General features: G+C 33.1%; 1 protein-coding gene and 1 long non-coding RNA gene across 3 annotated transcripts; both read left to right on the forward strand.

Annotated features, from left to right (window-relative positions):
• Positions 1-33,946: 33,946 nt before the first annotated feature.
• Positions 33,947-99,387, forward strand: LOC139896566 (rac-like GTP-binding protein RHO1). 2 transcript variants are annotated; one of them, XM_071879210.1, is made up of 11 exons: positions 33,947-34,681; positions 35,569-35,771; positions 35,894-36,117; positions 37,245-37,983; positions 56,975-56,986; positions 97,934-98,021; positions 98,108-98,217; positions 98,307-98,370; positions 98,561-98,625; positions 98,741-98,806; positions 99,112-99,387. In XM_071879210.1, the coding sequence occupies exons 1-11, from the start codon at positions 33,958-33,960 to the stop codon at positions 99,211-99,213; spliced, it is 2,397 nt and encodes a 798-aa protein (XP_071735311.1). In that variant the 5' UTR covers positions 33,947-33,957; the 3' UTR covers positions 99,214-99,387. The 2 variants fall into 2 exon arrangements, with proteins under 2 accessions (XP_071735311.1, XP_071735312.1); XM_071879211.1 differs by lacking the exons at positions 33,947-34,681; positions 35,569-35,771; positions 35,894-36,117; positions 37,245-37,983; positions 56,975-56,986 and adding an exon at positions 96,506-97,073.
• On the forward strand, positions 41,190-42,894 carry LOC139896565 (uncharacterized). The gene is made up of 3 exons (XR_011776272.1): positions 41,190-41,540; positions 41,664-41,732; positions 42,675-42,894. It is a non-coding gene; the product is annotated as an uncharacterized lncRNA (long non-coding RNA).
• Positions 99,388-144,179: the final 44,792 nt, after the last annotated feature.

A 144,179-nucleotide genomic window follows, 5' to 3' on the forward strand; every position in this document is an offset into this window, starting at 1 on the left:
TAATTACTTAATTGTTTTATAAGTTAAAGATATAAAAAAAAAAATATACCAAACTCCGCGACTCGCGGAGTTTGGAGGTTTAATCTCCGCGACTCGCGGGAACATCGAATTACAGAAAAAAAAATATAAGAGCTGTAACAGCTCAGTTGCACACCTCAAACAAGAAAACTGCGAAAATAACCCTCGAAAATACCCGAAAAATACACCCCAATATCACAATTTTTAACCGTTAATCACCAAATCTTTTACTAAAATCATGTTGAGAAGGATGCTATCAAGGAATTACTCAAGAAAAATGGTAAATTTCTACACCTAAACACCATTTAATCTGAAATTAGTGTTCTTGAGCAATTTTTTTCCCCAATTTGATTTTGATGCTTTTTAGTGTAATTAAGCTTAAATTGTTTATGTATTATGCTTGTATAACCTAGATTGATGCCATTTAACATGATTAGAAGCCTTAAACTTCAAATTTTGAGTAATCTAGGGTTTGTGTTCTTGAGCAAATTTGGGGCTTTTTGATATAAACAGGTTATGGCCGATTTTTGTCATGAATTGTTGCTAAATTAAGTAGTGTAACATGTCTAGGTAGTTAAATGATTCAAACTTTGAGCCTAAACATGATTTTGAGAATTAAAGTGGACTTTTTCAAGTCTAAAATTCATGAACTTGATTTTTGAGAGATAATGCCATTTGAAACTTGTTTAATTGCTAGTAATGATTATTTTGACATGTTGTTTGAGTTGAATGCTTATGAACTTGGCAAACATTTTCGTATATGCTTATTTGAAAAAGTGTAGATTTGATGAAAATATGAAAATGAGCTTAAGTTTGATATAAATTGATCATGTCATTGTAATTATTTTGATTGATGATTTTGCTGACACTAATGCATATTTGGATGCACAAAAATTGTGTTTGATGTGTTTTGCAGACTGAAAGGGGTGAATCTTCATCCCAAGCCCGCAATGCATCTGCTGAGAATGCGGAACAACAGGAGGTGGATAACTACTACAAGCAAGATATGCCTCACCCAGTCATGATATTTTCTGATATGCACTTGGAAGAGTTGCACCCGAACCTGAGATTTGACAGACTTTGGATAGATTATCCAAAATACCAAAGGGGTTTGCATACTCTTCATTCCAAAGTTGTTGAGGTACCAAGGGTCATGGAATGGGGACCCTTAGAAGCTGTAGAATTGGCCGGGCCAATTAGGGAATTACTTGTACAGAGGTATGGTAATTCTACTTTTAATGACTGGGTACGTTTATTCACCATGCGTAGACCTGTATATAAAGTATGGTGTGAAGAATTGTTGTGTAGTATAGAGTTGAATGATCGGGTAGCTAGTTTAACCGATCGATCTTTTATTAGATTTTTGTTAGGAGGTTCGATGCGCCACATGTCTTTACTAGACATGGCTCAGACTTTACGTATATATACGCCTGAGGAGTTAGCATCTGCCGATTGTAGAGGGTTGATACTAAATGGTAGAAAGATAGATGAAACTTTTGATACACACGGTGTGTGGAGTCAAATGACAAGCCATCACCGTTTCAAAGGGGGAAATTACTCTTATTTGGATATAGATAGAGCTGAATTAAGAGTAATTCATAGGTTTTTAGCTAATTCGATTACACAAAGGGGTAAGAACAAGGAAAAGGTAAATGAACAGGATTTGTTTTACCATATGTGTATTCGAGACCCACAAAGCGCTGTAAGTATACCGTATTGTGTGGGTTATTATTTATCAGCTATGGTTAGGGGGATGAGACCGCATAGCATAATAGGAGGTGGTATTTTTATTACTTTGATTGCTGAATATCTCAGTGTGGATATAAGTCGGGGGGATTATTAGTGGAAGAACCAGAACCCCGCGATACTATAGGTTTAAATGTATACCATGGTGCGAAAGTTTTGAAGAGGCGAAATAACGCCGCAGTACAATACCATGGTAGACATCCACAGGTTGAGAGAAACCAACAGCAAGGTAATGTAGGAGGGGGAAATGAGATGCAAGAAATGCAAAGGTTTATAGCTTCACAGGAGTACGAAAATGCTAGACAGAGAGCATTTGAAGATTGGCAAGTTCATCAGAACCAAATCATAGCTCATTGCCAACATATAGGTAGAAACTATATTCCTACACCGAAACCCATCTTCCCTCCCTGGTCTATAGAGATGCAACCACCGTATCCTACGTATAACCCTGCCAAATCATTCTATAGCACCTATGGTTATGCCTGGAACCCCTATTGGTACCAGTATCATCCCTAGTCTACTTAGTTTTATTTATTTTGTAATTTGTGATGTTGATACGTTTAATACTTATGTTAATATTGTAATAGTTTTTATAATTTTCTAACTTTTATTCTTAGATTTTAATAATTTTTGAATGTGGGGTAATATACCAAACTTCAAAAATATGTATATATGTTTGCAGTTTATCTTATGTACACAACAGGGTAAAACAACGCATTTTCAAAGACTGGCATTAAGTTCAGCAAAAGCAACTAATTTTGACGACAAGATGCAAAATATATGTGAAATAACAACAAGACGGAATGAACAAATGATGTGCACCATTTATCATTCAGCAAACAAACGCCAATATATTTGGAAACTTTGGTAAAATTTAATCATTTTCACACAAATCACCCTCAATAATTTAAATTGTTACTGATTTCTTGCAAATGAGGGCATTGCAAGATCTTAAGTGTGGGAAGGGGTTAAATTCTTTCGGATTTTAAAATTTTTACTTTATACACTTGGTTACCATTAAAAATACTAGTAAAGCAGTAGTTGTATTAGAATCTAGTGCTCTCTGATAATAAAGAACAGCCCTAGTCTTATATACTGACTACCCAATTCTAGTAAAATTTTACAAAATTTTCAATTAAATGAACTCAAAATCATGTTTATACATATTTATGAACGATAAAACTAGGTTTTAACACCGAAATTATTGTTACCTCGGAAAGGACATAAATTGAGAAACAAACTAAAATGTTAAAATTCATTTAAAATGGAATAGAGGACGATAAAAAGGAAAATAAAAGCCAAGTGTGGGAAAAATTTACCAAGTTATCTTAAACATATGTCACATATATCTGTAACAAATAACTGAAAATACTTTTGCTTTGGACTAAACTAAACTGTTTTACCCGATGAAAGAAAAGAAGAGATGGATCTACACGATGAATCAATTCCATCATTAAAAGGAAGTAAAGTCTTCCGAAAAAGAAACACGCTTCTTGATTTAAGTCAGGAAGTTGTCGTCCAGACCAGCTGTAGGTTGACGAAAAATCTAGAAAAGTCATCACTAAAATCAGCAGGAAATCCACGGACCTCAGCATTAAACAGGGTCGCCAAGTGGTCAGATTTATCCTAACCATGAGAAGGATTTATCTCGTAAAATGGGGGGGGCACCATGCAAATTAGCTGGATAAGACTAATAAATCAGATCCCCAGAAAGGATAATCTCCTTAAAAGATCAAAAATCAGCTTTTAAGCCTGATATTACTCAATCCTTGAGATTGACCTTAAAGATTGAGAATTACAAACTCATGGAATTCAATGATATCTAAACTCGAGCTTGAACGAGAAAATATTTTGATCAAAATTACAAACCGATTTGTTTTCTGAAAACCCATTTTTAATGCGTTCATTACCATTGAACGTAAAATCCTAGGAATTCACCTGGAATTCATTAGGTCACCTGAACTAAATCGGGTGTCAACTGTAAAAACGGTGGTTGCATAGCATGGTCAAAGACAGGACCTTGTGCCAGACCAAAAAATCATAAGGGTGAGCTTTACTATTGCTCCTACCAAGGATAGTAATTGCGTCCGACACGTTATAGACCATAATTAAAAGCATATCAGGGGACATTGCCTTAACAGTTGCTTGTTCAACGCTTTCCTTTACAACCGGACGGTAGTTTACCGAAATGTAATATACGGGACAAGTAAATTGGACGTGTTGCTTTCCAAATACAAGGTTAGCAAGTGGGTGACACAAAACCGCAAGTTTTGAGCTAAAATTTTCAAATCTGAAACCCACCAAACCCACAAAAATATTTTGCAAACACCGGTAAAGGGTTATTCCGGAAAACTTATCTAGGGTAAAAACTAGATTTAATTTTCAAAAGATCAAATGTTTTCATAAAGATCCAATTTCCTTAATGGATCTAAATTTTTATAGTCATGTGGGACTGTAAACCATATCATTACTACCATTGTTTATACCGCCGTATAGAAATCACTGATATACAAAGTGTGAAGAATAAAGAAGTGATTCTAGTATTTCAAGACGATATTGCTTGAGGACAAGCAACGCTCAAGTGTGGGAATATTTGATAATGCTAAAAATGAACATATATTTCATAGCATTATTCCTCAAGAAAGACAAGCTTTTAGTTGCAATTGTTCTATTTACAAGTGATATTCGTTTAAATAATAAAAGGTGAAGACAAAAGACAGATTCGACGAATTGAAGACGCAAACGACCAAAAAGCTCAAAAGTACAAAAGACAATCAAAGAAGTTCCAATTATTGATAAGAAACGTCTCGAAATTACAAGAGTACAAGATTCAAAACGCAAAGTACAAGATATTAAATTGTACGCAAGGACGTTCGAAAATCCGGAACCGGGACCAGAGTCAACTCTCAACGCTCGACGCAACGGACTAAAAATTACAAGTTAACTATGTATATAAATATAATATAATATATAATTAATTATATTAATTATATATATATTATATTTATAAATAAATCGTCGGCAAGAAAGACTCCAAAAGGGACTGAGCTGTATTTACAAACTCCGCGACTCGCGGAGTTTGAAGGCCAAAAGGGCCGCGAGTCGCGGAGCCCCAAGTTTTGAAAGTCCCTATAAAAGCAACCGAATTCTGAGCATTTTTAATCTATCATATATCATTCTCTCTATCTATATACGTAAAATATATATATATAATTTATATTTTAATTTTAATTTTAATCTTAATAATAAGGGTATGTTAGCGAATGTTGTAAGGGTGTAAGTCGAAATTCTGTCCGTGTAACGCTACGCTATTTTTAATCATTGTAAGTTATGTTCAACCTTTTTATATTAATGTCTCGTAGCTAAGTTATTATTATGCTTATTTAATCCGAAGTAATCATGATGTTGGGCTAATTACTAAAATTGGGTAATTGGGCTTTGTATCATAATTGGGGTTTGGACAAAAGAACGACACTTGTGGAAATTAGACTATGAGCTATTAATGGGTTTTATATTTGTTTAACTAAATGATAGTTTGTTAATGTTAATATAAAGATTTACAATTGGCCGTCCCTATGAATTACCATATACACTCAATCGGACACGATGGGCGAGGTATTTATATGTACGAATAATTGTTCATTTAACCGGACACGGGAATGGATTAATAGCCACTAGAATAATTAAAACAGGGGTGAAATTATATACAAGGACACTTGGTATAATTGATAACAAAATATTAAAACCTTGGGTTACACTCAGTCGACATCCTGGTGTAATTATTAAACAAAGTATTAAAATCTTGTTACAGTTTAAGTCCCCAATTAGTTGGAATATTTAACTTCGGGTATAAGGATAATTTGACGAGGACACTCGCACTTTATATTTATGACTGATGGACTGTTATGGACAAAAATCAGACGGACATATTAAATTATCCAGGACAAAGGACAATTAACCCATGGGCATAAAACTAAAATCAACACGTCAAACATCATGATTACGGAAGTTTAAATAAGCATAATTCTTTTATTTCATATTTAATTTCCTTTATTTTATATTTAATTGCACTTCTAATTATTGCATTTTTATTGTTATTGTATTTAATTGCACTTTTAATTATCGTACTTTTTAATTATCGCAAGTTTATTTTATCGCACTTTTATTATTCACAATTTCATTATCGTTATTTACTTTACGCTTTAAATTAAGTCTTGTATTTATTTATTTTACATTTGGTTTTAACTGCGACTAAAATTTTAAAATCGACAAACCGGTCATTAAACGGTAAAAACCCCCCTTTATAATAATAATATTACTTATATATATATATTTGTATTTTTATAAAAGTAAACTAATATAGCGTTAAGCTTTGTTTAAAAAGATTCCCTGTGGAACGAACCGGACTTACTAAAAACTACACTACTGTACGATTAGGTACACTGCCTATAAGTGTTGTAGCAAGGTTTAAGTATATACATTCTATAAATAAATAAATATCTTGTGTAAAATTGTATCGTATTTAATAGTATTTCTTGTAAAATTTAATAATATTTTATACCCCTTAGCTTTAACATCACTTACTAATACTAATAATAATAATATTACTAATAATAACAATAATAATAATCATAATAATAATGTTAATAATAATAATACTTATCATATCAAAAACAATAATAATAATAATAATAATAATAATAATAATTAGTATTAACACATTAACAATAATAATAATAATAATAATAATAATAATAATAATAATAATAATAATAATAATAATAATAATAATAATAATAATAATAATAATAATAATAATAATGAATACAACCTTTGAAGACACACTTAAAAAGAATACGCCACTGCCCGGGCTCGAACCCGAGACCTCCCGCTCGCCCGCCAACACACTTAACCATCTGAGCTAACCCGTTTTTCTGATTAAATCACAGACCCAATATTATTTAACCCGTTTATTCTTGTTTCCCCTTATTTCTTCTTCTTCTCAAAATGTAATCGACTAAGTTAAAGCTCCTAACTTTTATTTATTTGTTTGCTTAGAATCTGACTTAGAAACAGAACCCTTTGCAGTGTTTGTTTGATCGAAAAATAACAGGAAGAAAGAAAACAGCTGAAACAGCTCGACATGTAAATTTACAGCTCAAACCTTGATTTCGAATTGAAGACCGTTTTAGCTCATGACTCCTATATGAATTAGTTTCTAAATTATGCCTAGAATCTTTCTGAGTCATCAATTTCAACAGAAACCTTGAAACAGCTACGAATTTTGTGATGAACACTTGGTTTGACTTTTTCAATTTGAACTTTGACTTCAAAATTTGAATTCATTACTAAAAATTGGGATTTGAAATTTTTCAGAAAGTTTAAATAAAAGATTTACAATAGAACTGCATTAATAGATTTTAAAATACAAGTCGAATTTGAAATTTGACTGAAATTACTCAAGAACAGAGATAACTCATTATTTTCTGTTTAATTCTCAAAATGCAGTGATAATTGAATGGTTCTGATTGTTTGAATGGATTATAATACCTATAATAGATCCTAATTTGTTGTGTTTTGAATTGATATGTTGATGTCTAACAGCATTCGCCTTTTAGTCGACAGAAACAGAAGTCAATAAAATAAAAACAAAATCGATGAATAAATAGATTTGTACCCTGCGATTCCAGATATTGACATATTCACCAATCAAGCAGACAGATTACACAGATATGATGGTGATTTAAAACTGAAATTGTAATCTTCTGTAATTATATACGTATATACAGCATATATATATATATATATATATATATATATATATATATATATATATATATATATATATATATATATGTATTTTATCCGTATATATTTCTATATCTATATCTGTATTTAAATTTATATATATAAATTTGTATTATATATATATGTGTATGTATTTATATATATGTAGTTATATATAATTCAAATCTAACTAATATTAATAATTATCAATGTATTATTAACATTTATTTTAATAAGAATACTAATATTACTAATAATATTAGAAATAATAATAGTTGTAATATAAAAAAAATAATAATAATATCCTTACTTATAATACTAAATATAATAAATTATATAATTCAAATAAAAATACAATTAATACTTTTAATAATACTGATATAACAATAATAGTACCAATTACAATAATACTAATGATAATAATAATATTAGTAATAACAATACTAATAATCCTAATAATAACTACAATTATAGTTTTACTACTAATTATAATAATATTACTAATAATGATATTCATAATAATGAAAGTAGTAATATAGTTTGGCATTACTATCATATTTTTAACTTGTTGTTACATCATATATTATATATGTAAATATGATTACATTAATAATGTTTTTATATATATAATTATTATATATCTATTTACTATATTATTTCATAACAGAAATAGATATTATAAATTTCAACACATAATATGTATATCTTTTATATATATAATAATTCTATATAGTTATCATATATGTTTATATATAGATTCTTTTTAATAATAACTTTATAATATTATATATTATTTTACATATTTATTTCTACTGATTAATTTATATTTTATTATTTCACATTATTATTTATACACATATATTTATATTTATATATATATATATATATATTAGCAACAATTGTTCGTGAATCGTCGGGATTAGTCAAACGTCAAGTGTATACATGAACACAGTTCAAAGTTTTTGAGACTTCACCATTACAGACTTTGCTTATCGTGTCGGAAACATCTAAAGATTAAGTTTAAATTTGATCGAAAATTTCCGGGTCGTCATATATAGATCATATGACCGATAATTATGAGTAATTTTAAGGATTTAACATTGTGAATGACCCTGCAAACATTAATTACATATCATATAAGTATTAAGCCAAAATTATAAAGATTAAATATATAGAACATAATTGTGGATGGCCAGAACCCTTATTTTGACACTAAGTCTTGTATGCAATCTACTCTCCAACGGCTTGTATCAAGGAAATCAGAGAGGAGGATCACTGATGTTTGAACGGTGAGAATTTTGAATTGTATTATTTTACATGTGGCTATTTAGTTTTTTATTTTTTTGAAAAGGTGGAACTTTAAATTCATATTGCTCATGTTCATTCGTTATTATTTATCAAAGGATGTACGCTGAGAAGAAAAGAAATAAATATGTTTGTTAGATACATGGTTGTTAGATACATTGTACGCTGGGAAGAAAAGAAACAAATATGTGAGTATCATATTATGTGCAGTTTAGGCGATTTCAACTGCTTCATTTTGACAAATTTTACGAAAATTCATAGTAGTGTTCGATAAATAAAATGAAGAAGAGAAGTTAAGAACATACACAAACCTCATCTAAAGTAGTAGGAGCACCATTTTTTGTAGCTTTAGTAGTTGGCGTAATTCTATTTGCAGGTAGCCTCTCACTTTTTACCATTGCCACTACATACTGTTAAAACCCCTTCTCAGAAGTAGAAAGAAACTAAATCAAAGAAAATGTAACGAATATAACTCATGTCTTGACTACATACCTTCAGGGAGAGCATTGCCGTAGTAATTCCGCGCCCCATTCATGGAAAGAGTCCATAATAATACATCAACCAATTATGATACATCAATACTTTAAGTCACATAACCGTTAACCCAAAAAAAAGAGGAAACAGAAATGCCCTATTTTTTTAATTTGAGAGCACTTAAAAACAGCAAAAACGAAAGCGTTTGATTAAACCACAATCAACTTGTATCATTAAGAACCTGTAAAGTGTCAACAATAACAACATTGTCATACCTCTTGACAATATCATAATCCCAACTAATGAAAACATAAAGGAATAATTACATGTCCTTATAGTGGAATTGAAGCAAGAACCCTATCATAAATATCATTTAACGGCAAACCGGCCCATCATAAATATCCCAAAAATCCCTTAAAAGAAAGAAAGATAAAAGATAACGTAAGCATAACACCATCATAATGCTGAGGATCGTTTTTTTTTTTGAATAAAAATTTGTCGTTGCTGTTAAAAAAAAATAACACCGTCAATATTTCATATATATTCCATATTAGATAATGATGCACACAATTATTAGGTTTTCATGGATTAAAAGTTTATTTTTATGAAATTTTGTACATCAACATGTAAGATTTTAAACATCAATGTGGTAAGTTTGAAACCTGCAACAATCAGTCTATAAGTAAAAGTTCCTAGCATATTACCTTCTTTTTGTTTAAGTTAAACTTAAACTTATATACTTTTTGTAGGTGAAGCTTCATCTCACTATAGAGGAACTGTCTTGAGCCTCATCAGTTACATTCAAGTAATAAAACTTGCACAAAATAAGCTTTAATAAGCATTTTTAAACATGAATTAACATAACATTTTCTTAAACAATAGGCCGTAAAACCAATTGAAAATGAAAAAAATGACGATATTAGAGTGTTTACCTCAAGCTTTTTAAGCCGATATTGTAGTAGAGATACGGATCTTTCGCCATTTTATTCGGAAAATATGAGTGATGATTGATGACAGAGGGTACAAAAATTGAAATGTGACTTCGTAATGTTTGCAACATAATGAAATCAAACTGGTGATGTTATTTATAGATTGAGGACACAAAACGTAAAAAATCATTCGTGCCTTATGAGTTAGCAACAATACAACATATCAATAAACTCAAATACATATTCAACAAACTACTCACCAAACAAACAACACTTTGACCATCTATTGACCATTGGTCAAACTCAAACACAAAAGATAGAATAACTTATCGGATTTACGACGGCAATACATAGAATCAAATAAGCAGTATCTAGCACCAGAAGCAACAATTACAAAGAACAACAATCCACACCAAACAACACACTGTATCAATTGACAGAAAAATCACCAAAGCACATAACATGAAATGAAATACCGTCATTCATTCACGGCGTACATGAGGCAGATGCTCAAGAGCAGCAAGATAGTTTAGAATCGGCATAAGCCCGAGTTGTCAACGAATAAAAAAAAGCCAAGGCTGCAAATATCAACAAAGAGGGCATACGAACAACAACATTATCATAAGACACCACTAAATAAGTAAGTAGCAAAACAACCCAATCAATAGAAACAACAACAAAATAGCAACATATACTAATATACATTTTTCAGGCAAAAAAAAAAAAAAACTTACATATGAAACATAACTAAACAAATACCTTTGAGCTCAAGTACAAAATGCTAACAATCTGATAAAAACACACACACACACACATATATATATATATATATATATATATATATATATATATAATATATATATATATATATATATATATATATATATATATATATAAGAAAAAAATATAACCATATACCTAAACAAAAAAAAACAACAATTGAAGCAATCCAATAGTCAAACGAATAGAAAGTTTACATTTCAAATAACAAACTGTCACACGCAACAATCGCAACCAAATTCATCAGGTAAAACCATAGCAAGCAAATACATGTAAAAATTCAAGGCAACCTGTTTGCAGGTGCTGATGTTTAGCGTGTCTTTCTACATATGTTTTATCCTCAACATTACGTCATTACTCAAACTTTTAGATACACATCACTATCTCACTTTACTGGCTGCTAAAGATAATGCTTTCTTTTATAATTTCATCTATTATGTAACTTTGTATTAAGGCCTGAACTGGTGTTATTTATATTTCAAATGAAGTGAATGAGTTTAAGATCCGTTGCTAACATGTTTTGCACCAAAACACTGGTTACGGTATTGTTAGCAGGCTGATTGTATATATATCATTTTTTCTAGGTTGAATTGAAAGCTATATTTGTACTTTCAGTCTGCATTTCCTGTTTTGTATTTTATATGGTAACACATTAGTTTTAGTTATTGATATTGTTGTAGATGATTTACTTTTTGTTATGTATGCTTGCTCACCTATTCCTTTGCAGAAATTTATTTGAATCGAAGTGAAGAAGACGTTTATGAGGAACTATCCCCGGACATTGATGAAGCTGATAAGAATGACCCACTTGCTGTGGTTGAGTATGTTGATGAGATTCATGGTCACTAACGGAAACAAGAGGTAATTTATACGAGTTTATGTGGAAATTCCTATTAGCATCAGTAACTACGGTATAGTGATGATATAGAGAAAGCAAAAGGAAAACAGTAGCATCCATATAGTAATTTAGTAGTTTTCATACCATAACTTTCATGTTTTTAAACTTTATTGTTATATTTTGCAATTTAACACATTCATCTTTGTTCCCTAGATTATTGTTATCTTCTCAAAGCAACTAAACTACGTTGTCCAAATGTTCACGAATAAAAAAGTAAAAAGATATTTAAATGTATATATGAGAATATTGTTAGTAGCACAAGTAATGTATAAAGAAGTGTTATTGAGATTGTAAAAGTTTGGGTATACATTTTTCAGCAACTTTCTTTTAATATGATTTTTGGAGTAAATCCGTGATTTTACGGGTCATTTCACTAGTAGTTAATATTAAAATGCAATAATTATGATATCATAATTAGTCATTTTCCTTCATTGAAGAAAATCAAAAAAAAAAAAAAATAGAAAAAAATCTAACTCACTTGGATGACATCATAAATTAATTTAATTTACAATTAAAATTAAATCTTACAATTAATTATGATTAAGATATAAATTAACAAAATCATATTAACATTCAATAATCCATCCGCCCTTAAATACCCAACCCTAACAAACTCTCTTTATTCATGTGATTGTGGTTCGGGTTTCCTGCCCGAACGTGTGTGTTTTCAAATGATGACTAGGCTTCGGTCCGGACTGATGCAATCTTGCCGTTCAAAAAAAAAAAAAAACATGTAAAAATTGGGGTGAAAATGAAAAAATCAAATAACCAAAAATACATACCATCAATATGTTGGTATGACATACTTAGAGCAGCTAGAACATCGAGGACGAAGATTTCAGTTTTATCACCTGAAAACCTAATCTGCACTTTCAGAATTAACACCGGAGACTTCAAAAGCTTAAGATAAAAACATATTACTATTATAGATTAGATGGCGTTTTAATTTGGTTTTTCATGTTGACATGCCCTTACATCGCTGTGCAAGCTGGGCACGAAGTGTGACGACCCGAAAATTTCCGATCAAACTTAAACTTAATTCTTATATGATATCGACATGATAAGCAAAGTCTGTAATGATGAGTCACAAAATTTTTGAACTGTTTACATGGATTTGTTTACCCTTTGACTATTTTCGATGATTCACGGACAATTATTTGTAAATAAATATATATGTGTATATATATATATATGTATATATATTTATATGTATATATATATATATATATATATATATATATATATATATATATATATATATATATATATATATAAGTATAAACGTAAGTATAAATAATAATTTAAAAACCTAAAATATAATTTAAACATTAGAATTAGCTATGTAAAATAAGATACAAAATAATTAAGTATAATTTAAAAAAATGAATTTATATACATATACATATAAGTGCTATTAATAATTATTATATTGTAATATATAAAATATATAAATGTTAAATATCCAAATATGTTATTATATAAGTAATGCATAAGTAATAAAATGTAAAGTTAATTATAAGTAATTACCAGTCAAAGTATAAATGTTATATTAAGATCATTACTGTTGTTAATGTTAATATTTATATTAATATATGCATTATTAATATTGTTAATATAAATTAAATTGAATATGTGAAATTTTTATTATTAATATTATTATTATCATTAATAATATTAATATTATTATAAGTATGGTTATCAATAAAATTAATAATAAAATCATTGATATCATTGTTAATATCATTATAACTAATAATAAAATTTTAATTTTAGATGATATGATTATTATTTGTATTATTATTAGATATTATTATTAAGAATTATTATTATAAATTATTATCATTATCATTATATTTTTATTAGAAAATAATACAAACTATTGTTTTTATCATTTATAAAATTAGTATTTCAATTATTAATACTATTAGTGTTTCTATTTTTATTAATCTATATTATTAATATAATAATTAATAATTAGTATTATTATTATTATAATTATTATTATTATTATTTATTAATATCAATTATATAATCTATAAAAAAACAAATATATGTACGAATCTATTTTCAGTCTTTTTCCTACTTCTAAATCTGTCCATTTGATTGATATTATGTTGAAATCAACTCCCAATACAACCAAAATCCGTTAGAAGTCGTAATCCACTTTTATATTTTTTATTTTATTTTCTGTTCTTATATTGAATTCTGTCGACCACTTTTCTGTATTTAATAAGCAAATTAATCAAAGATATCAAGAAAATCATTCACTTCTTTAATCATCAATATCAGGTATCAATTATATATCATTACATTGTGAAGAATTAATCAAAAACTTATTAAACTGCACGTTATTCCCCTGTTCTTCAACTTTTTAACTAAAACTCGATTATGAATCTAATTTCAAAATCCTTAATTGCAGTTAGGTTAGAAATCTTTCAATTAAACTATCTGAAAAGTTTCAAGATTCAATTTATCTTATCAAACTCCAATTTTTGAGTCAAAGTTATGAAATCAAAAGTCAAACGATATGTTCTTGAGGAAATTAGAACGCTTTTTGATGTTTTAATTTAAATTGATGATCCAGGTAGTTTCTAATAAAGATTTGAAACCTTTTTCATGTTATAAGTATAGTCTAAAACATTATAAAAATTTGAATTTGATTTTGAGTTCTTGAAGAAGCATAACGAGCTGTACATCTTTTAATTAAATTTTTTTGTGTTGTTTTAATTAATTGAATTAATCACTAGTCATTTCAGTATCATTTGTAAACCCTAAAATTTTATAAGAAACTAATTATAAGATAGGGATTGATCACTGGTTGATATCACGTCTGGTCGACTAGGTAATTATGAAGAAGATGAACATTTTAATAGTCAGGGGTTATAATAATTTCGTGGGATAGAAATCCAGGAAAGCAGTAATGGTTTGATGGTTTGGGTGTGTTGTGTTAAGCGAGAGGTCTCGGGTTCGAGTCCCGTTTGGAGCATTTCTTTTTAGGAGGGTATACTCTTTTATTCCCATTTCCATTATTATTATGATTATTATTATTATTATTGTTAATACTAATTATTATTATTATGATAAGTATTATTATTATTAACATTATTATTATGATCATTATTATTGTTATTATTATTATTGTTATTATTAGTATTATAAGTATTATTATCATATTTACATTTATAAGTATTATAATTATTGTTATCATTGGTATTAATATATGTATCATGAATATTATTATCATTTTAGTATTATCACTAAATATTATTATTATTATGATTATTATTAATATAAGTATTACTATTATTATTTTGTTTAGGAATACGAATTGATGTTATAGAAGCTTTATTTATTAGTTTACAAATTAAACATGAAGATTTTGATTATGATTAACATAAGTATTAATATTATCACTAGTAATGAAATTGTTATAATTATTATTATTAAGTATTTTATATTATTAAAAAAATTATTGTTTTCATTATCATTATTAATAAACTTTTCAATTTATTAAAAATTACTGTTATTATCATAAGATTTATTATTAAAACTAACATTAATATTATTTTTAATAGAATTATTAATATTATTATCATTATTATTAATACTAGTATTATCATTACTATTTTAATCACTACTAATATTACTTTGGTATTATTATAATTACTATTTTAACAAACAAATGAAACATATATATAAAATATTTAATACATATAACATAACAAAATATATAATTTTATATATAAAAATGAATATATATTAACAATGAAATATATAAGTTACTATTATAAAAATTATATCATTAATAATATATATATATATATATATATATATATATATATATATATATATATATATATATATATATATATATATAATTGTTCGATTACAAGGATAGGTATTAATATATATACAAATGATATAGGTTCGTGAATCCAATGCCAACCACACACTTATTCAATGTCGTCATATGTATTTTTACTACAAAATACAGTATGGTGAGTTTATTTGATTCCCTTTTACTCTTTACATTTTTTGGACTGAGAATACATGCGCTGCTTTTACCACTGCTTTATTAAATGCTTTTGAAATATATTTTGAACTGAGAATACATGAAATATTTTTACAAATGTTTGACGCGATATGACACAAACAAAACATTCCTCAAATGAATTATTGTGCAGACAAAAGTTCTGTTGATTATTGTTGAATTAGTTGGACGTGATAATTGCCACTAATTGTTATGAATATTTTTCCTAATTATTATTGCTTGGTAACCTAAGAATTAGAAAACGGGTATGGCCCTAATTCACGCGAATCCTAAAGGTAGCTACCGGGTTTAACACCCCCACCCAGAATGTTCACTAGACGGAAGAGCTAGTGGGCGTGGTGTTTAGTACTTCGAAGTTTATATATTATACAGACGAGATGTTCTGGTTTGGGGATATTATTGATGTGCATTATATGTTAAGGTCGGTTACCAAGCCAAGCTATGAAAGCAAAGTGAATGTTATGTATCGAGAGAATGATTTTATACACAGGTTATGTGTATGTTATTTTTGTGCACGAGATATGTGTACGGTTATTAAAAATTGCAAGGTAACCTACGGGGGAGAAAAGGATACGAACCTACTCTGCTAAGCATTATGAAAAATGGTTTCGTACACGAGATAGGTGTACTGTATTTAAAATCTTGTGGTTTATCAAAATGATGAATTTTTATTGTTTACGATAAACCTATGAACTCACCAACCTTTTGGTTGACACTTGAAAGCATGTTTATTCTCAGGTATGAAAGAAATCTTCCGCTGTGCATTTGCTCATTTTAGAGATATTACTTGGAGTCATTCATGGCATATTTCAAAAGACGTTGCATTCGAGTCGTTGAGTTCATCAAGATTATTATTAAGTCAATTATAGTTGGATATATTATGAAATGGTATGCATGCCGTCAACTTTCGATGTAATGAAAGTTTGTCTTTTTAAAAACAAATGTAATGTTTGTAAAATGTATCATATAGAGGTCAAATACCTCGCAATGAAATCAACTATTGTGAATCGTTTATAATGTATATAAACGGATCATTAAAACATTTTAAATCAAATGACCTGCATGCTGGAAAATGCACACACATATCCACCATCCACCATATAATATAATATAATACTCTATATAATGATAATGATGTATTAATTTTAGTAAAGTACCTCAAGCTTTCTTGATTGAGCTTCTGCTTTAGCATTTTGAAGGTACACCCAAGTTTGAATATTTGCTTGAAATCATTAACTTGAAATCATGAAACAAACAAACAAAACCACTCACAAATTGTCAACATATCAACATTGTCGACAAAAAGTTTGGGTAAAATTGACGACACGATGTATAGGTGAACATTACCAACACCAAGCGACAATAAACGAACATGAAACATCTTAAGAATAGATAACGAACTAAAAAAGAAGAAACTGGTAACAGTAACATTACCTATACAATGAAATCCAAAGCGACAGAGGGATCAGCTGTAGTACCGCTACAATTACTCATCCTCTATTTTTTTATATGACATGATACTAAACAAAGCCAACAACCCACTTCTAAACATATTAACCATCAAAATCAAGCATAACCCATAAGCAGCAACAATTATAAAGTAAAAAACCAATAAAAAATCAATAATCAATAATATACAACACATAATAATATAAAACAAAAGGCAGAATAAAACAAAATAGGTGACTAAATCCACACATGAAACAACACAGATATGAGAAACACAATCGAAAAGCAATAAGAACTTAAAAATAATCGGTAACGAAACCAAGGCTCAGATCAATGTGACCATGTTTTTTTTTTCCTAATAACCCTGGTAACCCAACAACTATACCACCAAAATAATACATGCTCCAAAATTTGCTTGTTTTCTTCTTCTGGACAAATGTTGCAATCCAACATTAATTAGTTGTGCAATCCAACATAAATTAACTAACAAATTAATCAATATTATCATATTCGTTAGCACATAAAATTAAAAATAAATATAGGAACTTCGATTAGGAAACAGTGAGGAGTAAGTTATTATAACCATGCTAGATACTTTGTAATAGGTAGTTAATTTATCTAACTTAGATATCACTTTTTTCTGAAACAAATCAGCAATAATCGAAAGTAACAAACGAAAAAGAAATCAAACCCTAACCTTTCAGACTCATCGATCGCTTCGGAGGGCCAAAATTGCATAATTACGGATCCGAATAAGAACGATATGTGTAATAACCCATCTTTTTCCTTTTACTTTCCGTTTTATTATTTTAAATTCCGTTATTTAATTATGACATCTCCCGTTTACTCTTGCGTATTTAAGATAATTCGTGAGGTTAATTCACGCACCCGCTTTTAAACTCGAGGGACTAACTTTGTCAATTGGCCAAACAACTAACTAGTTGTTGACTAGTTGAACTAGTCAAACCCCATCTCCTCCCCACCACTCATTTCCACCTCCCACCATTTTGTTACTTCTACTTTTCTCCATTTTCTTCATAAACAAAGAATCATCATCTAAATCAAATCTAGAAAGCTCACAACAAATCTAACTACATATTTGTGATCTACTACTCAAGACCTTTAACTTGGTACCAATCTTATTACTTGGGTAAGCTTTTCTAAAACTCTAGATTTCTTGTTCTTGGTGTTCTTGACTTATAAAAGTGTTAGTTAGTGTCTATGGCTCAAGTCTAACATGAATATATGATTTGTTTGCTTGTTCTTATCATTTTGGTGTAACTAGCATGAACTTGAAAAATTACTAGTTTAATCTTGAGTTTTGGTTAATTAAATATTGTTATATGTTAAAGTTCATGTATTAAATGTGTTACTAGCATCATTAGCTTCAATTTGATGTGTAGGTTCACTTGAAAAACTTCACTAACATGATTATTGAATTTGTGATTCTTGGTTAGAGTTTAGTAGTTTTAAATATGAATTTTTGATGCATTAAATGTTATGAGATGTTGTTATTAAGTGTTTAGTTGCAATGTATGTTTAATTACCTACGAAACAGCATATTATATGTGTGTGTTAAGTTTTCGAATCATCATTTGCATTTATGAGCTTGAAACATTAAATGATGAACATTCAATGATCATTCGACGAGGATTTAGTTATCGTAAATGATGGATTTGGTTGATGATATGTGTTTAGTTGTATTACTTGTTAAAATACCTTTCCAATGATGTATGGTATGCGTTTTTAGTGTTTTCTATTCATTATTTGTGTTTGAAAGAAGTTTGGTTCGAAGCTTGTCAAATTTCAGCACTTCAGCACCTGAAACCAAGGGCTTTGCGATCGTGAGCCCTGGTGTGCCTAAAACCTCTCGATCGTGAGATGTTTTCTGTCCCAATTTTTTTTTGTTTTTCAATTTTCATTCCCGCTTACTAGAAACTCCGATTAACATGAAACTTGGCCAACATGCTTATATATGACTACGTTTTTATGGACAACAGTCAAATACCCGAACCGACCCCGTCTTTCATGACCCGTCCTAATCTATCTGGACGAATACATTAAATTTGGTTACATCGCGAGGTACCTGACCTCTATATGATACATTTTACAAACATTGCATTCGTTTTTAAAAGACAAACTTTCATTACATCGAAAGTTGACGGCATGCATACCATTTCATAATATATCCAACTATAATAACTTAGTAATAATTTTGATAAACTCGACGACTCGAATGCAACGTCTTTTTGAAATATGTCATGAATGACTCCAAGTAATATCTCTAAAATGAGCAAATGCACAGCGAAAGATTTCTTTCATACCTGAGTATAAACATGCTTTAAAGTGTCAACCAAAAGGTTGGTGAGTTCATTAGTTTAACATAAATAATCATTTCCATCATTTTAATAGACCACAAGATTTTCATTTTCATTTCTCATAAATATACGTCCCATGCATAGAGACAAAAATCATTCATATGGATTGAACACCTGGTAACCGACATTAACAAGATGAATATAAGAATATCCCCTATCATTTCGGGACATCCATCGGACATGATAAAAACGAATTCGAAGTATTAAAGCATCCGGTACTTTGGATGGGGTTTGTTAGGCCCAATAGATCTATCTTTAGGATTCGCGTCAATTAGTAGATCGGTTTACTAATTCTTAGGCTACCAAGCAAAAGAGGCATATTCGGCTTCGATCATTCAACCATATAATGTAGTTTTGATTACTTGTGTCTATTTCATAAAACATTTATAAAAGCGCATGTATTCTCAGTCCCAAAAATATATATTGCAAAAGCATTTAAAAGGGGAGTAATGAAACTCACAATACTGTATTTTGTAGTAAAAATACATATGACGGCATTGAACAACTGAACAATGCAGGGTTGGCCTCGGATTCACGAACCTATATCAGGTATATATATTAATACATATATTCTTAATTAAATAAATTTATATATTATATCTTAAATTATATATCTTATATATTTAATTTGTATATATTTAAAATAGTTAATATTTATATAGTTTAATAATATATTAAAAATCAATAATTTGTAATATGTAAATATTTATATAAATAATCTTAATATATATAATTATATGTGATTTTAGGGTAGTTGTAATAAATATACTCTTATATGGAAAATATTTATTTGTTATAATAATAATAATATTGTTAATATAAAAGTAATAATGATAATAATAATAATAACTTTAATACTAATACTTATGTTCCTACTAAATATAATAATACTCGTAATACTTATTTTAATTATAATAATGTAAACTAAATTAATAAAAATCATGATAATAATAATAATAATTATAATGATAGTAATAATAACAATAATAATAATAATGATAATAGTAATACTACCTCAAGGAAGTAGCCCTTTAAAAAATGCCCAAGTCGCGGTTTGAACCCGCGACGTCCCGCTAACCCGATAACAACACCAAACCATCTGCTCTAAATCATTTTTCTATTTTAATTCGTATCTTAATTCTATTTAACCTTATTTCGGCTTTCATCTTCATCATCATCCAATATTCATCTTATAACTTTCGGTCATCACCAACACCATCATCATTAACGAACATCATCGTGATCATGTCATCTAAATCGCCATCATCATACCATCCTAATAACCATCATCATTATATATCGTAACATCATCATTCCTATACTACATCATCATCTTTATCGTCATATACATTGCCATCTATTTCTAATCATCATCATTTATTCACATCATCATCTCCACCATCCTCTCATCGTGTAATATCATCAACACACGACATAATTTAACATAATCATATTCCATCATCTAATCTTAACATAAAATTACGAAATATTAACGTCACTAATCAATCGTCTTCTTCACCCCATCAACTACATCTTTCTCGATCATAATCTTATTCATATTTTATCATCATCGTTACTAAACATCCCCATCATCATCTCACTTATGATCATCTCATAGTTATCTCGTTCATTCCCTTATCACCATCGTAAATTTGACAACGTCACACTTACATATGCAAACACATCTTTATAAAGTTATTTTTTAAGTATATGTATATAGAGGGAGCAGGTGAGATGAAGATATGGAAACAGAAATTGAGTGAACATGTTATATCTACTCATTCACTCTCGTCATCTCGCTATTAGAAGTCCAACAGAAACACATAGGCTGGACCTCGGCCCAACAGTGATCATTGTGGCCCAACAAAACACAAACCATACACAGATCAAATAGGAAATCCAATAACAATTAACACGGTCCAGTTAACTTGTGTCACCAACCCAAATATACAGTAACGATTCACATAAAAAATTCGCAAGTGGCTGTTTCAATTTCTTTAATCACAAGAGGGATTATTTGTGGGGTAATTATCGGCCACAATTGTAAAAGAAAAGAGAAAAAGTGAGATTCATTATTTATTAAACATCATCACTCCCATCTTCATATTGTAATAAAAGAATAGCAGCGAAAATCAGGAAAAAGGGAACCGGAAATAGCAATGATGTAGCGTGTGATGATTAGGCATGAACCGAAACAAATCTATTGTTGTAGCAACGACAAAACAAAATATACGATCATGAGGAAAATGATGAGAGTGATGGCGGTCTTGCGGTGGTTATAGAGTGGTAGTGTTCGATCGTGATGGTGGTTTGGTGTGTTACTTCCTGCAACTGAAACATAAGAGAATTAATCGTGAACCATAGAAGTAGAAAAGATATAGGAGAGAGATTAGGGTGGTTATAGTAGTCGAAGGTGTTGGAGGATGGTGGTAGCATGTGAAAATTTGGGGGGTTGCGAGGGTGGTAATGGTGAACCGTAGGTGAAGTGGTTCATATTAGTGGTGACGGATGGAGGTGATCAAAAAATACACAAAACAATCCGTTTGATATGGGTTCAAGAAGAAAAGTAAGAGAGGGAGAGGAGAGAGAGAGGTAGCGTTTTATTCATGGGGGTGGTGACCGTTGGTGTTGGAAATGGTTTGGTGTTCTTGTTGTTACAACCTAAGTTATAGCATGATTGAGGATGGTTCGATGACGGTTGCTTTATAGTGGTAGTTTAGGTGGTGGTTGTTTAGTTGACCGAATCAAGAATAGAAGGAGAAAGGTGGCGCGCGGTTGGTTTATCAACGAATAAGCAAACAAGATATTGTTATGGGTGTTTGATCGAAGGGACAAGAGTGTTGGTAGTTTGATCATGGAAAATAAGAACAGAGATATATAAATTGGGTGTGGTCAGGTTAATATCTTGATGTAGTAAAACAAACGTTTATCTGGGTGTGTTTGTATTGTCATTGAAACAGAAAATGATTAAGTCACAGCAGAAAATAATAAGTGTAGCATGGTTCATGATGGTTGTGGGATTGAAGAAACAATCGAAATGAAACAAGGATGGTAATCGGTGGTTCTAAGTCATGAAGAAAAAAATATGATGTATGGTTAAGCAAAGTATAATTATAGAGTTTATATTCAACTCTAATAGTAAAAGAATAAGATGGCGAAATAGAAGGAGTGTAGCTGCAAGTTGATGCAGTGGTGGATGGTTTTACTTTTCATTTGCAAATATCACAGTTTTATATACATAGTAATACAGTGATCATCGAATAATAATAATAATAATACTATAATACATTCAATAAAGAAAGAAACATGTGATGGGTTACAGAAAAGCACCCGTGAAACTATTTTAAGTTTTTGTGCCGACAGTTTTACCATACATAGTATTTCGTGGTCCGTTGATAATTAGTGGCGGATAAAAGTCTTCGAAAAAATTCCAAATTTTTAAATTAAATGTCTTTATTTTTTTTTATCATTATGGTATAGAATTCAGTCACTAACTATTAAATAAAAATTACATTAATTATTCACTCCTAACCCTAAATAAAATATAAAAAGTTTTAAAATTCAACAAATAGTTTCTAAATATATTTTAAATAAGCCTATGTTTTATATAACTTATTTTCGGATCACCGTTTATTTTAAAATAATATAAGTTTGAATTTAACTTGTGTAATATCCATCGAATGGCGATTGAGTGTTACTATCGTTTACTAAATAGATTCAAAATCACAAAATATATATTCTCATATAACTATTTACAAATAGTGGTTCGTGAATCGTCGGGAATGGTCGAAGGTCAATTGAATATATGAAACAGTTCAAAAATTTTGAGACTCAACATTACAGACTTTGCTTATCATGTCTAAATCATATAAAATTAAGTTTAAATTTGGTTAGAAATTTCCGGGTCGTCACAGTACCTACCCGTTAAAGAAATTTCGTCCCGAAATTTGATTGGGATGGTCATGACTGACAATAAGTATGTTTTCGTGACGCATATGAGTTGGAAATTAGGGTTTTATCATTAATAAGTAATATGGATAAAACAATTTGATTGTTCGAAACATACGAGTGAAGCTATCACTAAATAGTGAATGAGAAAAGTAAAGATTCGACTTAACTTTTGACGTAGTCACGTTTGGTTTCCGAAATTCAAGGGATTTAGAGGAAATCTTCGTAATAAGATTTTATTTTTAAGGAAATTAGAATCCTATTTGGTTAAATTCAATGATCTATTTCGATTGCTCTGTCGGATATTTCACTATAAATTCACTCTCTTCATTTCCTTTATATTTTGGAGTTCCATCCTTTTATTTTCTCTTCCCGACTTTAAGTCAAACGAATAATGGTCCAGAATTCGTAGGTATGAAGTTTCGAATGAACATGACTAACGTTCTAAGAGAGAAATTGTAATAGCACGATCTTGATTGGTTAAATTACCAGAATTCAAGAGAAAAGATAGAACTATCAAGAGAATATGTTCTCGATATGTTTATAGATTAGATACAATGTAAGAGTCGTGTAACATGGCCCATGATGACGTTATGGTCTGTGAATCATCACGTTTCATTAGAAACTCAGCATGACTTACTGTAATATAATCACGTTGATCAAGTGTCATTATATTATACTAACTCATGCATCAGTTCCCAACACTACTTCAAAAGAATTATACTTTAAATTCGAATTTTAAAGAAATTTAGAAACTAAAATGGTTTCCTTTATGATGTAATATAGATAGCAGGAAGAGATAAATAATTTCAGACAAGAATATTTATGAAAATATCTTCAGAAATATCGAAGATATTTATGATGATATTTTGGAATTTCTAAGTTCGAAGGTTGATGAAGAAAGATTTTCCGCAAGATTTTAACATGAATCCGGAGCAAGATATTCGCTAAAGATTTCATCAGAATCAGAATCATCAGGATTCTTTATATACAAGTTTAGTCCTTGTGATTTGTCCACAGCCTCCTTCCTAATTTTGCATAATCCGCTTTTTGGTACTAAATTTTCTATTGAGCGTTTTCAACACTCCATTCTTTATTATCATACTTTTGACGGTTAAGGTCGTTTATGGTTGTATACCGTTTCTGCTGCTTCATTCCGCTTTTTCAAACTTTGGAGTATTGATTCGTAGACTGGGTGCTTTTCAGAATTTCAGATTAGAAGATCACAATTCTAAGAGGTAAATGTTATATGTATACATATAACTGTTGATGTAGACATGCTGCGAGATTCGAAATACTGATTGCTGCTTCTGGAAATTGGTATGGCTATTCCCGTTTCAAAGTGTGGATGAGTATATGATAGGGTTTTAATGAATATAATGATTCTTCGGAAAGTCAGAGATCAATGAAGTTGCTGATAAGTTTACTGCTAATATGGTGGAATATAGACGGTTCCCTGGTATCGATGACGAAAGATAACTTATATATCAAGGTTATAATAAGGCTTATTCGAATGAAAAGTCGAAATTGATTTGTTGGAGCTGTGACAAAATTGGCTAATTTGGAAAGGGATTGCAAAGTTATTTTCAGTAATAGCAACGCCAATGGAGTTAGCACAGATACGTGTTAAACATTTACTCAGGTTTTGAGTGTTTTCAGGTGCATAACTATATGCATCATTCTTTCCTTTCGTAGATGAAGTGCGGTTGGTTCATCCTCTCGATTGTGGTGTTTTCAAGAATCATGAAAGGTTTGAACACAGATTGTAATCGTCAATATACAAATGAGGTTTAAGATGAAATCAAGTGACAAACTTGAAGAAATGTTTAGTTTCATATGTTATAATCAATATTTTAATTCATTTTAATTGTCCAATGTCATTAGTCCATAGTTAGGAGTCTACAATTAGTAGTTCAACAATTCATATATAGTTTAATATATAATATTCAAATTAATTATTACGTGTCGTGACCCGTGTACATGTCTCAGACTCGATCACAACTCAAAGTATATATATTATTGTAGAATCAACCTCAACCCTGTATAGCTAACTTAAGCATTACTGCATATAAAGTGTCTATGGTTATTCCAAATAATATATATAGATGCGTCGATATGATATGTCAAAACCTTGTATACGTGTCCCGATATTTAAAGTGCGTAAAATAAATAACAGAAATTAAATGACGATAAATAAAGTGCGTAAAGTAAATAACAGAAATTAAATGACGATAAATAAAATTGCGATAATTAAATTGCGATAAATAAAATGTAATCAGTTAGCTATGAACAGTTAGCTGAAAACAGTTAGCGTGGATTCTTAACGAAAATTTTCTCATAGTTAATTCGCTTGTTTCTAACAAATTTATTTTGTCCAATGTTTTCTTCATTATGCCACTTGTTGGATTCTGATAGGTCAAAATCCAAATATGAAATTGAATAAAAATGGTTATTCTGCGGTGAACGGATACGTATATCTGTGGGTGTAAGTAGGATAGTAAATGACTTGTTGAATCAGATTTGAAGAATGTATAGTGTAACTTATTAATGTGAAATCTAAATATTTCTCGGGTATTACCTACCCGTTAAAATATTTTCATCATTAATCGTTTGTACAAAAGAATTTTTAATTACAATCTTTATGAAAATATACTTACATATATATTCTCTTCAGATGTAATCATGGATTTAATGAGTCAATATGATATTAGACTCATTTGATTTACCGTTAGAACAAGAATATATAATCTCTAAAACATTAGAGATTACATAATCGTCATGTCGAACGAAGATAAATGATGTAGAACGTCATGTAGAACGATGGTTATGCTCGCGATACAGATTGTGATGTTGAAGCGTGTGTTGTTGAAACTTGGGTTGTTGGTGGTACTGTTGGTGCTGGTGATGTTGCTGAAGCTGGTAAGTTTTGCACCATATTTTCCAAATTGATTACTCGAGCGTGAAGCTCGCTGACTTCTTCCATTATTCTGGGATGATTGTCGGTCGGAACGAGCGGATGAATAAGATCTAGAATTTGAGATAGTATATAATCGTGACGAGATACTCTGGACATGAGAGAGAAAATGGTGTTTCAAACAGGTTCGCCGGTAAGTGCTTTAGGTTCTTCGTCAAGAGGTGAATTCGGTTGACGGAAAGGATCGCCTTCTTCGCGTCTCCATTGATTAAGTCGACTACGAACCCATCAAATGAATTGGGGATGACTGATTGGTTGATTCATTCTAGTGACGCTGTTTTCGAAGCTTAGGTGAACATCCTTATCGGAATAGCTGTCGGGTTCCGAAGAACTTGAACTAGAGACGAGTTCCATTCGGAACTATTGAGTAAAGGGTTTTTCGGTATAAAATGATTTTCGACTATCGGATGGTATTCTATATACATAGAATATCTATATATATAGAACAAAAGATTTCGTAGATTACGGAGGAATTTAAGGAATATGTCAGGCAAAGTCTATAGTAACAAATACGCTAAGATATGAATTTTTGTCTATACACTATTCATGCAATCAATGCAGTAAGATGTGTCTAGACTAAGAATGATAAGCAGGTAATTTTCTAAGGATGATAAGCAGGTAATTTTTGACACAAAATGATAAGCAAACTTTTGACATGCAGACACGGTCTAAGTCCAGACCCACTAATGTATCTAAGCAACCATCAGTTAGACACACTAATGCAAGACCTGGTTCGCTAAGACCACCGCTCTGGTACCAACTTTCATGACCCATCCTAATCCATCTGGACGAATACATTACATTTGGTTACATCGCGAGGTACTTGACCTCTATATGATACATTTTACAAACATTGCATTCGTTTTTAAAAGACAAACTTTCATTACATCGAAAGTTGACGGCATGCATACCATTTCATAATATATCCAACTATAAATAACTTAGTAATAATCTTTATGAACTCGACTACTCGAATGCAACGTCTTTTTGAAATATGTCATGAATGACTCCAAGTAATATCTCTAAAATGAGCAAATGCACAGCGGAAGATTTCTTTCATACCTGAGAATAAACATGCTTTAAAGTGTCAACCAAAAGGTTGGTGAGTTCATTAGTTTAACATAAATAATCATTTCCATCATTTTAATAGACCACAAGATTTTCATTTTCATTTTCATAAATATACGTCTCATGCATAGAGACAAAAATCATTCATATGGATTGAACACCTGGTAACCGACATTAACAAGATGCATATAAGAATATCTCCTATCATTCCGGGACATCCATCAGACATGATAAAAACGAATTCGAACTACTAAAGCATCCGGTACTTTAGATGGGGTTTGTTAGGCCCAATAGATCTATCTTTAGGATTCGCGTCAATTAGTAGATCGGTTTACTAATTCTTAGGCTACCAAGCAAAAGGGGCATATTCGGCTTCGATCATTCAACCATATAATGTAGTTTCGATTACTTGTATCTATTTTGTAAAACATTTATAAAAGCGCATGTATTCTCAGTCCCAAAAATATATATTGCAAAAGCATTTAAAAGGGGAGTAATGAAACTCACAATACTGTATTTTGTAGTAAAAATACATATGACGGCATTGAACAACTGAACAATGCAGGGTTGGCCTCGGATTCACGAACCTATATCAGGTATATATATTAATACACATATTCGTAATCAAATAAATTTATATATTATATCTTAAATTATATATCTTATATATTTAATTTGTATATATTTAAAATAGTTAATATTTATATAGTTTAATAATATATTAAAAATCAATAATTTGTAATATGTAAATATTTATATAAATAATCTTAATATATATAATTATATGTGATTTTAGGGTAGCTTTAATAAATATACTCTTATATGGAAAATATTTATTTGTTATAATAATAATAATATTGTTAATATAAAAGTAATAATGATAATAATAATAATAACTTTAATACTAATACTTATGTTCCTACTAAATATAATAATACTCATAATACTTATTTTAATTATAATAATGTAAACTAAATTAATAAAAATCATGATAATAATAATAATAATTATAATGATAGTAATAATAATAATAATGATAATAATAATACTACCTCAAGGAAGTAGCCCTTTAAAAAAAATGCCCAAGTCGCGGTTTGAACCCGCGACGTCCCGCTAACCCGATAACAACAACAAACCATCTGCTCTAAATCATTTTTCTATTTTAATTCGTATCTTAATTCTATTTAACCTTATTTCGGCTTTCATCTTCATCATCATCCAATATTCATCTTATAACTTTCGGCCATCACCAACACCATCATCATTAACGAACATCATCGTGATCATGTCATCTAAATCGCCATCATCATACCATCCTAATAACCATCATCATTCCTATATCGTAACATCATCATTCCTATGCTACATCATCATCTTTATCGTCATATACATTGCCATCTATTTCTAATCATCCTCTCATCAACACACGGCATCGTTTAACATAATCATATTCCATCATCTAATCTTAACATAAAATTACGAAATATTAACGTCACTAATCAATCGTCTTCTTCACCCCATCAACTGCATCTTTCTCGATCATAATCTTATTCATATTCTATCATCATCGTTACTAAACATCCCCATCATCATCTCACTCATGATCATCTCATAGTCATCTCGTTCATTCCCTTATCACCATCTTAAATTTGACAACGTCACACTTACATATGCAAACACATCTCTATAAAGTTATGTTTTAAGTATATGTATATAGAGGGAGCAGGTGAGATTAAGATATGGAAACAGAAACTGAGTGAACATGTTATATCTACTCCTTCACTCTCGTCATCTCGCTATTAGAAGTCCAACAGAAACACATAGGCTGGACCTCAGCCCAACAGTGATCATTGTGGCCCAACAAAAAACAAACCATACACGGCTCAAATAGGAAATCCAATAACAATTAACACGGTCCAGTTAACTTGTGTCACCAACCCAAATATACAGTAAAGATTCACATAAAAAATTCGCAAGTGGCTGTTTCAATTTCTTTAATCACAAGAGGGATTATTTGTGGGGTAATTGTCGGCCACAATTGTAAAAGAAAAGAGAAAAGTGAGATTCATCATTATTGATCATAATATCACATTCATTATTTACTAAACATCATCACTCCCATCTTCGTATAGTAATAAAAGAATAGCAGCGAAAATCAGGAAAAAGGGAACCGGAAATAGCAGTGATGTAGCGTGTGATGATTAGGAATGAATCGAAACAAATCTGTTGTTGTAGCAATGACAAAACAAAATATACGATCATGAGGAAAATGATGAGAATGATGGCGGTCTTGCGGTGGTTATAGAGTGGTAGTGTTCGATCGTGATGGTGGTTTGGTATGTTACTTCCTGCAACTGAAACAGAAGAGAATTAATCGTGAACCATAGAATTAGAAAAGATATAGGAGAGAGAGTAGGGTGGTTATAGTAGTCGAAGGTGTTGGAGGATGGTGGTAGCATGTGAAAATTTAGGGGGTTGCGAGGGTGGTAGGATCGTGAACCATAAGTTCTCGCTTACATTAATTATTCACTCCTAACCCTAAATAAAATATAAAAAGTTTTAAAATTCAACAAATAGTTTCTAAATATATTTTAAATAAGCCTATATTTTATATAACTTATTTTCGGATCACCGTTTATTTTAAAATAATATAAGTTTGAATTTAACTTGTGTAATACCCATCGAATGACGATTGAGTGTTACTGTCTTTTACTAAATAGATTCAAAATCACAAAATATATATTCTCATATAACTATTTACAAATAGTGGTTCGTGAATCGTCGGGAATGGTCGAAGGTCAATTGAATATATGAAACAGTTCAAAAATTTTGAGACGCAACATTACAGATTTTGCTTATCGTGTCGAAATCATATAAGATTAAGTTTAAATTTGGTTGGAAATTTCCGGGTCGTCACACCGTTGATGTTGACCTTGACTTTGACCAAGTTTGACTTTTAGTCAAACTTAACCAAAGACTTATGTAATCGCTCTAACCTTCTTTTATACTTATATCTTGCATGAAACTTGACAACTTGACTCATATGCTATATAATCGAGTCGTAACGAGCCATAGGACTAATTGAACAACTTTGATCGACCTCGTATTTTACCGGTATTGATACAACCTACTTGTTTAGGTCAAGACTAGCATTTGTTCTTGCACACGTTACTTTGTGAAGTACCTTTTTACTCGTGCACTCAAGGTGAGATCATAGTCCCACTTTTACTCTTTTACACTTATACTTGGGATGAGAAAACATAAACGTTTCGTTTTACTAAATGAACACAAGTACGAAAACAAACATTCTACGTACTAGTTAGAACAAAAAGCCTCAATTCAATTATCATTAGTTACACTTGTAGGGTGTAAGCGAGAACTTATGCTGTGTGGATCCATACGGGTTTGACAAACCCTCGTTCGGACGGTTAGCTATCGTTGACGGATGAAATGTAATTTTGAGTATAGTGTAGTTCTAACACTATGGTAACGAGGTTCGTATACAGTTAAGCCTTGATAATTGGGTGCTCGTGATACAACAACTTTTAGAATGGTTTACTATTATTTTAACGTTATAAATCTTGTGGTTGAATATAACATGCTTACTAAACCTATGATTTCACCAAAATTTTCGTTGACAGATTTTCTATGTTTCTCTCAGGTCCTTGAATGCTAAGTGGTACATGCTTCTGCACACTATTTTGATACTTGCTTCGATGTCGAGTATACATGCATACATGGAGCGTCTTTTGACTTTCTTTAAATTGTGTAGCATAAGTTTCATTTGTACTTAAACGTTGTAACGTAACTAGTTGTCGAACTACTTTTGTAAACCTTGAAACATCCTTACATTTGAAATGAATGCGACATATTTTGGTCAAACTTTGTTTTAAAGACTTATGACCACGTAACGGGACCTAAGTTAACGGCGCCGTCAATAGCGATTTTGGCGGGTCGTCACAATATGAAACCCTAATTTGTACCGTATGCCTGCTTCAAATTTTTTATGCCAGCGACAAATAGAATGAAGGAGATTATGAAGAAGAGGTCGAGATTAATAGCCTCTAACCCTAATATGTATCCTTGCATCTTCAATCGCTCCACCAAAAAAGAGAATGATCGGAAGGTGGAGAAGGGTTTTTTTTAGCGGTGGTGTAAATAAATAGGCGAACATCAAATGTCGTTTTGGGCTTTTCTATAAATAAAACGACCAAAGTGTGGGTAAGATTTAGTTCCACCAAGAAAGAGAACGATCGGAAGGTGGAGGAGGGTTTTTTTTAGCGGTAGTGTAAATAATAGGCGAACATCAAATGTCGTTTTGGGCTTTTCTATAAATAAAACGACCAAAGTGCGGATAAGATTTAGTATGTAAGGAAATGATATTTGCAACACGAAAATTGAAAAATTCATCACAACTATGCATAATAGTATATTTGTAATATGGAAGTACACCATGCATATATAATGTGTCGCTTAAATATAAACCCAAATTTACTCCTACTCCTTGTAAGCTTAACCCAACCTCTTATAATAAGATTATTTGTAATGGTTGCAAGTGACGGTGTTACTTGCCTAGGCGGAGGAAAATAAACGCCAAAAATTGAAGTATTCGTCTGTCACTTGTAGTGTATTTTAGGCGTTAGTTAGAAAGTGATGAAAGAAGAAACTTGTTTCACTTGTTTTTTTTTTGTTTTTTTATTAATTTAAAAATATTACTTTTATTCGTTTTAATACTTAACACAATTATATTTTAACACATCATCACAATATTCCTAAAACCATTTTTAACGCGGCGTCAGAGGGGTCCCGTCAGGCTCTCTGACGCCCCTAACGCGGCGTCAATGGTAACGTCCCCGGGGCGTCAGTCGAAAATTTTCACGGAAAAAATGCGCGTCAGAATTCGTAGCTATTTCTGATTGGTCCATTTTTTAGCCGTTTGACAATGGGTCTTTTTCAAATTTTTGTTTTTTTAAATTATTTATATTCTTTTCTATATAAACCCATCAAAACTAATCATTTTTAACACATCAAACTCAATATTTCCTCTCATTTTAACACTTATTCAAATTATTTATATAATTATTAACACTACGAACTAGTTATTTTATAATTTAATTTATATAATGGTTAGATTTTAAGTATTTTTAAATTAAATTAATTTATGTGATGGTTGAATTTTATGAAATATTAATTTGTGATGTTTTTTTATATATTATATGAATTTTATTTTACAAAATATACTTTGTATTCATATTTAATTTTAATATAAAATAGAAAAGAAAAAATAAAACTGGTAGGACTCACATTTGGATGATACAGAAATGGAGCGCCAGGATTATTTTGTGTTAGAACCTGACATTTGACACGTCACATGCAGATTATACTTTTTGGCCAAAAAATATACAATCCGTCCGTAACATCATAGACAGGGTTATATATGGTTAAACTAACACAAAAAAAAACACAACTCTACTTCATTCAAAAAAATAAACACGTACTAATTATTAAAAATGTGAGAAAAGGGAAGAAATGCTAGCAAAAAATGCCTACAAATGAATGGTGTAAGGGGTGAATGGTAACTACACTAACCAAATATATAAAAATCACTGCTTTACACTCTGCCCAACATTGTTTTTGCTCTTTCTGCTGTACTTCTCAAGACTTGTCTTCTTCCACCACCTCTCCTCTCCTCCTCCACTACACACTCAAACATCAAACTTATACATATAGAGAGAGAATTATTTGGATAAATAAAAGGACTTCATATCAAGTGTAGTACTTGTGCAAAACTTGTCCTCTTGCCACCTCTCTAAACTAGGACCCCCTTTAAAGTCCAAACTACCCTCCATGCTTCAACATTGTTGTGAGAGAAAGTAATTACAGGGAGAAGAAAGCTTACTTTGAAGTGCCTAAAATGAAGAGTCCTTCACTTTAAAAAGTTAAAGTTGACAACTTTGAGCTTATCTTCTTTTATCATCTACCTAAAAATGTACAAGATTTACTTTCTTGAAAATTTAACATTTACCCATTGATCAAAAATCATCAAGCTTTTGGTTTTTATTTAATGTTCTTCAAAGATCGAGAAAACCCCAGAAAAACCCAGGTGATATTAATGTGAAAGCTTAAAGTTTTGTGTTGAAAAAGGAATAAAAATGGGGTGTTGTTATTCAAGATTAGAGAAAGAAGAAATGGTATCAAGATGTCAATCAAGAAAAAGATACATGAAACAATTAGTCAAAGCAAGACATGCATTTTCAGCTTCACACAGTATGTATTTAAGATCTTTAAAAACCACCGGTTCAGCCCTACTGCAGTTCGCCACCGCAGAAACCACCCTACACCACCCTCACCACCACCTACCACCCACCCTACCATCACAACCACCACCACAAACACCAGCACTACAACCACCCCCACCACCACCGATGAGTCAAACTTCAGAAACATGGACAACAACCTCATCCACTACCAACACCACCCCACTTCCGCCGCCGCCGCCACCACCGCCGTCATCCACCTGGGATTTCTGGGATCCATTTATGCCATCATCAACAAGGTCAGGAACTGTGGATTATAATGATAATGATGAATGGGAAAACATGTCAACCACCATTGCTTCTGAAACAGCTGTCACAACCACCGTTGGTGATGCTAGTGTGGCGGCGCCGCCTTCCGCCGTCAGTGGGTTCTCCAAGATCTCTGGGTCCACCGGTACCACAAGTGAAATGGCGGTTGTTGTGTCTACAAGGATTAAAGATTTGATGGAGATAATAAAAGAACTTGATGAGTATTTTCTTCAGGCGGCGGATTCCGGTGGAAAGCTGTCGGCTTTGTTGGAAATTCCGGCGTGTACATTTCCCGGCCAAGGACCATCAGGTAAATCATCAAATAATAAATATATTTTCTTCTTAAAAATCCAAATAATCACATTGGGAAGGATATATGTTTGACGTGATGAGTATTCACCACGTGCACACGTGTATTCTTTTGTCTAAATGAAACAGTAACATGCTTTCACAATATTGATACATATTCACATGGCCACATGGGAATTGAAAGTTGTAGTTAGTTTATGTTAAATGTAATTAAATTATCACCATCTTTATGACTAATGCAGTGATGCTTTTCAAGTTTTTAGCAAAGATGGTATCAAACACCTTTTTTTTCATTTTTACAAATAATTGCATTATAGGTATTTGTTAAACTATAGAAGAAGAATGAATGTTGTTTGTTAAACTTTGTTTCTTGAGGTACATATATATTTGTTACAATGTTATCAAGTACAAACTTAATACTGAAGTGATGGTGCTATATTTAGTGAATTAATCATGTTGATTACATTAATCTTGTCCAATTGTAGTAGCAATAGTCTTGTTGATTATGTTGCTCTTAATCAAATTAAAATGATCACCAAATGGCCGTTGGCTTAAGCGGTATCAGGTAACCCTCTAACCGGCCATTAGGTTGTGGGTTGGATTCGTGTAGGTTGTGTGAGTTTGCCTTTCCAAAAAGTATAAAATTTGAAATGATACACAATTATGATGTCCTAATTTGACTTCCAAGGTCAGACTTCAAATCTAAGAAATTTAAGATTGGTAGATTGTTTTGGTTATTGGAAAACATCACCTTGATTGAAGAATTACAACGTACAAAATGGATCACAATTGATTAATTCTCCAAGCTAAAAAGCGTCAACACTTGCACCACGTTAGACTTCTAAAACTCAGAATTTGAACACTTTATTATTATGTCATGTGTGGTAGGTAAAGTTCATGGTTATGGGAAGAACTTGAGCCCACTATTTAGTTCATGGAGTTCAACTCCGAAGTTAAATATGTTCGGAAAGTTCGGTTGTGATGACATGGGCGGAGTTAGTGCGATTGATGGTGGTCTTATAGCTGGCAGCCATTGTTCTACAGTGGAGAGATTATATGCATGGGAAAAAAAGTTGTACCAAGAAGTTAAGGTAACAATATTCTCCCTTGATCAAACATGCATACCTTTAAGGTGCAGTTTTATTAGTAGAATTATTTTATACTTTAATGCTAGATTTAAGTGACTGATTTCTACGACGATATTTGGTTACAGAATATGGAGGGTTTGAAAATCGAACACGCAAAGAGGGCTGAACAATTAAGAAAAATGGAGATTAACAGATCGGATTATATGAAGACTGAGAAAGTAAAGAAAGATGTGGAAAAATTGGAGTCGAGAATGATGGTTTCATCGCAAGCTATCGAATCAACCTCGGATGAAATAGTCAAACTCCGAGAGAAAGAGCTTTCTCCACAACTTGTTGAGATTGTTAAAGGGTAAGTCTTCTTATTTACCTGCTTATATCAGCTTGTACACATTGTTAGTTTTGCACTTTGGGTGCAAGTATTAGTGGTGGTTGAAACGGGTCGGGCAAGTAGCCAACCTACAAACACATTTTATATCAGTAGTTTGTGCATTCTATAACTTTTTTCGCGTTGAATACACTGTTGTAGATGTCGGCCGACTAGTCAGTTCGGGACTAGCCCGTCCTGAGTCGCCCAAAAACGCCTTAAAATTCGGTCAACGTCAAAAAGTCGTGTCAAAGTCGGGTCGAGTCAGGTCCGAGCCGGTCAAAGTCAGGTCAAAAAAATTATATTTTTCAAGAAAATAGATTTTGTGTCATATACCTATCTTTGAAAATATTTATGCTTTATGTTTGATATATTTACGGGTAATACATATATGTTTAATTTGTTTATTATTAAAAGTCAACGTTGGTCAACGGCCAACTCGTACCTCCAAGCAAAGGCGGATCTATATGGGATCCAGTGGTAGCACGGGCTACCACTGGAATGCGCGATGCAGTAGAAAATTTTCGGGGTTTTTAACTAATAATACCACTCGATAGTGTAACTTTTTGTGTGTGACACCACTTGATTGTGTAATTTTTTTTGAACTTTTAATTAGTGACACAAGTGACTCCGAAACCTAGATCCGCCACTGCCTCCAAGGTCCCGCCCGACTCGTCCCTCATGTTTATAATACTGTTTATATGAAAGCGTTTCTGATGACTTTTAATTTGACCCGTTTGTTCTGTTGAAGATAAAACACAAAAGAATCTATCTATTGGAAAAATGGGTCGAAATTGACACAATTAGTACTCATTCAAAAGATGTGACTAAGTTAATTTGATACAAGTCAATAGAACAAGCTTTCAGAAGGTTTATTTTGTACAAATTTTACATTTTTACCCTTACCTTTTATTATTAGTACCCCATGTCTCTTATACATAGTACATTTAACTATCTAAAATCTTGTACCGTATGGTCAAAACCAAAGGACTGGCATTACTTTTATGGTATCAGATGATCAAGTTGTACTTTACAACTACATATGCACTAGGTACAATAATTTGACTTTTTTATGTTCTAAATTAAATTCAAATATATTTACTTTCTTGCAGGTTAATGGTCATGTGGAGAAGTTTGTATGAATGCCACCAAGTCCAAATGCACATAGTCCAACAGCTTAAGTACCTCAACGTCATTCCGTCTACGGGCCCCACCTCCGAAATCCACCGACAAGCGGTTCTCCAGCTCGAGCTCGAGATCCAACAATGGCACCTAGCCTTTTGCAACCTAATAAAAAGTCAACGAGATTACGTCCAATCTTTGACCGGTTGGTTACGTCTCAGTGTATTCAATTTCGGGAAAACCCCGTTATCCCAAACGAAACAAGATTCCGCAATCTACAGCCTTTGTGAAGAATGGCATCTCTTAGTCGATAACGCACCTGATAAAGTAGCATCTGAAGGCATCAAAGCGTTACTAACCGCAGTTCATGCTATAGTAGTCCAACAAGCTGATGAACAGAAGCAAAAGAAAAGGTCAGAATCGTCATTTAAAGAGCTCGAGAAAAAAATGGTTGAGCTTCGGGCTATTGAACGTAAGGTGGGCCCGTTTTCAAGTTCTTCAAGCGGGAAAGACCCGGTTAGTGACAAACGGGCCAAGGTGGAAACTTTAAGAGCGAAAACCGAGGAAGAAAGGGGCAAATTTGAGAAATCGATTGGGGTAACTAGAGCTATGACGTTGAGTAACTTACAAATCGGGCTACCGCATGTTTTTCAAGCAGTAACGGGTTTTGCTAACGTGTGGACTCATGGGTTCGAGACGGTTTATAATCATGCAAAAAGGCCCGAGGAAGTGCACGATGTAAAGAGGCTAATGCTTTAGAGTATCTATGTTTTATTTTAGACTTAATTACACGTTTGGTCACTGTGGTTTGTCAAATATTGCAACTTTAGTCACAATAATTTTTTTTTTTGCAAGTTTAGTCACTGTGGTTTTAAAAAATTACAAGTATAGTCACCGTGGTTTAAAACAATTACAATTTTAATCACTGAGCCTCACAGACGTTTATTTGCCCAGTTAAAACATATCATGTGCTGATCACGTGAGGGGTATTTTCGTCTATTCACACCATATCACCAGCCAAGCCCTTTATCCCCTTTTCTTGTACGTTTGCTTTTCCCTTTTCCATTTAAAACCCTAATTTACAACAGTTCATCAATTCACCTGCAATTAAATCAAGCTCACCTACAATAAAAATGAAATTGATATACATTTATATACGGATCGTATCTTCTACAAAACAACCACTGCCAACACTAAAGCTCGTTACCAAAAAAATCTCAAGATTTATTGCTTTCTTTCTTCTTCTTAATTAGCTTGTACCAAATTAAATTAAAGACCATTTGATCGTCGTGTTTCGGATGGTCGATGATATCTCTGTCGTAGATGGCGGAGATGACGACGGAGATGGTGGTGGTGGCTCACCGGAAACCCACGAGACTTCATCGGAATTACAGATCTGAATGTACTAACCTTCAACTAAATTACAGATCTTAAACGTACTAACCTTAATCGGAATCATATATCTGAAATCGTACTAACCTTCGGACATCAACGAAATGCGGTGACTTTCGATTAATTTGGTGGTGATAATAAGAATTTCCGGCGAGACCATATTTTTGGTTGGAATCAGTTTGAACAATAGAACCAGAACGAAAAAGATATTGTTATAATTGATGATGCATATCAAGAAAAATATATAAGGGATAAGTTTCTTAAATGGATTGTTTTCGTGCTCAATGTCTGGAAAAAAGTAGTCCCACTAACTCGAGGTGTATGTTTTCTTTATTGTGATTTGCAGCAGCTTCGATCAATTTATTAATATATTTGTATTTTCAGATATTTATAAACAAGTACAGCAAGTTTACCTATTTTATTTGATGTGTATGTTTTTGATTTCCTACAGCACACATCAATGGACGTGGTGTTTTATTAATTTTAATTTTGATTGACAGAAATGAAAATTTAAAATTAGGGTTTCAAGTGGAAAAGGGAAAGAAGAAGAATGTGATATAAGGTTGGAGGAATAAAAGAATTGACGAAAATACCCTCACGTGAGCTGCACATGATCTGTTTTGACGGAGCAAATTAGCGTCAGTCAGCTTGAGTGACTAAACTTGTAATTTTTTGATACCACAGTGACTAAACTTGCAAGAAAAAAACTTTAGTGACTAAAGTTGCAAGATTTGACAAACCACAGTGACTATTTATGTAATTAAGTCTTTATTTTATAAAGTTTGGACTAGCTAGCTTCAACATGTAGAGATGTTTCGTTATATTTTTATAAATTATTTTGATTTTGATTCCCATTTTATTGATCTGATTCATTTTTAGACATGTTCAAAGCATTAGTGAAAGTAAAAGGAACAAAAGACAAAATTGACAACCGAAGTATTCTTGGACTATTATCTATTGGGTGGTAACGTGGCACCGGCCACCGGGTACGGGCCAAATGCCTAATGGGTCTGTTGGTTCTAACAAAACCAACAACTTTCTTTTCTTCGAAAAACGAATTTATATATATTATTTTTTTGGCGGAAAAATTGTGAACACTATAACAAATCAGGAAGGTCGATTGAAAAGATGAATCCCCGAAAGCAATATACAACAAAGGAAAGCATCCAAGCGAAAGTAAACAAGCACAACCAAAACAAACAACTAAACATACCGAAACTAAAACAACCGAACGAAAGCAAACATGTTCTCAGTTTGGTTCAAAAACGAATGTATATAAATTGGGAACCAGATAAAGGGGGCTGAAACCTAAAATTAAAACAACCAAATGCTCCAGTCCACAAAGAAATCAACGTACGTACCAACAAGACAACCCAAGACCCTATAACAACAAGAATTTTGATAAACGTAGCCCGAGCTACGTTTAAGCATGCCATAAACAATTTTATAAACTTTGTTTAATAAATTATGTAGTATAAATATTTTTTTTTTATAATCAACATTCTTTATATAAATTTGGTATTAATATTATTTATAGCATAATTGAGTTACAAATATAAAATTAAATTATTTTTGATTTGCTCAAGTATAGCCATTTATCATTTTTTTCCACAACACAAATCTTCTTCTATATTACTAATCCGATAGTGTAAATACACGTGGCAGCACCAGATTTCTCATCACAAATCCTAATTTTCTCATAATTTTGAATTAAAAAATTCCCTAATTTTATGAATCTGACGCGTTTCACAACCAGTTTATTCCGTACCATCTTCCTCACTCCTCAAACCCTAATTTCTAATCTTCCATCACGTTGTTATACGATTAATCCAGAATCGATTAATTTCCAATCTTCCAGAATCGATTAATCCATCGCGTTGTTATACGATTTCATTGTAATCCAATCCGTCAAAAACACCGTCATAGTCACCGTCTACGGCCCAAGCGCCGTCCCTTTCTCCGCCTATTACCTACTCCGTCAAAATCACCGTCATCGACTCTGCCGTCGATTTACCAGGTAAAGTTTTGACAAGACTGTAATACTCGATTTTAGTAATTTGTATTCTGATTTGAGTTGTTATTACTTAGGATTTTTTTTTTTGTTAATTTTGGATATATGACTAGATGACTAATTTTAGATTTGTTATTTATTTACACCTAAAGGAAGAAAGGGTTTTGAGCATTGTGTTTGAGCAATTACTATTCAGTACAATTACTATTCGGTTCAATAATCGATTTTTAGTTCTGACTAATGAAGTTCTAATCTCATGATTGACTTTGCAGGTCTAAGCATGTGGTAGTTTGGCGATGGGATCGCGACGTAGAAGCATATCAGTTTGACTAATTTATGTATGTTTTCTTTCTTTTGTCTTTTTATTTGATTGTTGTCGTGTTTAAACTAATGTGATTCTCATTTCTTAAAATATACTCTACCCTTATACAATTTTTTTTGGACATCTTTACTATGTTATTGAAGATACTAAAAGTCGTCAAGCCGTATATGTATGTAAAAGTCTAATTAGGTGTTGTTCTTACAGGTTATTAGGGTTCACTCGGGTATTTGATTCAGGATGTTTTTGTGGTTCATGTTAAATGAAGTGCATTGCTTAAAGGTTTATTATCGTCCGCTTGAAGCAATCTAAAAATTGTATATGAATTAACGATACTCGCAAATTTTAACTTTATCATTATCTTGTACCTCTACCTTTGCTTGCATTTTTTTGGGTGTTCGGATTGTAGATAGCGTTGCGCTGCCCGGTAATGGTTCGGTACATCGTCTTCTGCCCAGTAAATTGTGTTCGGATTGTCATTGGTTATGATTTCAATGTTACTGCAACTATTTAGTGAAACTTTGGGCTAACATGAAACTCATCATACTTAGGCATGCTGGTGAGGTACGATTGATAATGCATTATTCCAGTGCCAATATTCATGCTTGTTGTCACTTTCTAAAAACAAGTTTTATTCGTTCAAGTCATTTTTTATTTTATATAGAATTTGTGTTATTTCAATTGCAGAAACCTGCCGATAGTTATCGTACCCTCAGGTGTCTATATATGATGCAAATACCATCAGCTATTCCAATGGTAACTTCTCATACTGATTCTATTTTTTGTAATTTACCCTAAAGGTTTCAAGTGGAGTTGGCAACTTGGACCCATTTATATACAAACGGGTTGATTGCAGTTGTGTTTATTTTTAACTGGTCAAGTAAGAGCGTGTCAAACAACTTGAAAGTTGTTAACGACATAAAGCCACTTTATCTTTTACTGACATAGTTAAGCGAGTATGTCTGAACCAATTGGTCCTTAGGTAGTACCAAAAATTGGAGTACATGTTTTAGATTATTTCTCAACTCCCTAATTACCATCATTAGTTTTAGTCTCTGACCCTACTATACTCTATTCTAGATGCTTTTTTTCTAAACCAGGTTATTCATATCCAGGGGTTTATTCTCCAGTATAATGAGGTACAATCCTTGCCCGTATAAGGAAAATGAGAGTAAGGCAATATATATAATCTTCAATTCATTGGATGCACTTAACTGTTTTTTTTATCATTTATATGTAGTTGGTTCTTTAAGTAGGACATAATTGTAATGGTGGGCTATTAATTTTTTACTGATTATCAACTCAAGACTAAACAATACATTTAGGTACATGAAATTTTAATACCCATCTGTTACAGTATGTTGTATTTTTTTTGTATATTGGATAATCAAATGAAGAATGGAAAAATGGGCGGGTCTTGAGTCACACTACAAAACCTGCTATTTCTAAACCATCTAATAATGTGTAGGTCGGGTCAAAAGGAAACGGGTGAGTGTAAAACCAAGCCAAAGTAGTTGCATTAGATCATATTGAGTTAACTCTTTTTTTTTTTTATATATATATGTAGTTTGAAACTTTTAGCCGAGTTATTTAAAATAATTCTGCTTTTTTATAGCTGGTGATTGTTACCAATTTCGCATTACATATTCTGCATTAACTAATGAAATAAATGTCTGTTGCTTTTTGCGTATTATGCAGTTAGATGCTTGAAGCAACGACGACAACTCTTTTACCGTTCTACAACAATGTGGATCATGTACCGAGCAGTTATGAATGGGATACACTTGCAGGTCTGTCTATTGATCCATATACTTTTGATTTAGGTATTTTAATGCTTTTTTGATTATGTTAGATATACAGTAAATGTATATTTTGATAATGTTGGATATAGTGTAAATGTAATCCCCTCTTATCTAAAATGAGTTATTTAAGTACACATGCTGTGTAGATTGTACATAAAATTTTATCATTCATTTTCTTCTTATTCCTAGAGTTGAAATTAAGTTAATACAAATGGCATTGACAATCTAACTGTATCAGGAATTTTGTATAAAATGTCATTTGACATTTTCTTCTTATTCAATTTTTATATAATTATCGACCCAGGGATCCCACCTCAATTTATTGGACCCAATTATAATTTGGAGAATGTCTTTTAAATTAAAAACGTAATGAATTGTTGATTTATAAATCAAGTGTCTAAACATAGCTTTATAGAACATAATTCAGCATTTATAAATCAGAATCTCTTTTAAAATTTTGTAACAAGTGATGTACAGTAGCTACAATTGTTTGCACTTGGGACTTGGGAGGTTGTTTCATTCAAAGCTTTAGACAAGGGAGTATTGGGCTTTGACCAATTTGACACATTTGATCTATTTACTTTTGTTTTTTCCATCATATTATGTAGTATATATAGATAGATATAGATATAGAATATAGATAGTGTGTCATACATGATTACATGCGCAAAAAGATGATAGAAAGAACACTTGGGAGGTTTATTTCAGTGCTATTTTGGGGGTTACTCTGACCCGTTCGACCAATTTGACTCATTTGATATGTTTACTTTCACTTTTTTTTTTGTCTACCTTCTTTTTAGCGTTAGATCTTGCTACTTTTAAATTTATTACTTTAACAAGTTATTATGTTTATGATTTTAATGATAATGTCTATTTTATTTTAATCTCTGGCCATCTCCTTTGTGGTTTTTGCTTAAATTTGATGCTGGCTCTAATTTGATTAGAATGTTTTCATTACGATGTATGTGTTTGAACTTTGAATGTAGAAGTATGTTGTTCATGTCATTGTCATTGTACGTGCTTACACTTTTTCTGATGATTGTAATATATTATTATCATCTTTAATTACTATTTCAAAGTATGATCGTCTCCCATTTTATTTATGTTTTCATAATCCTTTGCATAGTCTATATTTTATTGATGAAATAGTCGCCCAATAATATCAATTCCTAAAACTAATATTAGAGTCTAACCTCGACATCATCTACTACATGTTAATTTTATGATACATTCATTTTTCCGTGTGGATGCTTTCAGAATGTTACTCTTAGATTTCCACCGGAACAACTACATCTATTGATAATCATTGGATAATTACCATTCTGTAACATGATATAACCTTTCATTCTTTAAGTTTTCAACAATTCATAAGTTTGATTTGTGTATTGGATAAATGTATTAAAAATACAACTATGTTTCAAATTGCATAATAGTACTAATGAAGAAATTAGACACATTTGTTGATTGGAACTTAAATAATGTTTGATAAAAACTATAACGTTTTTAATTCTATATACTTTTGATATCGTCATCATCATTCTGTAACATGATTGTAACCTTTGACATTTTAGAATTACTTAACTGAAGAGTACCCGTGCAACGCACGGGTTCTTAAATCTAAGTAGATAAATAAACTAATAACCCAAAACTTCTATAACTTCAAAATTGATAAACAACCACATCAAAAGTATCGCAAAGAAAAGGAACAACAATAAACTACCATCAACCGGATAAATGAATACCGGACAACATTTATACCAGAAACCCACAATTAATCGGAGGCTCTAGTGAAGCAACATAACAAGTGTTCATTTACAATCGAAAAGAAAATGTTCAAGTAAAATAAAATTATATTGATAATAGTACGATTATTACTCTTTTTGTTGTTTCTTTGTTGGATATATGGCCTCTCTTAGCGGTAGGTCAGGAGTTCGACTCCACTGGGGTGCAACATTTCACTCAATGTTATCCCTTGACCTGAAGTATCCACCCAAGTCGCCTTTCGCTTCGTGCGGGGGTAGCGGGGTGGGGGTTTTACCGGCCATACCCTCAGATTGGTCCGGGTTTCCTCCAGGGCAGTAGTTGGGGGCGGGTTATGCAACTACGGGAGATGAACGCGTAGGTGGTTAAGTCCCCCTGGTGATCTCAAACTGATGTCCAATATATATATATATATATATATATATATATATATATATATATATATATATATATATATGGAGAGGATCTAGTGAGAATTATTTTAGTGTGAGAACTCTAGGAACTCCAAAAACACTCCAAATACACTTAAATTCGAGCAAAAATGTGATGCTCCGTACAAAATTAACGTGTACGGATCATCAACAACAGGTCCATTACAAGCTTACAACACTATATGCTGTTTTAAAACAAGTTTGCATTCTAAGAACGATAACGTTTTACAAAAGATTGCGTGCTTCTACGAGTAGAAAGCATTAACATAAGTACGTGACACGAAGGTCATTACAAAGCCACTGTTCAAATATAACATAAGTTATCAATGCAAAGTAAAAGTTTCGTAATTGAGACATCTTTAAGCAATGCAGCGGAAGTCTAACACCGAGAGTCTAATACAGCGGAGGCAACAAACGTCTAAGCACCTGAGAAATAACATGCTTAAAAAGTCAACACGAATGTTGGTGAGCTATAGTTTGATTGTAACAATAATGTAATGTAGGCCACGATATTTCGTATTCAAAACAGTATGAAAAGTATATGCTTAACCGTGGGCACTTGGTAACTAACTTAACGTATATATCACCCCCTAAAAGTACACTTGGCGAGTGCGTAAGTTTACGAAGTATTAAACACCCGTTAAATGCTAGCGCGACTAGCCCGAGTGGGGATGTCAAACCCTATGGATCCATATCTAAGATTTACGTTCACCGGTTCAAAAATCAATGACTAAACGTTACCGAGCTAAGGGGAAATTTTATGCCGTTATATCACCCACACATATATAAAGTTTAAGTACTCGTGCCTATTAAGTAAAACATAAAAAGCGCATGTATTCTCAGTCCCAAAAATAGTTAGATAAAAAGGGAGCTATAACTCACAGTGAAGTGCGGTAAAAGTCGATACGAGATAAGTAAGCAAGTAAGTCGGTCCGAAAGGTCCTCAACCTAAGTCAAAAGTTACTAAGTCAGTAAATCGTCCCAAAGGGTTTAAAAGTACGTAATTTAAGTCTTAAGTGTCATCATCATCAACATCATACGTAACAAGTAAAGTAAGTTTTCAATCAAGAATATAGATCAAAACAAAGGCTGATATCGTTCAGCTGCTACGACCTCAATACAAACTGAAATAACGTGAGACTAGTGGCCAAGGCTCCGTATGTGAGTCCTATAACTGCTGACCAATTTTCAGAACCTAACTCGTCTTCGTTTGACCATGGCGACGGTTTAAGTGCGAGTATGTCAGAAATTTCAGCACAACGTTACAAAGGCGTAGTGACTTTCGGAAGACTATAAATCCTAAACTGTAAATCGGATTAAGACGAGTCTTAAATGAAAAGTCATCTACTCGAACCGAACTATCTAGAAATCTGCTTTTCCAGAAGCCCAGGAGCCTGATCAGACCCTGAAAAATAGAAAGCAAGTGCTCCAGTGGGTTTCTTGGTGTTTGATGCTCATCACGGTTCTCATCCTTGATGCGTATGAGCCTCAAGTGTACAACTCTTGATGTTTTAGCATTACTTTAACCAAGGTTTAACCATCAACACACAAAGTTAAGACTAAGAAATAAAACACAACTCGAGTGAGAGTTTGAGCAAGGTGATGAACCAAAGTTACATCAATTTCTTAGTTTCAACACAAGTACAATTTCTATTAAGATATAAACTTTAAATCAAACTAAATAAGCAAGACCTTAAGTTATGGAACTTAAATCTTAGCTAAGTATTAAAGACCTTAGACTAAAAAGTCTAGATCTTATGTTCTTGGTGAAACCCTAAGTCATATCATTTAGACTTTCAACTTTTACACAACCATAAGTTATGAAACTTAGATCTTGTAAAGTAAAGTGAACACAAGTTAATGAACTCTTGTTTCAACAAGTTAGATGACCATAAGTTACTTAACTTAGATCAACTTTAAATGAGTGAAAGTTATAAGCTAGGAAGCTTGAACTTTCTTGTTCTTAAACATTCAAAGTTAGACTTTGGTTACAAGATTCATGAGATCAAAGTTAACAAGTAAATCTTTGACCAAGGAACTTATATAAATCGAATTTCATAAACATAAATGATAAATTTAAAGTTAAAAATAAACAAGTTCAAGTTTGGATCCTTTATATAATGAGATATCAAGTTAGAAGCTTCAATCTTCATAAAATGAACTTTAAAGTTCCAATACTTGAACTTAAAGAGGATCTTAAAGTAATTGATCCTTTGATTATTACAAATTTCATGTAGAACCAAAAGCTACAAAGCTTTGATCCTTGTTCTTGCTTCTTTATCATACAAGTAATTAAAGAATGCAAGATAACATAAGGATTTAAGTTACAAAAACCAAAATCCATGAACACTAATGATGATGATGATGCTACGGTTTAGAGAGAAAAAAGAAGGAAGAAAAGAAGTTTAAACCTTTAAGTTCTTCAAGTGTTTTAGTGAGAAAAGTTAGAGAGATACTTGAGAGAAAAATAGTGTGTGTTTTGAAATGAAATTGTGAGTGTTTAAAATGAAATGGTGATGATGGTTAGTGCCTTGAAGGCCGACAGTTAGCATGGGTGGGGGGGACCATTTGCTTGGAATGGGTGGTAGTACATGGTGGTGTAGGCACATGTTGGGTGGCATGGAACATAAGGTTAAAATTTGTAAGTAATAGTACCAAGCATGCTCAATACTTGTCTTATTTACTAATGGGTTTTGTCTTATGTTTCATGATCTAACTAGTCCATTAATTAGTCCATTAAGTGAGTCCATTAAGTTAAGTAGGTTGGGCCTTTAATAAGCTAGGTCCATTAAGGTGTTAAGTCCATTAAAACTAACTAGTAAGCATTAGTAAACACTAAGCATAATTAAAGAACCATAAAGCCAAGTAATTGTCATAAATAAATAACAATTATGTTTACGTAGTCATAATATTCCAATTATGACAAAAGTTTAACGTGCACTAAGTACGTAGCTCGTTTTAAATAATAAGTGACACTAACATTCGTAAATGCATTCAAGGATTATGTTAAGTAACTAAGTACTTAAAAACACATTGTAAGGCATTAACGAAAGTAATTAACATAATTAATGATCCCAGCAAATAATCTAACTCAGTACGCACAAATACGCAGTTTCGTAAAAGTAATAAATATAATTAAAAGTCAAAAAATTCGGGTCGTTACATTATCCAACTGTTAAAGAAAATTTCGTCCCTAAATTTAAGGTGAGGTAGATGGTGGAGTCGGAAAAACGTGAGGATACTTCTGCATCATTTGATCCTCTCGTTCCCAAGTAAACTCAGGCTCTCGTTTTGCATTCCATCGAACTCGGACGATCGGAATCTTGTTGCGTTTCAAAGTCTTGACCTCACGGTCCATAATTTCAACGGGTTCTTCCACGATGTGGAGTTTGTCATCAATCGTAAGCTCATCGAGAGGGATGACAAGTTCTGGTTCAGCAAGACATTTCTTCAGAATCGACACGTGAAAAGTAGGATGAACGGAGCTCAATTGTGTCGGAAGATCCAAATGGTAAGCAACGGGTCCAATACGCTCCAAGATTTCAAATGGACCAATGTATCGCGGATTTAACTTTCCACGCTTTTCGAAACGGATTACACCTTTTCAAGGTGCGACTTTCAACATCACGCGGTCACCCACTTGAAATTCGAAATCTTTACGTTTAAGGTCGGCATAACACTTTTGACGATCACGAGCCGTCTTGAGCCTTGCTTGGATTTAAACAATCTTCTCGGTTGTTTCATGAACGAGTTCGGGTCTGGTGACTTGCTTTTCACCCACTTCAGCCCAACAAATAAGAGAACGGCACTTGCGACCATACAACGCTTCGAAAGGTGCAGCATTAATACTCGAATGATAGATGTTGTTGTAAGAAAATCTGGCTAGCGGTAAATGCTTCTCCCAAGCTTTTCCGAAATCAATAACACAAGCATGCAACATGTCCTCTAAAGTTTGAATCGTGCGTTCACTTTGTCCGTCGGTCTGCGGGTGATATGTGGTACTCATGTCGAGACGTGTTCCCAAGGCTTCTTGCAAGGAACGCCAAAATCTAGAAGCAAAACGGGCATCTCGGTCTAAAATAATCGATAAGGGCACACCATGACAAGATACAATTTCCTTTATGTATAGTTGAGCGAGTTTTTCCATCGTATCAGTTTCTTTCATGGCTAGGAAGTGAGTAGATTTGGTAAGATGGTCAATGATAACCCAGATGGTATCGTATCCACCCACCGTCTTTGGTAGTTTCGTGATGAAGTCCATCGTTATCCCTTCCCACTTCCATTGCGGGATTTCTGGTTGCTGAATTAACCCAGATGGCCTTTGATGTTCGTCCTTAACCTTTGAACAAGTCAAACACTTCCCAACATAAGTAGCAACGTCCTTCTTAAGATTAGGCCACCAATACTGTTCCTTGATATTGTGGTACATCTTACCTGCTCCTGGATGAATCGAATATCTTGACTTGTGGGCTTCGTCTAGAATAAGGCTTTGTAAATCCCCATAACTAGGCACCCAAATCCTTCCGGTGAAATATCGGAGTCCGGTCTCCTTAACCTCAAATCGAGAGACGAGAATGTTCAAACGTTCTTGAGAAACATTCTCTTCTTTGAGAGCCTCATCTTGAGCTACTCGGATTTGGCTATTGAGATTCGAATGGATGGTGACGTTCAAGGCTCGGACACGAAGAGGTACCATTCGCTCCTTTTGGCTCAAGGCATCGGCTACTACATTTGCCTTGCCAGGATGATAACGTAGTTCATAATCGTAAACGTTTAATGTTTCGATCCACCGTCGCTGTCTCATGTTCAGTTGTTTCTGATCGAATATGTGTTGGAGGCTTTTGTGGTCGGTGAAGATAGTACTTTTAGTTCCATACAGGTAGTGTCTCCACAATTTTAGTGTGAAGACATCAACACCAAGTTCGAGATCGTGCGTTGTGTAATTTCGCTCGTGAATCTTCAGCTGACGAGAGGCATAAGCAATAACCTTTGTTTGTTGCATCAATACACAACCAAAACCATGTTTCGAGGCGTCGTAATACACAACGAAGTAGTCACTGCCTTCGGGAAGTGATAAGATAGGTGCGGAGGTTAACTTCTGCTTCAGGGTTTGGAATGCCGACTCTTGCTCGGCCGCCCAAACGAATTTCTTCCCTTTATGAGTCAATGCGGGTAATGGTCGCGCAATCAGAGAGAAACCTTCAATGAATCTACGGTAATAACTGGCGAGGCCTAAAAATTGGCGGATATGAGTAGGAGTAGTGGGGGTTTCCCACTTGCTGATGGCTTCAATCTTTGCGGGGTCGACTTTGATACCTTGATCGCTTACAACATGACCCAGAAATTGAACTTCCTTCAACCAAAATTCACACTTGGAGAATTTGGCGTAGAGTTGCTCTTGTCTCAAGAGTTCAAGTACAAGTCGAAGATGTTGCTCATGTTCTTCTTCGCTCTTTGCATAGATTAGGATATCATCTATGAAGATGATAACGAACTTGTCTAGGTACGGCTTGCATACGCAATTCATGAGATCCATAAACATGGTAGGTGCGTTGGTTAAACCAAATGGCATCACAAGAAACTCATAATGACCATAACAGGTTCGGAATGAAGTCTTAAGTACATCGCTCTCCTTCACCCTCAACTGGTGATAACCTGATCGTAAATCGATCTTAGAGTAAATGCTGGATCCTTGCAGCTGATCAAATAGATCATCAATTCTGGGAAGGGGATACCGATTCTCGATTGTCAACTTGTTGAGTTTGCGGTAACGACCCGACAAAATCGTCATGGATGGCGCCGTTAACTTAGGTCCCATTACGTGGTCGTAGTCCCTATATGAGACACGTTTGACCAAAATTATGTCGCATTCATTTGAAACGTACAATACTTACAAAGTTATAAAGTATAAATGAAATAACTTGCGACATAATATAAGTTGAAAATCACAGTTGCTATAAATAGCGTAAGTATGTATGTATGCTTGACTCCAAGCAAGTAATCAAAGTGTATTGTAACATCCCATTTTTCATCATAACATGTCCAAGGTACGTGATGAACTTTAGAATGTTCATACTTGATTGTATAATAGTATAAAGATGATTGTACGATGAGTGCATGAAGTGTACCAAGCGTGTACGTGTTTCGTGTTCGAATGTCGAAGAAAACTGGACGTTGTTTGAGTTACAAGGTGTGTACGTACCTTTTCGATCCCAAATAAAGTTTGAGTTGATATTTCAAAACCTTACCATTAGAAATGAAATCTTATTACGTTTCCAACGATATTTGATTCATCGAAAACGGAGTTACGGTCAAAAAGTTATGGCCAAAACAAGTTTGCTGAAGTTCGGATGAAACAGGCAATTGTCACGGCGCGACCAGAATGGCAACGGCACGATAAATGCCTATTTTGAGGGTCAGAAAGCTTTAAAAAGTGATCTAAAATCACCCTTTGGGCCACGGCGCGACAAATTTGCTCCGCGGCGTGACAATAGGCACGATCTGGTACTTTTCAGCCTTTTAATGAGTTAAATGAGGGGCAAAGTTGGTATTTCACATATGGACGGGTCTTTGGCCATAAAACTGATCCCAATCTTATCCAAACCTCATTTCCTTCTCATTTCTTCCCTCCCACTCACACCCCAAACCCTAGAGAGAGAGTAAAGGGTTTAGAGAGAGAAAGCTCGAATCGGGGATGAAGAAGAGTGATTCGGGTCGGGTCTCAAGAGTTAAAGTTGTTCTCCTCGTTCACGGCTACGTTGTGATAGTGATGGTAAGTTCTAACTCCGAAATTCATCTTTATGATTTGATATTCAAGTTAGGGTTTTTAGCTTTTTAGTTGTAAAACCCATTTAGATGATGAAGTGGGTTTATGGAAGCTAGTTATTTTTGATACATGGCGGGTTTTGGATTGATAGACGTTTTGGCCATGATTAGGCTTTGGTTTTGGGTGTAATCACTTAGTTTAGTGATTTTGGAAGCGTTGGAACCCTTTTGGGTGTATTTGAGTTGACTAATTTTGAAATGGGTCAAAATTAGGGTTTATGTGTCAAAATGGATTTTGAGTCAAGTTTTGGTGAATTAAGTATGTAAATACTCGTTTTAGGTGTTATTTGGTGTTTTGGTAATATAATCACTAGTCGTTAGTGATTTTAGGCGTTTTTGAGACTTAGGTCAAAATGGGTCGACTTTGATTGGGTCGAATTTGGTAATGACACTAAATTGGATTAAATGGATGTTAAACACTTTTGTTAAGTGTTAAATGGCATTTTTGAATGAAAGTAAACGTGAGAAATGATTTCGGGTTAAAATTGGTATTTTAACCATAAAGTCAAACTTGGTCAACCATGAAACGGGTTTTTGTGTAATATACGAGATAGTATACGTTTAAAGGCTAAAGTTGTTGTATTTTGGTATTTCGGAAACGCGGGAACTAGTCTCGTTAGTTTGGACCTTCGGGTGTCATTAAATGTATAAAAGGTGTACCTTGCACTTTAGTTGTCTAAATGGGCGGATTGTGGAGGTAGGTATAAACCCTTGGTTAAGGGCGTTTGTTTTAAATTCTCTTGAAGGGAATGTGTGTTGATTGTGTGAAAACCTATATGTATATTATAGGTAAAAGCTTGCTCGATTGCGTTTGGTGGTGACTTTACATACATGACTTGTGCATGCATCTCGAGGTGAGTGGAATGATTATATGCATATGTATGTAATGTATTTATTTGTATGCTATGGTATGAACCAAAGAGCCGGTAGTGCCATAGTATGTGCGAGCGTGCTATGATGTGAACCAAAGAGCCGGTAGCGTCATAGTACGTGTGTTATAGTGTGAACCAAAGAGTCGGTAGCGCTATAGCACTGTTTGTTAGGGTGTGAACCAAAGAGTCGGTAGCACCCTAGCGTTGTTAGAGTGTGAACCAAAGAGCCGGTAGCACTCTAGCGTGAGTATGACTCGAGTTGTGATGTGAACCAAAGAGCCAGTAGCATCATGACAAATGCGTATGGTGTGAACCAAAGAGCCGGTACCACCATGACGCGAGAATGGTTAACCATGGTTGTGTGAATTTTGTATTAGTATATATAACATTGAACTATATGCTATTGGTGTTGCTAGCTTATTGTGAATTGCGGATATTGGTTTATGCATGATGTTTGCATAGTTGTTGAATTGCTAGCTTGTATGCGGTATTGTGTAAGTGATTGCAAGTAAGTAGATTATATATGTATACGTATAATTATTGCATTTACTAAGCTTTATGCTTACCCCTCTCGTTGTTTACCTTTTTACAGGTATTGTGATTATGAAACTAGCTAGTTGTAGACTAGATGCTTAGGTGCGCTTGGGCTCGATGGGGTAGCTTTTGGATATTTGGACGCGGATGGGGGATTTGGTAGTCCCCGGGATTATGCTCTTGGTATTGGGTTGGGTTATTGAGTCTTAACCCGTATTTCTCGTGATCGGGACATTATTACAAATGATTTTGTAAAGTGTAATTTGTGTGCCAAGGGTCATGATAGATTGTTAAACGTATCATTACGATGTTATGTTTCGATTAAAATAGAGTTGAAAATGTATTGTATTAATGGGACCTAACTAATAAAAAAAAATGTACTCCGTTTTTGGTTAAAAGGATTGGGGTTGTTTTAAGTGGTATCAGAGCATAGTCTAAGGGAATTAGGTGACCTTGGAATAGGTGCCTAGTCTTAGACTTATTGACGGTTGTGCGTTATTTGCGGGACTTGTAGGAATACGGGTCGGTTTTGCGATTTGTTAGTGCCTTAGAGTAGGTGACTAACTAGGACTTGTGATTGTCCAAAGCGTGATTATGTGGGGCCTTATTTTGTGTGTAAATTAGTGCCTTAGATTGCTAGTGCCTAATGTAAGTAGGCGAACTTGGACGTTGTTTTAGTGATAGTCACCTAGGTTATAGGTTGACTTGTTGTTGCGGTGTACCTGTGTATATTTATTATTATATTGTATATAGGTGTATATATACAGGTATCTATTGGTGCGGTGTCCTATAGATGAATCTATTGGAGAGATTCGAATGTTTGGCGGTTTGAGTGATCAAGTTCGCGGTAAGGACTTTGGTCATTCCGGTGTTAGGAATTATCGCGTCTTATTTTGTGTGAATGTTGCGTCAGTCCGGGTAAAGTACTTTGTATGACCATGTGAAAATGGTAAGGTACGCATTTGTAATAGTGACCGATCACCATTATTACAAACGTGTATCTTGACACCAAGCATGACATGACGAGTACCGAGCGGAGGAAACGTGGCATGGTTGGGGTAGAATCGGGACGAGTTAGGAATCTTTTATTGGTTCCTAGGATATAGTAGTCTCGAGTGATGTACTTGTTGTCACATCGGGTTCTCTGTGAGTCGGGAAGTATTACGGTGGATTCGGTTAGTTAAGTGAGTGAGCCAACTTACGAGTTTGGTGCGTTCTTAGTCACCCTAAGTAGTGGGTGCACTATTGAGATTGTTATTGGTTTTAGTTACCCATCGTAACTAGGATGACCGATTTATTGTATGCGTGTGTGTGCGTCGAGGACTTAAATTCCATAATGGAATGCGATAAGTCTAATGATTGTAGTTTTGAGTTACACTCGGTAGAGTGTGTGGTTAGAGAATCGTGTTGGGATTCTTGTTGTGAGTCGCCTTGGAATTGGCGAATCGTGGAGTCTTTGGGTCGTTAAACTCATGGGAGTGGGACCCATATGATGGTGATTGCGTTAGTGCGTTAGTGTGTTATGGATTATAGGGTAACATTCCTAACGGAATATCCCTTGTAGTAGTGGTGTTATCGAGATGTAGAAGGGTGTAAGACTTGGTGTTCCCGAGCATCTCCTTAGTATTAGGTGAATAGCCTCATTAGGCTATATCGTTTGGCCTTGTGGAATTGCGGGTGACGTGTAATCGCTAGGAACTTTTGAGAAGACAATAAACCCTAAGGTTTGTCGGGTAGGTATGACTTCGGGTCATTATCGTGGAGAAGTTGGTGACATCGGGTGTATGGAACCTAAAGATCGAGTTCTAAATCTCGATAGGTTGCGGTGGGAGTTTGCATGACACTGCGACAGGTGCCTTTTTATACCTGCTGGTGTAATGTTCAACTCCGGTAGTGGTGTGATCACTTTGTGCTTAGGGTTCTCGTGAGATACCCTTGGAAGCAGCGGAGATTACGAAAGTGATCGATGGGTGAAAGTAATTCGACGGTTGCGAAAGTCGAAGTTTAAGAGCATTGCGGTAAATACTTCTTATGAAGTGGCGGATGAGCGAATCTGGTTGCTCTTAAGTGATAGACGGGTAAGATGACCGGTGAGCCGGTGACAGACTTAATGGTCGGATAGGCCTAAGGTTATGATGAAGTGTTGATATTGTGGTCAACGAAATTATTATATCGGATTGGTCACTTTTCTCCATGAGAGTGAGCAATTGCGGATACTGGTTCGTTGAGTGGAAGGTCGGGTGATCTCGACTGAGATGCACGAATGATTTATCGGAGTGACGTATGCTTAGGCATAGAGACGTATGTGGGACTTTGGTGGAGTTTGCTTTGCGAACGGTTAAGGCAGTCGATTGTGATTTGTGGTATGAAGGTGTGAAGTCGTCGCGTGTACGACATCTCTGGTAATTTTGTATGACGGCTTTGAGAGCCTAAAGTGAATTTGCAGTGATACGGTGTTTACGATCAATGACGAGAATGATCACGTGTGTTGCGAAATGGTAATTCCGCGGGGTGTTATCATCATGGCGGTGAAAATGTGAAGATGAATCCTAAGTGGGGGAGTTTTTACTGCCGCCCGAGGAAGTTCCGGTGGTGTATTGTATACTGAAGTCTCCGAGTGTACTGTGCTAGACCTCAATAGGGATTCATAGACCCTGACAAGGAAGAGTGACGGGTTGTTGATGTTGACTCGAGATCGTGCGTTATGATTGTTAGTTACAATTTTGGAATGTTATGTGTAGAGTTGTGATGATGGGATCGAAAGAAGTGTAATTATTTTTAAGCAAGGTGGTCGTGTAGTACCAGAGTGCGGTATGAGACCAAATGTAAAGCTTGAGATCTCGGAGTGAGGGAATGAAGTTGTCGTTACGGGTGCTCTCATAATGAAAATCTGGGTTGCTATGAAACCCTGATGGTACTATTGAGTAGATACATGTTAGTAGTGTGGTGTTCGCTGTATTTTCCCTGTCGGGAAACGTGATCGTGAGGATCTTTAGTGGATTATTCCACATTGTGGATGATTGTGAGGCGGGGAGCACCGGTTCTGATTGTCTCACGTCGAGACACACGGATGTTGTTGGTTGCAAGGGTGTGTACCCTAGTGATGTGACCCGTTAGTTTTATTTAAATGTCGAGGCCATCGTTAACGGACGGTTTAGGAAGGAGTATTCACCCTGCATAGGTGAATATATTTGTGGGTAGTGTGGCAAATCGCGAATTGTTATGATGATAATTCGCTGTTGACGAGATTCTAGTACACGAATAGTTTCCATGCTATTACTAGGAAGCCGTAGTATATGATGTGTTGTAGGGTTTAAAGGGAGAAACCCTGTGTCGAGTGTTGATGTTTTGCCTACTTCGTGGTGCATTATTGTCGTCCTGGATTAATCCAGAGACTGGTGGTCGTGTGCGGATCGATCGATGGGAAAGTTTGTGTTCCCTAGAGTGATTATTTTGGTGATACCAAAATTTCTTCGTTGAAGGAATAATCCGGTTGCGGAAATGAGGGAGGTTCGTTCTTGAAATAGAGAACATACTTGATTGACCGGTTGAGTGGTGCGTTATGGACTGTTAAAGTACAGAGTTTTAATGGGGGCAGTTTGAACGTTGAGCGCGGGAAATATCGCTTGTTGCGGTAATGCACGCTAGTGATTATTAGCGTGTGGTGAAAACTTCGGATTAATGGAAATTGTTATTGGGATTTGTTATGGACATCGAGTTTAGAGGGTGTCGAAGGACCGTTGGGTGTAGGTCCGGATTAGTTAAGTGATGAGGATCACGAGGACGTGATTGAATTTAAGTGGGGGAGAGTTGTAACATCCCGTTTTTCATCATAACATGTCCAAGGTACGTGATGAACTTTAGAATGTTCATACTTGGTTGTATAATAGTATAAAGATGATTGTACGATGAGTGCATGAAGTGTACCAAGCGTGTACGTGTTTCGTGTTCGAATGTCGAAGAAAACCGGACGTTGTTTGAGTTACAAGGTGTGTACGTACCTTTTCGATCCCAAATAAAGTTTGAGTTGATATTTCAAAACCTTACCATTAGAAAGAAAATCTTATTACGTTTCCAACGATATTTGAAAGGACCCGTCCTAATCCTCCTGGACGAAGTCATCAACATTTGGTCTCATTGCGATGATCGACTCCAAATAATGTTCTTAAAATGAGCAAATGCACAGCGGAAGACTTAATTCGTACCTGAGAATAAACATGCTTAAAAATGTCAACCAAAAGGTTGGTGAGTTCATAGGTTTATCATAATAATCATTTCAATATGTTAATAGACCACAAGATTTCATAATCATAAACATAATACACTCGCAAGTGTATGAAAAGCATTCTAAGTGGTTGAGCACTTGGTAACCATACTTAACATTTAATCAACGTCGCATATTCCCTTTATTATGAAATCTCACTACACCGTACCAAGTGTAGTCACGAAACGAAGTACTGTGCAACCGTTGAATACTGGTCGTCCAGTCCGGTTGGGGTTGTCAGGCCCGATAGATCTATCAACAGGATTCGCGTTTACAATACCCATGTAAATAGTAGTTACCAAGCTACAGGGAAGTATGCCAGTGGTACAACTCAACGTAGAATATATTTTTAAGTACTTGTGTCTATTTCGTAAACATTTATAAAAGCAGCGTATGTATTCTCAGTCCAAAAATATATATTGCAAAAGCAATTAAAAAGGGAGCAAATTAAACTCACCATACTGTATTTTGTAGTAAAAATACATATGACTATACTAAACAATGCAAGGTTGGCCTCGGATTCACGAACCTATATCATTTATATATATATATATTAACACACATAAATGTAATCGAACAAATATATATATATATATATATATATATATATATATATATATATATATATATATATATATTTAAATTTATTAGTTATGTCATTTTACATTAATAACTTATATGTTTCATGTACTCATTTAAATAAAAATATAAATATAGTTATATTATATGTGTTGAGTATATTTTTATATAATATCATTTGTTTTTAAAATAATAATTATATTAATCCCAAAATAATAAAAATAATAAATATAAAGTTAAATTATAAAAATAAAATATTGTTAATACTAATAATAATGATGATAATAATAATAATTTTAATAATGATAATAAAAATAATAAAACTTATAGTCATAATGATAAAAATTTGTCATATGTTAATAATAACAATAACAACAACAACAACAATAATAATAATAATAATAATAATAATAATAATAATAATAATAATAATAATAATAATAATAATAATAATAATAATATCAATAATTAATATAAAAATACTACCTTAAAAGATAAACTTTCTAAAAAGAATCACCACAAACTGGGCTAGAACCCACAACCTCTCGCTTCCACAACCACACCCTTAACCATGCAAACTGTTTCATTCTTTTTGTTTTAACTAGTAACCGAAATTTATTTACCCCATAACATTCTGTTTCCATTTTCTATTTTCATTTCTTTCGGCCCAAAAAAATTATAGCAGCCCAATATCCAAATTCGTTAGCCCATGTTAATAAGTGTAGGGATTTAAAGGTCTGTTTACTTGTTTTAATTAAGCCCACCGATGGTTTGAAGTTTTGTCTGGAAATAAAAACAATAAAACCGTCCTTATCACACCACACCCCATCATCTAATCATCATCATACATCACAATCTCCACTGTACACATCATCATTATCCTTGTTCACTGTAACCGGAACAGAAATAAGTAAATAGCTGCAAAACAGCAGAAATATGTGGGGTGTTTGTTTTAAACCGAAAACAGTAAGTTGCAGCAAGTCGAAAGTGCAGTAACATTCAACTATGGTGGGGTTCGAGTTGGACTGAAAACAAAATAGAAACGAGCAGTAACAGTCATTAGTGTGATGAGGTTCGGTTTGCACTTGAACAGAAATAGAATAGCAGCAGTCGGATAGTAATAGTTATCGAACAGTTGATATAGAAGTGGGTTTTGGTTCTAGTTCAATAGATAAATAGAAATACGTAGATCGATGATGATGATGGTGGTGGTGGTTTCGAGTGGGTTTCAATGGGTTTGATGTTAGCGGTCTTCGAACATCATCCCAGTGGGTTTTTCAATCGGGTGGTGATGATTTATCTTGTTGTTGTCGAACATGAAACTGAAGAGAAGTAATAATCACAAAGTAAGATGCAGGTGGTTCAAAGGTTTGGTGATGGCGACGAGCAAGAAGAAACAAGAATGGTTTTCATCATGAACCACATATAGAAGACGGGTTGCAGGAGACAAGGAAACAGTAACCAAACGAAGGTTTAATGATTGAAGATTCATGTTGTGATGATGATGAGAGTGACGGTGTGTGTATATATGTGTGTATGTGTTCAATGGTAACAGTTACATAGCGATAAAGTTTTAGCAATTAACAGTCGCAGGTGATGAGGGTGGTTTTAAGGGTGACGGATTGTTGTGGTTTGTTCTTGATGGTGGTGGGTTAAATGGATAATAGTATTCGATGGTGTTTGTTGTGATCGGGCAGCAATCATAACAAGCAGTCTGCAGGTTCTCATAAAATAGAAACGAATAGCGTGCAGCAATCTTTCGGTTATTATGGTGTTTAAATGGTGGTTCTTGGGTTGTCTAGTGATGATCAATGATGTATAAACATAAAACAAGAAGCTCGATGGTATTAGTTGTAGTTGAAGGGTCATTTCATTTGTACCAATGAACGAGTGGAAAAGTTGTGGGATTGGTTCCTTAGCTTAAACAGTAATCCAAAAATAACATTTGATGTGGGAGATTTCGGGTAGTAGTAGTATTAAAACCAATATGATGGTTTCAAACAATTAGGAACAAGTCTAAGGTGGTGATGAATGAAATGTTTATAAATTTCATTATTATTTTTAGTTTGACTACAACTTAAGTGAGTGGGGATGTGTATGATGATTCCAACAAGAAAAAAAAAAAATGAACCCTCATGTTTTAATAATACGAGTAATATAGATAGGGAAAATTGATGACAGCTGTAAATAGAATTGAGAGATAGTGATGCAAGTTGTCAAGGTGCAAATAAATAAAATAATATAATAATATTTAATATTCAATACAAGAATCAAATAAAAGAAACGTGCATATTTAGTTACCGACAGTTTTTACGGACTGCTATTTCGTATCCCGTTGTGAAACAGTGGCGGATAAAAGTTCTTAGAAAAATCTCATATTTTTAAATTAGATGTCTTTATTTATCTTGATCATTATGGTATAAAAATTCGAGCATTAACTACTAAATAAAAATGACATTAATTATTCACTCCTAACCCCATGTAAAAAAAATTAAAATTTAATAAATGACTCCTAAATACATTTTTACTAAACCTTTCATTTGTAAAGCCCATATTCGGATCACCAATTATTTTAAAATCATAAGAGTTCATTTTTAACTTGTTTAATATCTATCGAAAGGTAATTGAGTATTTCTGTCGTTTACTAACTAAATTTGAAATCATAAAATATATATTCACATACTTTTATATATATATATATATATATATATATATATATATATATATATATATATATATATATATAGTTGTGTAAGAATTTATACCCAAAAGTTTCTTGGATATTTTTAAGTATTTTTTTGTACTGTGTACATTGAAGAAGGGTATAGAATAATTCAACAAAGATGGGACATGTCGGGAAGAAAAGAAGGTGATTTTGGCTTCATATAAATGAACTTATCTAATGATTAGAATATGTAAATTAATGATCTTAGATAGAAGTGGATTAGAATTGCAGAGTGAAAACATGTGTAGTAAACTTGAGATAATAACATAAAATATTAACTGTATTTTATCTAACCTATGATTTACATAAATCATTTCAGGGTCTACTTTTATTATTTATTTATTTTTTTCAAAACTTCATAAGTTTTTTTAGATATTTAATTCTAACAATCAAATCATATAATATTGTTTCAAGTTATTATATACATAATTACACATATATATATATATATATATATATATATATATATATATATATATATATATATATATATATATATATATCTATTTACAAACAGTTGTTTGTGAATCGTCGGAAATAGTCGAAGGGTAATTGAATATATGAAACAGTTCAAAATTTTTGAGACTCAACCTAACAAACTTTGTTTATCATGTCAAAAATACAATATCGTATCGAGAGTTTGATTTAAAATTATTCGAAATTTTCCGGGTCGTGACAATATTTGATTCATCGAAAACGGAATTACGGTCAAAAAGTTATGGCCAAAACAAGTTTGATGAAGTTCGGATGAAACAGGCAATTGTCACGGCGCGACCAGAATGGCCACGGCGCGACAAATGCCTATTTTGAGGGTCAGAAAGCTTAAAAAAGTGATTAAAATCACCCTTTGGGCCACGGCGCGACAAATTTGCTCCGCGGCGCGACAATAGGCACGATCTGGTACTTTTCAGCCTTTTAATGAGTTAAATGAGGGGCAAAGTTGGTATTTCACATATGGACGGGTCTTTGGCCATAAAACTGATCCCAATCTTATCCAAACCTCATTTCCTTCTCATTTCTTCCCTCCCACTCACACCCCAAACCCTAGAGAGAGAGTAAAGGGTTTAGAGAGAGAAAGCTCGAATCGGGGATGAAGAAGAGTGATTCGGGTCGGGTCTCAAGAGTTAAAGTTGTTCTCCTCGTTCACGGCTACGTTGTGATAGTGATGGTAAGTTCTAACTCCGAAATTCATCTTTATGATTTGATATTCAAGTTAGGGTTTTTAGCTTTTTAGTTGTAAAACCCATTTAGATGATGAAGTGGGTTTATGGAAGCTAGTTATTTTTGATACATGGCGGGTTTTGGGTTGATAGACGTTTTGGCCATGATTAGGCTTTGGTTTTGGGTGTAATCACTTAGTTTAGTGATTTTGGAAGCATTGGAACCCTTTTGGGTGTATTTGAGTTGGCTAATTTTGAAATGGGTCAAAATTAGGGTTTATGTGTCAAAATGGGTTTTGAGTCAAGTTTTGATGAATTAAGTATGTAAATACTCGTTTTAGGTGTTATTTGGTGTTTTGGTAATATAATCACTAGTCGTTAGTGATTTTGGGCGTTTTTGAGACTTAGGTCAAAATGGGTCGACTTTGATTGGGTCGAATTTGGTAATGACACTAAATTGGATTAAATGGATGTTAAACACTTTTGTTAAGTGTTAAATGGCATTTTTGAATGAAAGTAAACGTGAGAAATGATTTCGAGTTAAAATTGGTATTTTAACCATAAAGTCAAACTTGGTCAACCATGAATCGGGTTTTTGTGTAATATACGAGATAGTATGCGTTTAAAGGCTAAAGTTGTTGTATTTTGGTATTTTGGAAACGCGGGAACTAGTCTCGTTAGTTTGGACCTTCGGGTGTCATTAAATGTATAAAAGGTGTACCTTGCACTTTAGTTGTCTAAATGGGCGGATTGTGAAGGTAGGTATAAACCCTTGGTTAAGGGAGTTTGCGTCAAATTCTCTTGAAGGGAATGTGTGTTGATTGTGTGAAAACCTATATGTATATTATAGGTAAAAGCTTGCTCGATTGCGTTTGGTGGTGACTTTACATACATGACTTGTGCATGCATCTCGAGGTGAGTGGAATGATTATATGCATATGTATGTAATGTATTTATTTGTATGCTATGGTATGAACCAAAGAGCCGGTAGTGCCATAGTATGTGCGAGCGTGCTATGATGTGAACCAAAGAGCCGGTAGCGTCATAGTACGTGTGTTATAGTGTGAACCAAAGAGTCGGTAGCGCTATAGCACTGTTTGTTAGGGTGTGAACCAAAGAGCCGGTAGCACCCTAGCGTTGTTAGAGTGTGAACCAAAGAGCCGGTAGCACTCTAGCGTGAGTATGACTCGAGTTGTGATGTGAACCAAAGAGCCGGTAGCATCATGACAAATGCGTATGGTGTGAACCAAAGAGCCGGTACCACCATGACGCGAGAATGGTTAACCATGGTTGTGTGAATTTTGTATTAGTATATATAACATTGAACTATATGCTATTGGTGTTGCTAGCTTATTGTGAATTGCGGATATTGGTTTATGCATGATGTTTGCATAGTTGTTGAATTGCTAGCTTGTATGCGGTATTGTGTAAGTGATTGCAAGTAAGTAGATTATATATGTATACGTATAATTATTGCATTCCATAAGCTTTATGCTTACCCCTCTCGTTGTTTACCTTTTTACAGGTATTGTGATTATGAAGCTAGCTAGTTATAGACTAGATGCTTAGGTGCGCTTGGGCTCGATGGGGTAGCTTTTGGATATTTGGACGCGGATGGGGGATTTGGTAGTCCCCGGGATTATGCTCTTGGTATTGGGTTGGGTTATTGAGTCTTAACCCGTATTTCTCGTGATCGGGTCATTATTACAAATGATTTTGTAAAGTGTAATTTGTGTGCCAAGGGTTATGATAGATTGTTAAACGTATCATTACGATGTTATGTTTCGATTAAAATAGAGTTGAAAATGTATTGTATTAATGGGACCTAACTAATAAAAAAAAATGTACTCCGTTTTTGGTTAAAAGGATTGGGGTTGTTTCAAGTGGTATCAGAGCATAGTCTAAGGGAATTAGGTGACCTTAGAATAGGTGTCTAGTCTTAGACTTATTGACGGTTGTGCGTTATTTGCGGGACTTGTGGGAATACGGGTCGGTTTTGCGATTTGTTAGTGCCTTAGAGTAGGTGACTAACTAGGACTTGTGATTGTCCAAAGCGTGATTATGTGGGGCCTTATTTTGTGTGTAAATTAGTGCCTTAGATTGCTAGTGCCTAATGTAAGTAGGCGAACTTGGACATTGTTTTAGTGATAGTCACCTAGGTTGTAGGTTGACTTGTTGTTGCGGTGTACTTGTGTATATTTATTATTATATTGTATATAGGTGTATATATACAGGTATCTATTGGTGCGGTGTCCTATAGACGAATTTATTGGAGAGATTCGAATGTTCGGCGGTTTGAGTGATCAAGTTCGCGGTAAGGACTTTGGTCATTCGAGTACTAGGAATTATCGCGTCTTATTTTGTGTGAATGTTGCGTCAGTCCGGGTAAAGTACTTTGTGTGACCATGTGAAAATGGTAAGGTACGCATTTGTAATAGTGACCGATCACCATTATTACAAACGTGTATCTTGACACCAAGCATGACATGACGAGTACCGAGCGGAGGAAACGTGGCATGGTTGGGGTAGAATCGGGATGAGTTAGGAATCTTTTATTGGTTCCTAGGATATAGTAGTCTCGAGTGATGTACTTGTTGTCACATCAGGTTCTCTGTGAGTCGGGAAGTATTACGATGGATTCGGTTAGTTAAGTGAGTGAGCCAACTCACGAGTTTGGTGCGTTCTTAGTCACCCTAAGTAGTGGGTGCACTATTGAGATTGTTATTGGTTTTAGTTACCCATCGTAACTAGGATGACCGAATTATTGTATGAGTGTGTGTGCGTCGAGGACTTAAATTCCGTAATGGAATGCGACAAGTCTAATGATCGTAGTTTTGAGTTACACTCGGTAGAGTGTGTGGTTAGAAAATCGTGTTGGGATTCTTGTTGTGAGTCGCCTTGGAATTGGCAAATCGTGGAGTCTTTGGGTCGTTAAACTCATGGGAGTGGGACCCATATGATGGTGATTGCGTTAGTGCGTTAGTGTGTTATGGATTATAGGGTAACATTCCTAATGGAATATCCCTTGTAGTAATGGTGTTATCGAGATGTAGAAGGGTGTAAGACTTGGTGTTCCCGAGCATCTCCTTAGTATTAGGTGAATAGCCTCATTAGGCTATATCGTTTGGCCTTGTGGAATTGCGGGTGACGTGTAATCGCTAGGAACTTTTGAGAAGACAATAAACCCTAAGGTTTGTCGGGTAGGTATGACTTCGGGTCATTATCGTGGAGAAGTTGGTGACATCGGGTGTATGGAACCTAAAGATCGAGTTCTAAATCTCGATAGGTTGCGGTGGGAGTTTGCATGACACTGCGACAGGTGCCTTTTTATACCTGCTGGTGTAATGTTCAACTCCGGTAGTGGTGTGATCACTTTGTGCTTAGGGTTCTCGTGAGATACCCTTGGAAGCAGCAGAGATTACGAAAGTGATCGATGGGTGAAAGTAATTGGACGGTTGCGAAAGTCAAAGTTTAAGAGCATTGCGGTAAATACTTCTTATGAAGTGGCGGATGAGCGAATCTGGTTGCTCTTAAGTGATAGACGGGTAAGATGACCGTGAGCCGGTGACAGACTTAATGGTCGGATAGGCCTAAGGTTATGATGAAGTGTTGATATTGTGGTCAACGAAATTATTGTATCGGATTGGTCACTCTTCTCCATGAGAGTGAGCAATTGCGGATACTGTTTCGTTGAGTGGAAGGTCGGGTGATCTCGACTGAGATGCACGAATGATTTATCGGAGTGACGTATGCTTAGGCATAGAGACGTATGTGGGACTTTGGTGGAGTTCGCTTTGCGAACGGTTAAGGCAGTCGATTGTGATTTGTGGTATGAAGGTGCGAAGTCGTCGCGTGTACGACATCTCTGGTAATTTTGTAAGACGGCTCTGAGAGCCTAAAGTGAATTTACAGTGATTCGGTGTTTACGATCAATGACGAGAATGATCACTTGTGTTGCGAAATGGTAATTCTGCGGGGTGTTATCATCATGGCGGTGAAAATGTGAAGATGAATCCTAAGTGGGGGAGTTTTTACTGCCGCCCGAGGAAGTTCCGGTGGTGTATTGTATACTGAAGTCTCCGAGTGTACCGTGCTAGACCTCAATAGGGATTCATAGACCCTGACAAGGAAGAGTGACGGGTTGTTGATGTTGACTCGAGATCGTGCGTTACGATTGTTAGTTACAATTTCGGAATGTTATGTGTAGAGTTGTGATGATGGGATCGAATGAAGTGTAATTCTTTTTAAGCAAGGTGGTCGTGTAGTACCAGAGTGCGGTATGAGACCAAATGTAAAGCTTGAGATCTCGGAGTGAGGGAATGAAGTTGTCGTTGCGGGTGCTCTCATAATGAAAATCTGGGTTGCTATGAAACCCTGATGGTACTATTGAGTAGATACATGTTAGTAGTGTGGTGTTCGCTATATTTTCCCTGTCGGGAAACGTGATCGTGAGGATCTTTAGTGGATTATTCCACATTGTGGATGATTGTGAGGCGGGGAGCACCGGTTTTGATTGTCTCACGTCGAGACACACGGATGTTGTTGGTTGCAAGGGTGTGTACCCTAGTGATGTGACCCGTTAGTTTTATTTAAATGTCGAGGCCATCGTTAACGGACGGTTTAGGAAGGAGTATTCACCCTGCATAGGTGAATATATTTGTGGGTAGTGTGGCAAATCGCGAATTGTTATGATGATAATTCGCTGTTGACGAGATTCTAGTACACGAATAGTTTCCATGCTATTACTAGGAAGCCGTAGTATATGATGTGTTGTAGGGTTTAAAGGGAGAAACCCTGTGTCGAGTGTTGATGTTTTGCCTAGTTCGTGGTGCATTATTGTCGTCCTGGATTAATCCAGAGACTGGTGGTCGTGTGCGGATCGATCGATGGGAAAGTTTGTGTTCCCTAGAGTGATTATTTTGGTGATACCAAAATTTCTTCGTTGAAGGAATAATCCGGTTGCGGAAATGAGGGAGGTTCGTTCTTGAAATAGAGAACATACTTGATTGACCGGTTGAGTGGTGCGTTATGGACTGTTAAAGTACAGAGTTTTAATGGGGGCAGTTTGAACGTTGAGCGCGGGAAATATCGCTTGTTGCGGTAATGCACGCTAGTGATTATTAGCGTGTGGTGAAAACTTCGGATTAATGGAAATTGTTATTGGGATTTGTTATGGACATCGAGTTTAGAGGGTGTCGAAGGACCGTTGGGTGTAGGTCCGGATTAGTTAAGTGATGAGTATCACGAAGACGTGATTGAATTTAAGTGGGGGAGAGTTGTAACATCCCGTTTTTCATCATAACATGTCCAAGGTACGTGATGAACTTTAGAATGTTCATACTTGGTTGTATAATAGTATAAAGATGATTGTACGATTAGTGCATGAAGTGTACCAAGCGTGTACGTGTTTCGTGTTCGAATGTCGAAGAAAACTGGACGTTGTTTGAGTTACAAGGTGTGTACGTACCTTTTCGATCCCAAATAAAGATTGAGTTGATATTTCAAAACCTTACCATTAGAAAGAAAATCTTATTACGTTTCCAACGATATTTGATTCATCGAAAACGGAGTTACGGTCAAAAAGTTATGGCCAAAACAAGTTTGCTGAAGTTCGGATGAAACAGGCAATTGTCACGGCGTGACCAGAATGGCCACGGCGCGACAAATGCCTATTTTGAGGGTCAGAAAGCTTTAAAAAGTGATCTAAAATCACCCTTTGGGCCACGGCGCAACAAATTTGCTCCGCGGTGCGACAATAGGCACGATCTGGTACTTTTCAGCCTTTTAATGAGTTAAATGAGGGGCAAAGTTGGTATTTCACATATGGACGGGTCTTTGGCCATAAAACTGATCCCAATCTTATCCAAACCTCATTTCCTTCTCATTTCTTCCCTCCCACTCACAACCCAAACCCTAGAGAGAGAGTAAAGAGTAGTGAGAGAGAAAGCTCGAATCGGGGATGAAGAAGAGTGATTCGGGTCGGGTCTCAAGAGTTAAAGTTGTTCTCCTCGTTCACGGCTACGTTGTGATAGTGATGGTAAGTTCTAACTCCGAAATTCATCTTTATGATTTGATATTCAAGTTAGGGTTTTTAGCTTTTTAGTTGTAAAACCCATTTAGATGATGAAGTGGGTTTATGGAAGCTAGTTATTTTTCATACATGGTGGGTTTTGGGTTGATAGACGTTTTGGCCATGATTAGGCTTTGGTTTTGGGTGTAATCACTTAGTTTAGTGATTTTGGAAGCGTTGGAACCCTTTTGGGTGTATTTGAGTTGACTAATTTTGAAATGGGTCAAAATTAGGGTTTATGTGTCAAAATGGGTTTTGAGTCAAGTTTTGGTGAATTAAGTATGTAAATACTCGTTTTAGGTGTTATTTGGTGTTTTGGTAATATAATCACTAGTCGTTAGTAATTTTGGGCGTTTTTGAGACTTAGGTCAAAATGGGTCGACTTTGATTGGGTCGAATTTGGTAATGACACTAAATTGGATTAAATGGATGTTAAACACTTTTGTTAAGTGTTAAATGGCATTTTTGAATGAAAGTAAACGTGAGAAATGATTTCGGGTTAAAATTGGTATTTTAACCATAAAGTCAAACTTGGTCAACCATGAAACGGGTTTTTGTGTAATATACAAGATAGTATGCGTTTAAAGGCTAAAGTTGTTGTATTTTGGTATTTCGGAAACGCGGGAACTAGTCTCGTTAGTTTGGACCTTCGGGTGTCATTAAATGTATAAAAGGTGTACCTTGCACTTTAGTTGTCTAAATGGGCGGATTGTGGAGGTAGGTATAAACCCTTGGTTAAGGGCGTTTGCGTCAAATTCTCTTGAAGGGAATGTGTGTTGATTGTGTGAAAACCTATATGTATATAATAGGTAAAAGCTTGCTCGATTGCGTTTGGTGGCGACTTTACATACATGACTTGTGCATGCATCTCGAGGTGAGTGGAATGATTATATGCATATGTATGTAATGTATTTATTTGTATGCTATGGTATGAAACAAAGAGCCGGTAGTGCCATAGTATGTGCGAGCGTGCTATGATGTGAACCAAAGAGCCGGTAGCGTCATAGTACGTGTGTTATAGTGTGAACCAAAGAGCCGGTAGCGCTATAGCACGATTTGTTAGGGTGTGAACCAAAGAGCCGGTAGCACCCTAGCGTTGTTAGAGTGTGAACCAAAGAGCCGGTAGCACTCTAGCGTGAGTATGACTCGAGTTGTGATGTGAACCAAAGAGCCGGTAGCATCATGACAAATGCGTATGGTGTGAACCAAAGAGCCGGTAGCACCATGACGCGAGAATGGTTAACCATGGTTGTGTGAATTTTGTATTAGTATATATAACATTGAACTATATGCTATTGGTGTTGCTAGCTTATTGTGAATTGCGGATATTGGTTTATGCATGATGTTTGCATAGTTGTTGAATTACTAGCTTGTATGCGGTATTGTGTAAGTGATTGCAAGTAAGTAGATTATATATGTATACGTATAATTATTGCATTCACTAAGCTTTATGCTTACCCATCTCGTTGTTTACCTTTTTACAGGTATTGTGATTATGAAGCTAGCTAGTTGTAGACTAGATGCTTAGGTGCGCTTGGGCTCGATGGGGTAGCTTTTAGATATTTGGACGCGGATGGGGGATTTGGTAGTCCCCGGGATTATGCTCTTGGTATTGGGTTGGGTTATTGAGTCTTAACCCGTATTTCTCGTGATCGAGTCATTATTACAAATGATTTTGTAAAGTGTAATTTGTGTGCCAAGGGTCATGATAGATTGTTAAACGTATCATTACGATGTTATGTTTCGATTAAAATAGAGTTGAAAATGTATTGTATTAATGGGACCTAACTAATAAAAAAAAATGTACTCCGTTTTTGGTTAAACGGATTAGGGTTGTTTCAAGCAAGTATGAGTGTACGCGGAAGCGTGTATCAAATAGCCATTCATGAACCTGAGAAACATATAGAAAACTGTCAACGAAAAACGTTGGTGAAATCATAGGTGTATTTGTAAACGTTATATTTTGAACCACAAGATTTAGTATTTCCATAACGTTGATTATCTAAATCATTTGCATTCCAAAAGTATGTTCGCGAGTACCCAATTATCAAAACTTAACTTTCATTCCATAGAACCCTATCACAATAGTGATAGAACATACACTGTTTCTCAAAAATATATTTCATCCGCATAACGGTAGCGAACCGTCCGAATGAGGGTTTGTCAAACCCGTATGGCCATACAACATAAGTTCTCGCTTACACCCTGCAAGTGTAACTAATGATAATCGAATTGATGATTTTTGTTCAAACTCATTGTGGAATGTTTGTTTCTTCGTACTTGTGTTCAAAGCATAAAAGTATGTAGTATAAAAACTGTATATGTTTCTCATCCCATGATTTAAAGTATAAAAGTTGTTGAAAGATGGGACTATGATCTCATCTCGAGTGCACGAGTATAAATGTACTTCACAAAGTAAACGTGTGTATGAAAGTTGCTTAGCCTTGACCTAAACAAGTAAGTTGTATCAATTAACCGGTTACGACACAAGGTCGGGCGAAATGTGTTCAATTAGTCCTATGGCTCGTTATGACTCGAATAGTATAGCATGTGAATCACGTTGTCAAGTTTCATGCAAGAATCAAGTATAAAGGTACGTTAGAACGATTGCATAAATATTTGGTTAAGTTTGACTAAAAGTCAAACTTGGTCAAAGTCAAAGTCAACGAAAAAGTCAACACGTTTGGGTCGGATCCCGAACTATTTTCCTAAGCTTAGAAATCATATATGAGCATGTTGGCCAAGTTTCATATCAATCGGGGGTGCATAGCATAGCCAGAATTAAATGAAAAATAACGTTTTTGGGCAGTCTGCCTCAGATGCGCCACATCCAAGGCAGATGCGCCGCATCTGGACCTGGTTCAGCAATTCTGGGGCAGTTTAACACTTAGACGATTCCAACTTCAAACAACCATAACTTATGAACCGTAAACATTTAAAACACGTATCTTATATCGTTGTAAAGGTAATTTAAAGAGTAATACAACTAAACACATTTCATCAATAAATTCCATCATTAACAACAATGAAAACCTTAATAAATGATCATTAAACGTTCAAAATCAAAGTTTCAAGTTCATAAAACGCATTTCTTGACTCGGGAGTCCAATTTACACATACGATACGCCGTTTTGAAGGTGATGAAACATAAAATACAACTAAACACCTACTAATAACATTTCATGGCATTCAAAGCATCAAAAGTTCATTTTAAAATCTATCAAACCCTAATCAAGAATCACAAAATCAATAATCATGTTAGTGATGTTTTCCAAATCAACCCACACATCAAATTGAAGCTAATGATGCTAGTAACACATTTAATACATGAACTTTAACATTTAAACAACATTTCATCAACCAAAATCAAGGATTAAGCACACCCATTTCAAGTTCATGCTAGTTACTCCAAAATCAACAAATCGAGCAAACCAAACATATATTCATGTTAGACTTGAGCCATAGACACTAATTAACACCATTTCAAGTCAATAAAACGAATTTAGAGAAATCTAGTGTTTTAGAGATGCTACCCAAACGAGAAGAAATTTGTATCAAAATGTAGAGGATGAAGAGAGGATTTCAAATATGTAGTCGGATTTGTTGTGAGCTTCCTAGATGAGAAATGGATGATGATTTCTTGTTTGAGTGTTTGAGAGAAAAAGAGGAAGTAAGAAAGAAAGAAAGAGATGAATGAATGAGTGGAGGTGGTGAGGTGGTTGACTAGTCGACTACTAGCCACCTCTTTGGTCAAGTGGCAAAACTAGTCCCTCGATTTCAGATGCGGGTGCGTAAATTACCTAAACGAAATATTTTAAAAACGCTAGGGTAAACGAGAGATGTTAAATCAAATAACGGAAATATTAAGAACGTTAGTTAACGAAAGATACGAATTTAGATAACGAAAGATATTATCTATAAAAAAAAGACGGCGTTAAAATAAATTTAACAGAAAAATGCGGGATGTTACAAATACACATGCGGAAGGATCCATCCTTCTTCTTTACAAACAAAACAGGTGCGCCCCAAGGCGAAGAGCTTGGTTGGATGAATTCACGGTCTAGTAGTTCTTGTAGTTGACTCTGCAACTCTTGCATTTCGGAAGGTGCAAGTCGATAAGGTGCGCGAGCTACAGGTGCGGCTCCTGGTACTAGATCAATCTGAAACTCTACTGATCTTGGTTGGGGTAATCCTGGCAGATCTTCTGGAAAGACGTCAGGAAATTCGTTCACAATTCGTACATCATCTACGCTTTTCTCCTCCGTTTCTAACTTCTTTACGTGAGTAAGAACAGCAAAACGCCCCTTTTTCATAATCTTTTGTGCCTTCATGCAACTAATAAGGTTCAAATTTGGGCTACATCTCTCCCCGTATACAATTAATGGCACACCGTCTTCGCGAAGTATACGAATAATCTTTTCTCCACAGATGACTTCTGCTTTTACTTTGGACAACCAGTCCATGCCAACTATCACATCAAAGCTTCCCAACTTAATGGGTATCAAATTAATCTCAAATTCCACTCCAGCTAAGTTTATAATACCTCCTCGGCTAATTTGGTCAACTTTCTCAAGTTTTCCATTGGCTACTTCAACAAGCATACTCTCCTCCAAAGGTACTAATGACCAATCTATCTTAGAGCAAAAGTGTCTATCTACATAACTCCTATCGGCACCAGTATCAAACAAGACATAAGCTAATAGTTTATTAATAGTGAATGTACCTGTGACCAAGTCAGGATCCTCACGGGCATACATGGCGTTCATGTTGAAGACTCTCCCACGTGCTGGCCCGCCATCCTTCTTCTTGTTCGGACATTCATTCTTAAAGTGACCCTGATGGCCGTATTTAAAGAATTTTTTTGGCCCATTCGGATTTGTTCTCATAGCTGAGGTGTTGATCTTGCAATCCTTGCCGATATGTCCAGTCCGCTTGCACTTTTCACATACTACGTTGCAGTACCCAGTATGATGCTTGTAGCATCTCTTGCACTGCGGAAGGCTACCTTTGTAGTTAGGGTTCGAGATAGGGTTCGGGTTAGGGTTCCTCCTCTTAGATGGGTTTTGATCAAAGACTTTTCCCTTGTTTCTGTCTCACTTACATTTCCCATTACTAGCTCCCAATTTCGATTTCATGTTTTCTGGCTCTTGTTGGGTAATTTGATTAATCAGGGTGTGCGCCATGCGTATAGCTTCCAGGACATCTGCTGGTTTCGAAGAGGTGAAATTTCCCTGAATGGTCTTAGAAAGTCCCCACAAATACCGTTCCATTCGCTTAAATTCAGGAGTAACCAACGTGGGGCACATCAAAGCTAACTCCAAGTACCTTCGGTTATAGCCATCAAGATCAGTCCCTACAACTTTCAGTTCCCAAAACTCCGCTTCCATCTTCTGAATTTCGGTTCTGGGGCAGTACTCCTCGATCATAACACTCTTAAACTCCTCCCATGGTGTAGCATAAGCCTCGTCAATTCCTTTAGAATGGGCGAGTGTGTTCCACCAGGTTAAAGCGCCATCCGACAGTGTGCAGGAGGCGTACTTAGTTTTGTTCACTTCGGAGCAGTTACTCACACGGAATACAGATTCCAACTTCTCAAACCATCTCGTCAGCCCAACTGGCCCCTCAGTACCACTGAAATTGTGGGGCTTGCAGCTCTGAAATTTCTTATAAGTACACCCGTTATGAATGTTCTGGTTAGCCAGTGGGGCTTGGGGGTTGGCATTCGCCATAGCTGCGGCTACTCGAGCAACTATCATCTCCTCAATCTGTGCTGCTGTGGGCATTTCCCTTGGAACTCTTCCGTTTGCCATTGATCTTCCACACAAAAATTTCGACTTAAGTCAAAATTCAGCATTCAATAATTAATAATGCTATAGTATAAGGTAACCAATTTGGAAGCATCACAATACACGTTAACTAAGCATGGAAAACTAGTTGCAGATAACACGAAAACCATCATGTAATAACTTAAATAGAACATTGTATAATAATTAAACAACAATAAGTTCCATTTATTAACAATAAAGTTGCATACATCCTCATAAGGTTCGTACAATACTTGAATAAAACATGAAACTACTAACGGAATTACATAATGAAATCTAATACAATAGCCCTATGGTGATGGTGGGTAAATGATGTCCATTATGTGGGACATCTGGTCCTCGAGCTCAGTCACCCGAGCACGGAGGATATGCACTTCCCTCGTCAGCTCCTCGACGGTGGGAGATGCTGGTGGGGCAGGTGGTGCAGGTGGCGCCGGTGGTGCAGAGGGTGCAGCACCAGAAGTAGATGGCGCATAACGGCCGACCTTACGCATGAATGGATCAGCAGGATACGGCACAACCCGCTTACGGGTGGTGACCCTAACCAACAGTCCACGTGTGTTCATGAACTGCTTACCTCCATTAACCCCCAGAATAACAGTACCATCGAAGCGGTATCGCTTCTTTTGCGGGGTAGAGGGTGGCTGCACGGGCTCCTCCTCGGAGTCCTCCTCAGAATCCTCCCCGGGATCCTCATCCGATGATGAACTGTCTAAATCATCCGAAGGTAGTGCAGGGTCATCGTCTTTGAGTGGATGTGCCTGGCCGGTGGTCATGAGTCGGTATCTTCCAGGTGGAATCGGCACGACTCGTCCGTCAGCGGTGCATCTAGCCCAATGGTCATGCTCGTTACGGAAAGGACCGTCCCCATTTTCCCTAGGGATCACAGTACCACCGGAATGGTGTTGTGGCCCCGGGAGTCTAGGGCTGGGTGGAGCTAGAATCTCCTCTAGATCCTCGTCTCCGTCATAGATAATCATCAAGTCAGTTGCGTGACTACTGTCCCCAGAGGGCGAATAGCCAGAGTCGTCGGAGGGTAGTGATGACGGGATCTGTGAGTCAGCAACAATCATAGGCGAGGTAGCAGATGAATCTGAGTCAATCTCCAAATCAATGATAATGGGCGGTATGTTCGACATATGAAAAAGGAAAAAAATAACTTTTTCCATGTCAGTAAGACATATAGCAAGCACGTAATAAGGCATAATATCTACAGCAGCCTGGATCGTCTACAGCAGTACATAGCATGGAAATAATAACAATATCATATCGAAGTAACATACAATCAAAGCAGATAGTAGCATGCAGTAGCGAGAATAAACGGTAGCATACAGCGAGTCCATATAGCAGTAAAAGTAAGCAGTAGCATGCAGCAAGTTCCGCAGAAACAAGTAAACATGCAAGTTGTAGATTAGTCCTATCAGTGAATCATACTCGGCCTGTTCTAGACTCACTAATGCAACCTAATTCCCTACAACCAATGCTCTGATACCAAATGTGATGCCCCGAACAAAATTAACGTGTACAGATCATCAACAACAGGTCCATTACAAGGTTACAACACTATATACTGTTTTAAAACAAGTTTGCATTCCAAGAACGAAAACGTTTTACAAAAGATAGCGTGCTTCTACGAGTAGAAAGCATTAACATAAGTACGTGACACGAAGGTCATTACTAAGCCACTATTCAAATATAACATAAGTTATGAATGCAAAGTAAAAGTTTCGTAATTAAGACATCTCTAAGCAATGCAGCGGAAGTCTAACACCGAGAGTCTAATATAGCGGAGGCAACAAACGTCTAAGCACCTGAGAAATAACATGCTTAAAAAGTCAACACGAATGTTGGTGAGCTATAGTTTGATTGTAACAATAATGTAATGTAGGCCACGAGATTTCGTATTCAAAACAGTATGAAAAGTATATGCTTAACCGTGGGCACTTGGTAACTAACTTAATGTATATATCACCCCCTAAAAGTACACTTGGCGAGTGCGTAAATTTACAAAGTATTAAATACCCGTTAAATGCTAGCGCGACTAGCCCGAGTGGGGATGTCAAACCCTATGGATCCATATCTAAGATTCGCGTTCACCGGTTCAAAAACCAATGACTAAACGTTACCTAGCTAAGGGGAAATTTTATGCCATTATATCACCCACACATATATAAAGTTTAAGTACTCGTGCCTAGTAAGTACTCCCTCCGTCCCAAAATAATTGTCCAGTTTTGACTTTTTGAGTCTTTTTTCTTCAACTTTGACTTTAAATATCTTTCTTTGTGTTATATAATATCGAATGAAAGTTATACCAATTGAAAACACATTCAAAAATGAATATGTTGATACAAATTTCATCAAATATTCTATAGCATACACCAACAAATATTTAAAATCAAAACTTAATAAATTGACTTTGAAAAGTCTAACAGGATAATTATTTTGGGACGGAGGGAGTAAAACATAAAAAGCGCATGTATTCTCAGTCCCAAAAATAGTTAGATAAAAAGGGAGCTATAACTCACAGTGAAAGTGCGGTAAAAGTCGATACGAGATAAGTAAGCAAGTAAGTCGGTCCGAAAGGTCCTCAACCTAAGTCAAAAGTTACTAAGTCAGTAAATCTTCCCAAAGGGTTTAAAAGTACGTAATTTAAGTCTTAAGTGTCATCATCATCAATATCATACGTAACAAGTAAAGTAAGTTTTCAATCAAGAATAGAGATCAAAACAAAGGCTGACTTCGTTCAGCTTCTATGACCTCTATACAAACTGAAATGATGTGAGACCAGTGGCCAAGGCTCCGAATGTGAGTCCTATAACCGTTAACTAATATTCAGAACCTAACTCGTCTTCTTTTGACCGTGGCGATGGTTTAAGTGCGAGTAGGTCAGAAATTTCAGCACAACGTTACAAAGGCGTAGTGACTTTCGGAAGACTATAAATCCTAAACCGTGAATCGGATTAAGACGAGTCTTAAACGAAAAGTCATCTACTCGAACCGAACTATCTGGAAATCAACTTTTCCAGAATCCCAGGAGCCTGATCAGACCCTGAAAAACAGAAAGCAAGTGCTCTGGTGGGTTTCTTGGTGTTTGATGCTCATCACGGTTCTCATCCTTGATGCGTATGAGCCTCAAGTGTACAACTCTTGATGTTTTAGCATCACTTTAACCAAGGTTTAACCATAAACACACAAAGTTAAGACTAAGAAATAAAACACCACTCGAGTGAGAGTTTGAGCAAGGTGATGAACCAAAGCTACATCAATTTCTTAGTTTCAACACAAGTACAATTTCTATTAAGATATAAACTTTAAATCAAACTAAATAAGCAAGACCTTAAGTTATGGAACTTAAATCTTAGCTAAGTATTAAAGACCTTAAACTAAAAAGTCTAGATCTTATGTTCTTGGTGAAACCCTAAGTCATATCATTTAGACTTTCAACTTTTACACAACCATAAGTTATGAAACTTAGATCTTGTAAAGTAAAGTGAACACAAGTTAATGAACTCTTGTTTCAACAAGTTAGATGACCATAAGTTACTTAACTTAGATCAACTTTAAATGAGTGAAAGTTATAAACTAGGAAGCTTAAACTTTCTTGTTCTTGAACATTCAAAGTTAGACTTTGGTTACAAGATTCATGAGATCAAAGTTAACAAGTAAATCTTTGACCAAGGAACTTATATAAATCGAATTTCATAAACATAAATGATAAATTTAAAGTTAAAAATAAACAAGTTCAAGTTTGGATCCTTTATATAATGAGATATCAAGTTACAAGCTTGAATCTTCATAAAACGAACTTTAAAGTTCCAATACTTGAAGTTAAAGAGGATCTTAAAGTAATTGATCCTTTGATTATTACAAGTTTCATGTAAAATCAAAAGCTACAAAGCTTTGATCCTTGTTCTTGCTTGTTTATCATACAAGTAATTAAAGAATGCAAGATAACATAAGGATTTAAGTTACAAAAACCAAAATCCATGAACACTAATGATGATAATGATGCTACGGCTTAGAGAGAAAAAAGAAGGAAGAAAAGAAGTTTAAACCTTTAAGTTCTTCAAGTGCTTTAGTGAGAAAAGTTAGAGAGATACTTGAGAGAAAAAGAGTGTGTGTTTTGAAATGAAATTGTGAATGTTTAAAATGAAATGGTGATGATGTTTAGTGCCTTGAAGGCCGACGGTTAGCATGGGTGGAGTGGTGTAACATCCCGTTTTCCCGTACTTATCTAAAGGTACATACTTAATCATTGTTGCGCTTATAACCCGTTCGTTTATGTGAAGAATTAAATAAAGTATTAATTGATGTGTAAATATATATATATATATATATATATATATATATATATATATATATATATATATATATATATATATATATATATATATATATATATATATATATATATATGTGTGTGTGTGTGTGTGTGTGTGTGTTTGAGAATGCATGCATGTATAAGTTATACATGGGTTTTGATAGCGTCAAGCCTTGTGAGGCTAAAAGTTGAAGTTTAGACGTGTATAGGAAACGAGAACGAAGCGTACAAGTCGAATATTTAATTGTTAGTTTGTTGCCGAGAGAATGGTCAGGCCACGCCTAATGGCGCACCGTGATGACCATTGCCGCGCCACGGCATATCAAACAAACCAGAGTCAGGAGGCATGTTAAGAAGGGCCGAGTTTTCCTTTAAATGTCGCGCCACAGAGAATAAGGTCGCGCCGCGAAAAATAACTAGAATCTGAGTCAGGAGTGAATTAAGACAGCTCGTAAAATACGTTAATTGCCGCGCCGCGACCCACTGGGTAAACTGGTTCCGAATTTTTGTCTTAAAATAAGTGGTTCAAGGGTAAATTCGTCTTTTTACATCTAGATCTGATTGGAGCATTAAATCTCCACCACTTATCTCATTTAATTCATTTCTTTTCCATTTCCTTTCTCCATTTCACTCTCAAACATAAAAACCCATTTAAATTCAAGTGAGATTTGTGAGTGAAGAATTGAGAGTTGATCTTTGGAGCAAGAGTTAAAGTTGTTCTCATTGTTCTTAGCTATAAGAGGATAGTGTTGGTAAGTCCTAACTCCATATTTTGAGTTTTAATTAGTTTATGCTAGGGTTTGGTTCATTTGAAACTTGTAAGACCCATTTGGGGGTAATATGGGTGGATTTGGGTTATATAGATGAAAGGAAACCCTAATTAGCCATAACCTAGGGTTTGGTCTTATGATTTGAGGTTGTAAGTGTTAAATGGTGTTGTTAGTCACTAATACACCTTTAAATTGATGAAAGAAGTGTTAATGGGCAAGTTTGACTCGATTGTGAGTCTAAGTATTTAAAATGGGTCAAATGAGTACTAGTTGACCTAATTGGGTGAAATGGGTATGAAATACCCCAAGTTTGTATTAGTTGAAGTTAGTAGACTTTAATTCACTAGCTTTAGTGATTAAAGTTGAGTCTTGGCCATTTATGGGCGGTTTTGGTGTAGTTGAGCCATTTAATACAAATTGGGTCATTAAATGCTCAAGAGTGAGCAAGGTGGTTAATTCCACTTGTTGTGTATTGAATGTGTACTTATGTATTAGGTACTTTGCTCGAAGCATACGGAAGCATTAAATCATCACCGATGAAAGGACCCGTCCTAATCCATCCGGACGAAGTCCATATCGATTATAAACGATTCACAACAGTTGATTACATCGCGAGGTACTTGAACTCTATATGATACATTTTACAAACATTGCATTCGTTTTGAAAAGACAATCTTTCATTTCATCTAAAGTTGACGAACATGCATACCATTTCATAATATATCCAACTATAATTGACTTAATAATGATCTTTGATAAACTCAACGACTCGAATGCAACGTCTTTTGAAATATGTCATGAATGACTCCAAGTAATATCTTTAGAATGATCAAATGCACAGCGGAAGATTTCTTTCGTACCTGAGAATAAACATGCTTTCAAGTGTCAACCAAAAGGCTGGTGAGTTCATTAGTTTAGCATAAATAATCATTTCATAATTTTAATAGACCACAAGATTTCATATTTCCATTTCTCATAAACATACGTCCCATGCATAGAGATAAAAATATCATTCATATGGATTGAACACCTGGTAACCGACATTAACAAGATGCATATAAGAATATCCCCATCATTCCGGGATCCTCCTTCGGACATGATATAAATTTCGAAGTACTAAAGCATCCGGTACTTTGGATGGGGCTTGTTGGGCCCGATAGATCTATCTTTAGGATTCGCGTCAACTAGGGTTTCTGTTCCCTAATTCTTAGATTACCAGACTATATAGGGTGATACTCGATTTGATAATTCAACCATAGAATGTAGTTTTGATCACTTGTGTCTATTTCGTAAAGCATTTATAAAAGCAGCGCATGTATTCTCAGTCCCAAAAATATATATTGCAAAAGTATTTAAAAAGAGAATAATGAAACTCACCTAATGTATTTTGTAGTAAAAATACATAAGACAACATTGAACAACTGAATAATGTAGGGTTGGTCTCGGATTCACGAACCTATATCATTTATATGTACATTAACACATATACTTGTAATCGAACGAATTTATATATTATTAGTGCTATACTTGATTTTTAAATGATTTATGCTTTTTATTAATAACTTACATATATTTATTTTATATATCCTACTTATAATAATAGAGTTAAATTATATGTATTAGACATATTTTTGTGTAACTAATATTTATTTGGTTAAAATAATATCAACAAATAACCAAAAGTCGTAACATCCTTATAATAATAATATCAGTAGTTATAATAATAATAATACTCATTTTGAAATAATGATAATATTAATAATAGTAAGTAAAAAGTTGTAATATCCTTATAATGATAATAATAACAATACTTACAAGTGTAATAATCACTTTTTAATAATAATAATAATAATGATAATACTAGTAATAATTTTTATGAAAATAAGATTAACAATATGGGCGATAATAATAATGATAATAATAATAATGATAATAATAATACTCATAATAATAATACTTACAAAACTAATAATAATATAAAAGGAGACTACCTTCAAAGCAATCCTAAAAATAAATGCCGTAGCCTGGGCTCGAACTCAAGACCTCTCGTTAACCCAACATAACCCCAACCAATCCTCCATCATTGATTTCCTGATTTATATTATAGAACTAATTTATTTAATCCGAGAATTCCTGTTTCCATTTTATCATGTATCATTTAATTACTTCCAGTATCATATACACCACATCATGGATTGGGCTTAGAATATAGTCTCGGCCCAAATGGCAGGCTTTTGGCCCAACAGCAGACCAATTAGCAGCCCAGTCAAAAATAAAAAATATATAGATGTCCTGATGTAGAATCGAACCAGAGACCTCTCGATTCTCAACCCACCTCCTAAACCATTGAACCGCTCGATACTTTCTGAATTAACTATCACTTTAAATTCTTTTATACTATAATTGCCTTATGCCTTCTTCAAAAACCCATTTAACATTGTCATACTTATTTTTACAGAATCACAACATCATCATTATCTCATGATCATTATTGTAATTTTTCTAATCCTCATCTTAATCTCTAATCATAATCATCCTATCATCATCTTCTCATTATCATCATCATCATGACAACATCATCATCTTAAACACATCGTTCACATCATCATTCATCTTCCTAACATCATCATCATATCAATAACATTTAATATCCTAATTAATCATCGTTAACTATATCAACATCATCTTCGAAATAGTAACAGCGGTATGAACGAATAGATGGAGTTTAATGTTGGGCCGAATTAATAATTGGGTTTAAATAGTTTTTATTGGGCCACGGTTTTCATCTTAACAAACACTAGATCATAGTTTAACACATTTGGATTTTTAAATTGTAATCCAATTATTAATAACAAGTTGACCTGTTGATTGTTCTGTAGCTGCAGCATCACAGATGCAACCTTCTTCGTTGGTCCTTCTCAAACAATAGCAATAAAGCAATAGCAGTAGCGTAAACAGTGACAGTTGGTGGTGTTTTGATGGCGGTTAAAACAAAAGAACAATTGCAACAGCGGACTTGAATCAACCTGGAAAGGAACAGAAGTATAAACAGCTGCAGTTGTAGCGACTGTAATGACTAGATGTGATGGTTGTTCCAGCTGAACTGAATGGAAACCGAGAAAAAAAAATGATCGTAAAGGTGGTGATGATTGTTGGTTCGTGCTACACACCAAAGTAGTAGCAATAAAAGAGATTAATGGAGATGATTTGTGGTGGTGTTTAAACGGATAGTAAAAGCTCAAAAATGATGAGTCTCGTGGTGGCTTGATGGGTTAAGATGAAGGTAGCCACAATCAAAGTGGTTGCGGGTTCTAGTGGTGGTTCAAGGTTTACATGGTTGTTATGGTTCATGGGTTGTCGATAGTATATATAAAGAAGAGATGAGTATATATATATATATATATATATATATATATATATATATATATATATATATTGAAAGACGTGGTTTGTGTTAGGTGATGTTGATCATGGAAAACAAGCAACCAGTATTCTTTTTTTTTTCTTTTGAATTGATTAAGGGATAGTGACAGGTGCATGTAAGTATATCTCTACATATATATATATATATATATATATATATATATATATATATATATATATATATATATAAATAATTAATGATGGTGATTGGAACAATAAGAAAAGCGAGTATTAACAGTGACAATGAATAATTAATAGATATTATGATTCTTGTTACAGTAAACAGAGAAAAGGAATATCAATTGTGGTTATGTGTTGGAAAACAATACGAGTTATAATATATATATAGATAGATATATGGGTGTCATGCAAAGAAGGTAATGAAAAGAACTAGTGATATAAATATTTGTATGTGGGTTCCATTATATTAAATGTTCCATTATATTAAATGTTATGTCTATGATTATATATTTATGTACATGTATATATTATACAAGTGCTAGTGAGGGTGATTTGAAACAGAAAGGAACTTGAGCAGATATATAGTGGGGTGATGGGTGATATTCTTGTTTGCACAACAATAAAATAATAAGGATATAAAGTGATGGTTTTCTACTGCATATATCGATGGAAGCATATATCTAAATGTAAAGATTCTATCTCTAATAATAATTCTAATTTAATAATTAATAATAAAATAATATTATTACTAATCATGAAAGTAAGTGTGCATGAATTAAGGAAACAGTAAGCCATCGTTAATTTGATTTATTCTATCGACAGTTTTAACGGAGTGTGTATCGTGCGAAATTGGTGGCGGATAAAAGTGTTCAGAAAAATCCCATATTTTTAAATTAACTATATTTATTTATTTTAATCATTATAGTATAAAATTCAATCGTAAATTATTAAATAAAAATTAAATTAATTATTCGCTCCCATCCCCCAAGTAAAATATAAAAATTTTTAAAATTAAATAAATAGTTCCTATTTATATTTTTAATAAGTCTATAGCTTATATAACTCATTTTCGGATCACCGTTTATTTTAAAATCAAATAAGTTTAAATTTAACTTGCTTAATATCAATCGAAACATCAAAAGAGTATTAAAATCATTTAATATTTATTTTTAATATACTTTATTTATATAGAGATATATTTTAAATAATAATTATTATAATATCCTATTTTTATTTTATTAATTTTTTTATAACAAAAACATATAATACATCAAATTATATTTCGAATTATTATTTATATATACATACACACATATCTATTTACAATTTGTTGTTCGTGAATCGTCGAGAATGGTCGAAGGTCAATTGAATGTATGAAACAGTTCAAACTTTGGAGACTCAACATAACAGACTTTGCTTATCGTATCGAATTCCTATAAAGATTAAGTTTAAATTTGGTCGGAAATTCCCGGGTCGTCACAACCGAAGTGTTAAAGTGAGTGGAATAATTATATGCGTGCATATATGACGTATTTATTTGTGTAGTATGAGTTGTGAAGTGTCGATGTGTTAAGACACCACTTCTCACGTGGCGAGTGAAGTGTCGATGTGTTAAGACACCACTCGGAAGTGAAGCATCGATGTGTTAAGATGCCACTTCAAGAGATGTAATGAGTGAAGTGTCGATGTGCTAAGACACCACTCGGGGTGAAGTGTCGAAGTGTTAAGGCACCACCCGGGGTGAAGTATCGAAGTGTTAAGATGCCACCCGTAGGGTTAGTGTGCGAAGTGTTAAGTGTACTAATGGTTGTTATGAACTCCGACGGTCCTTTAAATACCGTTCCCTCGTTCGATTGGTTAACCATGGTTGTGTGTGTGTGGATTGTAGCATATTATATTGTTTATACTATATGCTATTGTTATGCTAGCTCGTATGGTGGAAGGTTTAGTATTATACTTGTGATGGTATGATTATTTATATTGCTAGCATGTATGCGGTAAATGCGTAAGTGATTGCAAGTAAGTAGGTTGTATATGTAATAGTATAATTTTTGCACTCACTAAGCATTAGCTTACCCCTCTCGTTGTTTATCTTTTTAGATGCAGATGTGGATAAGGGAAAAGGAGTTGTCAGACACTAGGTGTCCTTTGATGATGTTTGTTGGAGTTTTTGAAGTTGGCCTAGCGTTTTGGGTAGTTTAGCCCCAAACCATGCTCGATGTGTCGTTTGGATTAAAACTGTCATTTTTGAATAGGTCAAATTTGTATCACATTTGTTAATGGCCTTCGTGCCTTTTGTAAAACATTAAACTTGTAGTATGTTCTAATGGAACGTGTGGTATGGTTACATATTTAATTGGCGCGTAAATGTGTATTATAAAAAAAAAATTATCGTATGGAATACGGGTTGGGTTGTTTCAGGTGGGGGGGACCATTTGCTTGGCATGAGTGGTAGTATATGGTGGTGTAGGCACATGTTGGGTGTCATGGAACATAAGGTTAAAATTTTTAAGTAGTAGTACCAAGCATGTTTAATACTTGTCTTATTTACTAATGAGTTTTGTCTTATGTTTCATGGGCTAACTAGTCCATTAATTAGTCCATTAAGTGAGTCCATTAAGTTAAGTAGGTTGGGCCTTTAATAAACTAGGTCCATTAAAGTGTTAAGTCCATTAAAACTAACTAGTAAGCATTAGTAAACACTAAGCATAATTAAGGAACCATAAAGCCAAGTAATTGTCATAAATAAATAACAATTATGTTTACGTAGTCATAATATTCCAATTATGACAAAAGTTTAACGTGCACTAAGTACGTAGCTCGTTTTAAACAATAAGTGACACTAACGTTCGTAAATGCATTCAAGGATTATGTTAAGTAACTAAGTACTTAAAAACACATTGTAAGGCATTAACGAAAGTATTTAACATAATTAATGATCCCAGCAAATAATCTAACTCAGTACGCACAAATACGCAGTTTCGTAAAAGTAATAAATATAATTAAAAGTCAAAAAAGTCGGGTCGTTACAAAAAAGGTGCACGGGCGAGCAAAAAAAAGAAATTCGAGCAAAAATCAAAAACACGGACGAACAAAAAATTCATAGTCGAGCAAATTTTTTTATTTATTTTCTTTGTTCGAATTTTAAAATGTAGAACACATTTTTGTTTGAATATCAGTATTTTTTTTTCGACTACCCGTGTGTTCTACATTTTTTTGTTCGACTATCAAAAATGTAGAACACAAATTTGTTCGCCCGCCTTTTTTTTGTTCGAATATCACGTTTTTTGTTCGAATTGCTCGTTTTTTGTTCGCCCTTGTCCCATTTTTTGCTCGAATTGCTCTTTTTTTGTTCGCTCGTGTCCCATTTTTGCTCGAATTTCCCTTTTTTTGCTCGAATTTCTCTTTTTTGCTCGAATTTCAGTGTCTTTTTGAGTTCTCGGGGTTTTCACACAAAAAAGTTCTTATTTAATCCCTCTACTATATATATATATATATATATATATATATATATATATATATATAATACTAGTTTTGCCTAAATATTAATTGAATCTATTTAATACGCAAATGAATAATGGTAATAAATTAGTGTAACTTGAGAGTTTGATGCTATTTAATAGTTATTCTATACAAATGAAAAATTATATTATAAATAGTAAGGTGAATATTTTTTGAGTAAGAATGAAGTATATAATTACAAATTGTGTATGCAATTTTATTGTGAACAATTAAATTGGGACATCAATATGTTAATTTACCCATTACGATTTACAAATATATGACGTGTTATCGTATGTAATGTACATAAATGAAAAATAATATAGGTACATATCTTGCATACCTTTAAAGTAGTGGCATCTCTTCAAAGGTCAATAGCTAAAGAAACTTCAAAGATGATTTGAAAGACAAAAAACAGAGTTCAAAGTCATCGAGTAGTAAGTAGTAGCATTGGAATCAAGGATTTTGGCAAGATTATAGGCTGGGATTGTGGCGTCTAAACACCCATCCTATCTTCGATCACTACAAGTTTTAAATGAATACAACATCTCTAAACATTCGTGGTATAGGTAATAGAAATTGGCTCGGAAGAATATGTCATAAAGAAAAACCGGTCGTTTTAGCTTTGCAAGAAACCAAATGTAAGCAAGTCGATCAAGGATCGGTAGAATCATTTTGGGGCTCTTCGAATTTTAATTATATTCAAAACAATTAATAGGCTTCTCTAGAGGTATGCTTTTAATCTGATGCTCTAATTCATTTATTTTCAATCAGGCCTTTGATTTAAAATAGCATGTCACGAGGAACTAGGCTATAGTAATTCTGATCGGATGGACTATGCTCAATTCCCGACGCTTTATCCAGTTTAAGGATATAAGCGGCCCATCTTGGATGCAATGCATACATTGGGCGCACGAATAAAGTAACATAGCCATATATCGATAATATCCAACCTTTCTTAACACCTTAGTGTATCACCCAAGTGAGTGGTTATGATTGTGTTTCGAATTCCGTTCTGTCAATGGTTTGGTAAAATCTAAGGGTTTGTAGACAAATTAGAACCTCTGATAGTTCTCAGCCATCCTTAAAGATTTATAAGCTTAGTTTGTATTGTAGTACGTTAAATTCCTATTTATAATTTAAACCAGCCCTTACTTAAATCTACCCATTGAATCCCTTAGTTATCCACCATGTACTACACTTATAGTGGTTCCATAGCTTCTAACCTTGATCATGCTCAAGTGGTCCTATAGTACATCAACACTGTACTCTACTGTTGCAACAGTATTTCCTTGTGTCTTATACTCTTGACCAATGTCTTGATCTAGTCCTACGGTAATTCCCCATGTACTTTATAGTATTTTCGATGGGTTCATACCTTGACTAATGTATAAACATAAATAATTAATTACCTAATAATTGTCGACTTTATAAAAGGTTTCAATCACGTTTATTGGTGGAAGGACGATAATAACGAAGTTTAATATCATAGACAGAAAGCGAGTACGAAAAGATAATTATCCTAACTAACATTATTAAATCATGACAAACAATCAAGCAATTACTCACACATCATGGCAACAAGTATTTCTAATACTAATAAATCACAAACATCGAACAAGAATATTATAATAAATTAACAAAAGAAATGATAGATGTTACCGAATAATGTCGGCAGAATAACACTTGTATTTCTTCATAATATCCTTAGCGTTACAATACTTGATAGCTTCTACTACTAATTACATACTATTCTCCTATTGATCACTAGAGAGCGACAATAGAGAGATAAATATTTTTCTAATCTCTGTACTTTTCTCTCTCTAGAATCTAGAGAGAGAAAACAGAGAGAGAACTAATCTCCTACTGATCACTGGAGAGCGACAATAGAGAGTTGTTTTAAAGAGAGAAGTGAGAAAGTGTGTGTTGAAATGGTGTGATTGAAATGTCCCGTTCTTATTGATTAAAAACGTTCCATATTAATTGATTTCGTTGCGAGGTTTTGACCTCTATATGAGACGTTTTTCAAAGACTGCATTCATTTTTAAAACAAACCATAACCTTTATTTCATAGATAAAGGTTTTAAAAAGCTTTACGTAGATTATCAAATAATGATAATCTAAAATATCATGTTTACACACGACCATTACATAATGGTTTACAATACAAATATGTTACAACAAAATAAGTTTCTTGAATGCAGTTTTTACACAATATCATACAAGCATGGACTCCAAATCTCGTCCTTATTTAAGTATGCGACAGCGGAAGCTCTTAATAATCACCTGAGAATAAACATGCTTAAAACGTCAACAAAAATGTTGGTGAGTTATAGGTTTAACCTATATATATCAAATCATAATAATAGACCACAAGATTTCATATTTCAATACACATCCCATACATAGAGATAAAAATCATTCATATGGTGAACACCTGGTAACCGACATTAACAAGATGCATATTTAAGAATATCCCCATCATTCCGGGACACCCTTCGGATATGATATAAATTTCGAAGTACTAAAGCATCCGGTACTTTGGATGGGGTTTGTTAGGCCCAATAGATATATCTTTAGAATTCGCGTCAATTAGGGTGTCTGTTCCCTAATTCTTAGATTACCAGACTTAATAAAAAGGGGCATATTCGATTTCGATAATTCAACCAAAGAATGTAGTTTCACGTACTTGTGTCTATTTTGTAAATCATTTATAAAACCTGCATGTATTCTCATCCCAAAAATATTAGATTTTAAAAGTGGGACTATAACTCACTTTCACAGATTTTTACTTCGTCGGGAAGTAAGACTTGGCCACTGGTTGATTCACGAACCTATAACAATATATACATATATATCAAAGTATGTTCAAAATATATTTACAACACTTTTAATATATTTTGATGTTTTAAGTTTATTAAGTCAGCTGTCCTCGTTAGTAACCTACAACTAGTTGTCCACAGTTAGAGGTACAGAAATAAATCGATAAATATTATCTTGAATCAATCCACGACCCAGTGTATACGTATCTCAGTATTGATCACAACTCAAACTATATATATTTTGGAATCAACCTCAACCCTGTATAGCTAACTCCAACATTCACATATAGAGTGTCTATGGTTGTTCCGAAATATATATAGATGTGTCGACATGATAGGTCGAAACATTGTATACGTGTCTATGGTATCTCAAGATTACGTAATATACAATACAAGTTGATTAAGTTATGGTTGGAATAGATTTGTTACCAATTTTCACGTAGCTAAAATGAGAAAAATTATCAAATCTTGTTTTACCCATAACTTCTTCATTTTAAATCCGTTTTGAGTGAATCAAATTGCTATGGTTTCATATTGAACTCTATTTTATGAATCTAAACAGAAAAAGTATAGGTTTATAGTCGGAAAAATAAGTTACAAGTCGTTTTTGTAAAGGTAGTCATTTCAGTCGAAAGAACGACGTCTAGATGACCATTTTAGAAAACATACTTCCACTTTGAGTTTAACCATAATTTTTGGATATAGTTTCATGTTCATAATAAAAATCATTTTCTCAGAATAACAACTTTTAAATCAAAGTTTATCATAGTTTTTAATTAACTAACCCAAAACAGCCCGCGGTGTTACTACGACGGCGTAAATCCGGTTTTACGGTATTTTTCGTGTTTCCAGGTTTTAAATCATTAAGTTAGCATATCATATAGATATAGAACATGTGTTTAGTTGATTTTAAAAGTCAAGTTAGAAGGATTAACTTTTGTTTGCGAACAAGTTTAGAATTAACTAAACTATGTTCTAGTGATTACAAGTTTAAACCTTCGAATAAGATAGCTTTATATGTATGAATCGAATGATGTTATGAACATCATTACTACCTTAAGTTCCTTGGATAAACCTACTGGAAAAGAGAAAAATGGATCTAGCTTCAACGGATCCTTGGATGGCTCGAAGTTCTTGAAGCAGAATCATGACACGAAAACAAGTTCAAGTAAGATCATCACTTGAAATAAGATTGTTATAGTTATAGAATTTGAACCAAAGTTTGAATATGATTATTACCTTGTATTAGAATGATAACCTACTGTAAGAAACAAAGATTTCTTGAGGTTGGATGATCACCTTACAAGATTGGAAGTGAGCTAGCAAACTTGAAAGTATTCTTGATTTTATGTAACTAGAACTTGTAGAATATATGAAGAACACTTAGAACTTGAAGATAGAACTTGAGAGAGATCAATTAGATGAAGAAAATTGAAGAATGAAAGTGTTTGTAGGTGTTTTTGGTCGTTGGTGTATGGATTAGATATAAAGGATATGTAATTTTGTTTTCATGTAAATAAGTCATGAATGATTACTCATATTTTTGTAATTTTATGAGATATTTCATGCTAGTTGCCAAATGATGGTTCCCACATGTGTTAGGTGACTCACATGGGCTGCTAAGAGCTGATCATTGGAGTGTATATACCAATAGTACATACATCTAAAAGCTGTGTATTGTACGAGTACGAATACGGGTGCATACGAGTAGAATTGTTGATGAAACTGAATTAGGATGTAATTGTAAGCATTTTTGTTAAGTAGAAGTATTTTGATAAGTGTCTTGAAGTCTTTCAAAAGTGTATGAATACATATTAAAACACTACATGTATATACATTTTAACTGAGTCGTTAAGTCATCGTTAGTCGTTACATGTAAATGTTGTTTTGAAACCTTTAGGTTAACGATCTTGTTGAATGTTGTTAACCCATTGTTTATTATAACAAATTAGATGTTAAATTGTTATATTATCATGATATTATGATATATAATATATCTTAGTATGATGTATATACAGTTAAATGTCGTTACAACGATAATCGTTACATATATGTCTCGTTTCGAAATCATTAAGTTAGTAGTATTATTTTTACATATGTATTTCATTGTTAATACACTTAATAATATATTTACTTATCATTTAAAATAATTAACCAAGTGTATCAATATCTTAATATGATTCATATGTACCTAGTAAGACGTTGTTATAACGATAATCGTTATATATATCGTTTTCGAGTTTCTTAAATTAATAGTCTCATTTTTCTGTATATAACTCATTGTTAAAATACCTAATGAGATACATACTTATAATAAAAACATGTTAACTATATATATAACCATATATATGTCATCGTATAGTTTTTACAAGTTTTAACGTTCGTGAATCACCGGTCAACTTGGGTGGTCAATTGTCTATATGAAACATATTTCAATTAATCAAGTCTTAACAAGTTTGATTGCTTAACATGTTGGAAACATTTAATCATGTAAATATCAATCTCAATTAATATATATAAACATAAACATGGAAAAGTTCGGGTCACTACAGTGATGAAGCCCCCATTTATAGAAAATGCTTGATGGCAAAGTTGTAAATAAGTTGGCTGAAAAACCCCTGGCAAGTGGGACGGCATGCAGGATTTTTGCTGAAAAATGGGTGGCAAACGGTTGGCATGCCGTTTTTCATACTGGCAAGCCGTATTGGCAGGCCGTTTTTCAAGGCCGTATGCCAAGGCAAGCCGTTTTTGGTGCCCGGATGCTGGCAGGCCGTTTTTCATACTGGAAAGCCGTATGGCAAGCTGTATGCTGGATCGTAACTTGTCTTTCACCGTTTTCGCTCTATAATCTTCGTTTTAGCTCCGTTTCTGACGATTCTTGCACCCACGCGTCGTAATTAAATATCTTACAACATGAGATTAAGTAAATAAACTTTTCCAAAAATTATGAAATAAGTTATTTAAACGCGAGTTAATCGTCTTAGCCGGTTTTACTCGTTTTTCCCCGTTTTCACCCGTTTTTAGTGATTCTTGAAACATAGCCTTTGTAATTACTAAATCTACTAAATTAACCAACAAAGTGATTATTTTGGCGATAAAGTTTGGAACTTTATGGTTTTAGGGCTCAATATCGGGGGTAAAAACATGACTTTTTGGCTGATATCAGATGTCAATATTGAGCTTTATATTTCAGACAAATTGATTAATAACTTTTTTTTTATTTTTTTTTGCAAAAAAAAAATATATATAGTAGAGATTAAATGAGTAATTACCTAGGTTAACATTTTGTTAAAAGACTTAATTAAGCTCTTGGTCCCTAAAGTTTTATCTTTTTTTTTCATCATTGTCCCTAAAGTATTTTTGTTTCATCCTAACCCTTAAAGTTATGATATGGTTTCATTTAGGTCCCCAGTTAACGGATTGAGTTAACGACAGTTAACCATGGGAAACTAAATGAAACCATATCATTACTTTAAGGGTTAGAATGAAACAGAAATACTTTAGGGACAAAAATGAAACAAAAATACTTAAGGGACAAGGATGAAACAAAAATACTTTATGGACAATGATGAAAAAAATGTAAAACTTTAAAGACTAACGGCGTAATTAAATCAAGCGGGAACGACAATTTAGGGAAATAAATAACTAGTGAAATGACCCGTGGAACCACGGGTTTGTTTTAATGAAACTGTTTAATGATATGTTTTAGGTATTAAGTGAACGTAAATGCTAAAGTCATTTAGTTTAATGACACGTGAAACCACAGAGTCCGACTAAGAAACTCGTCAGCTGAAAATTTCAACAAACACCTAAAATGCATATAAATAATCAACATCCAATCATAAGAGATAATATTGGTTGTCATTTTTATTTTAAAAGTGTTTAAAATATTAATTTAGAACTTGTTTCCTTCTGTCTAGCTTTTATACATTCTAGTACTCAATTCAAAATAATTAATTAAAATAATTCAAAATTAATTTTAATAATTAAAATAGTTATTAATAAGATTTAAAAATAATAATTAATTAAAATAATTCAAAATTATTTAATTTTAATAATTAAGATAATTATTAATAAGATTTAATAATAATAATTAATTAATAAGATTTAATTTTAATTCAAAATTATTTAGATTAATGACATCACCCACCATGCTTAGATTTTTTTTCTTTTGGTTTTTGATTTTTTTTAACAAAAGAATTAACCTAATAATGACATCATCATTATAGGATTTTAATAGAAACTATAGATTACTCCATACTTGCTTATATACGGGGATATCAACCGTAAAGGTGCATGAGTGGTATTTGGTCTGTTAAAGGTTGTTGGCTCTTTGCTTGCGCAACAACTCCCACCTGGTATGCCTTTTGAGTTCTTTTTATCAATGTCTTTCGACTCTATTATCTGAGGCAACAACAAACGTCAATTTATTGGCGACTTGACTGCCGCTTAGAGCCTAGATTGAATCTCGGACATGCTTAAAAACCCATAAAAATTTGATCCCTAAAGTATTTTTGTTTCATCCTTGTCCTTAAGTATTTTTGTTTCATTCTAACCCTTAAAGTAATGATATGATTTTATTTAGGTCCCCATGGTTAACTGCCGTTAACTCAATCCGTTAACCGGGGACCTAAATGAAACCATATAATAACTTTAAGGGTTAAGATGATACAAGAATACTTTAGGGACAAGGATGAAAAAAAGATAAAATTTTAGGGACCAAGGACTTAATTAAATCTTGTTAAAATATGAAGCGATAACTTTTGTTAACGAGATGTGGATGCCTCTCCAACCCCTCCAACTTCAAAACCACACCCTCACAAACCATAGTTTCATGCAACCAATCTCACTCAATTCTTGGAGAAGTTGCTTCATGTCCACTCCACTAATGATATCATTAGTAAACTAGATTTAAGCTATATTTATGTTGTACTTATATTATTATATATACAAAGTACTTGGTAATTAAGCTAAGCTATAATTAAACTATAGCTTATGATTTATATGTAAATTTATTTATTCCACGGGTTTATATGTATAAAAATCATACTCCGTACTTTATTTTAAGAGTTCTTATACTTTTATATACGAGTAGTTCTATATGTATTGTAGTTCTCGTTTGAATGTAACATATAAATATAATACTTATACTACGTGTTTTGTATATGATAATAAATACCCGCAAAAGGATAAGATCGATAAGAACAAAAGGTTAAAATTGGACCTACTACACCAACTACTCGAGACTCTCACGAGCCTAACCAGCTACTCCCAATAAATGTCGTGACCCGAAAAGACTAACTCCAAAAACCCAAATTTTCCATTCTTTCGATTAAATCTCATTTATAAATAAATTTATAAATTATAGTACCATTTTACTTTCTTGGTTCGAGTTTCAAATCATTTTCACACCAATTACCTTTTACTCTTTAGGATATATATATATATATATTTTTTAAAAGCGATTGGGATCACCCGATGGGGACTAAACCACCCGTTGCGATCATCTCCCGTTTCGACTATGTCGATGCAACGATAATAACCCCGCCCCCATCGCTGCCCGGGAGGAAACCTTGAAACTGATCCAAGGGCACGACCAAGTAAAACCCCCATCCCCTTTACCCCCCAAACAATATGGGAAAGGTGTCATGGGTGGATACTTCATGACAGAGATAAAATTGTGTTTTTAATATGCAGCCAACGGGGTCAAACTCCTGAGCTCCCCTAAAGGAGGCAGGCCACCAACCGCTGAACCACATCACAACTTCCTCTTTAGGATATTTCTGAACAGATTTTGAAGACGAGTTTAAAAACCATTATTCAACAAATCAAGATTAAGCACCAAAAGAGAAACAACAACAACAACAACAACAACAACAAAAAAAAAAAAAACCCAATACCACATGAGTGGTGTATGGGGGAGGTGAGATGTAGACAATCCTGCCCCTATCCGAGAATAAAGACAAGTCATTTCTTCACTCAGAGTGAAACACTCTCAAAAGTAGAGAAAGTCATCCCTCTCTCTATTCGACGGATAAAGAGATTGCTTCCGAGAGGACCTCCGACCTTTAAGTAGGAAAAAGTTTTTTTTTAAAAATAAAAAATAATAAAATAAAAAAAGTAGACGCCATAAAAATGGTAGAATCAAGTTTCCATGAGTTTTAAATCTGCCTGGAATTTAATTTAAGCTCTAAGAGTCAGTCAAGTCACCAAAAGAGAAAAAGAAAAAGAATGATGATATTACAACTCGTTATTTGATATATATATATTTTTATATAAAACTAAAGAGTGAAGCGAACATGGTATGTGTGATCTACGAAACATTATGATGTGACTCGTATAAAAATTGAGAATTAGATTATTTAATTATTATATCGTAAATTAATAATATATCATTGGAACATATAAATTTACTATTCACGAGAATTTTTATTGCTAAAGGGTATTTTAGTCCTTTTACTTATTAGATATTTATCACCTCTTTGTCATTTCTTCCCCTATCACCCATACCTAATTTCTCTCTAGATGCTTCTGGCGATTTCCTTCTTCTTCAAGCAATTCCATTTGCTTCCTACCAATATACTCCCGGAAGGTTCAAACATTTTGGCGCCACCATCGTCTCCACCGTCACCAAACATCGTCTTCATCGCTACCACTTTCTCCGCCTGCATCACTGTCTCCATGCCATCCCTGAAGCTGCAAAGCGTTATTTGTTTTATTTTTAATCAATAGTGTTTAACAAATTAAAATACTTATTAATTTATTACAATTTGAGATATTCTCAAAACGTAAAAGTGAAAAAAAAATGTTACTGAAACAAAATGTGAGTGATATTTTTTAGTTCTCGCCCATTTTCCACCAGAAATTTGAGGGTTAATTTAGGACAATTTGTATATATATTTCATGATTAATTCGTGTAGTGGTGTGTATGTGTATGTGTGTGTTAGTTTGCCTTTAAAAACTCATTATTAGATTATTGTATTGTATTATCAAACATCACAAACAAATACACAGTATAACACGTTTTGCTAGAGCTAAATATCTAATTTTAATAATCTAAAACACACTATCAATTTTCATAATTTAATTTAACACCCCCACAACACAATTATTGATATATTATTTATTATACCAAATATCCGGTCTACCAATATTCAATTTATCGAATTTGAGGTTGTAAGTTCGAATTGTGTGATAGTCTATTTGTAACTAGGTGTGTGTTTGCCGTTGACAATGAATATTAAGTTTGAGATTTTCTAACGAACAACACTTAAAGAATATGTAGTTATTGTGTATAAAAGTAGTATACTGAATACAAGACGATAAGACTATAAGAGCATTGCTAACAACAATGTTAAACATCCTCCAATAACTAGCTAATGTTTGGCACTCTTGACAGCGAATCGCCAAAGTTCCGTCAATGGTATTTCGCCTTCCATTTCGTTGATGTTAAGCATTTTTCATCAGAGATGAAATTGTTGTAAATACTTGTACATTTTGTTTTAAATTTGTACTATGATTTAATTAATTAATTTGTAATGTTTGAGGAAGAATGTGTGGTTAGGAGTAATATGTGATGAGTTAGTGAAAGTAAAGAAATATGAAATAAACAGATGTGTTTTTAATGTGACAATGTGTTAATTAGAAGAAATGCGTCACTATTGAGAATGCTCTAACTATTGATTAAAATAAAATATATAATTGCCAAGAACAAAACCTTTATGCATCTTAACGATAACGCTTACTCAAAATTTCATTAACCAGTACTCCGTAATTTATAATTTATAATGTATAATGTGACATAATTTAAAAGTTCATTCACACGGTTGTATTTATTAATCAAGAATCAAGATTGACAATTTGCATTTTGTTTCATCATTACATTATGGAGTCCATTACAGCAAAAATTAAACAAAACTCACTATCATTGGCTCAATGAAAAACATAAATTCAACACTATATTTTTTTCCTCTTTTTTAAATCAAGAAAATCCAGCGAGTGAGAGAGAGAAAAAACAAAGAGTTGATCTGCACCACCAACGGAACGATTCAACAGCATTCTTTCCCGGTGAAACAATTCCTGGTTTTTAGGGTTTACTAATCCAACAAAAAAGAAAATAGCTTTTTTTCAATCATACACATTTTCCAATTTGCCATCTTTTGTCTAGGGTTTGTTTGTTCTTGGGGTTTGGCTGCAAATAGATCTGCAAAATTGGGGTTTTCTTTACAATAAAGAGAACAAAAGGGTGAAATTTGTGAGAAATTGGAAAGAAAGAAAAAAAAAGGTGAAATTTTTAAAAAGTGTGATATCAGATTATCAGGTCTTCTGAGAGTGTAGAAGAAGATCTGAATAATGAGTGCATCAAGATTCATAAAATGTGTTACAGTTGGTGATGGGGCTGTTGGAAAGACTTGTCTTTTGATATCTTACACCAGCAACACTTTCCCCACGGTAATTGTTACTTTTTTATTATTATAAAATTTCCCTTTTATTTGTTGATATATTCTTGATATTAATTTGATTGTTAATGTATGTGATGGTTGTCAAAGATTTTTTTGCTATTTCGAATGATTCTTGTATACTGTGAAACTTTTATGAAGAAAAATAGGGGAATCTTGTATGATTGATATACTTTTTGGGTAATAAAAAAGATGATTTATTTTGTTATTCTTGTTGATATATCTTTGGGTTGATTCCTATATAAAATTATAAAACTAGGATTTGGATGATGAAGTTGGTTTGATGCTTTCTTGATAAAGATTGTGACTTTGAGTAAATTAGTTTGTTATTATTGTTCTTGATCTTATTGGTTGAAAGCTTTAATGCTATTTTTGTTGATTTCTATCTAATTTGTGCAAATGGACGATCTGTATATGATTGACCAAATTTGCTTTAATGTTTTTTGATGATAAAGATGATGAGTTTTGCTTGTATTTTCTCGAGTTCATGATTGGTAAATGTTGACATATATGATAAGTATTATCTCATCCTTGTTCTACTGATAAACAAATTATCACTAGTATTTGGTGGATTAAGTGTAACACATGAGCATTATTCCTGTTTGTGTTTTTATTCTCCCATTTTAGGTATCAAATTTATTTCAACTTTAATTTGGAACTCTAGATAATACAAATTACATGTCTATAACAAAGACCATGTTAAATTGAGATGGAAAAGTTAAGATTTTTGCAATGTTTACTCATTTGGTGATTGATCATATGTGAGTTAGACCAGAAACTGTTATGTAGTTAAATTCACCATTTCTTTCATGTGATAGAAGCTAAGCATGTTGTTGATTTATCTGTAAACAGGATTACGTCCCAACTGTATTTGATAATTTCAGTGCCAATGTCGTTGTCAATGGCAGCACGGTTAATCTAGGCTTGTGGGACACTGCTGGTAACCTTTCAGAACGTTTATTTATTAAATAAAAATAATAATTATTATTTAATACGTTTGTTGATCTTACATTTTTTTTGAAACAGGACAGGAGGATTATAACAGATTAAGACCGTTGAGTTATCGTGGAGCAGATGTTTTCATTTTGGCATTCTCACTCATTAGCAAGGCCAGCTATGAAAATGTTTCTAAGAAGGTGCGTAACATTGTCAATTGTTACGAGTTTAAAAACGATTTTGATAATTTGGACGGACTTTTGTCATATACATTTTTGTATATTAACAGTGGATTCCAGAGTTGAAGCACTACGCCCCCGGTGTCCCAATTGTTCTCGTTGGGACAAAACTCGGTGAGTTTTTCATGAACATGTCAATCTTTCTTAACCCTTTCATTCTTACGATAATTTTTGTGATTTGGATTATACTATATGATTTGTTTATGAAACAAACAGTCAAAATCATTGTATTTTTTTTAAATCGCTAAAGTATTTGCAATAGTTACATGACCCACATTCAAATCTTGTTTTAAATGGTTTGTAGATCTTCGCGATGATAAGCAGTTCTTTGTGGACCATCCTGGTGCAACTCCCATTACTACTGCGCAGGTGCTTTACTATTGTAATTCTTATGAAAAAAACTTGAAATATTTGAATTTATAATTGTAATTGTAAATATAAATATAAATATAATAATAATTAGTAATAATAATACTTATTATAGGGAGAAGAATTGAAGAAGACTATCGGAGCTCCCGAGTATGTTGAATGTAGTTCGAAAACACAGCTAGTAAGTTGAAGTTCACGTTGATTTACATGATTTTAATCCCCTTATGGATAGATCAATTTGGGTCATGGGTCGAATGGGTAGAAGTTACCCATAAGTCTAACATAATCCCTAAATTTTCTTAAATCATGACATTCTAATCATCTAATCATTAGTTTATTATCATAAAGGTATTGGTTTTTGTAGAAGTAGTTAACTTACATATGTATGAAGTTTTAAAAATGGACTTTTAAAGGTTCCATTGAAACATGTTACCATGCTTAAGGATTTTGTTGATGCTAAATAAAGTGTGGTGTTGTTTTATGCAGAACGTGAAGCAAGTTTTTGACGCTGCCATTAAAGTCGTTCTGCAGCCTCCAAAGACAAAGAAAAAGAAGGGAAAGGGTCAAAAGGCATGTTCGATATTGTAATCAACTAAAAGATTAGAACCAAAATGAGAAACCTAGCTGTATTTCAATGCTTTATGCCCTAATCTTGTCAAGGATTCATTTTCATATGTTCGTTGATTTTTATTGTGATCTGATCTTTTAAGTACTCGAAGATCGTAACGTACTAATCCTGTAGTTTGTCAAGAATTCGTAATCCAATGCTTTTTCTCTTTTGTTCTTGCTCCATCGATCTAAATTGATTCAGAGATTAATCAATTTGAGTGACAAGCTCCATCGATCTATATTGTTATTGTTACTAACTATTAAACAATATAGTACATATTTTATGCTATTTGTGCAGGCATAAAAACCTTCTTATATCCTAGTGGTACATTGGTACACTAGTAAAGAGATCCAAAACATTGTCACTTCTATCTCTCATATTTCTTTTGAGCATAGTAAATAATAATATCAAAGTGACATCTCGCTAAAAAGGAAATCACTCAAAAAGGTAAATTGCAAGTGCCAACAGAAACTAACACATGATGAGATTTCATATCTTCAAACAAGAGTTTCACAAGAACCTTGTGGTTTATGTATCTATAAATCTATAATCATCAGTGATGCCAAACTTGCTGGTTTTAATTTGCATTGATCAGCTTGAGCCTTGCTGATGGCATATTCTCTAATATTGTCATGTTGTTGCTGTATGAGGACGAAGCTTCTGAATATTATGTAATCAAAGATCAAGCACAATGATTGAAATAATGTCATACATGAAATTTACTACCTGATTATTTTTTGAATATAGAAGCAAAAGTTTCACATCTAAAAATCAATGTCGAATGATGTTATTCATAATCGTAGGATGAAAAAGCATAGATTAGATTCAATGGGTTTGGTCCACACTTGACAACAAAGGAGGGGGATTTAAGGGTCATTCGAGTGTAACTCTCCGGTTCGGTGTACCGTGAATAACCCCTTAGGAGATCAAGATCTCGGCAGGGGTGGTTAATGTAGTGACCCGAACTTTTCAATGTTTATATATTAAATGAATTTGATATTTATATGATTAAATGTTTCCAACATGTTAAGCAATCAAACTTGTTAAGACTTGATGAATTGAAATAAGTTTCATATAGACAATTGACCACCCAAGTTGACCGGCGATTCACGAACGTTAAAAACTTGTAACAACTACATGATGATATATATATGGATATATATATATAGTTAACATGAGATTATCATAAGTAAGTATCTCACTAAGTATATTAACAATGAGTTATATACATAAAAATGAAACTACTGAGGTAAAGAAACTCGAAACGATATATATAACGATTATCGTTATAACAACGTTTTAATTAAAATAAATACATATGTATTGTATTAAGATATGAACACACTATGTTTAACATGATAAAATGATAATTAATTATATTATTAAGTGTATTAACAATGAACTACACAAGTAAGATGAGACTACAAACTTAAGGATTTCGAAACAATATATATATGTAACGATTATCGTTGTAATAGTATTTTAAACATATATATATATATATATATATATATATATATATATATATATATATATATATATATATATATATATATATATATATATATGATATTAAGATATATTCATACGCCATATTATCATGTTAACATAACAATTTAACATCTCATTTAAGTATAATAACAATGGATTAATTACATTTAACAAGATCGTTAACTTAAAGGTTTCGAAACAACACTTACATGTAACGACTAACGATGACTTAACGACTCAGTTAAAATGTATATACATGTAATGTATTAAGATATATTAGTACACTTTTGATAGACTTCAAGACACATATCAAAATACTTCTACTTAACAAAAATGGTTACAAATACATTTCCATTCATTTTCATCAACAATTCTACTCGTATGCAATCGTATTCGTACTCGTACAAGACACAGCTTCTAGATGTATATACTATTGGTATATACACATAATAATTCAGCTCTTAGCAGCCCATGATGAGTCAACAAACATGTGGAACTAACAATTAGACAACTAGCAAGACTTATGAGCAAGAAAACAAAACAAGAACTCCTTTTAACCTCACTCACCCTTCACCACTCACCACCCACTCCATTTCACTTTCAATTCTCTTTCTAATTCTCTCTAAACACACACACACACTCTCAAGAACGAAATTTCCAGTAAACTAATCATCATCTTCATCAAAAATTACTTCAAGAATCAAGCTATAATCATCATAGGAAGAACACTTCAAGAACACTTCGAAAATCCTTTCAAGTTTACTAGTTTACTTTCAAGCTTTCTAATCCATTCCAAGTAATCATCTATGATCAATAAACCTTTGTTATTTACAGTAGGTTATCTTTCTTATTCAAGGTAATATTCATATTCAAACTTTGATTTGATTTCTATAACTATAAACTATCTTAATTCGAGTAAAAATCTTACTTGAACTTGTTTTTGTGTCATGATCCTACTTCAAGAACTTTCAAGCCATCCAAGATCCTTTGAAGCTAGATCATTTCATGTCACTTCCAGTAGTTTTACCTACTAAACTTGAGGTAGTAATGTGTAGAAACCCGTCTTAATCCATCCGGACGAAGTCCATATCGATTATAAACGATTCACAACAGTTGATTACATCGCGAGGTACTTGACCTCTATATGATACATTTTACAAACATTGCATTCGTTTTTGAAAAGACAATCTTTCATTTACATCGAAAGTTGATGGCAATGCATACCATTTCATAATATATCTAACTATAATTGACTTAATAATAATCTTGATGAACTCAACGACTTGAATGCAACGTCTTTTGAAATATGCCATGAATGACTCCAAGTAATATCTATAAAATGAGCAAATGCACAGTGAAAGATTTCTTTCCTACCTGAGAATAAACATGCTTTCAAGTGTCAACCAAAAGGTTGGTGAGTTCATTAGTTTAACATAAATAATCATTTCCATCATTTTAATAGACCACAAGATTTTCATTTTCAGTTCTCATAAATAAACGTCCCATGCATAGAGACAAAAAAAATATCATTCATATGGATTGAACACCTGGTAACTGACGTTAACTTAATGCATAGAATATCCCCAAAACAAAACCTCTCGTCTGTATAATAATCTCGAAGTACTAAAGCATTCGTACCCCGAATGGAACTTGTCAAGGTCCATAGATCTATCTTTAGGATTCGTGTCAATCAGGGGCCATTTCCCTAAATTCTTAGGTTACCAGACTTGAAGGGCGATATTCGGTTAATAATCCAACCATAGAATGTAATTTTTAAGTACTTGTGTCTATTTCGTAAAATATTTATAAAAGCAGCGCATGTATTCTCAGTCCCAAAAATGTAAAGAGTAAAAGGGAGCAAATGAAACTCACCATACTGTATTTTGTAGTAAAAATACATATAACGACATTGAACAAGTATAGAGTTGGCCTCAGATTCACGAACCTATATCATATATATATATATATATATATATATATATATATATATATATATATATATATATATATATATATATATATATATATATATATATATATATATATATATATATATATATATATATTAACACATATAATTAACATGTAATAATAATCAAATCTGTTTGTATATAATAATTATATATTACTTATTTAAAATAGTACTGTAATATTTATATAGTTATTATATATGTATTTGATATATTTTTATATAAATAACTTTTTGGTTTGTTAAAATAATGACTTTACTAATACTAAAATAGTGTTAATAATAATATTAATTAGTTTTAACAATGACAATACTAATTTTGATAATAATACTAGTCATTTTATTTATAGTAATAATAATGATAATAATAATATATTAAAATAATGATCCTTATAATAATGATACTTTTGATGATATTTTTAAAAATGAAAATTTTAATTATAATGATAACTTTAATAAAAATATTACTTTTAATAATAATATTCATTTTAATGATAACGATAATATAAATTATGAATATGTTAACAATACTAATGATAATAATAATAACAATAATAATAATAAAAATTTTAAAATACAACCTTTGAAGAACAAGCTTTTAAAAATATAATGCCACTGCCCGGACTCGAACCCATGACCTCCCGCTATACCAACAACCCCTTAACCATTACATTGTTGCAGCTTTTCTGTTTTAAATCGACGCCTAAAAAATATATAACCAGTATTCGTTTCTTTTGTTTCATTTGCTTTCTCATAAGACCCGGCCCAACGATATGTCTAAGACCAATTAATAGTTAATGGCCCAAAGGAAACTCGATGTAAAAACAATCCGGTAGGTTATCTGGTAGCTTAAGAATATAGTAGGAACAGAAACACAACAGTACGCAGTCATCATCATCGTCTTTATCGCGATTATCATCACCATCATCATCAAACAGATAAATCAAATGGTAATTATGGATGAATAGCAGGTCAATCAATTCGTCATCAACCTCGTTCACTTCATCATCGATAATCATCATCCTCCGTCAACCGATTAAATAGTCGATTCATCAATTGATGATATAGGTAATTTGTTCTATAATTTTATTTTAATTTTCTTCATCCCTCAATAAATTTTCAACGTTTATAATTGGGTCGAACACGATCAGTAACGGTAGAAAGGTTTTAATTCGATATTTTGTATTTTTGTCAAATTCCCTAATTCGATTTTATGGACTGCTGTTTGACTACAGGGTTGGAGGATTTGAATGTGTTCTGCTATTTCGTCCAGATAACGTCAACAATTTGATGATGGATGCTTGAAGGTACACTTCTATCTGAGGTTAGGGATTAGGTTGGATTTTTGTGATCGTTCGAATGGTAACAGGAAGTAGCAGGTTTATGATTTTGACAGGACATAAATTATAGTGTAAAGAAAAATGGTAATATGCTATGGTGATGATTGTATGATAGTTTAATACCTGAAACAGAAAACGATATGTATCTGCAGTCGCAGTTGCATTCTTATGGTGTAGTTTTTCGAAAAAAAAATAGAAAGGAAACAGGAACAGTAGCAACAAAAGTATTCGATGGTTTGCAGGTGTGTTTGATTCTTTGTTTGTCATGAATAGAAACAACAATTAAGCTGCAACAGTGTTCTCAATTAGGAGTTTAAAGCAGCAGCCACCAGTAGTTGCAGTTGTCGGTCGAGTATGATGCAGGAACGATAATAATAGGTGATCAAAGTGAAAGTGATATGGTGATTCTTGTTTTTGGACCGAAACAGATATAGGAAGATGGTAATGGTGATGATATGGGTGGTGATCAGGTAGGGTTTTTGGGCTGAACCGAACAGGAACAAGATAATAGCAGTTCAATATAGTTTTGTGGTGTTTGATAGTTTGATAACGCGTACCGTAATTAATCAGTGATATTGAATGCGTGTTGCAGGTTTAATGGTGGTTGCTATTTGAAAACAGAAAAATAAAGCGATGGTGTTTTGTTTGGCTTGGTTCAAACCGAAACAGAAATAATAGTAGTTGTAACAATTGAATAATAGAAAAATGTTGTAGGTTGAGGTGGTTAGTGATGGTTGTTAATGGTGATAATGGTTGATCACAGAAGCCATTTACCTCTCGCATATATATATAAGTTTATAGATATAATATGTAATATTGTATAATATATTAATAGATATAGTATAGTAATTAGTAATACTAATAATAATGGAAATAGGTGGTGGTCATATATGAAAAGGAAAGGAAACAGAAAGCTAAAATGTAACATGGTTTGTCAAAGAAGAAAGTGAAAGGTGATTACATGGGTTCGATAGAAACAACATAACAGAGACCATTCCTCATTCATATTTGCATATGCTATCTATATATATAATATAATATATATGTGTGATAGTGGGAATGAAAAGAATGGAAATAATTGAGAGTAGATGGTTTCAATCAATTCACGGACGTATAGTAATCTCAACACAATAATATCAACTAGTGTTCTTAATTCAATGATACGCATTGTAAATGCTTTTAGGTGATAGATACAATTGAAATTCACGGATCCTAACAAACTAAAGTAACAATATAATATAATAATAATCTAAATATAAAACGTGTAAATTGTTAGCCGTCGTCTACTATTTCATTTACAGACTGAAATTCGTGCTCCGTTGATAAATCAGTGGCGGACTAAAAGTTCTCAGAAAATCCCAAATTTTTATAGTAATTATCTTTATTTATTTCAGTCATTATGGTATAAAATTCGATCCTAATTTATTAAACAAAAATTACATCAACTGTCCCTCTCAATTCTGGGTAAAATATAAAAAAGTGATAAAATTAAATAACTAGATCCTAAATACATTTTTAATTAACACGTATATATTATATCGAAACAAAATACGTTCATGTAAAGTATTATATATCTAATACTTTGTTAACGTTTTCAATTAACACGTATATATTATATATACATATCTATATACACATAAATGTTCGTGAATCGTTGAGCACAGTCAAAGGGTAATTGATTACATGAACATAGATTTCAAAACTTTCGAGACTCAACATTACAGATTTTTCTTATCGTGTCGGATTCATATAAAGATTAAAGTTTAAATTTGGTCGGAAATTCCCGGGTCATCACAGTACCTACCCGTTAAAGAAATTTCTTCCCGAAATTTGAATGAGGTGGTCATGGCTAACAATAAAAATATTTTCATGACGAATATGAGTTGATAAATAGAGTTTTATCATCATTGAGTAATATGGATAAAACAATTCGATTACACGAAGAGTATAAGTGAAGCTATCGTAAGAGAGTGAAATGAGTATATGTATATTCGTTTTAACCGATGACGTAGTTATGATTGATTTTCGGAATTCATGGAATTTAAAGGAAATCTTCGTAATAAGATTTGGTTCTTCGGTATTCAAGGAGATTAGGATCCGCTTTAAATGCGATCATCTGTTTTGATTGCTCTGTCGGATATTTTACTATAAATTCACCCCCGTCGTTTCCTTATTTCCACAGCTCACACCTTCCATTCTTTCTCCCTTGATTCATACTTTAAAACATTCATCAATATGCTCCATCCCATTCTGATCCTTGATATCCTCTTAACTTTCATATCTGTCATTCTTCTCTTTCATCTACCACCGGAGGATTTTATTTACTTCTACTATTATCTTGGGGTTATAGTGTTATTAATTTTCTCGTGTCTTTACGTTGCAATACGTATTGATATACACGGTTTGTAACTTATGTGTTGTTGTCGAGATTTATATATTTCCTTAGTTTTCGAAGTCCATGCTTCTGTTTCCTATAATCATTGTCATCCACAGTTAGTGCCCTCTCCTATTTGCTGCGGTTTATACCCCCAATTTACACTTCGAAATTTCATTCTTTTGTTTCCTCTTCTTGCCATTAAGCATCGCATGTAATGGTCCAGAATTCGTAGGTATGAAGTTTTGGATGAACATAGTTAATGTTCTAAGAAGAAAGTTGTAATGGTACGATCTTGCTTTATCAGATTACCATAGTATCCCGGAAAAGACCGAATCATCAAGAAAAATATTTTCTTGATATGTTTAGAGATTAGCTAGAATGTAAGAGTCGTGTAAATGTCACATGATGACGGTATGTTCCTGTGAATCATCACGTTCCATTAGAAACTCAGCATGACTTACCGTAATATAATCACGTTGATCAAGTGTCATTATATTATACTAACTCATGCATAAGTTCCCAACACTACTTCAAACCATTCATATTTTAAATTCGAAGATTTGCAGAATATAGAACCCAAATAGTTTCCTTTTATGAGATAACACAGGTAGCGCGGAGGGATAATTAATATCGGACGAGAATATTTAAGAAGATATCTTCAAAAATATTGAGGATATTTACAATGAAAGATACGATAATATCTTAGAATTTTAGATTCACGTGTGATGAAGAAATTTATTCACAATGATTTAGAACAATTACGGAACAAGGCATTTGTTAATGATTTCATCAGAAACAGAATCATCTGGATTCTTTATGTACAAGTTTAGTTGTTGTGATTTGTTCAGAGTCTCCTTCATGGTTTGTTCAATTCTGTATCATCAAACTTTCGACTGTTAAGGTCGTTTACAGTTTTTGCTGCTTCATCAGTTCTTGTAATACTTAGGGAAATTGATTCGCAAACTGGGTTCTTTTTCAAAATTTAGGATGGAAGATCATAACTCTAAGAGATAAATGTTATATGTATACATGTAACGGTTGATGTAGACATGCTGTGAGTTTTCAAAGTACTGATTGCTGATTCCATGTAATTGGTATGGTAATTCTCGCTACAAGATGCGGATGAGTATACGATAGGGTTTTAATGAACAAATATAATGGTTTTTCTGAGGCACTTAAGCCAATGAGTGATGAAGTTGCTGATAAGTTTATCGCTAATGGGGTGGGATATAAACGGTTCCCCAGTGACGATGACGAAAGGCAAACCTATATATCAAGGTTATAATAAGGTTAATCCGAATGAAAATTCGAAATTGATTTGTTGAAGCTGTGACAAAATTGGCTAATTTGAAAAGGAATTGCAAAGTTATTTTCGGTAATAACAATGCCAAAGGAGTTAACACAGATATGTGTTAAACATTTATTCAGGTTCCGAGTGTTTTCAGGTGCATAACTATGTGCATCAATCTTTTCTTCCGTAGATGAGATGCAGTTGGTTCATCCTCTCGTTTGAGGTGTTTTTTAAAAATCATGAAAGGTTTGAACGCAGATTGTAATAGTCAATATACAAATGAGGTTTAAGATGAAATCAAGTGGCAAACTTGAGGAAATATTTAACTGTAGTAGATGTCATCTATTTACAATCTTTTAAGTCAAAATGTGTTGTATTTAATATTTCCTACTCTTTTAATACTTTTTAATTGTCCATAATAGTAGTCCAATAGTCCAATAGTTCAATAGTTCAATAGTTCCACCAAAACTAGTATATTTTAAGGAAATAGTCATATAGGAACAGTTAGCTAGGATTAGGTTAATATAGTTTTAAAGTTTTACCTAGTTAATTAATTGGTTACTAATCAATTTTATTTTGTTCAATATTTTCTTCATTATGCCACTTGTCAAATCTTGACTTGGATTCTGATCGGTCAAAATCCGAATATGAAATTGAACTTGGATGAAAATAGTTGTTCTTTGGTGAACGGATACGTATATGTGTGAATTTGAGCAGTGTTGTTAATGACGGCTGAATCTGAATTGGAGAATGTACAGTGTAACTTATTAATGTGAAATTTAAATATTCCTCGAGTATTACCTACCCGTTAAAATATTTTCACCATTAATAGTTTGTACAAAAGAATTTTTAATTACAATCTTTATGAAAATATATATACATATATATTTTCTTTGGATGTAATCATGTATTTAACGAGTTAATATGATATTAATCTCATTTGCTTTTCGGTTTGAGCTAGAATAAGTAATCCTTAAAACTATTAGGAACCACATATTCTTCGCAGAATATTGATGAAGTTATGGATCAATACTTCATCGTTCACTGCTGTTGGTACTCCTTGGTATCTATGGTGCGTATGATGTTGATGTTCGTGGGATAGATTATGAAATTGAGGCTTGGGATGCGGATGTTGTTGTTGGTGATGGTGGTACTGTTGGTGCCGGTGATATTGCTGAAGCTGGTACGTTTTTCACCATATTCTCCAAATGGATTACTCGAGCGAAGCTCGTTGACTTCTTCCACTACCCCGGGATGATTGTCGGTCGAAATGAACGGATGAATAAGGTTTAGAATTGTGGATAGAATATAATCGTGTCGAACTACTCTGGAAATGAGGCTGAAAATGGTGTTTCGGATAGATTCACCGGTAAGTGCTTCAGGTTCTTCGCCAAGAGGGGAATTTGGTGGATGGAAAGGGTCGCCTTCTTCGCGTCTCCATTGTTTAAGTCGACTATGAACTCATCAGATGAATTGGGGATGACTGATTGGTTGATTCATTCTGGTGACACTGCTTTCGAAGCTCGAGTGGAACTCCATATCGGAATAGCTGTCAGAATAACTATCGGAATAGCTATCGGAATCTGAGGGACTCGAACTGGTTGAGGGATTCATCTCGTACGATCAGATGAAGGATTTTCGGTAAGAAATATATTATAGGATGTAGATTAGTACCCTGCAATACATAATTTACATATGCATGTATAATACTAAAATCCCATAAGTTACGGAGGAATCTACGGAAGCTGTCAGGAAAAGGTAACAATAACAGATACGCTAAGATATAAATTTATCTATACACTGTCTATGCAATAGAGGCAGTAAGACGTGTCTAGACTTTAAGGATGATAAGCAAATAATTTTTGACACTAATGATAAGCAAAACTTTTGACATGCAGACACGGTCGAAGTCCAGACTCACTAATGTATCTTAACAACTTATCAGTTATACACACTAATGCAGACCTGGTTCGCTAAGACCACCGCTCTGATACCAACTGTAGAAATCCATCCTAATCCATCCGGATGAAGTCCATATCGATTATAAACGATTCACAACAGTTGATTACATCGCGAGGTACTTGACCTCTATATGATACATTTTACAAACATTGCATTTGTTTTTGAAAAGACAATCTTTCATTTACATCGAAAGTTGATGGCAATGCATATCATTTCATAATATATCTAACTATAATTGACTTAATAATAATCTTGATGAACTCAACGACTTGAATGCAACGTCTTTTGAAATATGCCATGAATGACTCCAAGTAATATCTATAAAATGAGCAAATGCACAGCGGAAGATTTCTTTTGTACCTGAGAATAAACATGCTTTCAAGTGTCAACCAAAAGGTTGGTGAGTTCATTAGTTTAACATAAATAATCATTTCCATTATTTTAATAGACCACAAGATTTTCATTTTCAGTTCTCATAAATAAATGTCCCATGCATAGAGACAAAAAATATCATTCATATGGATTGAACACCTGGTAACCGACGTTAACTTAATTAATAGAATATCCCCAAAATAGAACCTCTCGTCTGTATAATAATCTCGAAGTACTAAAGCATTCGAACCTCGAATGGGACTTATCAAGGTCCATAGATCTATCTTTAGGATTCGCGTCAATCAGGGGCCATTTCCCTAAATTCTTAGCTTACCAGACTTGAAGGGCGATATTCGGTTAATAATCCAACCATAAAATGTAATTTTTAAGTACTTATGTCTATTTCGTAAAACATTTATAAAAGCAGCGCATGTATTCTCAGTCCCAAAAATGTAAAGAGTAAAAGGGAGCAAATGAAACTCACCATACTGTATTTTGTAGTAAAAATACATATAACGACATTGAACAAGTATAGGGTTGGCCTCAGATTCACGAACCTATATCATTTATATATATATATATATTAACACATATAATTAACATGTAATAATAATCAAATCTGTTTGTATATAATAATTATATATTACTTATTTAAAATAGTACTGTAATATTTATATAGTTATTATATATGTATTTGATATATTTTTATACAAATAACTTTTGGTTTGTTAAAATAATGACTTTACTAATACTAAAATAGTGTTAATAATAATATTAATTAGTTTTAACAATGACAATACTAATTTTGATAATAATACTAGTCATTTTATTTATAGTAATAATAATAATAATGATAATAATAATATATTAAAATAATGATCCTTATAATAATGATACTTTTGATGATATTTTTAAAAATGAAAATTTTAATTATAATGATGACTTTAATAAAAATATTACTTTTAATAATAATATTCGTTTTAATGATAACGATAATATAAATTATGAATATGTTAACAATACTAATGATAATAATAATAATAATAATAACAATAATAATAATAAAATTTTTAGAATACAACCTTTGAAGAACAAGCTTTTAAAAATATAATGCCACTGCCCGGACTCGAACCCATGACCTCCCGCTATTCCAACAACCCCTTAACCATTACACTGTTGCAGCTTTTCTGTTTTAAATCGACACCTAAAAAATATATAACCAGTATTCGTTTCTTTTGTTTCATTTGCTTTCTCATAAGACCCAGCCCAACGATATGTCTAAGCTCAATTAATAGTTAATGGCCCAAAGGAAACTCGACGTAAAAACAATTCGGTAGGTTATCTGGTAGCTTAAGAATATAGTAGGAACAGAAACACAACAGTACACAGTCATCATCATCGTCTTTATCGCGATTATCATCACCATCATCATCTAACAGATAAATCAAACGGTAATTATGGATGAATAGCATGTCAATCAATTCGTCATCAACCTCGTTCACTTCATCATCGATAATCATCATCCTCCGTTAACCAATTAAATAGTCGATTCATCAATTGATGATATAGGTAATTTGTTCTATAATTTTCTTTTAATTTTCTTCATCCCTCAATAAATTTTCTACGTTTATAATTGGGTAGAACACGATCAGTAACGGTAGAAAGGTTTCAATTCGATATTTTGTGATTTTTGTCAAATTCCCTAATTCGATTTTATGGACTGCTGTTTGACTACAGGGTTGGAGGATTTGAATGTGTTCTGCTATTTCGTCTAGATAACGTCAACAATTTGATGATGGATGCTTGAAGGTACACTTCGATATGAGGTTAGGGATTAGGTTGGATTTTTGTGATCGTTCGAATGGTAACAGGAAGTAGCAGGTTTATGATTTTGACAGGACATAAATTATAGTGTAAAGAAAAATGGTAATATGCTATGGTGATGATTGTATGATAGTTTAATACCTGAAACAGAAAACGATATGTATCTGCAGTTGCAGTTGCATTCTTATGGTGTAGTTTTTCGAAAAGAAAAAAAAATAGAAAGGAAACATGAACAGTAGCAACAAAAGTATTCAATGGTTTGCAGGTGTGTTTGATTCTTTGTTTGTCACGAATAGAAACAGCAATTAAGCTGCAACAGTGTTCTCAATTAGGAGTTTAAAGCAGCAGCCACCAGTAGTTGCAGTTGTCGGTCGAGTATGATGCAGGAACGATAATAATAGGTGATCAAAGTGAAAGTGATATGGTGATTCTTGTTTTTGGACCGAAACAGATATAGGAAGATGATAATGGTGATGATATGGGTGGTGATCAGGTAGGGTTTTTGGGCTGAACCGAACAGGAACAAGATAATAGCAGTTCAATATAGTTTTGTGGTGTTTGATAGTTTGATAATGCGTACCGTAATTAATCAGTGATATTGAATGTGTGTTGCAGGTTTAATGGTGTTTGCTATTTGAAAACAGAAAAATAAAGCGATGGTGTTTTGTTTGGCTTGGTTCAAACCGAAACAGAAATAATAGTAGTTGTAACAATCGAATAACAGCAAAATGTTGTAGGTTGAGGTGGTTAGCGATGGTTGTTAATGGTGATAATGGTTGATCACAGAAGCCATTTACCTCTCGCATATATATATATATATATATATATATATATATATATATATATATATATATATATATATATATATATATATATATATAAGTTTATAGATATAATATGTAATATTGTATAATATATTAATAGATATAGTATAGTAATTAGTAATACTAATAATAATGGAAATAGGTGGTGGTCATATATGAAAAGGAAAGGAAACAGAAAGCTAAAATGTAACATGGTTTGTCAAAGAAGAAAGTGAAAGGTGATTACATGGGTTCGATAGAAACAACATAACAGAGACCATTCCTCATTCATATTTGCATATGCTATCTATATATATAATATAATATATATGTGTGATAGAGGGAATGAAAAGAATGGAAATAATTGAGAGTAGATGGTTTCAATCAATTCACGGACGTATAGTAATCTCAACACAATAATATCAACTAGTGTTCTTAATTCAATGATACACATTGTAAATGCTTTTAGGTGATAGATACAATTGAAATTCACGGATCCTAACAAACTAAAGTAACAATATAATATAATAATAATCTAAATATAAAACGTGTAAATTGTTAGCCGTCGTCTACTATTTTATTTACAGACTGAAATTCGTGCTCCGTTGATAAATCAGTGGCGGACTAAAAGTTCTCAGAAAATCCCAAATTTTTATAGTAATTATCTTTATTTATTTCAGTCATTATGGTATAAAATTCGATCCTAATTTATTAAACAAAAATTACATCAACTGTCCCTCTCAATTCTGGGTAAAATATAAAAAAGTGATAAAATTAAATAACTAGATCCTAAATACATTTTTAATTAACACGTATATATTATATCGAAACAAAATACGTTCATGTAAAGTATTATATATCTAATACTTTGTTAACGTTTTCAATTAACACGTATATATTATGTATACATATCTATATACACATAAATGTTCGTGAATCGTTGAGCACAGTCAAAGGGTAATTGATTACATGAACATAGATTTCAAAACTTTTGAGACTCAACATTACAGATTTTTCTTATCGTGTCGGATTCATATAAAGATTAAAGTTTAAATTTGGTCGGAAATTCCCGGGTCATCACAGTACCTACCCGTTAAAGAAATTTCTTCCCGAAATTTGAATGAGGTGGTCATGGCTAACAATAAAAATGTTTTCATGACGAATATGAGTTGATAAATAGAGTTTTATCATCATTGAGTAATATGGATAAAACAATTCGATTACACGAAGAGTATAAGTGAAGCTATCGTAAGAGAGTGAAATGAGTATATGTATATTCGTTTTAACCGATGACGTAGTTATGATTGATTTTCGGAATTCATGGAATTTAAAGGAAATCTTCGTAATAAGATTTGGTTCTTCGGTATTCAAGGAGATTAGGATCCGCTTTAAATGCGATCATCTGTTTTGATTGCTCTGTCGGATATTTTACTATAAATTCACCCCCGTCGTTTCCTTATTTCCACAGCTCACACCTTCCATTCTTTCTCCCTTGATTCATACTTTAAAACATTCATCAATATGCTCCATCCTATTCTGATCCTTGATATCCTCTTAACTTTCATATATGTCATTCTTCTCTTTCATCTACCACCGGAGGATTTTATTTACTTCTACTATTATCTTGGGGTTATAGTGTTATTAATTTTCTCGTGTCTTTACGTTGCAATACGTATTGATATACACGGTTTGTAACTTATGTGTTGTTGTCGAAATTTATATATTTCCTTAGTTTTCGAAGTCCATGCTTCTGTTTCCTATAATCATTGTCATCCACAGTTAGTGCCCTCTTCTATTTGCTGCGGTTTATACCCCCAATTTACACTTCGAAATTTCATTCTTTTGTTTCCTCTTCTTGCCATTAAGCATCGCATGTAATGGTCCAGAATTCGTAGGTATGAAGTTTTGGATGAACATAGTTAATGTTCTAAGAAGAAAGTCGTAATGGTACGATCTTGCTTTATCAGATTACCATAGTATCCCGGAAAAGACCGAATCATCAAGAAAAATATTTTCTTGATATGTTTAGAGATTAGCTAGAATGTAAGAGTCGTGTAAATGTCACATGATGACGGTATGTTCCTGTGAATCATCACGTTCCATTAGAAACTCAGCATGACTTACCGTAATATAATCACGTTGATCAAGTGTCATTATATTATACTAACTCATGCATAAGTTCCCAACACTACTTCAAACCATTCATATTTTAAATTCGAAGATTTGCAGAATATAGAACCCAAACAGTTTCCTTTTATGAGATAACACAGGTAGCGCGGAGGGATAATTAATATCGAACGAGAATATTTAAGAAGATATCTTCAAAAATATTGAGGATATTTACAATGAAAGATACGATAATATATTAGAATTTTAGATTCACGTGTGATGAAGAAATTTATTCACAATGATTTAGAACAATTACGGAACAAGGCATTTGTTAATGATTTCATCAGAAACAGAATCATCTGGATTCTTTATGTACAAGTTTAGTTGTTGTGATTTGTTCAGAGTCTCCTTCATGGTTTGTTCAATTCTGTATCATCAAACTTTTGACTGTTAAGGTTGTTTACAGTTTTTGCTGCTTCATCAGTTCTTGTAATACTTAGGGAAATTGATTCGCAAACTGGGTGCTTTTTCAAAATTTAGGATGGAAGATCATAACTCTAAGAGATAAATGTTATATGTATACATGTAACGGTTGATGTAGACATGCTGTGAGTTTTCAAAGTACTGATTGCTGATTCCATGTAATTGGTATGGTAATTCTCGCTACAAGATGCGGATGAGTATACGATAGGGTTTTAATGAACAAATATAATGGTTTTTCTGAGGCACTTAAGCCAATGAGTGATGAAGTTGCTGATAAGTTTATCGCTAATGGGGTGGGATATAAACGGTTCCCCAGTGACGATGACGAAAGGCAAACCTATATATCAAGGTTATAATAAGGTTAATCCGAATGAAAAGTCGAAATTGATTTGTTGAAGCTGTGACAAAATTGGCTAATTTGAAAAGGAATTGCAAAGTTATTTTCGGTAATAACAATGCCAAAGGAGTTAACACAGATATGTGTTAAACATTTATTCAGGTTCCGAGTGTTTTCAGGTGCATAACTATGTGCATCAATCTTTTCTTCCGTAGATGAGATGCAGTTGGTTCATCCTCTCGTTTGAGGTGTTTTTTAAAAATCATGAAAGGTTTGAACGCAGATTGTAATAGTCAATATACAAATGAGGTTCAAGATGAAATCAAGTGGCAAACTTGAGGAAATATTTAACTGTAGTAGATGTAATCTATTTACAATCTTTTAAGTCGAAATGTGTTGTATTTAATATTTCCTACTCTTTTAATACTTTTTAATTGTCCATAATAGTAGTCCAATAGTCCAATAGTTCAATAGTTCAATAGTTTCACCAAAACTAGTATATTTTAAGGAAATAGTCATATAGGAACAGTTAGCTAGGATTAGGTTAATATAGTTTTAAAGTTTTACCTAGTTAATTAATTGGTTACTAATCAATTTTATTTTGTTCAATATTTTCTTCATTATGCCACTTGTCAAATCTTGACTTGGATTCTGATCGGTCAAAATCCGAATATGAAATTGAACTTGGATGAAAATAGTTGTTCTTTGGTGAACGGATACGTATATGTGTGAATTTGAGCAGTGTTGTTAATGACGGCTGAATCTGAATTGGAGAATGTACAGTGTAACTTATTAATGTGAAATTTAAATATTCCTCGAGTATTACCTACCCGTTAAAATATTTTCACCATTAATAGTTTGTACAAAAGAATTTTTAATTACAATCTTTATGAAAATATATATACATATATATTTTCTTTGGATGTAATCATGTATTTAACGAGTTAATATGATATTAATCTCATTTGCTTTTCGGTTTGAGCTAGAATAAGTAATCCTTAAAACTATTAGGAACCACATATTCTTCGCAGAATATTGATGAAGTTATGGATCAATACTTCATCGTTCACTGCTGTTGGTACTCCTTGGTATCTATGGTGCGTATGATGTTGATGTTCGTGGGATAGATTATGAAATTGAGGCTTGGGATGCGGATGTTGTTGTTGGTGATGGTGGTACTGTTGGTGCCGGTGATGTTGCTGAAGCTGGTACGTTTTGCACCATATTCTCCAAACGGATTACTCGAGCGAAGCTCGTTGACTTCATCCACTACCCCGGGATGATTGTCGGTCGAAATGAACGGATGAATAAGGTTTAGAATTGTGGATAGAATATAATCGTGTCGAACTACTCTGGAAATGAGGCTGAAAATGGTGTTTCGGATAGATTCACCGGTAAGTGCTTCAGGTTCTTCGCCAAGAGGGGAATTTGGTGGATGGAAAGGGTCGCCTTCTTCGCGTCTCCATTGTTTAAGTCGACTATGAACTCATCAGATGAATTGGGGATGACTGATTGGTTGATTCATTCTGGTGACACTGCTTTCAAAGCTCGAGTGGAACTCCATATCGGAATAGCTGTCAGAATAACTATCGGAATAGCTATCGGAATCTGAGGGACTCGAACTGGTTGAGGGATTCATCTCGTACGATCAGATGAAGGATTTTCGGTAAGAAATATATTATAGGATGTAGATTAGTACCCTGCAATACATAATTTACATATGCATGTATAATACTAAAATCCCATAAGTTACGGAGGAATCTACGGAAGCTGTTAGGAAAAGGTAACAATAACAGATACGCTAAGATATGAATTTATCTATACACTGTCTATGCAATAGAGGCAGTAAGACGTGTCTAGACTTTAAGGATGATAAGCAAATAATTTTTGACACTAATGATAAGCAAAACTTTTGACATGCAGACACGGTCGAAGTCCAGACTCACTAATGTATCTTAACAACTTATCAGTTATACACACTAATGCAGACCTGGTTCGCTAAGACCACCGCTCAGATACCAACTATAGAAATCCGTCCTAATCCATCCGGATGAAGTCCATATCGATTATAAACGATTCACAACAGTTGATTACATCGCGAGGTACTTGACCTCTATATGATACATTTTACAAACATTGCATTTGTTTTTGAAAAGACAATCTTTCATTTACATCGAAAGTTGATGGCAATGCATATCATTTCATAATATATCTAACTATAATTGACTTAATAATAATCTTGATGAACTCAACGACTTGAATGCAACGTCTTTTGAAATATGCCATGAATGACTCCAAGTAATATCTATAAAATGAGCAAATGCACAGCGGAAGATTTCTTTTGTACCTGAGAATAAACATGCTTTCAAGTGTCAACCAAATGGTTGGTGAGTTCATTAGTTTAACATAAATAATCATTTCCATTATTTTAATAGACCACAAGATTTTCATTTTCAGTTCTCATAAATAAATGTCCCATGCATAGAGACAAAAAATATCATTCATATGGATTGAACACCTGGTAACCGACGTTAAATTAATTAATAGAATATCCCCAAAATAGAACCTCTCGTCTGTATAATAATCTCGAAGTACTAAAGCATTCGAACCCCGAATGGGACTTATCAAGGTCCATAGATCTATCTTTAGGATTCGCGTCAATCAGGGGCCATTTCCCTAAATTCTTAGCTTACCAGACTTGAAGGGCGATATTCGGTTAATAATCCAACCATAGAATGTAATTTTTAAGTACTTGTGTCTATTTCGTAAAACATTTATAAAAGCAGCGCATGTATTCTCAGTCCCAAAAATGTAAAGAGTAAAAGGGAGCAAATGAAACTCACCATACTGTATTTTGTAGTAAAAATACATATAACGACATTGAACAAGTATAGGGTTGGCCTCAAATTCACGAACCTATATCATTTATATATATATATATATATATTAACACATATAATTAACATGTAATAATAATCAAATCTGTTTGTATATAATAATTATATATTACTTATTTAAAATAGTACTGTAATATTTATATAGTTATTATATATGTATTTGATATATTTTTATACAAATAACTTTTGGTTTGTTAAAATAATGACTTTACTAATACTAAAATAGTGTTAATAATAATATTAATTAGTTTTAACAATGACAATACTAATTTTGATAATAATACTAGTCATTTTATTTATAGTAATAATAATAATAATGATAATAATAATATATTAAAATAATGATCCTTATAATAATGATACTTTTGATGATATTTTTAAAAATGAAAATTTTAATTATAATGATAACTTTAATAAAAATATTACTTTTAATAATAATATTCGTTTTAATGATAACGATAATATAAATTATGAATATGTTAACAATACTAATGATAATAATAATAATAATAATAACAATAATAATAATAAAAATTGTAGAATACAACCTTTGAAGAACAAGCTTTTAAAAATATAATGCCACTGCCCGGACTCGAACCCATGACCTCCCGCTATTCCAACAACCCCTTAACCATTACACTGTTGCAGCTTTTCTGTTTTAAATCGACACCTAAAAAATATATAACCAGTATTCGTTTCTTTTGTTTCATTTGCTTTCTCATAAGACCCGGCCCAACGATATGTCTAAGCTCAATTAATAGTTAATGGCCCAAAGGAAACTCGACTTAAAAACAATTCGGTAGGTTATCTGGTAGCTTAAGAATATAGTAGGAACAGAAACACAACAGTACACAGTCATCATCATCGTCTTTATCGCGATTATCATCACCATCATCATCTAACAGATAAATCAAACGGTAATTATGGATGAATAGCAGGTCAATCAATTCGTCATCAACCTCGTTCACTTCATCATCGATAATCATCATCCTCCGTTAACCAATTAAATAGTCGATTCATCAATTGATGATATAGGTAATTTGTTCTATAATTTTCTTTTAATTTTCTTCATCCCTCAATAAATTTTCTACGTTTATAATTGGGTAGAACACGATCAGTAACGGTAGAAAGGTTTCAATTCGATATTTTGTGATTTTTGTCAAATTCCCTAATTCGATTTTATGGACTGCTGTTTGACTACAGGGTTGGAGGATTTGAATGTGTTCTGCTATTTCGTCTAGATAACGTCAACAATTTGATGATGGATGCTTGAAGGTACATTTCGATATGAGGTTAGGGATTAGGTTGGATTTTTGTGATCGTTCGAATGGTAACAGGAAGTAGCAGGTTTATGATTTTGACAGGACATAAATTATAGTGTAAAGAAAAATGGTAATATGCTATGGTGATGATTGTATGATAGTTTAATACCTGAAACAGAAAACGATATGTATCTGCAGTTGCAGTTGCATTCTTATGGTGTAGTTTTTCGAAAAGAAAAAAAAATAGAAAGGAAACATGAACAGTAGCAACAAAAGTATTCAATGGTTTGCAGGTGTGTTTGATTCTTTGTTTGTCACGAATAGAAACAGCAATTAAGCTGCAACAGTGTTCTCAATTAGGAGTTTAAAGCAGCAGCCACCAGTAGTTGCAGTTGTCGGTCGAGTATGATGCAGGAACGATAATAATAGGTGATCAAAGTGAAAGTGATATGGTGATTCTTGTTTTTGGACCGAAACAGATATAGGAAGATGATAATGGTGATGATATGGGTGGTGATCAGGTAGGGTTTTTGGGCTGAACCGAACAGGAACAAGATAATAGCAGTTCAATATAGTTTTGTGGTGTTTGATAGTTTGATAATGCGTACCGTAATTAATCAGTGATATTGAATGTGTGTTGCAGGTTTAATGGTGTTTGCTATTTGAAAACAGAAAAATAAAGCGATGGTGTTTTGTTTGGCTTGGTTCAAACCGAAACAGAAATAATAGTAGTTGTAACAATCGAATAACAGCAAAATGTTGTAGGTTGAGGTGGTTAGCGATGGTTGTTAATGGTGATAATGGTTGATCACAGAAGCCATTTACCTCTCGCATATATATATATATATATATATATATATATATATATATATATATATATATATATATATATATATATATATATATATATATATATATATATATATATATATAAGTTTATAGATATAATATGTAATATTGTATAATATATTAATAGATATAGTATAGTAATTAGTAATACTAATAATAATGGAAATAGGTGGTGGTCATATATGAAAAGGAAAGGAAACAGAAAGCTAAAATGTAACATGGTTTGTCAAAGAAGAAAGTGAAAGGTGATTACATGGGTTCGATAGAAACAACATAACAGAGACCATTCCTCATTCATATTTGCATATGCTATCTATATATATAATATAATATATATGTGTGATAGAGGGAATGAAAAGAATGGAAATAATTGAGAGTAGATGGTTTCAATCAATTCACGGACGTATAGTAATCTCAACACAATAATATCAACTAGTGTTCTTAATTCAATGATACGCATTGTAAATGCTTTTAGGTGATAGATACAATTGAAATTCACGGATCCTAACAAACTAAAGTAACAATATAATATAATAATAATCTAAATATAAAACGTGTAAATTGTTAGCCGTCGTCTACTATTTCATTTACAGACTGAAATTTGTGCTCCGTTGATAAATCAGTGGCGGACTAAAAGTTCTCAGAAAATCCCAAATTTTTATAGTAATTATCTTTATTTATTTCAGTCATTATGGTATAAAATTCGATCCTAATTTATTAAACAAAAATTACATCAACTGTCCCTCTCAATTCTGGGTAAAATATAAAAAAGTGATAAAATTAAATAACTAGATCCTAAATACATTTTTAGTAAGCCTAAAATTTATAGAACTCATTTTCGGATCACCGTTTATTTTAAAATCATATAAGTTCGAATTAAACTTCTCTAAATAATATGAAGGTTAACTAGTTAATCATCTATATAGGAAAACGAACAGGAAACTCCACTAACCCTTGTCTAGTTCCCGTTAATTGACACTTTTGTTCTTACTTGTAAATCACTTTATCATTTATTCCGAATACCGTTAAAAATGAACGATTTCTCAAATCACAGTGGACCTCATAACAGAGACTCGTAACAATAACATGATCCATAAGGGACTTTGCAAATATCTGTTAATCTTATTGATAAATATAATAAACTTATATCGAAACAAAATACGTTCATGTAAAGTATTATATATCTAATACTTTGTTAACGTTTTCAATTAACACGTATATATTATATATACATATCTATATACACATAAATGTTCGTGAATCGTTGAGCACAGTCAAAGGGTAATTGATTACATGAACATAGATTTCAAAACTTTCGAGACTCAACATTACAGATTTTGCTTATCGTGTCGGATTCATATAAAGATTAAAGTTTAAATTTGGTCGGAAATTCCCGGGTCATCACATAATGATGTTCATAACATCATTCGATTCATATATATATAACTATCTTATTCGAAGATTTAAACTCGTAATCACTAGAACATAGTTTAGTTAATTCTAAACTTGTTCGCAAACAAAGTTAATCCTTCTAACTTAACTTTTAAAATCAACTAAACGCATGTTCTATATCTATATGATATGCTAACTTAATGATTTAAAACCTGGAAACACGAAGAACACCGTAAAATCGGATATATGCCGTCGTAGTAAAACCGGGAGCTGTTTTGGTTTGGATAATTAAAAACTATGATAAACCTTGATTTAAAATCTATTCTTCTGGGAAAATGATTTTTCTTATGAACATGAAACTATATCCAAAAATCATGGTTAAACTCAAAGTGGAAGTATGTTTTTCAAAATGATCATCTAGACGTCGTTCTTTCGACTGAAATGACTACCTCTACAAAAATGACTTGTAACTTGTATTTCCGACTATAAACCTATAATTTTTCTGTTTATATTCATAAAGTACAGTTCAATATGAAACCATTGCAATTTGATTCACTCAAAACGGATTTAAAATGAAGAAGTTATGGGTAAAACAAAATTGGTTAAAAATGGTTAATTTGACTACGGGATAATTTTACAAAAACATATACTAACCATATCCTAACTAACTTATATTGTATTGTACATGTATTCTAACATATATTATGTAATCTTGATAGACCATAGATACGTATACAATGTTGACATATCATATCGACGTCATATATATATATATATATATTTTGGAACAACCATAGACACTCTATATGCAGTAATGATCGAGTTAGCTATACAGGATTGAGGTTGATTCCAAAATAATATATGTTCTTTGAATTGTGATCGAGTCTGAGACTTGTATACACTGGGTCGTGGATTGATTCGAGATATTATATTGATTTATTTCTGTACTACTAACTGTTAACAACTAATTGTGGACTACTAACGTTGGACTGTTAACTTAACAAATTTAAATCGTTAAAACATAATAAAACACATTGTGAATATATTTCGATCATACTTTGATATATATGTATATATTTGTTATAGGTTCGTGAATCGACCAGTGGCCAAGTGTTATTTTTCCGACGAAGGAAAAATCTGTAAAAGTGAGTTATAGTCCCAATTTTAAAATCTAATATTTTTGGGATGAGAATACATGCAGTTTTATAAATGTTTTACAAAATAGACACAAGTACGTGAAACAACTTTCTATGTTTGAATGATCGAAGCCGAATATGCCCCTTTTTGCTTGGTTGCCTAAGAATTAGGGAACTGGCCCCTAATTGACGCGAATCCTAAAGATATATCTATTGGGCCTAACAAACCCCATCTAAAGTACCGGATGCTTTGGTACTTCGAAATTTATCATGTCCGAAGGGAGTCCCGGAATGATGGGGATATTCTATATGCATCTTGTTAATGCCGATTACCAGGTGTTCACCATATGAATGATTTTTATGCAGATTGCTATTATGCATGCATGTTGTTTATGAGAAATGGAAATATGAAATCTTGTGGTCTATTAATATGATTTGATAAATATATAAGCTAAACCTATAACTCACCAACATTTTTGTTGACGTTTTAAGCATGTTTATTCTCAGGTGATTGTTAAGAGCTTCCACTGTTGCATACTAAATTAAGGACAAGATTTGGAGTCCATGCTTGTATGATATTATTAAAAACTGCATTCAAGAACTTATTTTGATGTAACATATTATTATTGTAAACCATTATGTAATGGTCGTGTGTAAACGATATATTGTAGATTATCATTACTTGATAATCTACGTAATGCTTTTAAACCTTTATCGAAAAATAAAGGTTATGGTTTGTTTTAAAATCGAATGCAGTCTTTGAAAAACGTCTCATATAGAGGTCAAAACCTCGCAAAGAAACCAATCAATATGAAACGTTTATAATCGATATGAACAGGACATTTCAGTTAAACGTTGACTCACCATCATCGGGATAGCCGGTATCGATGGCTCCAGGAAGGTACGTAAATTTAGTGTTCATAGAACATTACTTGTAACCGTTAAAGTAAACTTGAGATGCTTTGATTCCGCTAGCGCGGGTGAATGATACGTTATCTGCTAGCGCAAATTGCTAATAATAGTATAGGTGTGATATGATGTTGTATTCGAAGTGGATGTAAAGGAGGTTTCAACCCCATATATATAGCCCGAGCTTGTTTGTCCGCAAGTGGCATGTAATAGGACAAAAAGAACATGCTTGATCCTGATCGTATTATTTCGACTACAAAGCTGACAAAAGCAAAAGTAATATGTCGGGCCTGTTCCTCATCGGCCATAACCGTTCGGAAGGTTATGGCACAGTACAATATTGGGATCGTGTTACCTTGTCATTTGTTTGTTTGTGCTTTATTTGCGGATAGCGGGTTGTAACCTTTTATGCATCTGCTTGTAGTGGTGCCCTATGCCTTGTTGTTTTTCGTGCGTTCGCGTTATTGCCCACACTGCCCAAGTTAGTCTGAACTAATGATTAGCTTTAATTTAACATGTGGTCAGCACATGTGATGCACTATGCGAGAGATTCGAATATGCGTATCATTATCTCTTCCCAGTTCGATATTATGCGCAAGTATTGGGCATGATGTCGAACTCAACTAGTTCTCAGAAGAAAAGACATGTCAGTCTTTAGCTAAATGCAAATTCAAAAAATTCAAAAGGAAGTGTGTATGGTTGGTGAAGTGCATTCAATGCAAGATTTTCTATTTGGCATCTGTTAGCACGTTTTCAGGGAATAAAATGTCACTTCAGCAGCCATCCATCACTTCATTGCTTTCTATCCACGCAACGCGCGACACGTGTGCAACTTTGGGCCCTTCATTTTTAACCTCTCTTTCTACCTTCTGGAGAAAGCCATTACGAATTTACTTCTCCTATAAATACCTCATAATTTCACTCACAAAGTTTTTTACCTTCTCTTTACTCGCACGTACACTAGGTTTCCTTCAGCGCAAAATCCTTTTTCGCCCCGTCGGTGTTCTTCGTTCTTTGATTCCCAGGTTAGCGCGTCCTCTATTATTCTCTTATTGTTTATAGATTTTTGATTTTGTATAAATGGCCGCTTCTACTTTCGTCGCTGAACCCGACAACACCGAGGTGATTTCTTCGATTATTTCACCAAAAACCATGAAACAAATAAAAACATGATTTCCGCCGATATCAGCGTTAAACCCCATTGCGCCTTAACCGAACTAGCAAGCCAATGACCCTCTCGTGGGCATGGTTACCGTATATCATGAGGTTATGCAACAAGGAAACTTGTGCTACCCCTCTAGTGTGACGACCCGGAAATTTCCGACCAAATTTAAACTTAATCTTTAATAATTCCGACACGATAAGCAAAATCTATTAAATTGAATCTCAAAAATTTTGAACTATTTCATATATTCAATTAACCTTCGACCATTCCCGACGATTCACGAACAACTATTTGTAAATAGATATGTGTGTATATATATACATGGTAATTGGAATTATAATTTGAAATATTATATGCTGTTGTTAGTAATTATGTAAAATAAAATAAAAATAGGATATTATAATAATTATTATTTAAAACATATCTATATATAAATAAATTATATTAAAAAATAAATAAATATTAAATGATTGTATACTCGTTTGATGTTTCGATTGATATTAAACAAGTTAAATTCAAACTTATGTAATTTTAAAATAAACGGTGATACGAAAATGAGTTCTATAAATTTTAGGCTTATTTAAAATGTATTTAGGAACTATTTATTAAGTTTTAACACTTTTTATATTTTACCCAGAATTGAGAGAGACAGTTGATGTAATTTTTATTTAATAAATTAATAGTCGAATTTTATACCATAATGACCGAAATAAATAAAGGAATTTAATTTAAAATTTTGAGATTTTTCCGAAGACTTTTATCCGCCACTGATTTCAAATAGTGAACGACGATACACAGTCCGTGAAAACTGTCGGTAGAGTAAATCATTTGAGGCTGCTAATTATTTATTTATTATTATTTCTTTTGCACGTTCTATTCTCTATCCATCCCATCTTTTCTATATTATATCTAATATATCTATATGCATATACGTATATTCACATAGATAGATTAAGAACCATGAACCACTTTCATCACCCTCATCAAATAACTCCTTCTCATTTGATTCTTTCTTGTTAATCAAACAAAACCACCAACGACAACCATCATCATAAGCTACTAGTTATTTCTGTTGCTCGACTTCATATATGCATACATATATTCTTGTTTACTACTCCTTATTTCACTATCACCAAACCGAACCATCACCATATAAGATCACTCTTTTTATTTTATTTTGTTGTTGTTACACGACTCAAGAACAACCACCTTCACCAACACCCTCACCATTAAAACAACCACCTGCTAATCACCACCATACGTCACCCTACAACCCTACTCCACCATGAAACCCATTTAAACTTTTCATGTGTCTGTTTCTATGTCAGACCGTCGAAACCACTTAAACTCATCGTGAGCTACCCCACTGATGCGTACTATTTTAATCAAACCCAAAACAAACTTATTTGATTCTTGTTCACTGTTGCAACTGGTTTCCGTTTACTCATTTACCAACACCACCACTAGACCCTACAACTCAAATGCTGCATCGTAGTTTAGAACCAACCATCGAAAATCCATTTAAAACGTTATACTGCTACACTCTTCTTCCTGTTTCTACTACAATTTAAAACAAAGATGAAGGTGATGGTTAGCAACTGTTGCACGCTCCTCCAACCACCCATGTAAACCCCCCATAAAACACCATTGTAAGCTTCAACTGTTATCTACTTTGGTTAGTACCGTTTTCCTGTCAACAAACCGAAGACAAACTGATATACCTTTTCTTCTTGTTCGATAATCAATTGCTAATCCTACCGCTACTGCTCTTTTACGGTTCTATTTATATTCTTGATATTATATTATAATGAAAAACGATAATGGAAAGGAGATGGTGAAAAAGTGAAGACGATAGTGACATATTGATGCTACTGTTCGATTACACCACCAGTTAATTATTGTTCCTGTTAAACACTCGATCAAACCCAAACAATCATCCAATTTGGACTGTTTTTGGGCAGTGGCCAAACCTATTTGTTTTCTATTTTAATTGAAGCCCAAACCCTGCTACTGTGCATTACGCTTTCTGTTTCCTTCCTCTATTAAATGGTAGTGATTATAATCGTAATAATGGAAAAGAGATGATTAAATTATGATAATGATGCGAAATTAATGATGATGATTATGTTATACGGTGAGAATGATGATGACGAGCTAAATGATGATTTAAATGATGATATTCGTTGTTGAGTAGATTAGGATAATAGATGGTGATATAGATGATGACATAGAATGATGATGATGATAAATAGTTGCATGATGATGGTGTGAATGTTATATGATGACATGAATTGATAAATAAATAAGATGAAGAAAACAGAAATATTCGAGTTAAAGATATATAGGATACAAAGTATTTCAGAAAGACGAGTTAGCTCGGTTGGTTAAGGGTGATATCGGGGAACGAGAGGTCGTGGGTTCGAGCCTGGCCTGTGACATAATTGTTATCTTTTTAAGGTAGTATTATTATTATTAATTTCTATTATTATTATTATTATTATTATTATTATTATTATTATTATTATTATTATTATTATTATTATTATTATTATTATTATTATTATTATTATTATTATTTTTAATATAAGTATGATTATTATTATTATTATTATCAATGTAAGTATCCTTATTAGAATTATTATAGTTATTATTATTATTATTATTATTATTATTATTATTACAACAATTATTATTATTATCAACATCATTGATATTATTGTTGTTATCATTATTGTTAAAAAATATCATTTTTATAAATGTCATTTAGCAAAAGTATTATTGTTATTATTATTATCATTATCATTATTATCATTAGTAGTAAAATTATTATTATAATTATTATTATTATTATTAGTATTATCATTATAATCCTTAAAGTATTTTCTATTATTTATCATTTTTATTAGTATTATTGAAATAAACATTTTTATTTAAACTATCATTTTTATGATTAAAAGTATCACTTTTATTATTATTAGAATTATCATAATTTTTATCATAATTAGTATTATTTTTATCATTATTATTATTAGTATTATTAATATATCAAATAAAGATTTTCTGTATAAAAATATATTTATAACATAAAACCTAACCATATTAATACTTTTGTAATAAATGTTAATTATCTATGTAAAAATAAATATATATCTAATTAAGTTATTAATAAAAACATGATATAAAATAACAATTAAAATCACTAATAATATATATATTTGTTTGATTACCATTACATGTGTTAATATACATAATTTATATAGGTTCGTGAATTCGAGGCCAACCCTGCATTGTTCAGTATCGTCATGTGTGTATTTTTACTACAAAATATCGTATAGTGAGTTTCATTACTCCCTTTTTAAATGCTTTTGCAATATATATTTTTGGGACTGAGAATACATGCGCTTTTATAAATATTTGACGAAATAGACACAAGTAATTGAAACTACATTATATGGTTGAATGATCGAAGCCGAATATGCCCCTTTTAGCTTGGTAGCCTAAGAATTAGGGAACTGGCCCCTAATTGACGCTAATCCTAAAGATAGATCTATTGGACCCAACAATTTAACGCCCTTAAACGATGACATTTTTTATTTTTATTTTTAGATCCCACTATGGGATCCCATCATCCCACTATGGGATCAAGTTCTGATCAGATTTCTTGAAAATCACCTTTGATCCCATTCTGGAATCTTTTAATCCCATTCCGGGATCAGGCCCTGACATGGTAGTTTTTAACCAAATTAACACTTGTGACCCGTTTGACTATCAACGCATAACAACTCTGTTCCAACCTGTTTTAATCGTCATAACACATAAACAAACTTAAACATCTTTTATCTTAATACACTTTTGACCCTTGGCGTTAATAAGCGGTTATCATAAAGCTAGATTCAAATAAGAGACTTGCATACCACTTGCTAAGTGCCGAATGCTCCTCTAAAACCTTGTCGTCCCATACCTTCTCGATGCATAAGAACCTAACAAACATTAACAACATAACGGGATAAGCAATACGCTTAGTGAGTTAATGGTAAATAAATATCTTAAACTTAAAACATAAACACAATCATAACGTAACCATAACCTTCCAACCCGAAGGTTGATTTCGTGTTTCGGACTTGATCATCTCTCATCCTAGGCATACGTCTAATCTTAACACATGACATGTATATAGTTCAAGCTTAAAACATTATCATAGATGTGTGTTCAAGATTACACATAACATGGACATCGTCCAAGCTTACACTTAACATGGATATAAATCCAAGCTTACTCTTAACATGGACCTCGTCCAAGCTTACACTTAACATGGATATAAATTCAAGCTTACTCTTAATATGGATATAAATCCAAGCTTATCATGTGATATGGACATAGACATAAAGTCTAAGCTTTACACCTTGACATAGACACAAAGTCTAAGCTTTTCGCCTTATAATAGACATGAAGTCTAAGCTTTGCACTTTGACATAGACGAAAAGTCTAAGCTTTACCTAGTGAACTTAATCGTCACCCTCTTGCACGGATGCAATCCGGGAGCATTAAGTCACCCATATCATCCTATCTCGTATTCAAAACAACCACAAGTACACTTCTATAATTAAACTCAAAAACATAGAATAATCATAAACTTTACATAACATATGATCATGGATTCCATGATCACCCTTGACCCGCCCATATTACCCTCATTTAACTCACCTTGATTTAGAGCACTCCCTTGATTGGTTGAAGTTCCTTTGCTTTGACTAGCACCTATATAAGAGCTAGTCTCATTATTTACACAATTGAACTAACATAAAGCATTTAAACAAATTAACCTCATAAGCATAAACTTTTACTTCCATTCATTTAACACTTGAGGCTTAATCTTGCTTAACCCTGTTTTATCACTTTACATGAACATTTATAATATTCAAAATTCTTAAATTTCATTAAACTTAGTTTTACATTTTCCATTTCAACAAATAGTGCCAAACTTACAACTTTTTCAATATACAATTTCTCAAGTTCAATTAAGACATGTTCTCAAATCATCAACCTCCTTCTAAATTAAGAGGTAAACCTTAAACATTGACATTTCTTGAAAACACCTTTTTGACTTTCACTTCTCAGCAACAAACACTAATCTAGCAATTTCATCATCTCAAAATAAATCTTTTCACACAATTTCATCAAAATTACATATTTACTTTCATTGAGGCATTTCATCAAACACTTAGTGTGCATAAAGCCATATTCAACCATTTCATAATCTAAGAAATTACCTTTTCCACCATTCATCATCTATTAGCTAGTTTATGCATAAACATATGCCATAACATCATAAAAACTAGTATTTATACATAACCATGACATAAATCCATCATAATTTATTTATATACTTTCATTTCCTTTACAAAAACTCATTTTCCTCATTCATTAATCCCCCAATCCGATTCTCAACTCATGCATACATTAATCCTACTCTAATTCGTAAAATACATAACTACTTAAACATAAACATAAATAAAATTCAAGTATTCAATCATACCTCAACTTCACTTCAACTCAAATCTTTGAACTAGCAAAATAGATAAAGAAGATTCTAGTTTCTTGCTTCCTTTTAGCTTTCTACACCTTTAATTACTTGCTTCCAAGCTTAATCAATTTTACCCTTTGGATTTGAAAACCCTAATTTCCTTGCTAGAACCGATCTATCTATCTATGTGTTTTAATTTGGGAAGAAGCTCAAATGAGCTAGAAACTTCCCTACTCTTCTCTTTATTAAACACACTATCATACTTTGGCAACATAGGCCCCTCCCCACCACTTTATAGTTTAGGTGGTCCTTAACTAGAATCTTAACCTTTGCATCATTAGTCCTTTATCCATTTAACACTTACTTATGATTATAAAATTCATTAAATCCTCAAATACCATATAAAAAATAAATAATAAACTATCTCAAAATTTGGGGCGTTACAACTCTCCCCCCGTTATGCTGTTCGCGTCCTCGCGAACTACTCTTGGTATTCTGACCATTAGTACATCACTAATCATTCACCTAGTATTCACATACATTCAATAAGATTCCTATCTTATTGCTCGACGAAATCATTTGAAACGTGTTATAAAAGATCCTTCATTCATAGGCGAAATATAACAATAGACAACCTTTCTGACCCCCACTTTTCTTTTAAACCATTATATCTTTCTTGGGCAACTTTAAATATTACTTCACCCTTAGATTTCTAACTTTACAGTTATTTAGATTTACTCGAACATTCATGTTTTAACACTCTTACAAGTACTAGGCTCGCCCTAGCACTTACTGTCCATTATACCTTCCCCCTTACTAGTTTTACTATATTCATCGTGTCTTACTACTTGCACCACTTTAGTAATTTCTAAATACATCATTCTTTTCTACCTTAATGGTCACATAGTGCAAAATCACTCCTATATCGTTTACTTATCGACAACATTAACTTGTCAAGAAATTGACAACTTTCAGAACGCGCAACATGTACAAAACATAATCATAACATGTCAGTCCATAATCAATGAATCATTTTTTTTTTCAAGTATAGTTCAACCTCTTTAGTAGTTTACCACTTACACACTTAACCTGCTGTTTCATTAAGTTATACTTTCAATATCTCACATTTGCACTTTCACTAGTCTTAAAACGTACTCAAACACTTATATTTCATATGATAGCTAGTTCAAAATTCATACTTTCCTTCATAATACACAATTTAGAGTAGATAAGTACCTATTAATTACTATATTACTGGGGTACTCCCCCCGTTATTCTTAGGTGGTTAGTAAATCAACTTACCTTGTCTGTCCGATGGGAAAAAAAATTCAGCATTTTCTTGTACCTTACTATTTTGGTAACTCGTCATCAAATCCATTATAATCTACTCATTTTCACACCTTTAACTGAACTTCTCACAGGGCACCATCAAGTTTAACCATTTATCTCATTCAGAACTTCTACAAATGAGCTTCCTTACAATTTACTTATTTATTTCCTTCGACTATTAGTATTTCTCGTGTTCCTACACACATTTCTCAGTATCAATACACATACTAGAACTTCAACAGTCTCATTTCGATGTTCCTTTATTTCCATATTAAACATTTTACTCTTCACTATTTAGATTTTCTCTTACAATTTAACGACTGAACCTCCAAAAATATTACTTTTCATACTTGAATCTTAGCTAAAAAGTGAAAATTAACCTTCACTATTTGATATCCCTTTCACCATTAAGGTGGAAACTGTTCTGTTTAGCGTGCTGGGGTGGAAATTGTCCTTCAAAGTAGTGGTGCGTACCATAATTTTAAAGTTTTATTGGGTTCATATACTTCCATCACAGGTTAGTTCTTCCTTTTTAAGTGCCAGTTCATCACATTTACCTTTGTCCTCATAATTTCGAGTCTACGTTCACTAACCTCTTTCAACTTCGATAACCAAAGTACTCAGCTTTTACTTAATCTCCTCTTAACGTTGGTAATTTCTTGTAGAATTTTGTGCACGTTGATCAATAAATCACACGCTAGGTGTTCTTTAGGCATACATTCATTATATTCTGTCACCCTAAGTCTTAAATTTCCTGCATTAAGTATTCTTTCCTCATGTAGCTTTCATTAGATGTTTCAATTAATCCACTTTCTATCTCCTTTCCCGTATTATCAAGTTTCTATTTCACAACCTTTACCAATAAAAACTCTCATAACTGAGAACTAATCCTTAATACCAAACAAATCATTATACTTTTTTTTTCCAGAAAATTTCTCGTTACACCATGTTCTCGCATCTTAATTCTCTTCTTTCAAGGTATTAAAACATGTTATCACTCTAAATTCTTCACTAGCTTTTCTTAATTTTAAACATCGTACATCATGCACATCTTATTACTTAGTCGCAACCAAGTCTTAAGTACCATGATAGTTGGATTGCTCATTCTCATGCAAAATTTTACTCTCCATGCTTAATTAGTTTTCTTAACTGTCTACTAAGTCTTATGTCATACTACAATCATTTGATGTACCATATCTCTTCCTTTTTAATATAAGAAGAACTACTCGTTTTCAGGCTTTCTACATTCTATCTTGTTCTTCTTATATTTGTGTAGTCTTAAAGCTATGAAGATCCAAATATTTATAGGACCTTACAATCGATTCAATATTATCTATCCCATCTTCCTCTTCTTCTAGGACCAAAGAGGTCTCTTGCTCATGACATTTCAACCTCAAAAGTAAGTAATTTGGTCCTCTTAACATTCTTACATTTGCCTAAGGGAGACTCTTTCTTTTCATTCAGTCCCTTCACTTGAAGGTTCGTTGCTATGCATTTCCATTGCAACACACTAACCCCACTCCAAGGGAACAAAATAATCATTTACTCACTATAGTCACAACTATATAGTTTCGTTGCCTCTCCAATTAAAGGTTAAGGCCTATACGCGTTCATGTAGAAAGTTACACAAAACATGTGCAGGTGTAAAGGAAGGTACCTACCACATATCTCGTGACTCCTTTACCCTTCTTCTACTCTAGATCGGGTTCCGGTCTCAGTTTAACCTGGACTGAGTTCACATTCCCTTCATACTTCCTTCTCTTTTTATGACTTCTTAATATTCTAAACAATCATGGATGCTAAGCTCCGCCCCTAAATCCATTCTTTTCACGCTTCAGTATTACTTGAACCGCTTTCATGCTTTTCTCGTTTCCGTTACATCATTTGTAGTCATCATAACTTAAGGGTACATTCATTATACTTTTGACAACTACTTTACATGACCGTTTCTATTCATGTGTTTGTTCATCTTAAACTTGCAACTTACATCATCCAATATAGAACTCGTGGTCACGAAAACTCAAGAGCACTCTTAGCATTAGTATAATCATAACCAAAACATAACCTGTCAACCCGCAAGTGTCTTTGATAATGCTAAAAACGAACATATATTTCATAGCATTATCCCTCAAGAAAGACAAGCTTTTAGTTGCAATTGTTCTATTTACAAGTGATATTCGTTTAAATAATAAAAGGTAAAGACAAAAGACAGATTCGACGAATTGAAGACGTAAACGACCAAAAAGCTCAAAAGTACAAAGTACAATCAAAGTGGTTCCAATTATTGATAAGAAACGTCTCAAAATTACAAGAGTACAAGAAGCAAAACGCAAAATACAGGATATTAAATTGTACGCAAGGACGTTCAAAAATCCAAAACCGGAACCAAAGTCAACTCTCAACGCTCGACGCAACGGACTGAAAATTACAAGTCAACTATGCCTATAAATTTAATATAATATATATATAATTATAATAAAATTATATATATATTATATATTATAAAAATCCGGCGGCTATACTGTTGCAAAGCTGAAAGACAGCTGGAACCGATGGCCATGCGATCGCATGGCCTGGAGGAAGAAATCCCATGCGATCGCATGGCAAGCTGGGACAGGCCTCACCTATAAATCTCGCATGTTTTGGACGTAAAAAACACACCTTTTTCTAATTTCTTTGTCTTATCTAATGTACCAAGTATCACTCCAATTAGTAATCTCAATTTGTAATTTTAATTTTAAGTTAGTGATAATAATAAGGTTGGGTTAGTCGAATGTTTTAAGGTCTTGTAAGTCGGAACTCTGTCCGTATAACGCTACGCTATTAATACCCACTGTAAGTTATGTTTATGTTATTTTCATTAATGTCTCGTAGCTAAGTTATTATTATGCTTATCTAAGCCGAAGTAATCATGATGTTGGGCTAAAATATTTAAAATTGGGTAATTGGGCTTTGTACCATAATTGGGGTTTGGACAAAAGAACGACACTTGTGGAAATTAGACTATGGGCTATTAATGGGCTTTCTATTTATTTAATTAAATGATAGTTTGTTAATTTAATATGAAGATTTACAATTGGACGTACCTATAAATAACCACATACACTCGATCGGACACGATGGGCGGGATATTTATATGTACGAATAATCGTTCATTTAACCGGACACGGGAATGGATTAATAGTCTATGGAATTATTAAAACAGGGGTGAAATTATGTACAAGGACACTTGGCATAATTGATAACAAAGTATTAAAACCTTGGGTTACACGCAGTCGATATCCTGGTGTAATTATTAAACAAAGTATTAAGACCTTGTTACAGTTTAAGTCCCCAATTAGTTGAAATATTTGACTTCGGATATAAGGATAATTTGACGAGGATACTCGCACTTTATATTTATGACTGATGGATTGTTATGGACAAAAACCAGACGGACATATTGAATATTTTAAGACAAAGGACAATTAACCCATGGGAATAAACTAAAATCAACACGTCAAACATCATGATTACAGAAGTTTAAATAAGCATAATTCCTTTATTTTCATATTTAATTGCACTTCTAATTATCGCTCTTTTATTTATTGTCATTGTATTTAATTGCACTTTTAATTATCGTACTTTTTAATTATCGCACTTTTATTTATCGCAATTTCATTATCATTATTTACTTTACGCTTTAAATTAAGTCTTTTATTTATTTAATATTTTACATTAGGTTTTAACTGCGACTAAAGTTTTAAAAATTGACAAACCAGTCATTAAACGGTAAAAACCCCTTTTATAATAATAATATCACTTATATATATATTTGTATTTTTATAAATTTAAAACTAATATAGCGTTAAGCTTGTTTAAGAGTTCCCTGTGGACGAACCGGACTTACTAAAAACTACACCACTGTACGATTAGGTACACTGCCTATAAGTGTTGTAGCAAGATTTAGGTATATCCATTCTATAAATAAATAAATATCTTGTGTAAAATTGTATCGTATTTAATAGTATTTCCCTGTAAAAATATAACTATTTTATATACACCTCGCATAACATCAGTCTTTCTTGTATCGGATCCGGTCATACCACACCATAGACAGAACTTACTAGGGATGACCTAAGATTGTGCGTAAGCTAAACACAAATCCATAGACATAAGGTCTAAGCTCATCAAGATTAACATGGACGTAAGTTCAGGCTCACTAACATTATCATGGACGCAAGTCCAAGCTCATTAACTCTACCATGGACGCAAGTCCAAGCTCATTAACTTTACCATGGACGCAAGTCCAAGCTCATTAACTTTACCATGGATCCAAGCTTACCATTATCAACATGGACACAATTCCAAGCTTATCATCATCAACATGGACGCAAGTCCAAGCTAATCCTCATTGATATGGACACAAGTCTAAGCTAATCATCATTGACATGGACATAAGTTCAAGCTAATCATCATTGACATGGACACAAGTCCAAGCTAATCATCATTGACATGGACACAAGTCCAAGCTAATCATCATTGACATGGATCCAAGCTTCGTTACTTAGTGGGTTTGATCATCACCCTCTTGCACGGATGCAATTCGGGTGTACCAAACCACTCTCGTACATCACATCACAAGTGCATAGTTTTCTCAAAAATACTAACAAACTCATGCATAACACACATTCATTCTTCCCATTCCTTTCTTCTAGTTTCTAGCATCATATACAATCCTAAGGAACATGACATAATACTTTAAACATTATCTATCATGCAAGTCATAAACCGCCTATTAAAACTTAGAGTTGGTTTAAGCCTAGATAACCCTACGGTGGATTATCCAAGTCCCATAAACCATAGCTCTGATACCAACTTTTAACACCCTTAAAAGATGACATTTTTTTTTAGATCCCACTATGGGATCCCATCATCCCACTATGGGATCAAGTTCTTATCAGATTTCTTGAAAATCACCTTTGATCCCATTCCGGGATCTTTTAATCCCATTCCGGGATCAGGCCCTGACATGGTAGTTTTTAACCAAATTAACACTTGTGACCCGTTTGACTATCAACGCATAACAACTCCGTTCCAACCTGTTTTAATCGTCATAACACATAAACAAACTTAAACATCTTTTATCTTAATACACTTTTGACCCTTGACGTTAATAAGCGGTTATCATAAAGCTAGATTCAAATAAGAGACTTGCATACCACTTGCTAAGTGCCGAATGCTCCTTTAAAACCTTGTCGTCCCATACCTTCTCGATGCATAAGAACCTAACAAACATTAACAACATAACGAGATAAGCAATACGCTTAGTGAGTTAATGGTAAATAAATATCCTAAACTTAAAACATAAACACAATCATAACGTAACCATAACCTTCCAACCTGAAGGTTGATTTCGTGTTTTGAACTTGATCATCTCGCATCCTAGGCATACGTCTAATCTTAGCACATGACATGTACATAGTTCAAGCTTAAAACATTATCATAGATGTGTGTTCAAGATTACACATAACATGGACATCGTCCAAGCTTACACTTAACATGGATATAAATCCAAGCTTACTCTTAAAATGGACCTCGTCAAAGCTTACACTTAACATGGATATAAATCCAAGCTTACTCTTAATATGGATATAAATCCAAGCTTATCACGTGATATGGACATAGACATAAAGTCTAAGCTTTACACCTTGACATAGACACAAAGTCTAAGCTTTTCGCCTTATAATAGACATGAAGTCTAAGCTTTGCACTTTGACATAGACGAAAAGTCTAAGCTTTACCTAGTGAACTTAAACGTCACCCTCTTACACGGATGCAATCCGGGAGCATTAAGTCACCCATATCATCCTATCTCGTATTCAAAACAACCACAAGTACACTTCTATAATTAAACTCAAAAACATAGAATAATTATAAACATCTCTTTTACATAACTTATGATCATGGATTCCATGATCACCCTTGACCCGCCCATACTACCCCCATTTAACTCACCTTGATTTAGAGCACTCCCTTGATTGGTTGAAGTTCATTTGCTTTGACTAGCACCTATATAAGAGCTAGTCTCATTATTTACACAATCGAATTAACATAAAGCATTTAAACAAATTAACCTCATAAGCATAAACTTTCACTTCCATTCATTTAACACTTGAGGCTTAATCTTGCTTAACCCTGTTTTATCACTTCACATGAACATTTATAATATTCAAAATTCTTAAATTTCATTAAACTTAGTTTTACATTTTCCATTTCAACAAATAGTGCCAAACTTACAACTTTTTCAATATACAATTTCTCAAGTTCAATTAAGACATGTTCTCAAATCATCAACCTCCTTCTAAATTTAGAGGTAAACCTTAAACATTGACATTTCTTGAAAACACCTTTTTGACTTTCACTTCTTAGCAACAAACACTAATCTAGCAATTTCATCATCTCAAAATAAATCTTTTCACACAATTTCATCAAAATTACATATTTACTTTCATTGAGGGATTTCATCAAACACTTAGTGTGCATAAAGCCATATTCAACCATTTCATAATCTAAGAAATCACCTTTTCCACCATTCATCATCTATTAGCTAGTTTATGCATAAGCATATGCCATAACATCATAAAAACTAGTATTTATACATAACCATGACATAAATCCATCATAATTTATTTATATACTTTCATTTCCTTTACAAAAACTCATTTTACACATTCATTAATCCCCCAATCCGATTTTCAACTCATGCATACATTAATCCCACTCTAATTCGTAAAATACATAACTACTTAAACATAAACATAAATAAAATTCAAGTATTCAATCATACCTCAACTTCACTTCAACTCAAATCTTTAAACTAGCAAAATAGATAAAGAAGATGCTAGTTTCTTGCTTCCTTTTAGCTTTCTACACCTTTAATTACTTGCTTCCAAGCTTAATCAATTTTACTCTTTGGATTTGAAAACCCTAATTTCCTTGCTAGAACCGATCTATCTATCTATGTGTTTTAATTTGGGAAGAAGCTCAAATGAGCTAGAAACTTCCCAACTCTTCTCTTTATTAAACACACTATCATACTTTGGCAACATAGGCCCCTCCCCGCCACTTTATAGTTTAGGTGGTCCTTAACTAGAATCTTAACCTTTGCATCATTAGTCCTTTATACATTTAACACTTACTTATGATTATAAAATTCATTAAATTCTCAAATACCATATAAAAAAAAAAATAATAAACTATCTCAAAATTTGGGGCGTTACAAACAAGCCCCATCCAAAGTACCAGAATGATGGGGATATTCTATATGCATCTTGTGAATGTCGATTATCAGGTGTTCAATCCATATGAATGATTTTTATGCATGCATGATGTTTATGAGAAATGAAAATATGAAATCTTGTGGTCTATTAAAATTATGAAATGACTATTTATGATAAACTAATGAACTCACCAATCTTTTAGTTGACACTTTAAAGCATGTTTATTCTCAGGTATGAAAGAAATCTTCCGCTGTGCATTTGCTCATTTTAGAGATATTACTTGGAGTCATTCATGGCATATTTCAAAAGACGTTGCATTCAAGTCGTTGAGTTCAATAGAGATTATTATTAAGTAAATGATAGATTAGGTCATTTATAGGTTGGATATTATGAAATGGTATGCATGCCTGTCAACTTTCGATGTAATGAAAGTTTGTCTTTAAAAACGAATGCAATATTTGTAAAATGTATCATATAGAGGTCAAATACCTCGCAATGTAACCATATGTTGGAGACTTCGTCCAGATGGATTAGGACGGGTCACTACAGGTGGTATCAGAGCGGTGGTCATAGCGAACCAGGTCTTGCATTAGTGTCTCTAACAGGTAGTTGTTAGGATGCATTAGTGAGTCTGGACTTCGGGCTAGTAGTTGTTAGGTTATATTAATGAGTCTAAACTTGAACCTGGTCTGCATGTCAAAAGTTTTGCTTATCATTTCTTGTCGGAAATCACTTGCTTATCATTCTTAGTCTAGACACATCTTACTGCATTGATTGCATGAACAGTGTATAGATAAATTCATATCTTAGCGTATCTGTTACTGTAAACTTTACCTGACACATTTTCTTAATTCCCTCCATAATCTACGAGATCTTCTGTACCATATATAGGTATTCTATGTAATTAGAATGTCATCTAATATCCAATAATCATTTCATATCGAAAACCCTTTATCTAACCGTACAAGATGGAACTCACAATTAGTTCAAAATCCTTAGATTCCGACAGCTATTCCGATATGGATTTTCACTCTAGCTCCAAAAGCAGTGAGACCGAAATAGATCAACCATTTAGCCATTATCAGTTCTGGATGAATTGGGGATGGGTTCGTAGTCTATTAAATCATTGGAGACAAGAAGAAGGCAATCCTTTCCACCCACCGAATTCACCTCTTGGCGATGAACCTGAAGCACTTACCGGCAAACCAGTTCGAAACACCATCTTCACTTTCATTTTCAGAGTATCTCGCCACGACTATATCATATCTACAATTCTAAACCTTATTCACCCGTGTATTCCAACCGCCAATCATCCCAGAGTAATCGAAGAGGTCAACAAGCTTTGCGCCCGAGTTGTAGCCTTGGAAAATATGGTGCAAAACGTACCAGCTTCAGCAACATCACCGGCACCAACATCAATACCAGTACCACCAACAACAACATCCGCATCACATGCCTCAACATCACAATCTATACCTCAAGCATAATCATCGTTCTACATGACGTTCTACATCATTTATCTTCGTTCGACATGGCAATTATGTAATCTCTAATGTTTTAGAGATTATATATTCTTGTTTTAACGGTAAATCAAATGAGTTTAATATCATACTGACTCATTAAATATATGATTACATCTGAAGAAAATATATATGTATATATGTTTTCATAAAGGTTGTAATTAAAAATTCTTTTATACAAGCTGTTAATGGTGAAAATATTTTAACGGGTAGGTAATGCCCAAGAAATATTTAGATTTCACATTAATAAGTTACACTGTACATTCTTCGAATCCGATTCAACAGTCATTTACTATCCTACTTACATCCACACGATATACGAATCCATTCACCACAGAATAACCATTTTCATCCAATTTCATATTTGGATTTTGATTTATCAGAATCCAACAAGTGGCATAATGAAGAAAACATTGGACAAAATAAAATTTGTTAGAAACAAACAAATTAACTATGAGAAATTTTGTTAAGAATCCACGCTAACAAAATCCTAGCTAACTGTTCCTAGCTAACTATTAATTCCTTATTACATTTATTTATCGCAATTTAATTATCGCAATTTTAATTCTCGCAAATTTATTTATCATCATTTAATTTCTGTTATTTATTTTACGCACTTTATTTATCATCATTTAAATACTGTTATTTACACATTTTAAATATCGGGACACGTATACAATGTTTTGACATATCATATCGACGCACCTATATATATTATTTGGAATAACCATAGACACTCTATATTCAGTAATGTTCGAGTTAGCTATACATGGTTGAGGTTGATTCTAAAATAATATATATACTTTGAGTTGTTATCGAGTTTGAGACATGTATACAATGGGTCACGATACGTATTAATTAATTCGAATATTATATATTAAACTATATATGAATTATTGAATTACTAACTGTGGACTACTAACATTAGACAATTAAAATGAATTAAAATATTGATTATAACATATGAAACTAAACATTTCTTCAAGTTTGCCACTTGATTTCATCTTAAACCTCATTTGTATCTTGACGATTACAATCTGCGATTCAAACCTTTCATAATTCTTGAAAACACCTCAATCGAGAGGATGGACCAACCACACTTCATCTACGGAAGAAAAGATTGATGCATATAGTTGTTGATATTGCTCAAAATGAACATATATTTAGGCACAATATCAGTCCAAAATAATAAATTTGTGTTTGTATTTGTATCACTTTTCGGTTGTAATTGTATAAATTTCTAAAAGTGAAAAATGGAGCTTCGTGGTTAAATATATTTTTAGAAGACGTCAAAACACGAGAGAGGTACAAGTCAACAAGTACAAAGTACAAATTCACGAAGCATGAAGAAAAATTGTCGGCACACCAGAGATGGGTAGCTTCAACACTCGCATCACTTGGATTTTTAATTCAAGAGATGGGACATACACTTAACAATAAAAAAAAATAAAAAAGTATGTCAAGTATCATGACCAAGATTAAAAATCAATAAAAGTTAGGCAAAGGTGATATTGTTTCTGTATTAAAATGGGAAGTGGTCAAAGTTGCAAAGACATACCTAATAAACAATAATAAAATGTTAGGTGAAAATTTGCTTATGATCATATTAAAATGGGAAAGCAGAACAAGTTGAAGAGGAGGATATATACACACTCTGACACATTCGAAAGAGAGGAGGAGTTCAGTCTTCGGACTGATACTCTGTACTGTAATACTCCGTAGTAATATTTAGTAGTAATTATTATTTAGTATGATCATTTAGTATTGTACGGGTGTTGTAATGCAAGTTTTCTACCATGTGAAGATAATGAAAGCTATAAATTTGTATGTAAGTCTTATTTACTCTTTTATTATGTATTGTAGCTAATTTATTATTATGCTTATTTAACCCAAGTAGTTGTGATATTTGACTAAAAATAGGAAATGGGTTAATCTAAATATGTACAACGGTTAATATTTAAATAAAGAATGATCTTAAGAGAAATTGAGATTTTAACTATTAATGGGTATGGTAATTAATTAACTAAGTGACGACTTGTTAAACACATTACACTTATACTTTTAATTTGATATAGGTATAAATAATCACATACGTTGACCGGACATGGAAGACGGATTATTTATATATAGAGAGAATTATTCATTGAAATAGACACGTGAATGAATTAATAATTAAAAGACTAGTTAAAATTAAGGGGGTTATATTCAGTGACAACTGGTATAATTACTGACATATGTGACAACCGCTTCGTACCATTTAAATATTAATTAATTAGAATATTTAACTGTGGTTACAAGATAGAATGACGAGGACACTCGCATTTGATGCTTGTAATTATAGGACTGCGCTGGACAATTCCAGGTAGACATCTTAAATATTCTACGGGTACAAAGGAAAATTAACCCAGGGTAAAAAGTAAAAAGTAAAAAGTCAAACATCGTAACTACGGAAGTTAAATAAGCATAATACTCTTTTATTGTATTTTTTATCTTGTTTAGTTAATTTGTATTTACTTTTACCGTTGTAATTTTTTTATACCTTTTTACTGTTTTAGTTTAATTTTGCCTTAGTTGTTAAGTTTATAAGTAGAAACTCATAAAAAGACAAACCGGTCGTTAAACGATAAAAACTCCTAAAAATTAGTATTAGCTATAAAAGTAAAATTAGAATCCCTAAATAGAAAATAGAAATAACAAGGCTTTCCCGTGGAACGAAACTCGGATTTACCCTAACTATATTACCATACGATTAGGTATACTTGCCTATTGTGTTGTAGTAAAAATTAGGTTTATTCCGTAAATAAAATAATAATAAAACTTGTAGGTTAAAAATATATACCACTACGAACACATTAGTTATGCACCTAAAAACACTCGGAACCTGAGTAAATATTTAACACGTATCTGTGCTACCTCCTTTGGCATTGTTATTACCGAAAATAACTTTGCAATCCCTTTCCAAAGTAGCTAATTTTGTCACAGCTTCAGCAAATCAATTTCGAATTTTCATTCGAATAAACTCTATTATAATTTTGATATATAAGTTTGTCCTTTGTCATCGTTGCCAGAGAACCGTTTATATCTCACCACATTAGCAGTAAACTTACCAACAACTTCGTTGATCTTTGACTTTCCGAAAAATCATTATATTTATCGAAACCCTATCATATACTCATCCGCATCTTATAACTAGAATGACTATACCACTTACTGAGAACTAGCAATCAGTATTTTGAAATCTCGCAGCGTTGCTACATCAACAGTTATAGACATATAACATTTATCTCTTAGAATTATGATCTTCCATTCTGAAATTCTGAAAAGCAACCAGTCTGCGAATC

The sequence above is a fragment of the Rutidosis leptorrhynchoides genome, chromosome 3 (assembly GCF_046630445.1).
Source record: "Rutidosis leptorrhynchoides isolate AG116_Rl617_1_P2 chromosome 3, CSIRO_AGI_Rlap_v1, whole genome shotgun sequence".
Lineage (NCBI taxonomy): Eukaryota > Viridiplantae > Streptophyta > Magnoliopsida > Asterales > Asteraceae > Rutidosis > Rutidosis leptorrhynchoides.

Bases quoted from the DNA above. Each gene is read 5' to 3' on its own strand.
- LOC139896566 (XM_071879210.1), top strand. From the start codon at position 33,958: ATGGGGTGTTGTTATTCAAGATTAGAGAAAGAAGAAATGGTATCAAGA. The intron at 35,772-35,893 runs GTAACAATATTC...ATTTGGTTACAG, and splicing joins AGTTGTACCAAGAAGTTAAG to AATATGGAGGGTTTGAAAAT. The intron at 98,218-98,306 runs GTGCGTAACATT...GTATATTAACAG, and splicing joins ATGAAAATGTTTCTAAGAAG to TGGATTCCAGAGTTGAAGCA.